This window comes from Dipodomys spectabilis, unplaced genomic scaffold (genome assembly GCF_019054845.1).
Source record: "Dipodomys spectabilis isolate Male_0828 unplaced genomic scaffold, ASM1905484v1 ptg000647l, whole genome shotgun sequence".
NCBI classification, from domain to species: domain Eukaryota; kingdom Metazoa; phylum Chordata; class Mammalia; order Rodentia; family Heteromyidae; genus Dipodomys; species Dipodomys spectabilis.
Window position 1 is genome coordinate 46,119 of NW_024871324.1, and position 140,835 is coordinate 186,953.

The 140,835-nt window shown below is 53.9% G+C and overlaps 2 protein-coding genes across 6 annotated transcripts; both read left to right on the plus strand.

The window, feature by feature from the left end:
• The first annotated feature begins 3,517 nt into the window (after positions 1-3,517).
• Positions 3,518-98,671, plus strand: Plekha5 (pleckstrin homology domain containing A5). Of its 5 annotated transcripts, XM_042671601.1 has the most exons (31): positions 3,518-3,670; positions 3,773-3,852; positions 6,883-6,940; positions 58,577-58,660; positions 59,587-59,704; positions 60,461-60,565; positions 63,197-63,269; positions 64,550-64,650; positions 68,042-68,157; positions 68,555-68,572; positions 70,580-70,996; positions 71,822-72,233; positions 73,840-73,923; positions 75,509-75,628; positions 76,489-76,542; positions 78,902-78,982; positions 82,789-82,845; positions 83,464-83,544; positions 83,655-83,804; positions 84,886-84,987; positions 86,626-86,737; positions 88,318-88,364; positions 89,433-89,621; positions 91,318-91,438; positions 92,365-92,483; positions 93,880-94,089; positions 95,162-95,302; positions 96,277-96,401; positions 96,663-96,808; positions 97,652-97,750; positions 98,269-98,671. In XM_042671601.1, the coding sequence occupies exons 1-30, from the start codon at positions 3,579-3,581 to the stop codon at positions 97,741-97,743; spliced, it is 3,705 nt and encodes a 1,234-aa protein (XP_042527535.1). In that variant the 5' UTR covers positions 3,518-3,578; the 3' UTR covers positions 97,744-97,750; positions 98,269-98,671. The 5 variants fall into 5 exon arrangements, with proteins under 5 accessions (XP_042527535.1, XP_042527531.1, XP_042527532.1 ...); XM_042671597.1 differs by lacking the exons at positions 68,555-68,572; positions 75,509-75,628; positions 76,489-76,542; positions 89,433-89,621 and having other exon boundaries at positions 86,623-86,737; XM_042671598.1 differs by lacking the exons at positions 68,555-68,572; positions 75,509-75,628; positions 76,489-76,542; positions 89,433-89,621.
• A 7,839-nt stretch (positions 98,672-106,510) lies between these two features.
• Aebp2 (AE binding protein 2) lies at positions 106,511-128,074 on the plus strand. The gene is made up of 10 exons (XM_042671602.1): positions 106,511-106,923; positions 107,053-107,220; positions 116,356-116,563; positions 119,771-119,878; positions 122,182-122,368; positions 122,673-122,797; positions 124,496-124,563; positions 125,356-125,469; positions 127,265-127,291; positions 127,683-128,074. The coding sequence occupies exons 1-10, from the start codon at positions 106,511-106,513 to the stop codon at positions 127,726-127,728; spliced, it is 1,464 nt and encodes a 487-aa protein (XP_042527536.1). The 3' UTR covers positions 127,729-128,074.
• Positions 128,075-140,835: the final 12,761 nt, after the last annotated feature.

Genomic DNA, 140,835 nt, shown 5'->3' on the forward strand with positions numbered 1-140,835 from the left:
AAAATAGATTTTAGCTGGGTGTAGTGGCTAATGCCTATAATTCTAGCTAGATAGGAGGCTCTTTTTTGTGCTCAAGGCTAGTGCTCTACCACTTGAGCCACAGCTCCACTTCCAGGTTTTTTTGTGTGTGTGTGTGTGTGTGTGTGTGTGTGTGTGTGTGTGTGTGTATTTGGTTCTCAATGATAGATCAGAGTCTCACAGATTTTCTGGCTGGCTTCTAATCAGGATCCTCCAATCTCAGCCTCCTGAGTAGCTAGGATGACAGGCTTGAGCCATGGACGCCTAGCCTAAGATAGATATTTTTAAGTCACTTGTTTGAAATAGGCCTTGTGGGAATAAATCTGGTTAAAAAAAAAAAAAATCAAGATTCAGAGCTAATTAAAAAAAAAATCTCAGAACAGCATATGGTCAGACTATAGACTTCTCAATCATTATATAAACATTGAAATACCACAGCTGGACGTACGGACAGTGGCTTTCTTACGTCATGGCGATATTAAAGAGACTTTAAAAATGGTAATGCTGGCATAACTCTTAACAGCTCTTTCATTTTTCTCGCTGTGTTCTACATCCACTGACCACTGATATTACGGGCGAAGATTTCCTGCTAGCTATTCATTGATTTTTTTTTTTTTAAAGAAAAACGCATATGTTTCCAGAGATTGGGTAAGAGATGCGATGTCAAGCAGTAATCATGGTAAAAATGAACGAGTAGAATGCCAAGCAGAACACAAAACAAAGGAAGTGATGTTATTGGGTTTTCTGTCTAAGCAGAGATGGTCAAGCAAACTATAGAAGCAATTAAGACTCTCCATATTCTGCTTTTGGTGATTTTTTTTTTTTTTTCACAGAAGACAGAATGGCCTGCAGGAATTTGAATTCTGTGAACTATGGTTTTTAAATACCTATTCCTCCACCTCCGGTATCTGACTGGCTGCAGCGAGCTTTGGCCAAAGGTCATTTCCTCTTCAAGCCCTTAAAAGTGGAGACAAGATTATTGGCCCATTTGAATTCCTGGGAAGATGTACGAGATAATTCGCTCTCCACCAGGCCTCCAAAACTGCTCAAAATAAAAGGTGCTATCAGAATAGCAAACAGGACAATTATTGTGGAATTCTGCTAGTGGCTGGAATGAGTGAGTCATGTGGCTCACGAGATACATCCAAGAAGCAGAGAAAAGGCCAGGTTACACAACGCTTGAGCCATGCTAAGATCTTTGTTTTTTTTTTATCTGTTTATTTATTGCCAGTACTGGAAGGTTTCAGCCACAGCTCCACTTCCAGCTTATTTATTTATTTGTTTTAATTTTTTGTGTGTGTGCAATTTTGGATGGTTCATTGGAGAATAGAGTCTCACCTACTTTCCTGCCTGGGCTGACCTCAAACCTTGGTCCTCAGATTGCAGCCTCCTGAGTAGCTAGGATGACAAGCTTCAGCCCCCTGGATATATATTTTTTTAATTATTGGGGTTTTTTTTCCTTTCAATTTTTTACTGTGATAATAAAGGCAATGTGCAGAGAGGTGACAGTGACATCAATCAGGTCACCAGCACATTGCTCTGTGGACTTTGTCCCTCCTTCCCTTACTCTCTCCCCCAACTTTCCCTCCCGTCCCCACCCATGAGCGGTAGAGTTCATTCTCCACGTGGTGTCCAGTGAGGACCACGGCTGCCTTGGTTTCCCCTCTGTCCCCCCCATTTCTGTATTCCCCTCACCCTCCCTGAGACAGAGAAACCCACCCACGAGACAAAAAGAAATAGAAACCACATAGAAGACCCCTTGGGTCCATTTCCTGGAGTCCATTTCTATATTATTTTCTATAATCAGAGGCACAGAGGCCTGGTGCCTTTGTGTTCCTCCCCAAACAGCGTCCCCCTTGGGTCTGGCTGTGTGTGGATGTCCAGAGTCCCCGGTCATCCATCCTGTCCCCATGTATTTTAGATCTAGCTTCTGCACAGGAGAGAAAACATGGCGCCATGATCTTAATGGCTGGGAAATCTGCTCTTGTTCAGAAAACTGGGGAAGACGGATGGAGACAGTTTTATTTATTTATTTATTGAGTACTGCCTTGTGAAATTACTCCAGAGCCAGACTGAATCCAGGCTTGTCCATTTATTACCATGACCCAGAGCAAATCACCTTGGGCTCTTTAGACCTCATTTCAAGTAGTTTCTATTGCTGAGTGTGAGTGTGTGTGTGTATGTGTGTGTGAGTGTGTGTGTGTGTGTGTGTGTGTTGGTCCTGGGGCTTGAACTCAAGGAAGGCCCCAAGAGCGCTGTCCCTAAGGCTTTTCATTCAAGGCTGGTGCTCTACCACTTGAGCCACAGCTCCACTTCAGGCTTCGGCTGGTCAGTGGGAGACAAGGGTAGACAAGGGTGGACATGCACCCTGCTACCCCAGCAGACGTGCTTCTTGAAGGGAAGAGGTGATTTTTCATGAACCCCCCCCCCTAGGACCTAAGGGACCCAGGAAAACAACAGAAAACTTGTTTTCCTTCAGACTGATTTTGCAGGTAAGTTGGTCACATCACACACACACATCCTGCTGCATGCCTAATAAAAAGCAGCTATTCTAGAAGGCTCTGCAGACGCGGGATCAAATCCCGCCGCATCCACTGCATCCCCTGCGTCCAACAAAGGGAGACCCAGGCACTGGGGTCAGGTACACGCGCTGGAGGGGGCGGGGCCGGCCGGTGGGCGGGGCGTGGAGAGGGGAGGCTTGCGATTGGGCGGGGCGTGAAGAAGGCCCGCCCATGGGTGGGGCGCGAGGGGGAGGGGACTTGCCGATTGGGCGGGGCGTGAAGGAGGGGGTTGGCCTGCCTTGGGCGGGGTGTGGAGAAGGAGGCTTGGCGATTGGGCGGGTCGTGAAAGGGACCTGCCAATGGGAGGAACGCGAAAGGGAAGGGGCCCTGCCATTGGGAGGTACGTGAAGAGAAGGACGCAGCATGGGGGGGGGGGGGTGTCGGAGGAGGTGGAGTGCGAGCCTGTGGGCGGGGCGTAGAGAGGCTATGGCGAATGGACGCGGGAAGGGCCTGCCAGTGGGAGGGGAGTGGACAGATTGAGAGTGGGCGGGGCGTAGGAGAGGTCTGCGCGGGTGGAGCGTAGGGATGGTGGCCGGACGCGCGGGGGTGGGTGGGAGGAGTGTGGTTGTGGGCGTGGCCTACGCGCGGGCAGGGTCGCGTGAGGCCTGTGGTGGCGTTCTCGGGGGCGTGGCCCTGGGCGGGGTCTGAGGTGGCCGGACGCTGCGGGGGGAGGAGCCTGGGAGTGGGCGGGCCCCCGCTCGGGGGCGGGGCCGGCGGCGGGCGGGAAGCGGGGCGGCGCGCGGGGCGGGGCCTGCGGCGGGCGGGCGCGGCGGCGTCGCCCATCCCCCGAGCGCGGCGGCGGGGCGGCCGGTCGGCGGCGGCCGGGGGACGATGCTGAGGGGCGGCGACGCGGGCCGGAGCGGGCCGGGGCGGCAGGGCAGGCGGCGCCCGCGGGGGTAGGGCTCGCGGGGCCGGGCGGGGCGCTCGGGCCGCGCTCGCTCGCCGCCTCGTCCCTGCGCGGCTGCGGAGAAGGCGGCGGCGGCGGCCCGGGAAGCAGACATGGCGGCGGACCTGAACCTGGAGTGGATCTGCTCCCTGCCCCGCTCCTGGACCTACGGGATCACCAGGGGCGGCCGCGTCTTCTTCATCAAGTGAGGCCCGGGGGTGCGGGGCGCGCGCGGGCCGGGGTGCGGGGCGCGGGGTGCGGGGCGCTCGCCCGCCGCTCACGCCCGGTCCCCGTGTTCCCCCCGCAGCGAGGAGGCCAAGAGCACCACCTGGCTGCACCCGGTCACCGGCGAGGCCGTGGTCACCGGACACCGGCGGCAGAGCACAGGTAAGGCGCGGGGGGGGGGACCCCGGCTCGGCGCCGCGCCGACACCGCCCGGGACGCGCCGGGGTCCCCCGCGGTCCCCACCCCCCCCAGCTCCTCGGAAGTCCCTCCTCCTCCCCCGCCCCGCACCCCGCGACCCCACCGCCGTGCGTGCGTGGCCGCCCGGGCGTCCCACCGCCTCCTTCCCGGGGTGTGTGGGGGGGGGGAGGGACCCGGGGGGACCCCGCCGACGCTCGGGGACCCGGAACCGGCTCGGGAGCAGCGCCGGGTGCGTGTCCTGCGCGCGGGAGCGGCCGCAGCCGCCGGCGATCCGGGTTCAGAACCTCCCCCCCTCCCGCCTCGGGCTTGCACAGACCGGGAGGGCGATCGGGGGGTGCGCGGTCCTCCCAGGGGTGATCGGGGGGCGCGCGGTCCTCCCAGAGGGCGATCGAGGGGCGCGCGGTGGGCGATCGAGAGGCGCGCGGTCCTCCCCGGGGTGATCGGGGGGCGTGCGGTCCTCCCAGAGGGCGATCGGGGGGGTGCGCGGTCCTCCCGGAGGGCGATCGGGGGGTGCGCGGTCCTCCTGGAGGGCGATCGGGGGGTGCGCGGTCCTCTCGGAGGGCGATCGAGGGGCGCACGGTCCTCCCGGGGGGCGATCGAGGGGCGCGCGGTCCTTCTGGGGTACGATCGAGGGGCGCACGGCGCTCCCGGGGGGGCGCGCGGTCCTCCTGGAGCGCGATTAGGGGGCGCACGGTCCTCCCGGGGGGCGATCGAGGGGCGCCCGGACCCTTCGGTGGGCGATTGAGGGGCGCACGGTCCTCCCGGGGGGCTCTCGGGGGGCGCACGGTCCTCCCGGGGGGCGATCGAGGGGCGCCCGGACCCTTCGGTGGGCGATTGAGGGGCGCAAGGTCCTCCCGGGGGGCTCTCGGGGGGCGCACGGTCCTCCCGGGGGGCGATCGGGGGGCGCGCGGTCCTCCCGGGGGGCGATCGGGGGGCGCACGGTACTCCCGGGGGGCGATCGAGGGGCGCCCGGACCTTTCGGTGGGCGATCGGGGGGCGCACGGTCCTCCCGCAGCGCGACCGGGGGTACCCCCCCTCCCATGTGGGCATGGGGGCCCAGTCGCCGGGGCGGCCGGGGACGGGGAGCGGCGGCTCGGGAAGCCTGCGGCAGGCCGGGCGCGCGGGGCCGGCCGGGCCGCTCCGCTCGGTCTTTGTTTACAAGCGCGGGGCTTGTTTGTCCGAGGTGAAGCACGTGTCCTCCGGCCGGCCTGGGGGGGGGGGCTGGGGGACTTGGGGGACCCCCCCACCCCGGGTGGGGAGACGGTGGCTTGCGGCCGGGTCCTGGCCCCCACCCCACCCCGCAGGAAGCGAGAGAGCGAGAGCGAGAGAGCCAGGGCGCCGGGCAGGCGGGGCCGCGGGCCTCGGGGTCCAACCCCGGAGGGGCGGAGGGGCCAGAGCGGGCCCGGGCTGGAGCGACCACCACCACCACCACCACCGCGGCAATCATGGTAATGGGTGGAGGAGGGGCTGCTTAGCAGGCCCAGTTAGGTGAAGTTAGGGGTAGGGGTCTGTGTGTGTGTCTGTGTGTGTGTGTGTGTGTCTGTCTGTGTGTCTGTGTCTGTCTGTGTATGTGTGTGTGCCTGTGTGTGTGTCTGTGTCTGTCTGTGTGTCTGTCTGTGTGTTAGGGTGCTTGTGACTAACCCATCCTTACGTTCTTCACCCGGTGCACCGGCAGGTGTGTTGCACGCGGACGCCTGTAGGGAATCACAGGTTTTATCTCCTTGAAGATAAACCACCCCCCTCCCCAGGAGCTCGGGCTTCCTCGGAGTCCTGGCCTAAGCCACTTGCTCTTCACCTCCCGGATGTCACCTCTTCCTGGGAAACTTCTTTTTTCCTTTCCTCTGATGTGGTTTTCTTCTTTTTTAATATTGTGGTTCGGTTCACGTGGACTCCCGCTTGGCCTTACTGACAAATCAGTGCCTTGCTTTCCTTAGTTATTTCTGTATGTTAATGTTGGGGCCTCTGATGAAATCCAGAGCCATGGCCATTGTAAGTTGGTCACAGATGCCACGGGGTCATTCCCAACCTGATTCGTTGGAAACTTCACTCAGGTCAGGTGTGCTGCCCGCTTGTTCCGGAGGTCTTCCTTTTCCACGGTCGCATTGATGGGGATTGTCTAGGTAGCAAGGACAGTACTTTTTGTGTTTGTGTGTGCACGCACACATGTCCCAGTCCTGGAGCTTGAACTCGGGACCTGGACTCTGTGCCTGATGTTTTGTTTCAGGCGCCCCTTCTTGCTTTTTGGTGGTTCACTGGAGATACCGGTCTCATGGACTTTGTGCACTGCCCAGGCTGGCTTTGAACCAAGATCTTAATATCTCAGCCTTCTGAATAGTGCTAGATTGCAGATCTCAGCCACCAACAGCCAGTGAGAATCTGTTCCTTCCAATCCAGGACTTGAACTCTGGACCTGGGCGCTTGCTGTCCTTGAGGCTCTTTGAGTTCAAGGCTAGCCCTCTACCACGTTGAGCTACAACCCCACTTCCAGTTTTCTGGTGGTTCCTTGGAGATCAGAGTCTCACACCTTTCTGTCAGGGCTGCCTTTGACCCACGATCCTCAGATCTCAGCCTCCCGAGTAGCTGGGATGACAGGCATGAGCCATTGGCACCTAGCTTTTTGGTAATTACTAATTGCCATTTTACCTGTATTTAGAGAACTTTTCACTTCCTTTTGGCACAATCCAGATTACAGTTCCTTCACACACTCTGATTAGTTTCTAATGGGTATATTCATGCCATTTCATCTCTTCATATTAGTGGGACTTTTCTGGTGACTTGAAATTTGAATTATCACCTTTCCCCAAAGGATATTATATCTGCTATTAATGTTTTGCCAGTCAGCACTTCCCCCCCTCCCCCCAGTGAGGAACCTACATGAATGAAAATAGTTGATCATGAAAACAAACAATTAAAATGGTTGGAAGCTTACTTTGCTGTCTTACGGAAGTCATACTAATTGTAACTTATATATTTGTTTTGTTGGTTTGTTTTTAGATTTGCCCACCGGTTGGGAAGAGGCGTACACTTTTGAAGGTGCAAGATACTATATCAAGTGAGTCTTTGTATTCTGATTTTTCTCCCCCCGGGTAATTCACATTCTGTGCTCAGTCTTTGGTTGCTGGTTTGTCTAGAGTTGATCATGATGTTTTAAGCTTTTTTTGTTTTGTTTTTAATCATGTCATGTTGATTATATCCTGTAGTTTTGAAATTTTGGGAGCAGAAAAGAATGGTATTCTTGGTTTTCCTGTTATTTTTTTTCCCACATATTAAGTGATTCATTGATTTGAAAATTAGATCATTTGTGGTCATGGTTAAGATTTTTTTTTTGGTGTTTTTTTTCTGATTTATTCCTGTTGGTAGAGTATTGTAGTCATTTGTCTTTAGCTATTTGCTACTTACGAGTTTTGATGGTTGGCTGGTTATGCTAAGAGATGCCACACACACACACACACACACACACACACACACACACACTCACACTCCTGTTACATTGCCATCATTTTTGTTTTTTTAAAAGTGAATCCGGTTCTTGTATATTTTAACCAGATCTGTTAATAAGTAGTGAAATTAAGTAAAGCTAGGTAAATGACACAAAACAAACATGGGATAGAGGCGTGGCTCAGTGGTAGAGTACCTGCTGAGCAAGTCTGAAACCCTGAGTTCAAAACCCCGGTAGTAGTGACTACTAGATAGTCCAATGTACACTTGAACTTTAGCTCATTGCTGCTCAATTCATCACTTTTTATTAGCAGGTTTATGTTTGCATGAAAGACTTTCCAGTTGAGGTCCAAAAAAACAGGGCTGTCAGTCCCAAACTTAAAACTAGTTTTCTAGAACACTGAACTAATTTTTATTCAACTTTAACTTGGGTTGAAGCTGAGTCTTGAAAGAGAATGTTTTCCTACAACATATGGTGGGTGATTTGGGTATTTCATTAGCCACAACAGATAGTCTGGGTAAAGGCGGGTTTATTTCATTGGGCTTTGTGAGTTATTTTAGCCAAGCGACATTTTTAACATCATGCCACATTTCCACTAAATGGTAATTACACGTGTGGCTCTCAAAAGTGTTTTAGAAGGGTATTTATCTAAAATGTCGGGGTATTTACAGGCAATTGAAATGCTGAAAGTAGGCGCCAGCAACACAGGCTTGAGACAGGAATGGAGAAATTTCACACTGAAGACGGCTGGATTGTCCTTTCATTGTTGTTACACTATTAATTTGGAGATCACGCTGTTGTTGGCGCTGTAGTGGCTGTTTTCAGCCTGCCGGAAAGCCTGTTTGGGTTGCTAGGGAAGGGAATGTTGTTTGCCCTTTTGGATAGTCCTGTGGGTACCATGAGAAAAGGCTGCTGTGTATATTTTGACTGCTGGATGGAAAGGGCTGGTAAGTCTAGATAGTGGTGAGCCTGGACCGGTGGCTCACACCTATCATCCTAGCTACTCCAGAGGCCGAGAGCTGAGGATCAGGATTTGAGGCCAGCCTGGGTAGAAAAGTCTGCTCTTCAATTCCCTGAGTTCAAGCCCCAGTACACACACACACACACACACACACACACACACACACACACACACACACACACACACACACACACACACACACACACACACGGTACTTTAATTCTCAATGCTACTTTAATTTCCATGATAATGTAAATCCCCTGGGCACTTCTTTGTTGCTAGCACAAAATGTCTTTCGGTCTAGGCTGAATGGCTGTGTTTTAATTGAAGGTTGTTGCAGTTTAATTGAATTTTGTTGTTTGTTTCACTGACCATTTCGATGAGATTTTTCTCTTACTTTGACTTGAACTCCAGCTGTATTTGAGTGCCATCCCTAAGAAACCCATCTCAGGAAAATGAGGACATTAAGTTGTCATTATACTTTAAAGATATCCTTAATGGGGCACCGGTGGCTCACGCTGGTCATCCTAGCTACTCAGGAGGCTGAGATCTGAGGATGGAGGTTCAAAGCCAGCCGGGCAACAATGAACCACCAGAAAACTGCGCTGTGGCCAATGTGGTAGAGCACTAGCCTTGGGCAAAAAAGCTCAGGACCAGTGCCTAGGCCCTGAGTTCAAGGCCCATGACGGACAAAAAAGAAAGAAAAAGAACAAAAAAGATACCCTTAGTGGGTTTTAATCATGTAGTATAAGAATAGCTAATAATGAAACTGGCCTTTAAAACCCCAGGGCCCAGACTCCCAAGAGTATGACATATCAGAACCAGCTACCCACCTCTACACATCAAGTAGGGAGAAAAGCCCGGCTGCTCTGGGCAGATGGCACTTACACAGTCTGCCATCTTCTGGGTACAGCCTTTAGGATGAGAGGAAGCATGGGGGGGGGGCAGGAAGTGAACTGTGAGCACAGGTGTGGTCCCAGGTGGTCCGACCTTTGTTTGAGAATTGGTGGGGCGGGGCCTAGTTACAATCAAAGCCTTTGATGCTCGGCCTGTGGTCTTATCTTCCTGGATTCCAAGATGGCAGTTGGGTGGCTGCTGGAGGGAAAGGGCGAGGAACAGAAATGCTGGGGGCCTGATTTCCTCCTGCTACAGCTGACTCGCCATCCAGGGGTCAGCACTCCCCGGGAAAGGAATAATAAACTGACACCACAGCGCGATCGCCTAGCATGCATGAGGCCCTGGGTTCGATTCCTCACTACCACATCCCCAGAAAAAGCCAGACGTGGAGGTCTGTGGTACAAGGGGTACAGCCTTGAGCAAAAGAAGCTCAGGGACCTGAGTTCAAGCCCCAGGACAGGCAAAATAATAATTCATCCTGAAACTGGGGCTGATTGAGAACTGTCTCCTTCACTAGGCCTTTGCTACATCAACTCACCATCGACAAGGCTGAGATTTGCTGAATAGCAGGTGTTACTTAGGCCTTCTGTGAGTTACCAGAAAGTCTCCTTTCCTTACAGATTGCTGAAATCCCTTAGTAAGACTGTAATATCTTAGAAACCTGGCCCTTCCACCGTGAGGAGCAATTGCAGATGCTTTATTGTTCTAATATAAGGTTATATTCTTCTTATCTTAAACTGGAGTGTCCAGGATGGCCGAAGTCATCTGGAGAGCTATTGTCTTCCTGTGTTTCCCCAGCAAATTAAAAAAGACTACTCCACGCAAAACAGGCCTGTGGAATTTATAGAACTTATCTTCTAGAGGAGACAGCCCAGTGAGAAAGAGCAGGAGCATGAGCTATATTTAGAATAGTCCCAGTAGAAGAAAAAGAGCGGCCTGAAGACGGGAAATGGTGAGTGTTAGTGGGTATTGTTCAGTTGTTTCTTGGATGCAGGAGATCATTGGTCAGATGGTAAGAAAAGGAAGTGATGGGCATCAGCCGCATAGACTTCCTTCCCATGGGAAGAAGGAGAGAAGATAGAAAAGCCAGGCACTGGTAGTGCATGCCTGTAATCCCAGCTACTCAGGAGGCTGAGATCTGAGGATCACAGTTGGAAGCCAGCCTGGGTAGGGAAAATCCTTGAGACTCTTAACCTCCAGTTCACACCAGAAAGCCAAACATGGAGCTGTGGCTTAAGTGGTAGAGAGCAAACATTGAGTATCATCCTAGCTACTCAGGAGGCTGAGATCTGAGGATCGAGGTTCAAAGCCCGCCCCAGCAGAAAAGTCCCCGTGAGACTCTTCTCTCCAATGAACCACTCAAAAACCAGAAGTGGCGCTGCGGCTCAAAATGGTTAGAGCGCTCGCCTTGAGCACAAAGTGCTCAGGGACAGTGCCCAGGCCCTGAGTTCAAGCCCCACAACGGACAAAAATAGAAAAAAAGACAACAGAGCCCTTCTGTGCCCTGAATCGGTTGCTGTCAGAGCTGGTTTCTGCTTTGCCTTTCAAGAGGGCAGTACCCTGAATTCTAACTAAATATTCCTCTTGGGGGTGGCAGGCGGGGGAGGGGGACCCTGGTGGTTCAAAATGGCAAGCTGTCGCAAAGAAATCACCAGTGGAGGCTACGTGGGAATTAAGGCTCAGTATCCATGAGGGGGAAGGGAGAGAAAGTCTTTAGGGCTAAGCCTGAAGCCACAGGAGCTCTGTTTTCACATTTCTACATCTTCTACGTCCCATCGTCTTTTGTGAATTTGTTTGGATTTTATTCTCTGGGAATGTACAGTTATTCTAGGAAATGATGGAAAACTACTCAGTGCCAAGAAGACAATGGAATCTATAAGCCGCTTAGCTTCCCTTCAGGTTGGACTGCTGCTCTCTCTCTCTCTCTCTCTAAGCCTGGTAGGGAGCTGGAGTGGTGTGTGTTGGTGTGTGTGGCTGTTTGCTGTGGCTATGTTTCCTTGTAAGGTGCGTGTATGAACATCTTCCCCACAGAGCCTGGTGATGCTAAGAATAACTCGAGCTAAGTCACCCAAGCCCTGATCAGAGTCCTAGAGATTTCAGTTAGATTCCCAGCGTATACACTTATGAACACCACTTCTTTTCTGGCCAGTCCTGGGCGCTGTCCCTGAGCTTCTTTCGCTCAAGACTAGCTCTCAACCACTTGAGCCACTGCCCCTTCTGGTTTTCTGGTGGTTCCTTGGAGATCAGAGTCTCACAGACTTTCCTGCCCAGGCTGGCTTTGAACCATGATCCTTAGATCTCAGCCTCCTGAGTAGCTAGGGTGACAGGCATGAGCCACTGATGCCCACCCCATATTACTTTTTAAGACTATGGTAGTTCAGGGGAAATGTTAAGAATTGATACCAGTGTTTGTAACTTACAAAGTGGAATTTTATTTTTTCCCAGTCCTGGGGCTTGAACTCAGGGCCTGGACGCTGTCCCTGAGCTTCTTTGGCTCAAGGCTAGCGCTCTACCACTTGAGCCACAGCGCCACTTCTGGCTTTTTCTGTGTATGTGTACTGAGGAATCACATGCAGCCCTTCATGCAGGCTAAGCGAGCACTCTACCACTGAGCCACCTGCCCAGCCCAAAGTGGAGCTTTACATACCCCATTGTCTCACTGGAAATCCAATCCTAACCCAGAAAGTACAGAGATAATCTTAGAGACTTGAAAGTTACAGGCTTCTCTTGCTCCACTTTGAAAATGGGGCTTTAAGGATTCTTTGATGACAGCCGGGTGAGGTCGTTTAAATGGATGTGTCATCCATTACACCAAACTTTACCATGGTTTGGTTCACTTCAAGTGTGGGGCGAATAGAAAGGAGCACCCTCCCTAAATAGCTAGAAACTTGCCTCTGATGCTTTAAAGGTCATCGTCTTGTATGATGACAGGCAGGAGGGTAAAACCACACATCTTGCATATTAGGACAACAATACAGGGTTTGTGAGGTTCTAACTCCATATTGCGCTTTTCTGAAAAGAGAAATTCTGAAAGTTGAACTTTCCCTTGCATGTGCAAATAGGACAGTGTTTGATTTGGACTAATGAGGTTTGATTTTTGATAGCTAGAATGTTATGAACGCGTGCTGAGAATTGTAAAATACCTACCGTGAGCCGGTTTCTGGTATGAAAGTCATTGAAGGTTACCAAGGCGGGGTACAGGGGGCGGGGGATTTCTAGTTTTTCATAGAGTATCGCAGTTCCAAGTCTGAGTATAGCTAGTGAATCACAAAAAAACAAACACACGTACACACAATCCAACCCTGCCACATGATTTACACACGTACACACAATCCAACCCTGCCACATGATTTGGAGCTTCCTGAGCCGGTGGCTCACACCTGTCATCCCAGCCACCCAGGAAGCTGAGATCTGAGGGTTGAGGTTCAAAGCCAGCTTAGGCAGGAAAGTCTACAAGAACCCTTAATTAACTCACCAAAACGCCAGAAGTGGAGCTGTGGCTCAAGGGGCATAGCATCAGCCTTGAGCCTAAAAGCTAAGGGACGGCACCTGGGTCTTTGAGTTCAAATTCCAGTAGATACACATGCACGCGCGCGTACACACACACACACACACCAAGAATTGCCATATGAATATTAGAGTATATTCATTTCACTTGATATTTAAAATAGGAGTTTAGGATTTTATGGGCAGGTGATCTTTAGGTACTAGAGCAATACAGAATGCTCTAGAAAAATCCATGGACGTTGTCCTTGTGGCAGTACGTCATTCTCTACATATATTAAGCACATCCCAAGGTCAAACTGCCAAGGTTACTGAGCAGCTATATAGATAGCCTGGCACTGACGATGTATTATTTCCTATAACGAGCTTGTTTAACACCCAAAACCTGGTGGCTAGTGTTTCCAATCTTGTGGCTTGCTATCTTCTTCTTTGTTGGGGGGGGGGGGGGGCGGGTATCCTGCACCGGGACTTGAACTCTTGATTTGATGGTTTCACTCATCGGCTGGCAATCTACCACCTGAACCACGCCTCCACCCATGGCTTTTGCCATCCTTTACATTCACTGGAGGAGATGAAGAAGAGGGGGAGGGCACCAGCCCCTCCCGGCCCCTCCCCCTGGGCCAAACACACATAGACACAACGGGTACCCTACCTTCTTGGATCTTCTAGTCTGAAAATCAGACATAGGCAGGGGAAAAGCAATGGGACAAATGTGTAATTTGAAGATGACGCCTTCATAAAAACGAAGTGCCACATGTGGTGACACATGAGGACGGTGTGTTGTAAATGCCACGCAGACATCGGCTGCATTCCCATTTTCAGATGCATGCTAGAATAGGAGCCGCCATGTGGACTTCGGGGCAGGGAACAGGTGTGCTCTACTTAGTGCCTGACATCTGGTTTTTCATTTTGTTTTTGTGCTGCTCCTGGGCTCAAACTCTTGAGTCAGATGGCGCTGTCCCCCGAGCTTTTGTGCTCAAGGCTGGCGCTCTACCACTTGGGCCACAACTCCACTTTGGACTTTGTTGGTGTTTGATTGGAGATAAGATTCTCACGGACTTTCTGCCTGGGCTGGCTTCGAACCTCGATCCTCAGATGCAGAGGAGATGGAGTCGGAAGCCTTGGGATTGGGCCTGAGGGAAAGAACTATGATGAGAGTCAAGAGTGTCCTAGCTTTTGTGGATAGATCCTCGAGTGTAATCTCCACTCATGCCTGTGACAAGTCTACATCCATCCATCCATCCATCCATCCATCCACCCACCCATCCACCCATCCATCCATCCACCCACCCATCCATCCATCCACCCACCCATCCATCCACCCACCCACCCATCCATCCATCCATCTATCCATCCACCATCCACCCATCCATCCATCTACCCACCTACCCACTCATCCATCCATCCATCCATCCACTCATCCACCCATCCATCCATCCACCCACCCATCCATCCATCCATCCATCTATCCATCCATCCATCCACCCACCCATCCATCCACCCACCCACCCATCCATCCATCCATCTATCCATCCACCATCCACCCATCCATCCATCTACCCACCTACCCACTCATCCATCCATCCATCCATCCACTCATCCACCCATCCATCCATCCACCCACCCATCCATCCATCCATCCATCTATCCATCCATCCATCCACCCACCCATCCATCCATCCATCCATCTATCCACCCATCCACCCCTCCATCCATCCCATCCATCCATCCATCCATCCACCCACCCATCCACCCTTGGGGTTTAGATGTGTGTAATTCCATGGGGAGAGGGAAGGGGTATGTGTAGATCAGATGGACTGACTTCGTGATACGAAGTGAAGCTGTAGGGCTAGGCCCGGGGTAAAGGACGGTGTTCAGATGGGGTGATGGGAGACACTCGCAGGGCTTGATCAGAGCAGATAACCAGGCTGCTGGGAGTAATGTAGTGCTCAACCAGTGACGGCTAAGAGATAGGGTTAGGAATGCTGTCTGGAGACATTCTGTCTGGCCTTTGGGATGTTTTCCCCTAAGCGCGCCCGTGCAGTTGTTTTCTGGGATAGAGGGAAGGATTTTAGGGAGATTTTTTTTCCCCTGAGCTGATTGGATCGGACAGGGCTGTGTCTGTGGGCATAACCTCGGGTCTCATCACTGGTGATGGGGAGTCGGGATCAGAGATCTGAAAGTGGAGGCCACAGACTTAAGGATCCTGGTGAGGGGCTGGGAAGGTGGCTCAGTGGTACAGTGCTCACTTCACATGCTCCTCAGTCCCACAGACACAGAACAAGCCAGAAGGGGCGCTGTGGCTCAAGTGGTAGAGCGCTAGCCTTGAGCACAGAGAGGCTTAGGGACAGCCCAGGTCCTCAGTTCAAGTCCCAGGACTGGGGGGATAATGGGGGGTGTTTCTTGCTGAGCTCAGAGGCTGACATAGGATCAGAGGTGATTTCTTTGTGCTTGAGTGGCTGCTAGAGTGGTGGTACCCTAGACTTGACTAGAGGGGAGGGGCAGGTGGACACTCGGGGAGGGGCGTTCTGTGCAGATGTGCTGTTGATGCTTTGCTTTTGGAGCTGCTTTTCTTGGGAGGATGTAGCATTCCTTTAGGTGGCTAAAAGTTTGCCTTCACAAAAATCATCCAGCGTTCTCTTCTCCCCCATCTGTCTCAAGCAAGCCAATGCAGCCCGTTCCCCGCCCGCCATCTTGTCTCCACTCCCCCAAGATACCACCTTCCCCTATGGATGCAAACCATGACTTCTTATGTACCCCACTGATATTCAGTCAACGAATACTGTTGCTGGGGGCTCCCGCCTGTCATCCCAGCTACTCAGGAGACTGAGATCTGAGGATCAGGGTTCAAAGCCAGCCTGGGCAGGAAAGTCTATGAGACTCTGATCTCTAGTGAACCACCAGAAAGCCAGCAGTGGAGGTTGGCTCAAGTGGTAGAGCTGCTAGCTTTGAGTGAAAAGCTAAGGGACAGTGCCCAGGTACTGAGTTCAAGCCCCAAGACTAACCCCCACACACGTGCACACACACACACACACAACACTGTTTATTGTGTACCAAAAATCTTAGGCTTTGTGAGTATAACAGCCATTAGGAGCTTATAGTTGGTTGAGTTAGTGAGAGAGGGAAAATACAAACAATATATAACAGTAAACCATGGTTAGTGCCACCGTGTGTGTGTGTGTGTGTGTGTGTGTGTGTGTGTTTAGTTGCAGGGCTTGAACTTGGGGCCTGGGCACTGGCCTTAAGCATTTTTGCTCAAGGCTCGTGCTCTACCACTTGAGCCACAGCTCCACTTCCGGTTTTCTGGTGGTTCATTGGAGATCAGAGTCACAGACTTTCCTGCCCGGGCTGGCTTTGAACCTCGATCCTCAGATCTCAGCCTCCTGAGTAGCTGGGATGACAGGCCTGAGCCACCGGCACCCAGTCATGTGTTTGTTTTGACTTAATAAATACACCACATCCTACTAAACACCCTGCTTAAAAAGTCCCAAAGAGTCGGGCGCCAAGTGGCTCATGCCTGACATCCTAGCTCCTCAGGAGGCTGAGATCTGAGGATCGCGGTTCAAAGCCAGCCCAGGCAGGAAAGTCCTTGAGACTCTGATCTCCAGTGAACCACCTGAAAACCGGAAGTGGCGCTGTGGCTCAAGGGGTAGAGCACCAGCCTTGAGTGAAAGAGCTCAGGGACAGCGCCCAGGCCCTGAGTTCAAGACCCCTAACCGACAAAAAAAAGTTCCAAAGAGAGCTGTACAGTCACAACCTCACTCCTTCAAGAAATGGGGTGAGATCAGCTGTCCCGTGATTGCAGGTCACCTGCAGACTTATGGTTTCACCACCTGCGGTTTATTACCAAGTACCTTTCTACACCAGCCAATCCTTGCACCGCCGAGTCCTTGCATAGCAGTGTGTGGGAATCCCGGATCCTTCTAGCACCTGATGCTAACTATCCTTCAGTCTTGCCTGGATTTGCTTGGCCCTCATTTCCTGCGTGAATTCGAATGCATTCCTGCCATCATTACCATTCTCTGCCTTGAGTGAATGGACTGTCTGGCCAGTTGTCTCAGTGGAAACCTTTATTTACACTGGTGGGTTTTTGTTGTTGTTTGGTGTTGTGTTTGTGCCAGTTCTGAGGCTTGAACTCAGGGCCCCGGCGCTGTCCCTGAGATTCTTTTGACTCCAGGCGGGCGCTCTACCCCTTGAGCCACAGCTCCACTTCCGGTTTTCTGGTGGTTTATTGGAGGTAAGAGACCCACTGACTTTTCCTTCCCTGGCTGGCTTCGAACTGCGATCCTCAGCTCTCAGCCTCCCGAGTAGCTGGGATGACAGGTGTGAGCCACCAGCATCTGGCTCTCTGTGTTTTCTTATGCACACGTAAAAGTCAAGTTTAATATTCTCATTTATTTAGGTGCATATGTGTTCTATATTTGTACAAGATACACGTAGGTACATAAGTTGAATATTACGTGTATTCGTAAATCACGTGCATGTATTGCTACCACAGTTGTCCATATTCCTAATGCTTATTTTTCCTCCGTTGGTGGTGATTGAAAAGTAGGTGTAAATAGAGAATCTGCACTTGGGAGAGGAAAAAGGAGCCAAGTCCACAATAGGATTGGGTCTTTGACTGGTCCTTCGGGTAGCGGAGAAAGAGAGACTCTGTCCTGGAACAGAGCCTGTAAATCTGTAAATCTCTGAGTCCTGGAGTTCTGAGCCGCCGTGGTTGGCCATGGCTCAATGGATGGTCGCTGTGGTTCAGTGGATGGTCGCCGTGGTCAGGCTGCAGCTCAGTGGATGGTCGCCGTGGCTCCGTGGACAGCGGCCGTGGTCAGGCCGAGGTTTTGTGTCCACCAATCTGCCATTTGATGAACTGGTCTCATTGCATGTCACCTCCTCTTGTGTGATGATGGGTGGAGGGGTTGTGGGTCTTTTTGGCTTGAACTCAGGGCCTGGGCGCTGTCCCTGAGCTGCTTTTGCTCAAGGCGGGTGCTCTACCACTTGAGCCACAGCGCCACTTCCGGCTTTTTCTGTGTGTATGGTACTGAGGAATCGAACCCAGGGCTTCCTGCATGCGAGGTGAGCACTCTACCACTGAGCCACCTGCCCAGCCCTGAGGAGGTGTTCTTGCCTTGCCTGTTTTGCAGGCTCAGACGTGAGGAGTGGGAAGAGCAGGAGAGGACTGGGTGTGTAAGGAAACACACCTCTCTCTCTCTTTCTTTCTCCCCCCCCTCCATCCTCGGGACACGTAGCCCACAGGGGCTGCTGGTGGCTGGCCCTCACATCACCTTCCAGGTCCCCAGGCTGGCTGGTTGATGCATAATTCATCCCTCAGACAGAAGAGCCGCAAAGGGGGCACAGGAAGTATGGTTGAGGAGAGGTCTGTGCTTCCAGGAGAAAACCACAGGATTGATTGGACGTTCGTGCGTTCGTGTTCTAGAAATGCCCAGCCCGCCAGGCTGAGGACAGTCTCCCTTAGGAAGTAAAATCCCTCTGCTCTGGGGCTGTAGGGTGCATGAAGGTACGGTGCAGGAGGGAGCATTTATTTTTCTATGTATTTATTTTGTGCCAGTCCTGGGGCTTGAACTCAGGGCCTGGGCGCTGTCCCTGCGCCTCTTTGTGCTCAAGGCTGGCGCTCTACCCCTTGAACCACAGCGCCACTTTGGCTTTTTCTGGGTATGTGGCACTGAGGATTCGAACCCAGGGCTTCCTGCAGGCTAGGCGAGCACTCTTACCACTGAGCCACCTGCCCAGCCCAGAGAGGGGGAACTTGAAGGGGGGGAGTTCTCAGTGGGACGGGCAGGGTCAGCAGGCACCGTGTGCAAGTTGGAAAGTAGGCGTGGCTGGCGATTGTGTAAGTCTGGAAGCTGAATGAGTTTAACCGCAGGGAACATGATTCCCATGGGTGCCAGCCGCGGGGAAGGAGGGAAGCCAAAGGCTCCGAGCCCCCCATCACCAGGGAGAAACTGGGCTGACAGCGGTGCTAAGCCCTGGCATAGAAGATTCTGGAATGCAGAGCCGCAGGCGGTGCGTGGCAGGAAGCACTCAGGTGAGCAGCAAGGGGAGGAAGCTCGGGTCTGGGCCCCCCAGCATGCTAAGCTTGGACCGGGTACCCTGGGTATAATGTAGAGCCACTAAGCGCCTGGCCGCAGCCTTGTACATGCTACACAGAAATAAACTCAAGCCAAGACCAGGCTTAGAACTTCACCCAGGGCTGGCCAGGCGGCTCAGGGGTAGAGGGCTCGCCTCGCATGCATGGGGCCCTCAGTTCGATTCCTCAGTTACCACTTACACAGCAAAAGCCAGAAGTGGCGCTGTGGCTCAAGTGGTAGAGCGCCAGCCTTGAGCAAAAGAAGCTCAGGGACAGCGCCCAGGCCCTGAGTTCAAGCCCCAGGACTGGCAAAAAAACCAAAAACGTCAAATAAACTTCATGTGTGTGTGTTTGTGTGGTACACTTTTATCACTCAAGGCTGGTATTCTGCCACTTGAACCACGACTCCCAGCCTTTTGCTGGTTGGTTGGTGCCAAGAGTCTTGCAGGTTTGTCAGGCTGGGCAGGTTTTGAACCAATATCCTTTAGTGTCAGCCTCCTGACTAGCTAGGATTACAGGTGTGAGCCGCTGGTGCCCGGCAGAGAAACTTCTTTTATGAATGGGAAAAGATGAAATTGAACGAATACACTAGTAATTAAATGAATACTAGCAACCCGCCACGCACCTGAGCCAGTCCTTAGAGCCTTTTAACCCACTTTGAAGGGGTGGTGTTAGCGCTAGAGATGAGGTAGTGTGTATTGTCTGGCTAGGGAGCCTGTATGCATACCCAGCCAGCCTGGCGGGCGCCCCCATGCCCAGCCCACGTCTTACTCTGTCTCTCGGTGGCATTCCAGGGTTTGCCCTAAGATTTTTGGGAAGACACAATCACGACAGTACATTCTACTTGCTACTTTTACGTTTTTGTTTCCTTGACTGCCTAGCTGTGGTTTATGGAATCCTTACTGCTGCTTATTTCGTTGTAGTTGTTTTTATCAGTCCTGGGACTCGAACTCAGGGCCTGGGCGCTGTCCCTGAGCTCTTTTTCTCAAGGCTGGTGCTCTACCACTTTGAGCCACAGCGCCACTTCTGGTTTTCTGGTGGTTCATGGGAGATCAGAGTCTTAAGGTCTTTCCTGCCCGGGCTGGCTTTGAACCGCGATCCTCAGATCTCGGCCTCCTGAGTAGCTGGGATGACAGGTGTGAACCACCGGCGCCTGGCTATGGATTTCTTGGTGTTAGCCAAGGGCCGGTGGCTCACACCTGTCATCCCAGCTACCCAGGAGGCTGAGATCTGAGGATCGCGGTTCAAAGCTGGGGCAGGAAAGTCCGTGAGACTCTTATCTCCAATGAAGCAGCACCAAAAAGCAGGAAGTGTTGCTGTGGCTCAAGTGGTAGAGCGCCAGCCTTGAGCTGAAGAGCTTAGGGACAGCGCCCAGGCCCTGAGTTCAAGTCCTACTACCAACCAAAAAAAAAAGAAAACTATGCTTAAGAAGATTTATGATTTCACCAGATTTTTGTAAAAAAAAAAAAAAAGGCAACAAACGATTGCGTAATGTGCCTAGCTAGTTATGGGATCATTTTATAATCATTTCCTATTTATTATGAAAACTTGATAGAAAACAAAAGCTGTATCAGGTCAGCCAATAGAATGACTGTCGCACAGCTGTGTCAAGCTGACAGTTTAATAAGTAATAATAATAAGTTAATAATGAACAAACCACCCGCTGTTAATACAGCTCGGACGATAGACTGGAGAAATGCCTAAAGGTAGCATTTCTAGAAGTATGTCGTAGTGTGCCTTTAACTTGTACAAGAGACACATGGAAACGCTCAGCCCGGATTACAGGGCAGCATTTGGTTCTGTTTAGTAAAACATGGCCAAACACAGCTGGGAGCAGACTTTTGGGCTTTGAGACTTTGCACACTTGCCTTGGCTCTAGTCTGTATCGCCTCTCTCCATTAACGCATTTGGCCCAATCCTTACTTGAAATAGTGTAGGAAGGCTGGGAAGGTGGCTCAGTGGTAGAGCGCTTGCCTAGCATGCACGAGGCCCTGGGTTCGATTCCTCAGCACCACATACCCAGAAAACATTAGGAGGCCCGCTCGGGGTCACCACAGGCCATTTGCATGTGCTCCTAAGCGCTCACACTCTTCCTCACCTAGAGTGTGAATGAACCCCTGTGAACATTCCTTTTATTAATGGTCCCCTTTCCATAGCATACAGTTCACTGAAGTTCCAAAGTCGCAGCTCTTTCCATGATGAATAGCTCGCAGGCTAACTTCCCGTCTTTAAATGCATTTTCTGCATGGATTCAACGCTAGCCTTTCTCCTAAAGCTGCGCAAATCAGCAGCAGCCGGCAGGTTTCCCTTCACAGCAAGTCCGGTGGGGTGGATAAAAACCTTAAAAAAACGTGGAAACAGTTCTTAAATCTAGCCATGGCCTCAAGGGCTGCGTGGAAGGTTCTAGCACGTTTGCTTTTTATGTCTGCTGAGCAGCGCGTGCGCCCACACTCATTTGTGTGCATTTGAGAGTGCCAGCCGTTTATTACCATGGCTGGATCGCAGCCTGAGGGCAGCCATGTGGGTCACACGAAGGTGACCTTCAAGGTGACCTTGAGGGGCCTTTGCTCTCCTCCCTGAGCCCTGGGCTCCAAAACACACCCAGAGGCTTATTCTGCTAAAGTCTAAATAATAATTCTGAACGGCAGTTCAATCTTTCCTGTCTCCTGAACTTGATTTTTTTTTTTTTGGTCAGTCCTGGGACTTGAACTCAGGGCCTGGGCGCTGTCCCTCAGCTCTTCAGCTCAAGGCTGGTGCTCTACCACTTGAGCCACAGCGCCACTTCTGGTTTTCTGGTGGTGTATTGGAGATGAGAGTCTCATGGACTTTCCTGCCTGGGCTGGCTTTGAACCACAATCCTTCAGATCTCGGCCTCCTGAGCCGCTGGGATGGCAGGCTGGTTTGTTTGCACGGAAATCCCAGGCTGGCTACAGAAGCGGTGGTCTTGTAGGGCCGAGTCCTTCGCTCCGCGGCTTTGGATCGGAGCTTAGAGACTGAGCCAAGTTCCTTCTCAGGAGATGTCCTAATATTTACTGTGAGAAATGTTCCGACTCTGCCTTGAAGAGGAGGGAGTAGGGAAATTCTCTGGAGAGAGGGGCTGGGCAAACTTTGCCTGGTTTGTGGATTTGCATATTCTTATGCATCACACACACACACACACACACACACACACACACACACACTGCTTCCACTCCTCTTATTTGCTCCAGTTATTATTTTAAGGAAGAGAAAATGAAATTTGCCACGCACCCCATCTCATACTTCCACGGGTACTGCCATGGCCCCCCCCTCCCCCTTCCTCTTTATCTTCTTTTTCCCTGTTCCCTCCCCCTTTCCCTAAACCTTTCCTCTCCCCCCACCCCCCAACCACCCACACCCCATTTTGGGTCAACCCGTTGGTTTTGTGTTCGGAAAACACTTCCGTGAACGTCACGAAACCTCCATTGGAATTTGGTAAAATGTATTTCTCTATTTGCTGAACCAGGTGGAGCCTCATTCAGCGGGGAACCCCGATTCTATCAACACGAACAGCTTGAGTAGGTAGCAACTCACACGCGCAGTGAGGCTGGGCGCTGCGGCTCCCGCCTGTCATCCCAGCTACTCAGGAGGCTGAGAGGCGAGGATCGCGGTTCAAAGCCAGCCCCCTGGGCAGGAACGTCGGTGAGACTCTGATCTCCAGAAAACTGCAAGTGGAGCTGGGGCTCAAGTGGTAGAGCACCAGCCTTGTCAAAAGCTTAGGGACAACGTCCAGGCCCTGAGTTCAAGTCCCAGGACCAGCGCCAACAATAACCCCCCCCCCAAAAAAAAAAACCCCACACGGGCAGTGCCCTACGCCCTGTCTGCCTCCTCTGCCTTGGTGGTATCACCCCCAGATCTAACAGGTAGCATGGTGTTCAGAGTTCAGTTCCATTCCTATACCTCTTCCCCCCGGCCTCCTCCCCTCCCTAACCCACCCCTCACCGGCTTCTGGGATGGGCAGCCTAGGCCAGCCTGGCCGTGGGGGATAAAGCAGGCAGACACTTCTAGGAGCAAAAACTTGGCCCCTGGAGAAGAGGATTTACCCTGACGTGTGTGTGTGTGTGTGTGTGTGTGTGTGTGTGTGTGTGTGTGTTCACCAACATTGAGGGTGCCCCCTGCCAAGATCAGACCCAGAGCTGGGAGGATTCTTTCCTGCAAGCAGAAGCAATACAATCCCGATTCTCCAAATAAATGTCCCTTTCAAACAAACAGGAGATTTTTCTGGGATCAAAAAGCCAGGCACCAGTGGCTCACACCTGTCATCCCAGCTCCTCAGGAGGCTGAGATCTGAGGATGGCGGTTCAAGGTCAGCCCAGGCAGGAAAGCCTGAGAGACTCTGATCTCCCATAAACCACCAGAAAACCAGAAGTGGTGCTGTAATCCAAGTGTTTAGAACATCAGCCTTGAGCTGAAGAGCTCAGGGGCAGCGCCCAGGCCCTGAGTTCAAGCCCCAGGGCTGACAAAAAGAAGAGGAAATAAAAGGAACCTGTATTTCAATAATACAGGTTTGCACATGTCCATTTAACTAAGTAAAACATAATCATTGAGTATAAATCCGAAGTCTGCTAACTAACTCAAAGGAAGGGCACTTGATGTGGTAATTTGGGCGAAATACAGGAAGTTCAGAATTAGGTTAGTTGCACGAACAGTCATCCGCTCTAATGAGGAAAGGAATTCCTACCCATTTATGTTTGTTTTAGTAGGTTTATCCGTACTATTGGACTTGTGTCCAGATAGCTTGAATGAGTAGCCAAGATCCCATTTCGCCTTTCATTTCATTCCCACTGGAAAGTTTTCAACGTGGCATTCCTTCACTCAACAAATATTTATCGAGTTCCTGTTGCCTGCTTGGCCCGCTGTGTGTTACCTATCTCCCCTTCGTCCAAGTCTTTCTCTTGGGGAGGAGAGTTTGAAATGAGGGCCACTGTTTTCTGATTACAGACCTGACCCACTAGTGCCCTTAAAATGGTTAAATTAAAAAATAATAATAATAAAAAGAGGTGGAAGGAAGTGGCGCTGTGGCTCAAGTGGTAGAGCGCCAGCCTTGAGTGAAAGAGCTCAGGGACAGCGCCCGGGCCCTGAGTTCAAGTCCCACCACTGAGCAAGAAAAAAAGAAAGCATTGAAGACATCGCTCAGTGGTGGAGGGATGCCTGTCTAGCCAGCCCAGGCCTTAAGTTCGAATCTCAGTAACAGCCATGTTCAGGGTGGACAAGGGCAGTCTTGTATGAGGACACTGAACCCCGATCCCGCATGCTTCCTATGGGTACCCCTCTTCTGTGGCATGATCTCACCCCAAGTGGGAAGGCACGGTGTTTTTCTCCAGCGTGATCGTGAATGCCCACCCTTCGGGGCTCAGCAAGTCATAATTTGTGTAATTACACTCCACAGTTGTTGGCTGCCCTGTAATTGCACATAGCATTCCTCTAGTACTTGCTAATGTAATAACTCCCAAGTGAAACTTCTATGTGTATGTGTTGGGGTGGGGGGGGGGGGGTGTTTGCTGGTCCTGGGGCTTGAACTCAGGGCCTGGGCACCAATCCCTGAGCTGCTTTTTGCTCGAGGCTAGCGCTCTACCACTTGAGCCACAGCACCACCTCTGGCCTTTTCTGTCTATGCGGTACTGAGGAATCGAACCCAGGGCTTCATGCATGCAAGGCGAGCGCTCTACCACTGAGCCACCTGCCCGGCCCAACACAAGTGAAACTTATATTCAGATTTCCACGAGGCCCTGTTGTTACTAGAGGGGTTTTTTTTTGGCCAGTCCTGGGCTTTGAACTCAGGGCCTGGGCGCTGTCCCAGCTCAAGGCTGGTGCTCTACCCCTTGAGCCACAGCGCCACTTCTGGTTTTCTGGTGGTTCCTTGGATCAGAGCCTCAGGGACTCCAGGCCTCCAGCCTTGATCCTCTGATCTCAGCCTCCCGAGTGGATGGGCTCTAGCAGCCCCTGTATTGATCCAGGCCTGGGACTCGAATCCCTTTCCTCCTTACTGCTAAGGGGGAAACACCCTACAGTTTACCGGCCTCTAGAGGCTGCAGCTTCCTGTGGAGAGTCTTGTTAGTGAATGCAAATACACTTCTGCTGATCACTTTGACTCTGGGGAAGTAGCTGTGAATCCTATTTAAAAACCTTTTGTTGTGGTTGTTGTTGGTTGTGGGACTTGAACTCAGGGCCTGGGCGCTGTCCCTGAGCTTTATTTGCTCAAGGCTGGCGCTCTACCCCTTGAGCCACAGCACCCCTTCCGGCTTTTTCTGTATAGGTGGCACTAAGGAATCGAACCCAGGGCTTCATGCATGCTAGGCGAGCGCTCTACCACTGAGCCCAGCCTGTAAATACTACTTTTTAACCATTCCCCTGAGGGAACTTGAGCAAGAAGGCGGTACTTGTACCACAATCCATAACACGTCATTTTCCTTCTAGCACATTCCATGTAGTGTTAAAAAACACATCACGCCGCTAAATGTCCTGTCACCTCTGGGCCCTACTTTGTTCGCTTCTCACTGCTGGGGGGGAGGGGTACCTCCCCGATCTGCCCTCCCCCCATCCCCCTCCCTCAGTCTCCACTGGCTGTGGACCCCATCCCATGCAGGCCAAGCTAACACGCCTGTCTAGTGGAATTCAGATGATGGTGCTCTAACCCGCAGTTTACCATCTTAGTCAGCCATCCACGGAATCAGACGTAAAACCGTGGCTAAGGATCATCTCTCTGTGTTTGGTCCTCCTTTCCGCCCCCCCCCCTATTTTTTCCTTCCCCCCAAGTAGCAATAACCATAGCAACAGGAACTCTTTTCAGGTTGTGTGCGCTCCTGTCCATTTGAGTGTCCCTCTGCGATTCCTGTCTTCTGACACGCCTTGGATTTGGTTGAAACTGAGGGGCTAAATTTATCCAGCCATTCGTTTGAAACCTTCTGTGTATTATCTTTCTACCCCCCAAAAATTATATCTATACATATATCACATATAAGTTGCCAACATATATTTATCCAGAGAGCTAGTAACCTTTCCTTGCAGACTTAACACTTCACCAACAAACCCGGAGCGTTGCACACACCACCTCCCGGCCAGCCCCAGCGGCTGCCTGGCTGTGCCCAGGGGGGCTGCCCGGGTGCCATCCCACGCGATCCATACATCACCTGCCAATCAGTGGTGAGTGTCGTCTCCAGGGTAACAGGAGGCCGTGGCGGAGCTCAGCTTGCTTTTGCTTGGAGAGTGGCAAAGAACGGCTCTTCACAAAGGGCGAGGTGCATGTGGCCTTGGAAGACGGCTCCCGGCCTTATCCGATGAAATAGCTTATTGGATTCAGGGGTTAGAAAGGTCCCCCCTGATTTTCAGCTCAACCCCCTGTGAATCTTCAGACTTTTCCCTCCCCCTGGGCAGGTGATTATGGGCCCATTGAGTCGGAGGCTGGGATCGTTTTGTGGTGGAGATGCTTACACCTCTGGATTCTGAAATCCTGGCTCTACCCTTTGGATGTGACCCACCTGGCTTGGTTTATTTGGATTTTTGTGTGTCTGGGTGATCTTCTTTCTTCCATCCCATTCATTCATTCAGCAAACTAGAAAGGGATTTACACACACACACACACACACACACACACACACACACACACACATTTGCAAGCCTTGGATGGCTGGCCGGCCATTCCAGCACGGGCAGGGGAGGAGGGAGTGTCATCAGAGCTGTGGGCATTGGGGGAAGGGGCCGGGCTGTCCCGCCTCCACACAGCAACTTGGCCAATCGCCTCTCGCCTCTCCTGCCAGGGTCCTTCTCACCAGCCCTGGAGCCAAACAACTCAAGTCTCACTTCTTCAAACAAAGTTGTTTTATGTGCCGATCTTGGGACTCGAACTCTGGGCCTGGGCACTGCCCTTGACTTTTTGTTAGCTCAAGGCTATACTGTTCTACCACTGGAGCCACAGCCCCACTTCTGGGTTTTTTGTTGGGTGGTTCATTGGAGAGAGGAGCCTCACGGGCTTTGCTGCCCGGGCTGGCCTTGAACCACGATCCTCAGATCTCAGCCTCCTGAGGAGCTGGGGTGACAGGCGTGAGCCTCCAGCGCCCTGCAAAAGGTGTTATTTATGACCACTGTTACTGAAAGGGTTCTTTGGGAGCTTGTTCTCTCTCTCTTTTTTTTTTCTTTTTATGCCAGTCTCGGCACTTGAACTCAGGGCCTGGGCGCTGTCCGCTTGAGCCACAGCACCATTTTGTGTGTCTGTGGTGCTGAGGAATTGAACCCAGGGCTTCATGCATGCTAGGCGAGCACTCTACCACTGAACCACCTGCCCAGCCTGTGATTTTTGTCTTTGTTTTTGAACCTAAGTAAAGACCTAGTAATTGCTATTTAAAGTAAGAGAGAGAGAGAGAGAGAGAGAGATTGGTTGTAAACTAAACTCAGGTGTGAATGAACTTGGTGTCATTTGCCTAGTTGGTCTTTTGCCACTTTTAGGTTGAAAGGATTCAATCTCCCCTCTCTGTCTGTCTGTCTGTCTGTCTGTCTGTCTGTCTGTCTGTCTCTCTCTGTCTCTTTCTCTCTCTCTTTTTCTGTCTCCTCCCCTCCCCCTTTGCCCAGTCCTGGCAGGGCCTCCGTTCTCTGGCTCTCCATCCAGTTTTCAGTGATTTCTTCGCACATGCTCAGTGCACCACCCAGCAGTGATGCGTTGATTTCCACCTGCCTCTTGAGACCCTTGGACCTGCTTACCACTAGTGGTTGAGCACCGCCCCTGGGAAAGCCCTCTTCCCCACCACACATGTACCACGTGAGAGAATGCTCAACCGCGGCTGGGCAGGTGGCTCCGTGGTAGAGCGCTCGCCTCGCATGCACGAAGCCCTGGGTTCGATTCCTCAGCACCACAGACACAGAAAAAGCCAAAAGTGGCGCTTTGGCCCAAGCGGTAGAACGCCAGCCTTGAGCAAAAGAAGCTCAGGGACAGCGCCCAGGCCCTGAGTTCAAGCCCCAGGGCTGACACACAAAAAAGAATGTCCAACATTGGTTGTAGACGTACCTCAGTGGTAACGCTCCTACCTAGAGTTCCCGAGACTCTTCATTCTTACCCCGACATGTCCCCCGAACCCCAGGGTCCTTGACAAGAACGTTTGCTATCACTTACTTCAATATATACATTTAATTACGCTTGTCTATTCATGTAGTCAGACCAGTTTTGTAGAAGGGCAAAGTGGAGGGCTCATACTGTCTGATTTCAAAACTTCCTCTAGCCCAGTACCCAAAGCGCACACCTGTAATCCCAGCTACTTAGGAAGCTGAGACGCACGGATGGCAGCGCGAAGCCAGCCCGGACAGGAAAGTCTGTGAGCTGTGGTTCAAGTGGCAGAGCAGTAATCGCTTTGTTCACAAAAGCTGAAGAATAGAATCCAGGCCCTGAGTTCAAGCCCTAAGACACACACACACACACTCACACACACACACACACACACACACACACACACAGATGCTGTTTTCATTTCTGTCTCTCTCCTGTGGTTTTCCCTCTCAGACCCTGTACTCAGGCCAAGGTGTGTCCCTTTCCACAGAGTTCTGCCTAGGTTTTTATGAGCAATAAAGCCTCAAAGGTGCATCGATGGCTCCCCGTTGAAGGGTGTCATTATCCCGAGCTTCTGTGTGTAGTCACAAGCCACGTGTGCCAGAGGAGCAATACTAGCCGCCTCGGGAAAGTCTCCTGTCCTGTTTGATGGCTGGCGTGCTGGGGCTTGTACAGCAAGGCCTTGTGTGTTCTGGACACAGCCTGCAGCTACCCCCTGTCGTCCCAGCTTCTCAGGAGGCTGCAATCTGAGGGGCGCGGTTCAAAGCCAGCCTGGGTAGGAAAATCCATGAGACCTTTTTTTTTTTTGAATCAGTGGTGGGGCTTGAACTCAGGGCCTGGGCGCTGTCCCTCAGCTCTTCAGGCTCAAGGCTGGCGCTCTACCACTTGAGCCACAGCACCGCTTCCTGGTGGTTCATGGGAGATCAGAGTCTCTCAGACTTTCCTGCCCGAGCTGGCCTTCAACTGTGATCCTCAGATCTCAGCCTCCTGAGTAGCTGGGATGACAGGTGGGAGCCACTGGCGACCAACCATGAGGCTCTTATGATCTCTAATGAGTCACCAGAAAAGCTGGACATGGAGCTGTGGTTCAAGTGGTAGAGCGCTAGCCTTGAGTATCAATGGCGTTTTAGGCCCCAAGTTCAAGTCCCACCACCACCACCACCACCAAACTACAACTCTGGACCCAATTTGTGATCGTAGCGACTGAATTCAAAGCTTGTCCCATCGGTCCCAGCCCTCAACAATCAAAGATGTCATCTCTCCAGCTTAGCGCTGTCAGATTTCCACCTTCTGGCCCCATCCGCCGCATCTCCTGTTGCCATAGCAACCTGCCACCCACGAAAAATCTGACTTTGAGACAATTCTTTCTTAAACGCTGCATTTAAAACTGTACAATGAACAGGCAATGGCACTGTGGCCTCGAAAGAATTCTTCAGATGAGATGTATTTTCCTTTTTTTTTTTTTTTTTTAAATCGTCATCAGAAGAAGCACACACACACACACACAAAACAAAAACAAAAACCACTCCAGCCGCACAAGTCTGGTTTGAGTTGTGGACACGGCTCATTTAGTACAGGAGCTGGAAAAAAAAAAGCACAGGCTAAAAAAGCCTGATTTATTCATGCAAAAGTGTGTATTAGCAGTTGGCCCTGGAAACATTCTGTTGGTTTGAAGTGCACGTAGAATGCTGTGCTGATCAGAAAATAGAAATCAGCACTTGGAGTGTATTTCCCCAAATTCCCAACGTGAGAGTGGCTAAAAAAACAAATCAAGAATCTATAGAGATTATTGGGTGGATGATCATGTCGCATGAATTATGTCAGGATTTGTTCTGTTTTGTGTTGCTGGTCCTGAGGCTTGAACTCAGGGCCCAGACTTCTGTGTCCCTGAGCTTTTCTCTCAGCCAAGGCTAACGGCTCTACCACTTGAACCACAGCACCACTTCTGGGCTTGTATCTGAGTGGTTTAGTGGAGAGTAGAGTTTCCTGCTCAAGCTGGCTTCGAACTCTAGTCCTCCAATCTCAGCCTCCCGAGTAGCTAGGATTCTAGGGGTAAACCACCAGTGCCCTGCCAGTTTTCAAAACCTGTATTCTATTTATTATTTCTTCATGGTGATCAAATTATTTCACCTTGGTTTTATAGCTTTTTGTGGTCCTAAAAAAACACTACAACCTGTTGAAGTTGCATGCTATAGAACCAAACATGCCTGAGCACTGTTCTGCCCAGATATTTGATCTTCCTGACATAGGATCCAGAGCCTCCATAGGCTGAAGTTAAAAAGCCGTGGCTTATTCACGTGGCCACAGCCAACCTTGACCATGGCCTCGTGGCTTTTCCTTGTCTGTGTCCTGGTATTTACGTTTGTCTGGATATCAGAATTTTCGTACAGTGCGGTCAGTCAGTTCTGTGGAAATCGGTTGGAACAAGCAAAGCACTTAGACCAAGACTGGTCAGCCCGTCTTCAGAACTGTTCTGCAGGGAGACATCGGGCTTGCATTTATGTAAGCCCTTGGAAATATTTGATACAAAGATGGGCCAACTAAAACCCAGATGGCCATTTTGGAAAAAAAAAAAGCCAGCCGGCATGAGCTGGTCATTAAATGTGCTGATACTTTGTGTGAGCGAAGGCGGAGGGAAGTAGTGTCTCACTCACTGCTGGGGAGGTGAGCTGGTCGTAAAAGCAGAAATGCTCAGGTGGCTCAGCGGTAGAGCGCTCACCTAGCATGCATGAAGCCCTGGGTTCGATTCCCCACCATCACATAACAGAAAAAGTTGGAGGTGGCGGCGCTGTGGCTCAGGTGGTAGAGCGCCAGCCTTGAGCAACAGAAACTCAGAGACAATGCGTAGGCCAAAAAAACTAGAAAAGAAAAAGAAAGATGTGTGTAAAGATGGATGCACTAGCAGTAAGTAGAAATGGCTCCAAAGTACCTTTTAGTAATGCATTGGTCAGTATTTACTTAGTGGAAATTATTTCACAGTAGGTGTGTGTGTGTGTGTGTGTGTGTGTGTGTGTGTATTCAAAAATTCTAGTAGGATAAAAAGAAAAATACTAACTAGTGGCCTTCCTATACCCAGGACGGAGTTGACATTTCCCTTTACACTTGGTTTAAATCTTTTATTTCATAGGAAAAAACATCTCTCTATATAACAATGCATTGTAAAAAAAAAAATAGTCATTTGGCTTAGTAACTGCAGACAAGGAAATCTTTAGCTTGAAATAAGTTTTAAGAACATGGTCCTGATCCTTTTTAGGGGGAGGGGAGGGTCAGTTGTGGGGCTTGAACTCAGGGCCTGGGCGCTGTCCCTGAGCTCTTTCACTCAAGGTTAGTGCTCTACCACTTGAGCCACAGCGCCACTTCCGGTTTTCTGGTGATTCATTGGAGATAAGAGTCTCACGGACTTTCCCGCCCGGGCTGACTTTGAACTGCGATCCTCAGGTCTCAGCCTCCTGAGTAGCTGGGATGAGAAGCGGGGAGCCCCTGGCACCTGGCTGTTTCTGACTTTTTAATAAGTTAATTTCTTTTTAAGTACCATGTAGGAACCGGGCATGGTGGTCCATGCCTGTAATCCCAGCACTTGGGAGGCTGAAGCAGGAGGAGCTCAAGTTCAGAGCCACCCTGACCTGTATAGCCAGACTCTTATCTGAAAAGACAAGAAGAAAGACAAAACAAACATTTAGTGCCGTGATCCAATTCAGTTATGTCATGAAAAAAAGGTCTGTGAATTAATTAAATTTTTTTAATGCAAAAATAGAGACGGGCTGGTGGCTCACGCCTGTCATCCCAGCTACTCAGGAGGCTGAGATCTGAGGATCACGGTTCAAAGCCAGCCCCTGGGCAGGAAAGTCCGTGAGACCTTTATCTCCAGTGAACCACCAGAAAACCAGAAGTGGCGCTGTGGCTCAAGTGGTAGAGCACCAGCCTAGAGTGAAAGAGCTCAGGGACAGCGCCCAGGCCCTGAGTTCAAGACCCATGACTGACAAAAAAAATAATAATGCAAAAGAATCCCAGGGGTTGCTTTCTGGTATATTTCAGGCTATATATTCTGTGTAAGACCTAGATTTAGATATTATCTCTGATCGTCATAAAAACAGCCAGAAAACCCGGACAGCCCCTGTCTGGCGATGTGTGGCTCAGTGCCAAAGCACTTGGCCGGGCACAGTGGTACACCCCTGTAGTCCCAGCTACTCAGGAGGCAGAGATTGGGAGGAGGTGCCTGGTCAAAAAGCTGACCGGAGGACCCCATCTCAACCAACACATGAACATGATCCGAGGAAAATCCAAATGGCAGAGGGAGAGAAACACAGTAAAACTTCATAGGAGAGTCTGTGGCCTTCATTTAAACAAGGGTCACTTCCTCCAACACACACACACACACACACACACACACCATACTTAGTATTTAGCTGCGTAGCAGGGTACAGTCTTCAATCTCACACTGCCAGCCTGGAGATGGGTAGTGTGTCTGCTATTTGAGTCCGGAAGAGCTTACTGGCTGAATATAGAATCTAAACCACCGTTAGGACTAAACTTAAACTCTGCAAGACTAGCTTATCTTGAGCTGGGCAGGTGGCTCAGTGGTAGAGAGCTCGCCTCGCATGCATGAAGCCCTGGGTTCGATTCCTCAGCACCACATACACAGAAAAAGCTGAAGTGGCGCTGTGGCTCAGGTGGTAGAGCACCAGCCTTGAGTGAAAGAGCTCAGGGACAGCGCCCAGGCCAGAGTTCAAGCCCCACAACTGACCAAAAAAACCAAAAAGATATTCGGAATGTGACCCTGAAATAAAGAATCTGAAGACTCGAACACTGCCCTCAGTCCACAGAGTGAAAGATAGTCCAGAAAAACAATGTGTGCGCGTTGTTATTTGGGTATTTCGGCAAGCCTTTAAAATAGAGATGAGTTCATTCATCAAAGCTAATTAAGGTAATTGGGTGATGTCCCTGGAAGCCGGGAGAAGGGTTTAATTACAGCAAAGGTGTGTGTGTGTGTGTGTGTGCGTGCGTGTGTGTGGTTGCATTTCAGACCCATGATGGCAGAGAGATGGAACAGAACACGTGTTTGTTTGCATGTCCAGCCGGCTCAGCGCTCACCACGCATTCCCTTAATCACGGCTTAAAGGGCGGATTACAGGTTTGGGTGGATGCTGTGGATGGCTTAATCTCATCGTCTCTAGGGACTTACAAGGGTGCAGGAAGTCGGGCGTGGGCTGGTGACAGTCCCAGGCCTGTGCTGGGTGACACCGCTACACAGCCAGTTCCTGCAGTAAGCAGAACACGTGTGCATCCGCTGCGTGACGGGGCCGGGGCTGGGGCCGCGTCCCTGGGCATCTCCGTGGACAGGACGTGGCCCTGGTGGAAGTGTGTTGGCCCTGTGGGACAGACCAGCCTCCCGGGACCAGGGCGCGCAGGAATCGTGTGTGATCTGACACACACACACATACACACACACACAGAGTTTCCCAAAAGTACTTCGGTTGTGTCTCTGCTTATGCAGTGAGAACTGCAAGCTTTCTGCCCGGGACTGAGTGTGGTTGTTAGTTCGAATCCCGGCACTGAGTGTGGTCGTGAGCTCGAATCCCTCTCGTCCCGGTGGCTCGTGTCTGTTTGCAGTGCAGGCCCCAGGCAGGAGGAGGAGGAGGGTCCCGGGCGGGACACGGCCACACGGGCCTGGGCAGATGCGTTGTCGCGTTACCCAGTCATGGCTTCACTCGGGCTGGGCCGGCTCTGGACGCAGGAATGTCCGTCTGTGTAAATCAGCGTGCCCCGTGTAACCTGAGAGCAACTGAAAATCCAAAGTCAACACTCTGCACATATCACGTGCGCCCTCAAAAAGCTTTGGATCTCCAGGCATCTGAGATTCTGTTCTCCGTGGGTGTTTCTGGAATATTCCAGAGACAGATCTGGAATGTGTGCCAGTCCCTAGCATTGAGGACAAGGGAGTCTCACCCCAGGGGGTTTGTTTTTGGACGTGCACACTCGAATGTGTGAGCCGCTCCTGGGGCTTGAACTCATGGCGTGGGCTCTGTCGCTGAGCTAATTGGCTGCAGGCTGGTGCTCCACCACTTGAGCCACAGCACCACTTCTGATTTTCTGGGTGGTTCCTTGGAGATCAGAGTCACAGACTTTTCCTGCCCGGGCTGGCTTTGAACCTCTCTCCCCAGATATCAGCCTCCTGAGTGAAATTTCCCGCCTGGCCTCCCAGTGACTAGCTTGTGTATTATTTTAAAGTGTTCAGAAAGCGGAAAACAAGTAGGAACAAATAAGAACTTGTACAAAGGTGGTTTTCCCATCAGGCCTGTCATGCCAGCCGCTCAGGAGGCTGAGATCTGAGGATTGAGGTTCGAGGCCAGATGGGGGCAGGAAAGGCCACTTAGCTCCAGTTAAACAACAACAACAAAAGAAGCCAGAAGTGTAGGTGTGGCTCAAATGATAAAGTGTGCTAGTCGTGAACACAAAGGCTCAGGGAGAGTGTCTAGGCCCTGAGTTCAAGCCCCGAGACTGGTACAAAGGTAGGTTGGAGGGGGGAGGGAGAGAAAGAGAGAGAGATGTTCCCAGCTGTTAGCATAGGTGCTTTGTCGTCTGAATACCAATGAATCAAATGAGATAAGTAATCATTCATCTCCTGCCTGTTCTAGCTCCATTCTGTCTGATGGAGAGGAGGTGGCGATTTGTAGTACTTGCTCTGCTTTCTGTTTTATGGTCTGCATAGGAACCGTTTTTTAGCAGTCACACTTTTTTCTTCAGATTCCTTTATTGTGATGAAGTGGTTACCTAATTTCCCCAATTTCACAGTCTTGTGGGATAGTGATGCTCAGTTAAAGTCACAAACACATTCTCACTCCTGGAGCAATTTGTCTATCATGGTCTATAACATTGATGCGTTCTATGAGCTTTGCGATACAGTGATTTCTTCCACATTGGGTGATATGTACATTTCTTTTGTTTTGCATAGCATCAGCTCTTCCTTCTTTCCCACTCGTTCCCTCCCTCCCATCGCTGCCATTGGTTGCTTAGTTCATTTTGATCAATATCCAATGCACCTGATGGGTCCCGCTGTTGTATTTTTTCCCTCATTCCCTCTAGTTCTGTGTCCTCCTCCTGGTTTCCCTTCGGTGTGCACATATATACCATATATGTGATCACCAGCAAGGGGTTATTTAGTAGTGATTTGGCCAGATGAGTGGAAGTCCTTTGTTTCTTAAGTCTTGTTAATTTTGTCGTATCACCTAACGTTTTGGATTTAGCATCCACTTATCAGGGAGACCATGTGCCGTTGTCTCTTTGCTCTTGGCTTACCTCGCTCAACATGATTTCTTCTAGCTCCATCCATTTCCCTGCAAATGCCATTCCTTTGTCCTTTCTACTGGCTGCATAATATTCCATTGTGTAGAGATACCACAATTTTTGGATCCATTCATCCGTGGTGGGACGTCTGGGTTGTTTCCATAGCCTGGCTATCGGCAGTCACGCTTTTTTAAAGCCTAACAAGAAATTCTGCCATGTAGCTAAATGTGATGCTCTCAGTTTGGCCAGAGGGGGGCGCCCTGCTCCCCATTTCTAGAGGGCACTGGGAACTCACGCTTGGCTTTCCCATCCAATCTCTCTTTCCCTGTCTGTCTGTCTGTCTCTCTCTCATATTGATCACTCTGTATTTTAGTAGATTGGTCCCTCCTCTTTGTACAGGAATTCATCCATCCACGTCATGACTGAGAGGCAGAAGACACCTGTCTCTCAAATAGGTGTCAAAAATGGTGTTCGCTCTTGAAGATTGCAGGTGTGGCCGCCGAGGATTTTGAGGCAGGTGTTTGGTGGCCTTTTTCAAATTGTAGAAAGGGGTGGCGTTTCTTTGTTTCTCTATTTTTTTAAATTTTCATTTGTGTATTTATTTATTGCCAGTCCTGGGGTTTGAACTCGGGGCCTGGGCACTGTCCCTGAGCTTCTTCTGCTCAAGGCTAGCGCTCTACCACTTGAGCCACAGCACCGCTTCTGCCTTTTTCTTTGTATGTGGTGCTGAGGAATCGAACCCAGGGCTTCGTGCATGCGAGGCGAGCACTCTACCACTGAGCCACCTTCCCAGCCCCCCCCACCCCCCAGGGTGGCATTGCTTAAGGTCTGTTTAGTCTGCAGGTATCTGAGGGTCGGTGAAGTATGGAGGTGACACATGATAGACGAAGGAAAGTGGGACTGGGCGCCAGTGACTCACACCTGTAATCCCGGCTTCCCCAGAAGCTGAGACCTGAGGGTCACAGGTTCAAGACCAGCCCGAGCGGGAACGTCATGAGACCCTTTTGTCCAATTAAGTACTAAGAAGCTGGAGCCGTGGTTCAAGTGGTAGAGCACTAACCTTGAGTACACACGTTTATAGACAACACCCAAGCCCTGAGTTCAAGCCCTGGGATCAGCGTGCGCGCGCGCGCACACACACACACACACACACACACACACACACACACACACACACACACACACACACCACTATCCACTAATTTCTGGCTAATAGATCCTTCCTGCTGGGGCAGGATTTTCACTTCTGACTGAATGCTTAGGGCCAGGTCAAGAACAGTGTGTCACTCCTGCCCTCTGGTGGCCGAAAGAGGCATGGCGCCTGTGAGCTCACTGATTCACAGACTCACGCCTGGAAAACCCCAGGTACTTGGGAGGCCGAGATCTGAGGACCATGGAATCAAAGTCCAGGAGACTCTTATGACTCCAGTGAACCAGCAAAAAGCAGGAAGTGGAGCTGTGGCTCAAGTGGTAGAGCACCGGCCTGGAGCAAAAGCCGCTCAGGGACAGTGCCCAGGCCCTGAGTAGTTTAAGTCCCAGGACTGGCACCAAAAAAAAAGAAGAAATGGAAGCCAGGATTTTATGTTAATATTGAGGACATTGGGACTTTAAAGCTCAAAGTAGAAAGGAAACTAGAACTGATAGTTCTCTTGGCAATCTCTTCTTCTGCATATCCGCCTCTAATACATTTCTTTTCTTCATTCATTTTGAAAAATGCACCAAGGATGTATTCGTTGTGAATACATAAGAAGGAAAAGTATCAGAAGATATGGGCAGTTTAGAATAGTTGTGACTCCATTCGTCTTTTTCCTATGGTAGTTCTGATAACTATTTTAGAAACAAAATCGCATTTGAAGTGATGTCGCTGTCTCTGACACTTTATTAATGCTCCCAGCAATAATAAGTCTGCAGTAACTGATCTCGTGGAGTAACTTAATGGTCAGTAATGTCTGTCTCTTGGGTCTCACTTGACAGATTTTGTGGAGGATATTACCAGACTAATAAGCACGTAATCCCAGAGGTAGAAAGAACAGTGCGTAATACATTGAGATTACTCTCCTTAGAACGCATTTATTTCTGCCGTGTTCCTTCGTTGTAGACTCGTGTTCTTATTTTACCTTGAATGCTTAGCAACTAACTGGGTGTAAAGATATTATATATACTTATTAATATACCTAACGATAAGTGAAGTCATTTGCTTTTTAAAGTACTTCCATTGAACAAATGCGTATTGAATTTTAGGGGCCGGAAGGAAGTTTCTGGGTGGCTCTGGGTAATAGAGCTAAACAAAGCAGATACTGTCCTTAAATTACTGATCTGCCTACATAGAAATAGACAGTAGAGTGATAATTCATGAGTTAATAAAGGATATGTAAGCAGAAACTCAAACGATGGGTTTGCCAGAGAAGATTCTTCTAGGCTGGAAGGAACTCTTAACATGAGCAGTAACCCCGGGGTACAGCAGAAAAGCTGGAGCAGTTAAAAGATCAAAGAGCAAACCAAGGTCTGGGGTACCTGGGAAAATGATGGGAGGCTAGGTTCTGTGGCTCACGGGAGGCTGAGATGGGAGGATCGCAGTTCAAGGCCAGCCTGGACAGAAAATTCTGTGAGACTCTGATCTCCTAATGAACCACCAGAAAGTTGGAAGTGGCGCTGTGGCTCAGAGTGGTAGAGCACCAGCCTGGAGTGAAGGAGCTCAGGGAACAGCGCCCAGGCCCTGAGTTCAAGCCCTGGACTGGAAAACAAACAACCAAACAAAGGCATCTAGGCCTCCTGAGTAGTTAGAATTACAGGCGTGAGCCCAGCTTGGTGCAAGCTTTTACGCCAATACAGAGACGGTTTCAAGTCTTGCGAAGACCAGTTACGAGTCTGAGACGCACCAAGTGTGTTGGACTTTTATTGACGTGGATAATCGCTGCTTTTTGAAGAATTAATAAGGATTGGGAGAGTTGCTTTTAAATAGGCTCTTCTGAGAGTAGCCAGATTTCTCCCCCCCTTTCATTAGCCTCTCTGCGATTTAATGACTGCTTTCTGTCCCTGATCTCACGCTAGAGGAAGCTGATTCGCTGCTGCCTTCGGTCATGGGTGGTGGAAGTCCTTCCTGTCTTCTCCCGGGGCACACCCCGGTTCTCTTACTATTTTTTCCCTTTTCTTGGTAGCTAATTAGAAAGGAGAGTCCCACAGACTTTGCCTGGCTCGGTGGGCTCTGAACCGTGATCCGCAGGTCTCAGCCTCCCGAGTCCCTTCTCCGGACCAGGCGCGAGCTGCCAGTGCCCGGCTCCTCCTTCAGACGCAAGAACTGTGCATCGGATCCCTGGGGTGGAAGGCAGTACCCGGCGTGGCCTCCGGGCGCTGCAGGCGCTTAAGCCGTCGACCTTCCATACACGCACACGCATGCGCACGCACACACACATGCGCGCGCACACACCACACACACGTGCGTGCGCACACCACACACGTGCACACATGTGCACACACATGCACGCGTACACACCCACACACACACATGCGCGCGCACACACCACACACACACATGCGCGTGCACATATACACACATGCACGCGCACACACACATGCGCGCGCACACACACATGCACACGCACACCACACAAGTGCGCGCACACACCACACAGTGCACACATGCACACACATGCACGCATACATACACACCACACACACCCACACCCCACACACATGCACACACATATGCACATACACATACACACCACACACACACCACACACACACACACAGTGCACACATACACACATGCGCACACATACACGCATGCGCACGCACACACATGCGCGCACACACGTGTACACACATGCACGCATACATACACACCACACACACACGTGCACACACACATATGCACATACACACACACCTACACACCTACACGTGCACACACATACACACGTGCACACACACATATGCGCATACACACACCACACACACATACACATCACATACCCACACATACCCACCACACATACACATACACACGTGCACACACGTGCACACACATACACCACACACATGCGTGCGTGCATACATGCACACCACACATGCACACATGCACACACATGTGCACACATACACACCACACACGCGTGCACACGGACACACCACACATACACGTCCCTGCCTGGAGAACGCATGCCCAGAGGGGAGGGCCTTTGGAAAGTTCTAGAACAGCTCCAAATGGTCATGACACCCCACCCCCTGAGGTGCACTTCGTGTGCTTTAATTAAAAAGGAGAAAATGCCGGAGAGTAACGGGGGGCGGGGGAGGGGGGCAGCCTCAGTGCGCACGCGCACCCGCCTGGCCCCAGGCTCCGCCCCCGCCCCGCCCCCCGCACGCGGTCCCGCCCCCGCACGCGGTCCCGCCCCCCGCCGCCCCCCCCCCCCCCCCCGCCGTCCCCCCCCCCCCCGCCGTCCCCCGCAGCGGCGCCCGGAGCCGTTGGCAAGGTGGCCCCAGCAGGTGCGACCCCAGGCGGCGGCAGGCGGGGCGGGCGGCGTCTGGAAACGGCTCCCGGGTGAGTGGAGTCGCGCTGTGTCCAGTTCTGCGCCCTGTGAGGCGCGTGTGCCCGCTGCGGCTCGTGCCGAGCCCACGCTCGACGTGGGGCCGACGTGGGGACTGACGTGAGGACGACGTGGGGCCGCCGTGGGGACTGACGTGGGCTGACGTGGGGCCGACGTGGGGACTGACGTGAGGCCGCCGTGGGGCCGACGTGGGGACTGACGTGAGGACGACGTGGGGCCGACGTGGGGACTGACGTGGGGACTGACGTGAGGCCGCCGTGGGGCTGACGTGAGGCCGCCGTGGGGCTGACGTGGGGCCGACGTGGGGCCGACGTGGGCTGACGTGGGGCCGACGTGAGGCCGACGTGGGGCCGACGTGAGGCTGCCGTGGGGACTGACGTGGGGCCGACGTGGGCTGACGTGGGGACTGACGTGGGGCCGACGTGGGGACTGACGTGGGACTGACGTGGGCTGACGTGGGATTGACGTGGGGCCGATGTGGGGACTGACTTGGGGACTGACGGGGCCGACGTGGGGCCGACGTGGGGACTGACGTAGGGCCGACGTGGGCTGACGTGGGGCTCCCGAGCGGAGACGTGGCGGGGTCGGCGCTCGGGGCCGGGCAGTGTTGAATCCTCTCCCCTGGGATGGTGCTGCATCTTGGAGCCCTGCTGCTGAGCGCAGGTCCACGATCTGCCTTCCGTGAGTGCGTGAGTGTGCGTGAGTGTGCGCCCGCAGCACGGCACGGGACGGAGCAGACCCGGGCTTGGTGCAGAAAGCTGCTCATCCCCTCGGCTGCTCGGAAATAAAAAGTGCGGCCCGGGCCCAAACCTGCGGGGCTGAGACCGCGCGTGCGTGTGCGTGTGCGTGGGGGGGCCGAGACCGCGCATGCGTGTGCGTGGGGGGGCCGAGACCGCGCGTGTGTGCGTGGGGGGCTGGGACCGCGCATGCGCGTGCGTGCGTGGGGGGGGGCCGAGACCGCGCGTGCGTGTGCGTGGGGGGCCGAGACCGCGCATGCGCGTGCGTGAGGAGCGGGGGAGTGGAGGAGGAAGGCACCCGGCCCGAGGCCCTCCGAGGCATCCTGATCCGTTCATCATTGGCCCTCAAAATGTGCTGTGTCAGCCCAAGGGAAGGCTTTGCACGCTCCCACCCTCTCCCATGCGCGGTGGTGCGCGTGCAACGCCTTCCTCTCCCCTTCCTCTCTCTTCCTTTCCCGTCCCCTCTCCGTCCTGTCCTGCCCTCCCCTACCCGCCACGCCCCAGACACATCCCCACTGCTCGGCCACGCCCCCAGTCACAGCACAGCCACGCCCCCAGTCACATCCCCACTGCTCGACCACGCCCCCAGTCACATCCCACTGCTCGGCCACGCCCCAGTCACAGCACAGCCACGCCCCCAGTCACCAGCACAGCCACGCCCCCAGTCACCAGCACAGCCACGCCCCCAGTCACATCCCCACTGCTCGGCCACGCCCCCAGTCACAGCACAGCCACGCCCCAGTCACCAGCACAGCCACACCCCCAGTCACATCCCCACTGCTCGGCCACGCCCCCAGTCACAGCACAGCCACGCCCCCAGTCACATCCCCACTGCTCGGCCACGCCCCCAGTCACCAGCACAGCCACGCCCCCAGTCACCAGCACAGCCACGCCCCCAGTCACAGCACAGCCACGCCCCAGTCACATCCCCACTGCTCGGCCATGCCCCAGTCACAGCACAGCCACGCCCCCAGTCACAGCACAGCCACGCCCCCAGTCACAGCACAGCCACGCCCCCAGTCACCAGCACAGCCACGCCCCCAGTCACATCCCCACTGCTCGCCATGCCCCAGTCACATCCCAGCACAGCCACGCCCCAGTCACATCCCCACTGCTCGCCATGCCCCCAGTCACCAGCACAGCCACGCCCCCAGTCACATCCCCACTGCTCGCCATGCCCCCAGTCACCAGCACAGCCACGCCCCAGTCACATCCCCACTGCTCGCCATGCCCCAGTCACATCCCCACTGCTCGGCCACGCCCCCAGTCACATCCCCACTGCTCGGCCACGCCCCCAGTCACATCCCCACTGCTCGCCATGCCCCCAGTCACAGCACAGCCACGCCCCCAGTCACATCCCCACTGCTCGGCCACGCCCCCAGTCACATCCCCACTGCTCGCCATGCCCCCAGTCACAGCACAGCCACGCCCCCAGTCACATCCCCACTGCTCGCCATGCCCCCAGTCACAGCACAGCCACGCCCCCAGTCACATCCCCACTGCTCGCCATGCCCCCAGTCACAGCACAGCCATGCCCCCAGTCACATCCCCACTGCTCGCCATGCCCCCAGTCACATCCCCACTGCTCGGCCACGCCCCCAGTCACATCCCCACTGCTCGCCATGCCCCCAGTCACAGCACAGCCACGCCCCAGTCACATCCCCACTGCCCGGCCACGCCCCCAGTCCCAGCACAGCCACGCTCCCAGTCACATCCCCACTGCTCGACCACGCCCCCAGTCACATCCCCACTGCTCGCCATGCCCCAGTCACAGCACAGCCACACCCCCAGTCACATCCCCACTGCTCGACTACGCCCCCAGTCCCAGCACAGCCACGCCCCCAGTCACATCCCCACTGTTCGGCCACGCCCCAGTCACATCCCCACTGCTCGGCCACGCCCCCAGTCACATCCCCACTGCTCGACCACGCCCCCAGTCCCAGCACAGCCACGCCCCCAGTCACATCCCCACTGCTCGGCCACGCCCCCAGTCACAGCACAGCCACGCCCCCAGTCACATCCCCACTGCCCGGCCACGCCCCCAGTCACATCCCCACTGCCCGGCCACGCCCCCAGTCACATCCAATCACCCAGCCACAGCCCTAGTCACACCTTATCAGCCACGCCAGGTCACATCCCCACTGCCAGGCCAAGCTCCTACCACCCAGCCAGGCCCCCAGTCCCACCCCTATCAGCCAGCCTCCGCCTCGCCGCCAGGCCACGCCCCCAGTCCCACCCCCATCAGCCAGCCTGGGCCGCCAGGCCACGGCCCCTGCCGACCGTGGCCGACCGTGGCCGCCCCTGGCCGCCCGTCCTCCCCAGCCTTCCTCTGAACTCAGTCCTGGAGGAATCCGGCGCCCACCACTGGAGCTCACCTCCATATCTGGCTGCCTCGCGGTTCCGGCTTCTCACCGAGTCTCCTGCCCAGGCTGGCCTCGAACTGCCGTCCTCAGATCGCAGCCTCCTGCGACGCCGGGCACCATCGGCCTCCGCGCGGACGGCGGCGGGCGGGCTTCTCCTGGGGCTCCCCGAGGTTGGATTGAGGGACTGCGATCCTCCTCCTCCTCCTCCTCCTTCCCCTCTTCCTCACCCCTGTGTGTGCGATCCTCCTTCTCTTCCTCCTCTTCCTCCTCCTCCTCCAGCTGTGTGTGCGATCCTCCTCCTCCTCTTCTTCCTCCTCCTCCTCCTCCTCCTCACCGCGCTGTGTGAGGCCCGGTGGCTGTGTGCTGCTGCTGAGGGTCGGTGCTGATGACCTTGTGCGACCTTCCCGGCCTCCGCTGGTGACCTTGTCTGACCTTCCCAGCCGCCTGGGCCTGGGCTGTGGCTGGCGCACGTCAGCCGCCCCGGTGCTTGTGGGCAGCCGGGAGGGAAGCCACAGCCCCGACAACCCTAACATCCCCGGGGTTCTCCTTGTTTATTTGTTCGGGTGTCCTCTCAACACGGCCGCGGTGACCGCGTCCCCCGCAGACACCGGGTCTGTGCCCGGCGCTCGCCCGCCATCCCGCACCAGTGTCCCAGTGCGGACAGACCCGCGCGGAAATCGAGGACGCGGGAGAACCGGTGCCTGTCTTCCGGGTCATGAGCTGTGCCGTACAATATGCAAATCCAGTATGAGATACTGTCTGTCTACCTGCCTGCCTGCCTGCCTACCTATCTACCTGCCTACCTGCCTACCTACCTACCTACCTACCTACCTACCTACCTACCTATCTACCTACCTACCTGCCTACCTACCTACCTACCTGCCTACCTACTTGCCTACCTACCTACCTACCTATCTACCTACCTACCTACCTGCCTACCTACCTACCTACCTACCTACCTACCTGCCTACCTACCTACCTACCTATCTGCCTACCTACCTGCCTACCTACTTGCCTACCTACCTACCTACCTATCTACCTACCTACCTACCTGCCTACCTACCTACCTACCTACCTATCTACCTACCTACCTACCTACCTACCTACCTATCTACCTACCTACCTACCTACCTGCCTACCTACCTGCCTACCTACCTACCTACCTATCTACCTACCTACCTACCTACCTATCTACCTACCTACCTACCTACCTACCTACCTACCTACCTGCCTGCCTACCTACCTACCTACCTACCTATCTACCTACCTACCTACCTACCTACCCGCCTACCCACCTACCTACCTACCTACCCGCCTGCCTACCTACCTACCTACCTACCTACCTACCTATCTATCTACCTACCTGCCTACCTACCTGCCTGCCTACCTACCTACCTACCTGCCTACCTACCTACCTGCCTGCCTACCTAACTACCTACCTACCTACCTACCTATCTACCTATCTGCCTGCCTACCTGCCTACCTACCTACCTACCTACCTGCCTGCCTACCTACCTACCTACCTACCTATCTACCTACCTATCTACCTACCTGCCTGCCTACCTACCTACCTACCTGCCTACCTACTTACCTGCTTATCTACCTACCTACCTGCCTATCTACCTACCTACCTGACAATTACCTATGTACCTACCTACTTGCCCACCTGCTTACCTACCTACCTGCCAATCTATCTACCTACCTAACTGCCTTTCTACCTATCTGCTTGTCTACCTACCTATCTACCTACCTACCTGCCTGCCTACCTACCTACCTACCTACCTACCTGCCTGCCTATCTACCTACCTACCTGCCTATCTACCTACCTACCTGCCTGCCTACCTACCTACCTACCTACCTGCCTGCCTATCTACCTACCTACCTGCCTATCTACCTATCTACATATCTATCTACCTATTTGCCTATCTACCTACCTACCTACTTATTTACCTATCTACCTATCAACCTACCTATCCATTCATCCATCTATCCATCCATCCATCTAGTGCTGTACTTCCAATTTTTGGTGTGTGTGTGTGTTTTTTGAGGGGGTGGGGAGTTAGGTAATTAGAGATCAGAGTCTCACGGGCTTTCCTGCCCAGGCTGGCTTTGAACTGTGATCCTCAGCTCGCAGCCTCCTGAGTAGCTAGCTGGTTGGCAGGCGGGAGCCACCGGCGCCTGGCTGGTGACACCATCTCTTACTGTCTAGACCCGAGACCTGCTTGGGCTCCCTTCTAGCTGCCAGTGGGCTGCAGTGAGCTCCCCACTACCCGGCGGGAAGTCGCTCGGAGCTGGTGCTTTCTGTCAGGTAAAACAAATGAGCACTTCATGCATTCTGAAGAGCGCCCTTAGTCACCTGTGGTTTGGAGGTTCGGGGGTTCGAGAGCCCAGGGGAAGACTTCTTTGAGAGGTCTTGGCTTGTCCGCATTGTTGGTCCTTCTTACTCCAGCGTTTCTTGGCTTACTCCAAACCATGTCTTCTTGTGCAGCGTGCCGGAGGCTCCCTGCCCGTTTAAACTTGTTTTCTGTCGCCAGAGATTTTTTTTTTTGTGGGTTGTAAAAGATGAAAATGTGAGTTATAAATAACACAGCGCTCTGAACAATACAGACACCGGATCGCTGCTGGAATGTTCTAGGCCGTCCTTGTACGCACGCAGCCTTCGCCAAGTCAGCAGACACGAGGGATGTGTGGGACAGGGGACCCCCCCCTCCCCTGCCACTCAGCTTACCCCCCCCCTCTTCCTTTTAGGGTCTAGAGCTTAGATCCTCCAGCTAAACTTCTTCACTCAGAGCTGGCGCTCTACCGCTTGAACCACACCTCCAGCCTGGCCTTTTGCTAGTCAAGAGCTGGCTTCAAACTTCAATCTTCATGTCCTCAGCCTTGGATTGTAGAATTGAGCCAGCAGTCCCTGGCTCCAACATTTACTATTTTGATTGATTGATTGATTTAAGCTGTGGTCCTGAGGCTTGAACTCAGGGCCTGGGTACTGTCTCTGAGCTTTGTTGTTGTCATTGTTGTTTTGGTTCAAAACTAGCACGCTACCACGTGAGCCACAGCTCTACTTGCAGCTTTTTTGGTGGTTAATTAAGGATAAAAAATTCTCATGGGCTTTCCTGCTGGGGCTGGCTTTGAACCATGATCCTCAGATCTCAGCCTCCTGAGTAGCCGGGATGACAGGCGTGAGCCACCGACGCCCAGCTCTTCATGTCTTCTTAAGGGCATGTTAGAAATAAGGCATACTTACTGTTTGAGCTATTGCCCACGCTCCTTTGAAATTACCAGCTATAAAAAACCCTGCAGCACTTCCAGGAGTTTGACACAGTATGTCCCAAGAAGCCGTATAGTTAAGAGTGTGTAGCATTTGTTCACTCCAAAAGTGACAACTCAAAAAGAAAAAAAGAGCCAGGGTTGGGCCATATATATCCAAAGGTAAAATAATAATAATTTAACAGGAAATCTTTAATTTATAAATAAGACATGGTAAAAGATTGTGTTCGAAATAGTGTTGAGTTGCATATGGGTTACATTTGTGTATGTTGATTTTTTTTTTCTTGGAAATTTTACAGCAGAAAATTAAATAACATGATCCTTTAAAAAATCAAAACTGCTAGGCACCCAGTGGCTCCCGCCTGTCATCCCAGCTACTCAGGAGGCTGAGATCTGAGAATCACGGTTCAAGGCCAGGCTGGGCACGAAAGTCTGGGCGACTCTTTATCTCCCATAAACCACCAAAAAGCTGGAAGTGGAGCTGTGGCTCAAGTGGGAGAGCGCCAGCCTTGAGCTGGAGAGCTCAGGGACAGCGCCCAGGCCCTGAGTTCAAGTCCTATGACCTTCAGAAAGAAACCAGCTACAATGATAGAGACCAAGTCTAAGTCACGAAGCGCCTTCCATCCTGGGCGCAGAATCAAGCTCGGAAAACCCATGTTCTGCTCACTCGTGGGTCTTTGGGAGCCAGGCCGCCACACAGAGCGGCCATTGTAGGGCCTGGCTGAGCTCTGCTTCCTCTGGTAACGAGAGCGTAACGGCATGATCTGTCTGGTTCTATTTCTGTATCCAAAGCCGACCATGTGGCTTGCGGGCAGATGGCACAAGGGAAGAATGGATGCTTTTGTTGGGGAATCAGGCTCGGTAGGAAATCAGTGAAGATGTTTATGGCCTCATTAGCAGTGAAAAACTGTCTGCAGGGCTGGAGGCATGGCTCAAGTAGAAGAGACTCTCCTTCACAAGCCTTGACTCCAAGCCCCAGGATCACCAGAAAAACTATCAGTATTAGGCTCCAATCTGGCATGCTGAAAAGTATGTGCAGGAAGGTACAGTGGCTCACTCCTGGAATCTCAGCTACTCCAGGCAGCTGAGAGCCGAGGATCACACTTCAGAGCCAGACCAGGCAGGAAAGACCATGAGACTCTGATCTCCAGTGAACCACCAGAAAACTGGAAGTGGAGCTGTGGCTCAAGTGGCTCATGTACCACTAGCCTTGAACCAAAGAAGCTCAGGGTCAGCACGCAGATCGAGTTCATGTCCCAGGACGGGGACACACACACACACACACACACACACACACACACACACAAATACATGTGTTTAGCCCAGATGCGGGTGGCTCACGCTTGTAATCCTAACTACTCAGGAGGCTAAGATCTGAGGACTGCATTTCGAAGCCAGCTTGGGCAGAAAAGCCCCCATGAGATTCAGAAATAACTACTCAGCCAAAGTCAGGAGTGGAGCTGTGGCTCAAGTGGTAGAGCACCAGCCTTGAGCACAAAGAGGTTCAAGCATGACGCCCAGACCTTGAATTCAAGCCCCACAACCAGCCAAAAAAAAAAAAGAAAAAAATATATATATAGTCCCATAAGTGTAAAGCTTTCATACAACATATGTTTCCCATCAACTCTGGAACTTTTTCTGACTTGTAATCACTAAGGAGACATAGTTAAGAATGCAACCTTCAGCATCCATGTTTAATCTGTAAGTGAAACTGTCTTCAAGTAGCCAAAGAAAGGTGGTAAAGGGAGCTGGGCAGGTGGCTCAGTGGTAGAGTGCTCGCCTCGCATGCACGAAGCCCTGGGTTCGATTCCTCAGTACCACAGACACACAGAAAAAGCCAGAAGTGGTGCTGTGGCTCAAGTGGTACAGCGCTAGCCTTGAGCACAAAAGCCCAGGCCCTGAGTTCAAAGCCCAAGACCAGCACTCCCAGAAAGGTGAGGGAATTACAGAAAGATTAATTCCAACTCTCCTCGCACCAAAAGGACAACGGATTTAGAAACCATTGGCAGAAAACGGAAAGGAAAGAAGAAATGTCTAACTCTGTGTGTTATGGAACTGACTTTAACCTGCTCATAAATGACCTGGAAACAAGATGTCCTCCGAAGCGTCTAGGTCCTCTTAGTCAGCAGGTGCCTTCTAGAAGCTTCCGCTCCCTTTGGGGGAAGGAAGCCTCTTTCATAATGACTCTCTTCTAAGCAGGTGCTTATGAACTGATTTGATTCTGAAGTGTCTCCCAGTTGTTGTTTTTTCCAGAAGTTTGCTGGGGTGTGAGATTTTAGCACTAAAGGAGTGTGCTGACATGCTAGCTGGAGCGCTCATCGGGCCTCGAGTTTGAAAATGTCACTTTTTAAAAGAGCAGCCACCGTTTACACAAGTGCAGCCCCCCCCCCCCCCCCCCCCCCCAGTGAACTGGGCCTTTTATTGCTATGTGACCACAGTGTCCCAAGGCATTTCCAATAATCCTCGGCGCCCGGGAGACGGGAGAGTGGGGCCCGTCTGAGGTCCTTGTTCAACGTGGGCTTTCATATCCGTGAGAGGCCATAGTCTGATGAAGCATCGCTTTGTGCCCGTCGTGGCGCTTGAACTCGGGGCCTTTGGGCTGTTGTTGAGCTAGTCCTCTACCGACTTGAGCCACAGCTCCTCTTTGGTGGTTCATGGGAGATCAGAGGCTCACAGACTTTCCTGCCCGGGCTGGCCTTGAACCGTGATCCTCCGATCTCAGCCTCCTGAGTAGCTGGGATGACAGGCGGGAGTCACCGGTGCCCGGCTTTTGTTTTCTTTCTTGCTGTCAGAAGTGTGCACACTGAATGTCATTGGAATTAAGCAAAACCTTATCTTGAAGAAGAAGAAAAAACAGGACAAATTCCTCATCCGAGCTTTGTCAGACATGTAAATCTTTTGTTCTAGAGAAAGCCCTATGCCGGCTTTTCTACCCTTCAACCTGCATGCTTTTATCAAGTTGAGGCACCGGCGGTTTTGTTTTGTGTGTTTTCATTTGTTGTTGTATTTTTGTGTGCCAATCCCAAGGCTTAAACTAAGGGCCTGAGCCTCATGATCACTGCTGGCGCTCTACCATGTGATCCACACCTCCAGACCTAGATCTTCCTTTTAGCCGTTACATATGAAAATGCTGGTTCATTTACACATGAGGTCTGGTTGTGACATCTCAGAGATATTAATATTCTAACAAGATGTTGACAGTGGATTTGTGAAGTTATTTGCCTGCTCCGACGTATTAAGAAGCACTATTTTGACCAGAGACCATGACAGTAGAAGAAATAGGTATTAAATATGACTCCATATTTAATTAAATGATTAGGCAGCAAGTACTCTTCTAATTACCTAGTTTTTCTCCTGTAATTCTCAGGGGAAAAGAAAAATCTCATGAGGATTAAATAATCATCTTCCTACATCAGAAAATTGAGGGCTGGGCACCGGTGGCTCCCGCCTGTCATCCCAGCTACTCAGGAGGCTGAGATCTGAGGATCGCAGTTCAAAGCCAGCCCGGGCAGAAAAGTCCACGAGACTCTTATTTCCAATAAACTAGTCAGCAAAAGCCAGAAATGGAGCTGTGGCTCAAGTGCTTAACTTTGGGCAAAAGAAGCTCAGGGATAGTGCGGCCAGGCCCTGAATTCAAGCCTCAGGAAACTTCCCCTGCTAAGGCTTAAAGGCTCAGTATATGCTGACCACCGTTACTTACCATGTCTGGGTGTTGAAAAGCCGGGCTATACCAAGCAATACCCCCTTGGTACTGGTTCAAACCTCCAAACCAGCGTTCTGCAGACAGTCACTGTATCATTGGGTAAGCATGCATGTTGAACAGGAAATAGCCATTGCTTGAAAGCCGTTCTGTTCTGAGGCAGCCAGGAGTCAGCCTGGTGCTCTGCAGCATCCCGGATCTCTGGCCCTCCTCTGGAGGGAGGGGCTGCCTCTGGCTGTGGCTGCAGTGACGTCAGCCGGGGGTGTGGAGCTCCGGGGTGGCACCCCAGCCTGAGCCCCGGGGCTCAGTCAGTCTCCTCCTCGCTCCCTGCCAGCGGGGCGGACACACAAAGGGCCCCGACCTCCTTCCATGCCTGCAGCCTTGGGGCCCGCAGCCGGCCGGTGAGTACCGCCCCGCCCTGCTCCGGCCCCAAGCCAAGTCCTTTCTGGGCCCGCAGTCCTGTGGAGCCCCAGTGCCAAGTTTTGCTTTGCCTGGGTATAAACCATCTCCGTCGCCGTTTGCATGGTAAGAAAAAAATCTTCATTATGGGAAAGGTTCCTTAGGCTCTTCAGGGGACTTGAACTTATTATTATTATTACTATTATTATTATTATTTTATTAATTATTTTGGCTTGTCCTCTGTCTTCTCCTTGAGTTCTCTACATAAATCCATAGTAGTCAGCAAATTGCTTCAAAGCCAGAGATTTTTGGTTTAAAATTCTCGATTCTCTGTCTTTCTCTGTATCTCTCTCTGTTTCTCTCTGTCTCTGTCTCTCTGTCCCTCTGTCTCTCTCTCTCTTTTGAACTTATTCTGGAGAATTCTATGATGACTTCTTCACAGAAGCCCCTTCAAAACACCCCTGATTTCTTGCTTTAAACAGATGTGTTCTTGAAACAGCCGGTTACTGTTTTACTTCCTTCAGCTTGAAGAGTCCGGGTGACAGGATTTCTGTGAACCTCAGATTTAAGGACAGTTATTCACAGGAAGGTGCTATGTGAGCAGAACTTGAGGAACTTCAAAAGGTTAAAAATCAAACACACTGATTTGCCATTGGTTGTGGTTGCTGGGGAAATGTACCTGTGAGTTTTATTCTTATTAACCGGTATCACCGCGTGGTTCCTAATTACACTTTGTCCCTTGATTTACTTGGTTTGGAAGTACCCGTGAAAGAGTATGTGGTGTGTGTGATTTGCCTTTGGTTTTGGATAGAGCTGTTCCCTTCTCCCCCTCCCCCCAGAAATTTTCCTATTTCGTGTGGATCAGTAATATTATTGCAGTTTTATTCTATTATTATTACACAACCTAAAGCCTGCTTAAGTCTAACTGGGGGGGAAATAGACACTAGGAAAGTTGGTAAGAAATCAAATTCCACTGAATTTTCCTAAGCAAATGCAGAATGTGACTTACTGAACATCTTCAAAACCCTAAATATTGAAAGGAAGTGTTCTTGGGTTGGGTTGGGTTGGGTTGGTGCCGGACCTGGGGCTTGAACTCAGGGCCTAGGCTCTGCCCCTGAGCGTTTGTGCTCAAGGCTGGTTTTTTTTTTTTTTTTTTTTTTTTTAACCACCAGAGCCACAGCTCCACGTCTGGCTTTTGGGGGGATGAATTGGCGATAAGAGGATTTTCCTGCTCAGGCTGGCTTTGCGCCTCCATCCCCAGATCTTAGCCTCCTGAGTAGCTAGGATTACAGGCATGCGCCACTGGCGCCCAGCTACAATCAGGTTTGTCTCTGTGGTTGTGTAAGAATACAGATTTGGGGTGTAACTAATTCCCTTCTGTTCAGCAGCCAGGTACAATGGTACTTCCATATTTGGAAGCAGAGAAATGCAGAAGGGAGCTCTTCCGTTCATTTTATTTAACGTGACATTTCCTTTAACTTGATCCACGTTTTCTCTTGAAGTTGTGACATTTTCAACTTCCAGATCCGATTTGGGGGTTTTTGCCTCAAGCCTCAAGATGTTCAGTCCTGTGTGCAGAAAGCTCATGATTATTGAAGTCCACGCTCTTTTTTTCACATCTGACTGTAGATCCTCCTCATCCCCTCCCATTGTTTTGGGGGGCCCACTACACTCCCAATTCAGCCATCAACGGAGATGGGGTGGGGGGGGGGGCGGTAGGGGACTGTAGCCCGAGACAATGATGTTTTGGAGGCATCAGAAATCGGGGACAAGGAGCGGCTTCAGGTTCTGGAATAGACAGGAAGTTCCAGCTGGCCGCATGAAGAAACAAGAAGTTGGGGACAGGCGGAGCCCAGGAGACCCTGGATTGGGCCATAAAGATTCCTGAGTCATTCATTCCTTAGGGGCTCCGAGTACAGTAAGTGCTCTTTTTTTCATAGTGGATGTGGGGTACAGCAGGACTAGAACAGCAGAGGAGAGTGCTCAGGTCCAGTCGCTTGGCTGGCCAGCCCGTAGCACGCATGCTCAGTGTCTGGGGTTTGTGCCCACGTGGCATTCCTGTCCCTCTCCTTCATAGGCCGGCCGCTTTGATGAAGCGCCAGCGCTGTGTTTCCTTTACGATCCCATTACTCCTCCGTGGTGGTTTTATTTGTGTGTGGAGGAATGTTATGAAGGCTGCATTCCCAGCACCTAGGTCAGGGATCGAATACATAAAAACATTTACTGCACTACCACATCGTAGTCTTTTAAGTCTTACCTCGGGGGCTCAGTGGTACAGTGCTCGCCTTGCATGCATGAGGCCCCAGGTTCGATTCCTCAGCACCACATAAGCAGAAAAGGCCAGAAGGAGCGCTGTGGTTCAAGGGGTAGAGCGCTAGCCTTGAGCTGAACAGCTCAGGGACAGCACCCAGGCCCAGAGTTCAAATCCCACAACTGACAAAAGAAAAAAAACATGTGTTTTGGGGCTGAGCCAGGGTGGTATATGCCTGTGATCCCAGCTACTCAGAAGGGGTTGGTCAAATGATCAGGGTTCTGGGAATGTATCTGAAGTGATAAAGATCCTGAGTTCAGTCCCCAGTACTGTAAGCAAACTGGCAAAACCAAAGAAGAGGAGAAGAGAATGTGTGTGGTGACCAGGTTTACATCTCCAAAGTGGAATGTGTTAGAATTGGCTGGATATAGTGGCGCATGCCTGTAATCTCGGCACAAAGAGGCAGCAGCAAGAGGACTCCTGAATTTGAGGCCAGCCGAAGCTACCCACCAACGCTCTGTCTAGGAGGGGGGAAAATGGTACTTAAACTTAGCTTTTTCCTTTTCTTTCTTTTTGTTTGTCATGGGGCTTGAACTCTGGGCCCGGGCGCTGTCCCTCAGCTCTTCAGCTCAAGGCTAGCGCTCTACCACTTGAGCCACAGCGCCACTTCTGGCTTTTTCTGCTGATGTGGTGCTGAGGAATTGAACCCAGGGCCTCATGCAACTCTACCACTGAGCCACCTGCCCAGCCCAACTTAGCTTTTTCTAATTTATCATTTGTTTCCTTCCTAGGGGTGTAGTAAATGTCCATTTAATATTCATTACAAGAAAATGTATAATTTTCCAACATTGGTTAGGGAGTACTGTCATCTTGATTCATGAAGTCCTGGTCATTTATATATATATATATATATATATATATATATATATATATATCTCCATATATATGTGTGTGTATATATGTATATGTATATATGTATGTGTGTGTGTGTGTGTGTGTATGTATATGCACCATGTTATTGCTTCTAAATGACAAGTGGAATTTTCTGTGCATTCACTTGTTTTGAGCCGAGGTTCTGATTTGTTTTTGGTGGATCAGTGTTAGAGCACTTACCTTGCATGCCTGAGGCCCTGGGTTCGATTCCTCAGCACCACATAAGCAAAAAAGAAAAAAGCCGGAAGTGGCGCTGTGGCTCAAGTGGTAGAGCGCTAGCCTTGAGCTGAAGAGCTGAGGGACAGCGCCCAGGCCCTGAGTTCAAGCCCCACAACCAGACCCAAAAAAAATAAATAAAATAAAATTTCCCACCCTAAGTTTTTGCCAACCGTATTTTCATATAGCTTACTCAGTAGTCTCTTTAAGGTGCTAAAATAGACCTTAGGCTAAGTGGTTGAGTGCTAGCAAGAAAGCTCAGGGACAGCACCCAGGCCCTGAGTTCAAGTCCCAGGACCAGCACCCCCTCCCCACCCTCCCATAAAAAAGCATCAAGCCTATTTAAGACAAGAGGTTGGATTTCCTGCATGCCACGCCCATAGAGTGGTTGCTAATGGCAACCAAAAATGTCGCACGATCCTCGAACACCTGGCAGAAAATGACTTTGAATCATGGTGCCGATCGCTGGGGTCGGCTCCCAGCCCTCCCGGAGTGAGTTCACACCCAGCCCCTCTCAACTCCCTCAGTCATTGTGTGTAATGTATCAAGTCTTCCAAAATATAACTGTCCTTAACACCCCGGCTGAGTGTGGCAGGCACATTTTGTTTTCCCCCAGCCTGGTGTGAATTCGGTTGTGTGGCTTCCTGAGTTACATAAGCTCCATTTCTAAGCGTTTCTCCTGGGGAATTGTTGGCGTACGTGCTCTTTTTTTAATTTTCAAGAGCTTTTTATGATTGGTAAATTCTCCGTGCAGAGCCACGAACCGATCACGGGAGACAGCGGCGGGTGAGTGCTGATGGTTGGAACTCTGGGCCCGTCCCTGGGCCCTGCTCTGGGTTTGCCAGAGAATTCTCCAGCTCCTTCTTCAGGCTCTTTAGGGTTGGGCCAAGGTGGACTTTGCATTGGTGCTGCTAGCGATCGCTGGCTGTACATCTGTTCTACCATTTGTGGTGGAGACGCGAGGTAGCGTCTATCGGAACGGCTGACTGAGAGAGGGAAACGATGGCAGAGGACAGGACGATGGAAGGAGACTCACTGGGGGAAACTCACTGTGGAGTCAGGGTGGAAATGATCTCGTGGGAGGCAAAGTGGCCTGTCATCCCAGCTACTCAGGAGGCTGGGATCTGAGGATCGAGGTTACAGACAAAGCCCCACCCAGGAAGAAAAGTCCTTGAGACTCATCTCTAACTAAGCACCAAAATCTGGAAGTGGAGCGGAGGCTCAAGTGGAAGAGCACCAGCCTTTAAGCGTAAGAAGCTCAGAGACAGCACGTCGTTCCTGAGTTTAAGCCCCTAGAACTGGCACAAAATAAAGAAAAAAAGGGGGGGAAGCAGCTCATCCTCGGCCCCGCTTGCTTGCTGCGTGTGTCTGGTGGCATTATGAAGGTCATAAACATTTTCTTTGTGGGTCCTGGGGCTTGAACTCTGGGCCTCGGCACTGTCCCTGAGCTTCATTTTGCTCAAGGCTAGTGTTGAGCTCCAGTGTGCCACTTCTGGCTTTTTTTGGGGGGGGGAGTTTTAGTTCATTGGAGATGAGAGTTTTCTGCCACGGGCTGGCTTCAAACCACGATCCTCAAATCTCAGCCTCCTAAGCTTTAATGAATGAATGTGCTGGTGGTAAAGTGGACCCATTGCAGGCCTGCAAACGCTGAGTGTCCAGGGCATGGCATTCAGGGCCCCCCCTTCCCCCCCCCTCTGTTACTGGGGTGACATCCTCCCACTCCGTGAATGCTCACTTTTGCCCACCAGATCTGAATGGCAGAGAAAGGGTTAAGCGGGAAGAAGATGCTGCCTGTGACTCAGGGCGGTTTGGGCCTGTTTGGGCCCAGAATGGCTGCAAGCATTTAACTCCCCATCCAGTGGGCAAAGGAAATAGATACTTGTCATGTTGAGAAAAACAATTACAGCCTTTGGGGTGGCTAACTCGGTTATTTCTCAGATTACCAAGGCTCCAAGAATTCCCTTTCCCAAAAAAGGCAGGGAGCTTTTGCTGCATTCTGTGTTGTTCCTAAAACATTGGGTTTAATTGCTGGCACAATTTTCTTTTTTTCTTTGTGTCAGTCATGGGGCTTGAACTCTGGGCCCGGGCGCTGTCCCTCAGCTCTTCAGCTCAAGGCTGGCGCTCTACCACTTGAGCCACTGCACCACTTCTGGTTTTCTGGTGGTTCCTTGGAGATCAGAGTCTCACCGACTTTTCCTGCCTGGGCTGGCTTTGAACCTCGATCCTCAGCTCTCAGCCTCCTGAGTAGCTGGGATGACAGGCGGGAGCCACGGCTGCTGCCACAATTTTCAATACCAGCATAGTGTGTGTGTGTGTGTGTGTGTGTGTGTTTAGTTGAAAAATAAATGACTGAAACAGTCACCGTCACAGCCAGATTCCAAAGAAATATTTTTCTCCTTTTTACTAAGACAAATAGAAATTAGAATCATTCTCTCTAAAAAACCAATCTGGAAACGTACATTGAATAGCAATTTTGCAATCAGCCTTGGACTCCATAACTCACAGGCCCCTACAGAAGTGTCTCTATACCTCCATCACTTTCCTTGTTTGAGATTCACTAGGGTATGACGGTTACTTGTGTCTTTTGTATGCATGTGTGTGCTAGGCCTGGAATTGAACCCAGGGCCTCGTGCATGCTCAGCAAGGCAATATCACTCTGCCGCACTGGTTACTAGGTGATTTCTATTGGTGAAAAAAATATTTAAAAAAAAAAATACCTTTCCAGTCTGCTGTGGGTGGCTCACGCCTGTCGCTCCTGCCTGGAATCCCAGCCACCCCCCCAAGACCACCTCTGGCTCCCAGCGCCCTGGCCCTGCTACCAGGGTTGCCAGAAGAACTAACCAAACAGCAGCTGGATGCCAAGCCGGGCTGAGATAAATCCCAGTTTGCTTGAAACTAAATTAAATCCTCTTCTCTTTCCTGAGGGGGAAATGCATGAGTCATCGCAGATCACATAAGTTGAGGTTCACATCTGAGTTTCATCAAAGCCAACCAACATATCCTTCTGGGGAAGCACTCCTTTTTTTTCTTTTTTCTTTTTGCCTGATGGATATGATTTCAGCCAGTGACAACGCAGGAAGCGCTACTTAATAATCTCTCGGTTCCACGGTGTAATATCACTCCAAGGGCTGTAGCTGGCACTTAGGTTCCCAGCAATTTCAGTCTCTTTGCTAAATTTGAAAGAAAAATCAACTTTGTCCTAACCACACGCTTGCTTGTGTGCTGCGGTCAGTGTCCCATATGTAGGCATGGACCCACAACGCTCAGAACATTACAAGGGTGACCACAGTTTGGTTTGGGGTCAAACTCAAGTCTCCCATTCGCCTACTTTTTTTTTTTTTCTCTTGGTTGTAGCTTTATACTTGAGCCACAACTCCAGCTTGGCTTTTTGCTGGTTAATTAGAGATGGGAGTCTCTGAGCTGCGGTCCTCTGATCCAGCCCCGCCCCGAGTAGCTAGGATGACAGGAGAGAGTATCTGGTCTCTGCTGCCTCTTTCTGAGGATTTCGCCAAAGACCTTCCATCCTTCATGAAGGCGTTCATACCTTCCTCGGGACTGCTTCCTCCTGGCACGATCTCCCAGCCGAGTGTGGTAGTGACCACCTGTAATCCCTGGCCTCAGGGAAGAGGGAGGAAGGAGGGTCACAACATTGACACCAGCCTGGGCTATCCCCTGAGAGCCTGTCTCAAATGACACATCGAAACCAAAAGGCCGGGCATTGTGGTTCACTCCTGTAATCCCAGCCACTGGAGGATCTAGGAAAAAAGTGAGAGACACCCTACCTCAAACAACAAGCCAGGCAGCACCGACCCTGCCTGCAAGCCAAGCCTCAGGGGAGACAGGAAGGAAATTCCCCGGGCAAAAGCGTGAGACCCTCTCTCAAACGAACGGGAAGTGACTGAGCAGCTGCCAGTTCAGTCGGGAAGGCCGGGACCTGGAAGGAAGAACTGAACTTCTGGTCTCCCAGGGAGCCGGTGTTGCATGCCTCCTCTTGCAGGGAGCAGACCGCACAGTGCTGCCAAACGCCTTCTCCACCGAGCCCAGAAATCCCAGCACTGGGGCCTGGGGCGTGGCCCAAGCGCCGAGGCCCTGAGTTCAAACCTCACTACCACCCCAAGAGAGAAGGAAGGAAAGAAGGAAAATGCACACGGTCCCTCTGCCCAGCAGGCAGCTTTACGTTATGTGGTCTGGTGGAAGAATTAATAATCTACAAGTGCAAAGGGAAAATATATAAATATATGTATATATATATATATATATAATGATAGAGTATCAATGTCTAAATTACATATTTGGGAGCCCTAGTGGAAGATCTTGGTGTAGATTTTTTTAAGCTTTATTTCCTTTTATTCCAAGAACTCTATGAACCCTAATCTCACTGCTCAATCCTCAAGCCAGAAAGTATGTATTTCAGCCAGGCCCTGGTAGCTCACGCCTGTCTGTCAGCCCAGCTACTCGGGAGGCTGAGGGCTGAGGATCGAGGTTCAAAGCCAGCCCCAGCAGGAAAGCCCGTGAGCCTCTGATCTCGGCGAACCACCAGAAAACCACAGGCAGAGCTGTGGCTCAAGTGGTAGAGCACCAGCCTTGAGCACAAAAGCCACGTGAGAGTGTGGAACTTACCACTTGCCTTTCGTTACCCACTCTTCCGTGGCGCCTTTCCCGTGTGCACGTATCTCCAGCTTTGTCCCCCATAGGTGGATTTGGTCTCGGTGATGTGCCAGAATTGGGCCACAGAATGGTAGAAAGGGGGCGGGGACACATCACCTATTGAGTGGAAAATGGCCACTCCTCCCTGTTCACAAAATACCAAGGTGGGAGAATTAGAGGGGTAATTTCTGTTGGGGGGGAGGGTAATACTCTTGAGTGTACAACAACCCTGATTGACACACCAGCAAAGTGTGTGTTCGACACACACGCTCCCTGCCACGCTTGAGTCTCAGCTTTGCCCTTCTGTGGCATTAGTATAGAAAGGAAATGGGCGTCTGGCGCCCAAGTATGGAAGAAGCCTCGCTCATAGCAAGGAGACTGACCTGTGCTTTCGCTTTGCTTTTTCCAGTCACAATGAAAGGAAAGTGACTTGCAAGCACCCGGTCACAGGCCAGCCGTCTCAAGACAACTGTATCTTCGTAGTGAATGATCAGTAAGTACAGGGCGGGTCGAGGGCCAGCTGCTGTCAGCACGGGGGTGGGTACGTGGCTGTGGGGTTCCTGTATGCACCATGTATCAGACAGCCGGGCCAGGATGTCAGGTGCACACTCTGTGCAGTGGGAAAAAACTGAATTTGTAGCCAGACGCTGGTAGCTCACACCTGCCATCCCAGCTACTCAGGAGGCTGAGAGCTGAGGATCCAAGTTCAAGGCCAGCCTGGGCAGGAAAGTCCGAGAGACTCTAATCGCAAATGAACCACCAGAAAACTAGAAGTGATGCTGTGGCTCAAGTGGTAGAGCACCCGCCTTGAGCTGAAGAGCTGAGGGACAGCGCCCAGGCCCTGAGTTCAAGTCCCAAGACCAATACAAACTAAATCTGTGTGTCTGTGCCAGTCCTGGGACTTGAACTCAGGCCCTGGACACTGTCTCTGAGCTTTTTTTTCTTTTTTTTCCCCTCAAGGCTAGCGCTCTACATCTGGAGCCCCAGCTCCACTTCCTGGGTTTTTTTTTGGTGGTTCACCAGAAATAAGAGTTTCACAAAGAGCTGGGCAGGTGGCTCAGGTGGAAGAGTGCTCGCCTAGCATGCAGGAAGCCCTGGGTTCAATTCCCCAGTACCACACACACACAGAAAAAGCCAGACGTGGTGCTCTTCTCCAGTGGTAGAACACTAGCCTAGAGCAAAAAGTTCAGGGACAGTGCCCAGGTCCTGAGTTCAAGTCCCAGGACTCGCAAAAAAAAAAAAAAATGTTTCACAGATTTTCCTGCCCAGGCTGGCTTCAAACCACGATCCTCCCATCTCAGCCTCCTGAGTGGCTAGGATGACAGGCCTGAGCCAGCGGCCCTGGCCCCCAGCTCAGGTAGTTCACCCGCCTTGTTGGCCCTAAAACACAGCGGAGCCTGTGACATGCTGTGTTTCTAGGGCAGTTGGGAGCATGCCGGCAGAAGACAAGAAGGAGCGGCCCGTGAGCATGGTCAACGAAGCCAGCTACAGCCCCGCCTCCGACTACGCGCCCCACCCCATGAGCCCCGCCGGCAGGGTAAATGGTTGCCTTTCCTCTTCATCACCAGCCGATGCCGGGGCCGGGCGGGATCCAGAGCGGTTCCCCCAAGAGAGGGAGGCTTGGGGCTGCACCCCGATCCCTGCATTCCAGGCCTTCAGGGGTTCAAGGATCGGGGAGAGGGGGGGCAGTGTCTGGAGCAGTTCTGATTTGGGGTGATGTCACCGAGGGGCAGGATGTGCAGGTCACTGGTGTAGAGGGACTTGGGAATGGGAAGTGAATAGCCTAGAACTTACCTCCCAGCGGAGCTGGGCGCCGGTGGCTCACGCCCGTCATCATAGCTACCCAGGCGGCTCCGATCTGGAGGACGGCAGTTTGAAACCAGCCCTGGGAGAAAAGTCCTTAAGACATCCTCTCCGTTCAACCAACCAAAAGCTGGCCTGGAGGAGCGGCCCAAGTGGTTGAGCTCCAGCCATGAGCTGCATTTAAGCCCAGTACCTGGAATGAAAGGTTAGGCCAGAGGCTGGGCAGGTGGCTCAGTGGTAGAGTGCTCGCCTAGCATGCATGAAGCCCTGGGTTCGGTTCCTCGGTACCACATGCATAAAGAAAGCCAGAAGTGGTGCTATGGCTCAAGCGGTAGAGCTCTAGCCTTGAGCAAAAGAAGCTCAGGGGCAGCGCCCAGGCCCTGAGTTCAAGCCCCAGGTCTGGGAAAAAGAAAAACAAGAACAGCCACACAGCTTGATTTTAAAGGAGTCATCGTAAACATCTTTGCCTTCCTTACTGTTTTCTCTTTAGACTTCACGGGCATCCAAAAAAGTTCACAATTTTGGGAAGAGATCAAATTCAATTAAAAGGAACCCTAATGCCCCTGTGGTCAGGAGAGGCTGGCTTTACAAACAGGTATTGGTATTTTTTTTTTTTCTTCGTCTATTTGGTATGAAACAGAAGGATAAAAAGCAGAAGGAGCCGGGCACCAGTGGCTCCCGCCTGTCATCCCAGCTACTCAGGAAGTTGAGGTCTGAGGATCCCAGTTCAAAACCAGCCAGGGCAGCAAAGTCCATGAGACTCTGATCTCTAATGAACCATCAGAAAACCAGAAGTGGCGCTGTGGCTCAAGTGGTAGAGCGCCAGCCTTGAGCTGAAGAGCAGAGGGACAGCGCTAGGCCCTGAGTTCAAGTCCCATGACCAACCAAAAAAGAAAAAAAAAAATGGGACATTGTCGGGCCAAAATGTTACCAAGACAGTGCTGTAAAATGATTCCTTGCCTTTTATTACCTGTATAAATGCCAAGAGAGCAAGAGAGCCAGTAGTTAGAACACAGAGGTTGATGTATGCTTGTTAAACATCAAGAGAGAAAGTCAAACTCTTTCTTCTTGGTCTCTTCACATAAAATCATTACATAAAGGCGCAGTGCTCTGCTTGCCTGCATTTTGTTTTCAGATTTATTTTTTTTTTTGACTTGTGTATACTCAGACTGCTGCGTCTCAACCTCTTAGTTTTGTTCTTCTTTTTATTATTGTGCTTTTTCTCCTCATGCTAATTCAAGCAGGGTCTGTGCTCAGACCATAGGGTACATGGTCGTGAAAATGGATCGTGCTATCTGGGTTGTTTGATAATGAAGCTTTTTGGAAAATATTTAATAGATTGAGGTTAGCCCTCAGGTCTATATTTTAGTCCCCTCCCTGGATTTTGGCACATGATCTTTATGGTTTTGAGGCTATTTTTTTTTCCTCTTCTTCTCAGTTTGCGGCTGGGTTTCGGTAAGTGACTACCAAGAAACCAAAATGATAGAGGGAACATTCCAGGCTTCTCTCTTTCTGTTCTGCATTCCAACATCAGATCCATGGCCCAAAGCGAGTTAAACGTTCCTTTCTTGAATGATGTATGTCAGATGTATGCTGAAACCCAATACTGTCTTCCATAAAATGTACAGTTGCTAGTCAGGCACCAGTGACTCACGCCCGTAATCCCAGCTACTCTGGATGTTGAGATGTGAGCATCATGGTTCAAAGCCAGCCTGCATAGGAAAGTCCCTGAGCCTCTTATCACCAATAAACTACCCCCCCTCCCCAAACAAAAAAGCCAGAAGTGGAGCTGTGGGCCCAAGTGGTAGAGCACTAGCATGCATGAACCTCTGGGTTCGACTCCTCAGTACCACATACACAGAAAAAGCCAGAAGTGGTGCTGTGGCTCAAGCATTAAGAGTGCTAGCCTTGAGCAAAAGCAGCTCAGGGACAGCGCCCAGGCCCTGAGTTCAAGTCCCAGGACTGGTGCGTGCATGTGCGCGCACACACACACACACACACACACACACACACACACGAATCTTTTGCACTCATGGATTTTTATTCATATTAATTTCTATTCTAAAAGCATTGCTTGATGTTGGTTTCCAGCTAGGAATAAATTAAGAAATACTAAACATGTGATGTGCATTAACCCCGTTTTCCTTTATCTACCTGGCTGTCTGCTTTCTCTTGCATTTTTTTGTTTTATTTCATATAGCAAAGTAATTTTTATTACAACTGTAATTTTGGGTGAGCGATAGTTTCATGAAGTAAATTACTTGAATCTGGACAGCCTTCTACAGGATGAGCAAAACCCAGAAGAAGAAATGTCACGGATATGCATTTATATTAAGGTTTATATTAAGGTTTCAAGATGCCCGTTAACTTGTTGTTGTTGTTATTGTTGTTTGTCAGTTGTGGGGCTTGAACTCAGGGCCTGGGCGCTGTCCCTGAGCCTCTTTGTGCTCAAGGCTGGCGCTCTACCCCTTGAGCCACAGCGCCACTTCTGGTTTTCTGGTGGTTCCTGGGAGATCAGAGTCTCATCAGCTCTCCTGCCCGGGCTGGCCTCGAGCCCGCGATCCTCGGGTCTCCGCCTCCTGAGTGGCTGGGATGCCCGGCGGGAGTCGCAAGTGCCTGACTGCTCAGTGCTTTTTGGACATAGGCAGAACGTTGTCATTTCCATCTCCCTGAACCCAAAACCTGCGCACCCAAACATTCTTCCTGGCCTTTACGGCCGTTCACGCGCGCTCCCGGGCTGTGCCACGCGCGCTCCCGGGCTGTGCCACGCGCGCTCCCGGGCTGTGCCACGCGCGCTCCCGGGCCGGCCACGCGCGCTCCCGGGCCGTTCACGCGCGCTCCCGGGCTGTGCCACGCGCGCTCCCGGGCTGTTCACGTGCACTCCCGGGGCCCGGCCACGCGCGCTCCCGGGCCGGCCACGCGCGCTCCCGGTGCTCCCGGGCCGGCCGCGCGTGCTCTCGGTGCTCCCGCTCCCGGGCTGGCCGCGCGTGCTCCCGGTGCTCCCGGGCCGGCCGCGCGCGCTCTCGGTGCTCCCGAGCCGGCCGCGCGCGCTCTCGGTGCTCCCGAGCCGGCCGCGCGCGCTCTCGGTGCTCCCGGGCCGGCCGCGCGCGCTCTCGGTGCTCCCGGGCCGGCCACGCGCGCTCCCGGGCCGGCCACGCGCCCTCCCGGCGCTCCCGGGCCCCTGGCCACGGCTGGATGAAGCAGCCCCTCTCCTCTCCCCCCGCAGGACAGCACCGGCATGAAGCTCTGGAAGAAGCGCTGGTTTGTGCTCTCCGACCTGTGCCTCTTCTACTACCGGGGTGAGCGGCTCCCGCGGTCTCCCGCGTTCGTTCCCCGTGACAGCGTAGGCCAAGCACTAACCTCCATAAAGGAAAGGCCACAGCCATCTTCGCTCGGCGGCTTTAGAAGCAATGAATAGTACCGAGAGGCTCTTCTCCAGCCAGGAGCCGGCGGCCCGCCTGTGTCCCGCCTGCGGAGGCTGAGCTCTGAGGACCGCGGTTCAAGGCCAGCCCGGGCAGGAGAGTCCCTGAGACTCTGATCACCAGTGAGCCACCGGAAAACCGGGAATGGAGCTGTGGCTCAGGTGGTAGAGCACCAGCCTGGAGTGAAAGAGCTCAGGGACGGCGCCCAGGCCCCGAGTTCAAGGCCCAGAACCAGAACACTCCCCCCCCCCCAAAAAAAAAACAAATGCTTTTCTTAGAGCTTTACAATCTAGTGAAGAGAGGAAGAGAATGGAAAATTCTAGAATGATCACCTTTAATGAAAGTGAGCCTTGTTGATCAGAGATGTTGATCCGAGGCTGAAAGACATGTTCCCTGTCTTCACTGGTGAGCTTGCACATTTCAGTGACTCACAAAAGCCTTTGTAGAATGCAACATACAAACCAAACGTTTGATGTCTAAATGGGGTTTGCTTTGATGTGTGGGGACCAATTTTGTGTTCTGGTATAATAAGGGGGCTTATTGAAACCGACCGGGCCTCGTGGTGCTGGCTTGTAATCCCAGGTCCACGCAAGAAGCCTTCCACGTTCAAGGCCGGCCTGACTCTGTCTCAGCCAGCCCCCTTCCAGAGAGACAGGGAGAGAGAAAAAGAGAGAAAGAGCCTTTGCTATTTTATTTGATGTTGTTTAAAACCTTTAAAAAAGTAATAAATAAAAGCCAGGTATTGGTGGCTCACGCCTGTAACCGTACCCACTCCGGAGGTTGAGATCCGAGGGTGACGGTTCAAAGCCAGCCTGGGCAGAAAAGTCTCCATGAGACTCATGATCTTCAGTGAATTGCTCCAAAACCAACTTTGGAGCTGACTCAAGTGACAGAGTGCTAGCTTTGAGCATAAAGAGGCTCAGGGACAGTGCCCAGGCTCTGAGTTCAAGCCCCACAACCAACAAAAAGACACACACACACACACATACATATGTGCATGCATGCGTGCATGCATGCATACAGATCTGCCTGCATATAAATATAGCTCAGTCGTGTGTAAGAACCTTTTGGTTTGGCCCAAGAAAGTTTTGAGAACCTTATTCTCTTTCCTTCTGAAAGCCTTGAGATCTTTAATTAGCTATTCGATTACCTCTTAGATGAGAAAGAGGAGGGGATTCTGGGAAGCATACTCTTACCCAGCTTCCAGATAGCCATGCTTACCTCTGAGGATCACATTCATCGGAAATACGCCTTTAAGGTAAGGCAGTTTCGGGCTGGGCAGGTGGCTCAAGTGGTAGAGCTGAGGCCAGACCCGCTTCTGTCCAGGCTGGTCTTTGCTGCCCTCTGGTGGCCAGTTACTGTCTTTGCCTTATGATTATGGCTGAAATAAGTTTCAGGGGTCACCTGTGACTTTTGTGGCCTCTTTCTGAGCACGTATGTTTATGAGCTACAAGGCTGTATTGTGGACGTTCTTATCTGGTGTAAAAGGGGGCAAATAAGGATGACCAACATGGTTGCTCAAAACGAAGTGATAGCCAAGCATTGGTTTGGCTCATGCCTGTCATCCCAGCTCCTCAGGAGGCTGAGGTCTGAGGATCGTGGTTCAAAGCCAGCCTAGGCAGGGAAGTCCGTGAGACTCTTGTTTCCAATGAACCACCAGAAAACTGGAAGTGGAGCTGGGGGCTAAGTGGTAGAGCACCAGCCTTGAGCTGAAGAGCTGAGGGACAGCGCCCAGGCCCTGAGTTCAAGCCCCAGTGCCGGAGTGTACACACCACACACACACACCACACACACACATACACAATACACACACCATATACACAATACACACACCACACACACACACCACATACACACCACACACACACCATATACACAATACACACACACACCACACACACACGTATATACGCATACACACGTATACACACATACACACATACATACACACACATACACACACTCATACCACACATACTACACACCACACATACCACACATACACATACACACATACCACACACATACACACCACACACACCACACACACACCATATACACAATACACATACACACCACACATACACATACACACCACACATACACATACACACCACACACACACACATACACACCACACACATACACACCACACACATACACACCACACACATACACACCACACACACACATACACACCACACACACACACACCACACACACACATACACACCACACACACACACACCACACACACATACACACCACACACATACACACCACACACACATACACACCACACACACACACACCACACACACACACACCACACACACACATACACACCACACACATACACACCACACACACACATACACACCACACATACACATACACACCACACACACACACATACACACCACACACATACACACCACACACATACACACCACACACATACACACCACACACACACATACACACCACACACACACACACCACACACACACATACACACCACACACACACATACACACCACACACACACACACCACACACACATACACACCACACACATACACACCACACACACATACACACCACACACACACACACCACACACACACACACACACCACACACACACATACACACCACACACACACATACACACCACACACACACACACCACACACACACATACACACCACACACACACACACCACACACACATACACACCACACACATACACACCACACACACATACACACCACACACACACACACCACACACACACACACCACACACACACATACACACCACACACATACACACCACACACATACACACCACACACACACATACACACCACACACACACACACCACACACACATACACACCACACACATACACACCACACACACATACACACCACACACATACACACCACACACACACACACCACACACACACATACACACCACACACATACACACCACACACACACATACACACCACACACATACACACCACACACACACACATACACACCACACACATCACACACACATACACATCACACACATACACAAACATACACACCACACACACACCATATACACAATACACACACATACACACCGCACACCACACATACACACACACCACACAGACACACTACACACATAGACACCCCCCCCCCCACACACACACGATTATTTTATGTAACAAGAATCGTAATGGTGGCTTCTCCTCCTCTTTTCCGTGCTGTCCCCTGTGTGTCCGAGCTGCTGTGTTACTAAGCCTTTGGACCAGGAAGCTTCTGTGTGTTGATCTGGTGAGTAGAGGTACCAAATGCGCCTGCGCGTCCTCGAGGGCGTGGTCGCTGGGAGGGCGTGGCTCCCGTGGTTGCGGAGGGGGCGTAGCTGGCATAACTTAGGTGGGCGTGGCCGCCACCAGGGCATGGTTGCAGAGGGGGCGTGGCTAAGAGGCGGGGTTGTCGTTGGGGCGTGGTCTCCGGGTGGGCGGGGTTGCAGAGTGTGGCTACTGAGGGGCGTGGTCTCCGGATGGGCATGGCTGGTGATGACAGTCATGGGACAGGTTGCAGGTTGCTGCAGGGGCGTGGTCTCCGGGTGGGCGGGGCTAGTGATGACAGTCATGGGACAGGTTGCTGCGGGGGCGTGGTCTCCGGGTGGGCGGGGCTGGTGATGACAGTCATGGGGCAGGTTGCTGCAGGGGCGTGGTCTCCGGGTGGGCGGGGCTGGTGATGACAGTCATGGGACAGGCTGCTGCGGGGGCGTGGTCTCCCGGTGGGCATGGCTGGTGATGACAGTCATGGGGCAGGTTGCTGCGGGGGCGTGGTCTCCGGGTGGGCGGGGCTGGTGATGACAGTCATGGGGCAGGTTGCTGCAGGGGCGTGGTCTCCGGGTGGGCGGGGCTGGTGATGACAGTCATGGGGCAGGTTGCTGCGGGGGCGTGGTCTCCGGGTGGGCGGGGCTGGTGATGACAGTCATGGGGCAGGTTGCTGCGGGGGCGTGGTCTCCGAGTGGGCGGGGCTGGTGATGACAGTCATGGGGCAGGTTGCTGCGGGGGCGTGGTCTCTGGGTGGGCGGGGCTGGTGATGACAGTCATGGGGCAGGTTGCTGCGGGGGCGTGGTCTCCGGGTGGGCGGGGCTGGTGATGACAGTCATGGGGCAGGTTGCTGCGGGGGCGTGGTCTCCGGGTGGGCGGGGCTGGTGATGACAGTCATGGGACAGGTTGCTGCGGGGGTGTGGTCTCCGGGTGGGCGGGGCTGGTGATAGTCATGGGGCAGGTTGCTGCGGGGGCGTGGTCTCCGAGTGGGCGTGGTCAGCGGTGCCCAGCCCCAGCTTTAATTGTAACCCAACCAAAAGAACTTCAGGGAAAGATGACTGACGTCAGGTGGCCGTCTCAAGATCCCTGCCGGGTGGAATTGTTTCTAAAGACCAGTCCGCTTTGGCGGTCGCCATCACAGAAGCCGCTTACCCATGTGTGTTCTCTCTCCCTCTCTCTCTCTCTCTCTCTCTCTCTCTCTCTCTCTCTCCCCCTCCCTCCCTCCCCCCCCCTCACCTCCCGTTTCCCAGGATCCCGTGCTGCTTTCTGTTCCAATGACAGTGTCATTTTCAACCAGGCAGCTCATCCCAACATGCGGACCTATTACTTCTGCACGGACACGGGGAAGGAGATGGAGCTGTGGATGAAAGCCATGCTGGACGCGGCTCTGGTGCACACCGAGCCCGTGAAAAGGTAAAGGCCGCGGGCGGCCAGGAGGCGGCCTCCGCCCGCGCATGCGCCACGGTGGGCTGCTGGCCTTGGCGGCATCCCGGGCGGGCTGCGCATGCGCCGCCGTGGGCTGCTGGCCTCGGCGGCGTTGTCCCGGGCGGGCCGCGCATGCGCCGTGGGCTGCTGGCCTTGGCGGCATCCATCCCGGGCGGGCTGCGCATGCGCCACCGTGGCGTGGGCTGCTGGCCTTGGCTGGCTCCCTGGCGGGCCGCGCATGCGCCGTGGGCCGCCTGGGCGCCCTGCTGCCCTGTCGTTCTCCATTCCCCGGCCTGCCGCTCCTTCGCACGCACCGGTCTGTGTGTCCTGCGCCGAATCTCGGCCCTGATTGCTATTCCAACTGAATCTTCTTTTCTTCTTTCAGAATTACCTTTAGTCTCCGGTAAGTCCGCCCGCAGCCCCTCCAGGCCGCGCGCCCCGCTCCGCACCCCTTTCTAACCCTGTCGGGTCGGCGTGCACAGGCCCGCCCCGCGTGATCCTGCCCGCCCCGCGATCGTGCCCGCCCCGCGATCGTGCCCGCTCCGCGCGATTGCGCCCGCCTCCCGCGATCGTGCCCGCCTCCCGCGTGATCGTGCCCGCCCTGCGATCATGCCCGCTCCGCGCGATCGCGCCCGCCTCCCGCGATCGTGCCCGCCTCCCGCGCGATCCTGCCCGCCCTGCGATCGTGCCCGCCTCCCGCGCGATCCTGCCCGCCCTGCGATCCTGCCCGCTCCGCGCGATCGCGCCTGCCTCCCACGATCGCACCTACCCCGCGATCCTGCCCGCCCCGCGATCGCGCCCGCCTCCCGCGATCGTGCCCGCCCCGCGATCATGCCCGCCCCGCACCATCGTGCCCGCCCCACGATCGCGCCCGCCCCGCCCGCCCCCTGCCGCCATGCTCGAGAAGTTCAAAACATTAAGACTTGGTGGGGTTCGTTTTTAGTCGGCCCTGGGTCTTGAACTCGGGGCCTGGGCGCTGTCCCCAAGCTCGTTCCCTCGAGGCTGGTGCTCTACCACTTTGAGCCACAGCCCCACTTCTGGTTTTCTGGTGGCTCCTTGGAGATCAGAGTCTCACGGACTCTCCTGCCTGGCTGGCTTTGAACCCCCATCCTCAGATCTCAGCCTCCTGAGAAGCCGGGACGCCAGGCGGGAGCCACGGCGCCCGGCTACACTGAGACCTTTTAAGGAGTTTCCTCTCCTTCACCTTTGCTGGTTAATCCTGATGATGAACGCCTTCTGAAAATAGTTCATCGCGCTCCGAGATGCTCTCGCAATACACCCACTTCTGGGTGAATTGTGCCCCCCCCCTCCCGCTTTAGAGCACCAGTGCTCAAAGTTCTTGAAAATGTAGACTAAGAAAATGGATCTAAGAGTGATTTTTCTCTTCCCAGCTTGGAAGCAAGGTTCATATCAATACTCTTCAGCTCTGTTGAGCGTTAGTTACCAGGGCAGTAGCAATCACTTGTAATTTCTGGGTGTGTGGTGCTGAGGAATCGAACCCGGGCTTCATGCATGCTGGGCAAGCGCGCTACCCCGGAGCCACCTGCCCAGCCTGTTGTTTTGTTTCAATTGTCCGGGGAAATGTGTTTCTCAAACACAGAGAAGTAGAATAAATATACACATTTTTTAAAAAATGACCTATCATTTGAAATGAAGTTTCTGGTACGATGTATATATAGTTGAGTGTACATCTTACATCATCAAGAGGGGACTCGTTGGCCAGGTTCGGGTTTTAGCTGAGTTTTCTGTGGTGTGGTACTGGGATTAGAACTCGAGCTTGTCGACCTGGTTGGTGCGTCTCCCCTCCGGAAGCGAGACGGAGCGCGCGTGCGCGTGTGGTTTTCCAGTACTCGGGCTGAGCCGGCGTCGCGCATCTATTTTAATAGTCCTTTGATCGGTTAGCTGACAGCTTTGCGTCTTCGCACGCTATTTTTGCACGTATCCAACATCCTGCCCACCCATCACTCCATCACTAGTCAGTGAAGCCGGGGTGGCGGAGGGTGTGGGGGGGGAGAGATAAAAAAGACGACCCGGTTAGGTATGCCTGGCCACGTGGCTTAAAATATTAGTCAGGAGCCCAGAGCGTGGCTCAAGCGGTCCAGCGCCCATCTAGGAAGGGTGAGGCCCCGAGTGCGAGCCTCAGGGTCACCAGAACATAAAAATGGATCAGAGCTGAGGAAAGCAATCCGCCCTTTTCACCGCTCTTCCGTCATACTTGAGTGTGCACACGCGGGAGTTGGGGTGTGAGTTTTGCAGTGTCCCTTGATCTCTCCGGCGGGGCACCCCAATAATGTTGGCAGGCCCGCCCTGCACAACCAGGGGTGGGTCTCTGTGCAACGTGTTTTGCCGTTGCTTGACTGTCTGGCCCAGTTTCGGGCGATGGTTCTAGAACGTTCTTCTCTGCTTTCAGAGTGGACAAGATCCCTTCGGAAAGCGCCCCCCCTAAAGAAACCAATAACATCCCCAACCACAGACTGCTGGTGAAACCCGAGGCGCAAAACAACCAAAGAAACAAAGACACAAGCAAACTAGACGACCGGAAGGCCTTAGAGGCGGAGAAGTACGGCTTCCAGATGGACGGCCACGAGCGGCCGCTGACCAAGATCAACAGCGTCAAGCTCACCGCCCTGCCGTCCGACTACGACGGGGGATCGGTGTACCCCAGGCCCGGCACCGCCTGCACCCCTGATGGCAGGCTGGCCAATGACCTCAGGGCTGGGGGTCACCCCGAACCCAACCGCATCCTCCAGAGAACCAACTCCATGCTGCAGCTGGGGCAGTGGATTAAGATCCAGAAGGAAAGGAGTCTGGAGGATGAACCCCGGGGGTGAGTGGCCACCCCAGGTTCTCCGAGATGGGCGGGGAATGGGGTGCTGGGTTACGGTGGTGCTGCAAAGCCGGGCTACGTATTACACTTGTAGCACGGTGCCTGTGGCTCCCGCCTGTCACCCCAGCTACTCAGGAGGCTGAGATCTGAGGATCGCGGTTCAAGGCCAGCCTGGGCAAGGAAAGTCCGTGAGACTCTGATCTCCCATGAACCACCAGAAAACCAGAAGTGGCGCTGTGGCTCAAGTAGAGCCACTGAAAGAGCTCAAGGGCAGGGCCCAGGACCTGAGTTCAAGCTCCAAAACCAGAAGGGAAATGAAAACTGTGCCTTAGCATGTATTTCATTTATCCAAAAACAAGAAAGCATGCTGGTTTTAGAATTTGGGAAACAGCCCTCCTCCATTTTCTATTATTTTGTGCCAGTCCTGGGACTTGAACTCAGGGCCTGGGCTCTGTCCCTGAGCTGCTTTTGCTCAAAGCTGGTGCTCTACCGCTTGAGCCACAGTGCCACTTCCTGTTTTGTGTGTGTCTGTGGTTCTGAGGAATCGAACCCAGGGCTTCATGCATGCTAGGCGAGCGCTCTACCCGTGAGCCACGGTCCCAGCCTCCTGAGTGTTTTTTTTTCCTCTCAAGGCTAGCATCTGGCTTCATCCCAGCGGTCTACTAGAGATGAGATCACACACTTTCCTGCCGGGGCTGGCTTTGAAGCGCGATCCTCCGATCTCAGCCTCCTGAGTGGCAGGGACGGCAGGCGGGAGCCACGGCACCCGGCCTCTCCTTCATGTTAACATTTCCATCTTTCCTTTTTTTCTTTTTGTACCTTTAGCGTCATTTCTTATCAAACATTACCAAGAAACATGCCGAGCCACCGGGCGCCGATGCTCGCCCGCTACCCCGAGGGCTACAGAACGCTCCCCAGGAACCCCAAGGCCAGGCCGGACAGCCTGTGCAGCGCGGCCCCCTCCATCCACGAGCGGCCCGAGGAGAAGCGGCGCTCGGTGCGCGGCGACACCATGTCGCAGCTGTACCAGTGGCAGCAGCGGCAGGTGTGCGGCAAGCAGGCCACGCTGCCCCGGCCCGCAGCCCAGCCCCGGCCCGGCCCCGCCGAGCACGCCTCGCCCCCCCTCGCCCTCCTCCACGCCTGCTCCCCGCAGCGCAGCCCCAGGCCCGGCCTGTCGCCCCCCGGCCCCAGAGGGGATGCCACCCTGGACCGCAGACACCGGCCCCACCACCCCAAGGTGAGCCCGGCCTCCCTGCCTCCCTCCCTCCCTCCCTCCCTCCCTTCCTTCCTCCCTCCCTCCCTTCCTTCCCTCATTCCCTCCTTCCTTCCTTCCCTCCTTCCTTCCTCTCTTCCTGCTCTCATTTCCCTCCGCCCTTCCTTCCCTCCCTGCCTGCCTTCGTTCTTTCCTCTTTCCCTCCTTCCTTCCTTCTCCCTCTCCTTCCTTCTTTCCTTCCTTCCTTCATTCTTCCCTTCTCCCTCTCCTTCCTTCCTTCCCTCCTCTTCTTTCCTTCCTTCCTTCCTTCCTTGCTTCCTCTCTTCCTCTTTCCTTCCTTCATTCCTCCCTTTTCCTCTCCTTCCTTCCCTCCTCTCCTTCCTTCCTTCCTTTCTTCCTCTCCTTCCTTCCTTCTTCTTTCCTTCCTTCCTTCCTTCCCTCCTTCCTTTCTCTCCTTTCTCTCCTTCCTCCCCTTCTTCTCCCTCCCTCCCTCCCTCTCTCCCTTCCTTCCTTTCTTCCTTCCTTCCTTTCTTTCTTTTTCATGTGCTATTTCCCTGGGAGAGGTAGGAAAACAAACTCTGAGTCAGAATCTGGTGGAGCTGGGCACTGTCGTCCCAGGTCCTCGGGGCGGAGATGTGAGGGTCACAGTTCAAAGCCAGCCTGGGCCCCACCGCACCAGCAAAAAGCCAGAGGACGGAGCCGTGGTTCAAGCAGTAGCGCACCAGCCTTGAGCATAAAAGCTCAGAGACAGCGCCCAGGCCCTGAGTTCAAGCTCCAGGACCAGCACCAAAAAGGAGAGCGAGAGAGCCAAATGGTTTTCCCTGCAGTCGGGAAGAAACGAAGGGCATGCGGTTATGCTGCCTTCGTGTTTGCTGGCTGCTCCTAGAAGGTTCCCCGAGTCTGCTCCCAGGGACGGTGGGACCGAACGTGTGGCCAGTGCTGTCTGGGGTCAGGAAGGCTTTGGCGTTGGGAGAATCGGGCTTAGGTCAGTGGATTTGGGGCACTCCAGGCTTCGGGTGCCCCGAGCCGGCGTCTCCCATGTGGAGGCGATGAGTTTCTTAGGCCCATAAACAGACCGATGGACGCTCACGGGTCCAAGTATCAAAAGTCACAGCTAGGCGCTCCCAGACTGCTTCGCACGTCAACTTTCCTACACCCGTGCTGGCGCCGCATTTGAAAAGCTCTCAGGCAATCTCAAAAGGTGAATGCCAAAATTCAAACAGCTACTAAACTTGGCCTTGTAGCGCCATGGATCTAGGCGAGTTTTCTTCCCACCCTTCCGCTGAAAGACACTGCGCAGAGAGGCGGAGGTGCAACTGTGAGAAGAACCAAAGATTTGCACTAATTAAAAGCACCAGCAAGGCCGCTTTTCATTTTAAAGATTGTAAAGAGGGCCGGGCGCAGTAGCTCACTCCTTTAATCCCGGCTCCTCAGGAGGGGGAGATTGGGAGGGCTGCTGGAGGCGAGCAGGGCGAAAAGTGAGTGAGAGCCCCACCCCCATCTCTCAGTGACTTTACGTACACACGCACACGCATGCACACGCACATGCATGCACACGCACATGCATGCACACGCACGCACACACAAGCACGCACCTCCCCTCACCGCGTCCTGTGTCTTTCTCTCTCAGCACATGTACGTACCTGACAGAAGATCGATGCCCGCCAGCCTGACCCTCCCTTCCGTGAGTTCGCAGAGTCTCCAAGGGAAAACGGTGAGTCGGTGTCTAGTAAGGCCCAGTCTCAAAAGCAAAGAAAGAACGCAGTTTGCAGGAAGAACTTGTGATGCTACTGAACGCTGGGGTTCCAGGCAGGCGGCACCCCACATGGCTTTCCTGTGAGTTGGGTCCAAGTTAACCACTTCTCATATCCCGAAGAAACCAGTTTGCATAGTTCCCCAGAGAAAGCAACACCGGGCCAGAGCCGAGCCACGTGGCACATACCTGTAATCCCAGCACCCCGTGGCTCATACACCACAGGAAGAAAGCCTTGAACTGTGACTTGGTCAAAGCCATGAATGAGATGGAACTCCACTCAAAGCACTTGAAATCTTCACGCGGTCATAACTGTTTCATATCTTCATGTATCTTTTATTCTCCTCTTGACACGCACGTTCTAGCCATGCGCAAAGAAATGGTGCCCGCTTTAGATAGTCACCGTGTGTGAAAGCCAAGCGCACCCCGTGTTGGCGTCCTGCTCCCCCTAGTGGGCGCTGCGGGTAGAACACCCTCCACCACCTGCCTTTCCCCCATGCAAATAACGCTGTGTGCCAAGGTTCAAACGGATCACAGACGGACCAACGTCTGTCTGTCTTCCTCTTCCTCCTCTTCCTTCTTCTTCCACTGGCCGGAACTCACCTCTGCCACCACCACCCAACTGCCGGGCTGGAGGCAGAACTTGGGAAGTGATTTCAAATACCACTGAAAGAATGGGTTCAAGGGGCTGGGCAGGTGGCTCAGTGGTAGAGCGCTTGCCTCGCATGCATGAGGCCCTAGGTTCGATTCCTCTGCACCACATAAGCAGAAAAGGCCAGAAGTGGCGCTGTGGCTCAAGTGGTAGAGCACCAGCCTTAAGCAAAAGAAGCTCAGGGACAGCGCCCAGGCCCTAAGTTCAAGACCCATGACCGACAGCAACAACAAATGCCGTAAACTCACTAATGGTACGTTGCAACATGGAAGCAGAATCACAGGCCCAAGTCCTGAACGTTAAATACAAGATGTTGTTCCCATTGGACGTGGATTTTCATGGTGGGATCCGTAGGTGATTTTTTATTTTACTTATTTATTTGTTCGTTTATTTGCTGGTCGTGTTCTTGAACTCAGGGCCGAGGCACAGTCCCTGAGCTCTTCAGCTCAAGGCTGGCGCTCTACCCCTTGAGCCACCGCGCCACTTCCAGCTTTTTCTGCACATGTGGTAACTGAGGAATCGAACTCAGGGCCTCATGCATGCTAGACAGGCCCCCTACCACTGAGCCACCTGCCCAGCCCACCAGTGAGCTTTTCAGGGTGAGCTTTTAGGCTTCATCTCCAACACCCCAGAAGAACGTGTAGCAGTGTGCATGCCTTTAAGATGGTGGACCGCGTGCTTCCTGGCGCGATCTCAGTTCTGCACCATGGCCGGGCTGTTCTCGCGTGCCGTGGAGTAACTGTGTCCCTTCTGTCCCTCTAGAGGTCTGTGGCTTAGTGCGCTCTTCTCTGCTCGGTGGCTAGGCGCGCTGTGTGTTGTCGGCCGGGCAAGCTGGGTCTCTGTGTCTCTGTCAGCCACTAACCTGTCTCCCACGTGTGGCTTCTTCCCCTCCAGCCGGAGGAGCTCACGCTGCTGCTCATTCAGCTGAGGCGGCAGCAGGCCGAACTGAGCAGCGTTCGGGAGCACACGCTAGCGCAGCTCATGCAGCTCAAGCTCCAGGCCCACAGCCCAAAGGTCAGCCCTGAGCACGTCCATCCGGCTCATCCGCCATCCCATCCACCCCCGGGTCGTAGCGGTCAGCCCCGGGTGGGGACCAGGGCCTCGGCACCACGAGGTCCCCTGGTGAGCTTTGGAGAATTCAGGCTTCTCTAGTCAGGCGTCCGCTCCCACCTGTCATCCCAGCTACTCAGGAGGCTGAGATCTGAGGATCGCAGTTCAAAGCCAGCCCGGGCAGGAAAGTCCGTGAGACTCTGATTGCCAGTGAACCACTCAGAAAACCAGAGGTGGCGCTGTGGCTCAAGTGGTAGAGCGCTCGCCTTGAGCTGAAGAGCTGAGGGACAGCGCCCAGGCCCAGAGTTCAAGCCCCGTGACCGACCAAAAACAATAATAATAATCATAGTAATGATGATGATGTCTACATCTGCTAAAACAGCGAATGGCTGAGTGACCATCATCAAGTAACATACCCAAGCTTGCTAGTGCCATTGGTGCCAATCAACAGAGAACTGTTTCTCAGAGGGCCCGAGAGCCTCCAGGGACGCGCAGCCGCCCCACTGAGGAGTACTATACTGCCGGGAAGAGGGCGCGGGCCACCTTTCCTACCTTGAGTCCGGAAAGCCAGAGAAGGGTGGGTTCCCATCCCCCACCCCCGCCGTGGCAGACTCCTCAGGGCCCGGCTGAGTCATTGGAAGACACCATGCGCCACCCGCCATCGGCCTCTTCCAGGGAGCATGCGCACACGGGCTGTGGCCTGTGGTCTCTGCTTTACCTTGGGCCTGCTCATGAATTCTGCATCCTCTCTCTCTCTCCTGTCTGTCTGTCTGTCTGTCTGTCTCTTCTCTCCTCCTCCTCCTCCCATCCTCGGCGCCTCCCAGAACGAAATGCTCTCCCATCACCTGCAAAGGAACACCATGTATCTGGACCACCAGGTGGGACTCTGCGCTTCCTGACTGTAGTACCCGACCCGAGGGCGCAGCGCCCATGAGCGGCCATGCTGGTTTTCCCCCAGCTGCCGACCGGGTTGGGGCCACTTCGGTGAACTCTTAACATGCGGCAGACAAAAGACACTGAGCAAGTGAATTTAGGGGTACACCAGGAAGTGGAGGAGGACCGTAGCCGTTCAGGTAGAGGGGTGTGCATGAACAGAGACCACCCCCCCCCCAAAAGAAACAATTGCTGCTCCCTGAGATTGAGTCACAGGAAGGGACAGGGGCTCACGCCTGTAATCCCAGCTCCTCAGGAGGCTGAGGTCTGAGGATCGCAGTCTGAAGCCAGCCCAGGCAGGGGAGTCATTAGCAAAGCTGGGAGTGGAGCTCTGGTTCAAACGGTAAAGCACCAAAAAATAACTTGGATAAATAACAATCAAGGGGCAGGAAGGCCGGGAGAGGAGCGGGTGTGGCGTGCTCTCCCCCGGAGCGGTGGAGGAGCCCCTGGTAGCCTGGCCTCGCTCCCGACTGGCGTCTCCTGCCTGGCTGGGCGTTGGGGCTTCACCACCGAGCAGAACCGGATCCTTAACGCCCCTGGCAGCCCAGCAGCGCTGTGGCTGCCGTTCAGAGACAGGGCCAGCAGCAGGACTGGCTCCTCTTACACTGTCATCTGGTCCGGTACTAAGTGAGGGCGCTGATGTGAGCCGCCATTTCTCCGAGCAAACGTGAAGCGAGAGCCCCTTCCAGCCGGTTGTAAAGTGTCCAGAGAGAATTGACTCTGCAAAGGTGATAGGAGACAGGCTTGCAGAATGTTCTAGAACGTTCTGTCTCTCTGGGAACACCACAGCCCGCACCTTCTTCTCTTTAAAGAGAGGTTTTGCATTCGGATGACCCTGTAGAAGGTGTGTTCTTCTTTAAGTGTTCATCCTAAAGAGAAACATGCTCGACATTTCCCACAAAACACCTTCATTGTGGCTAGTTGGAAAGTTCTAGAAACGAGCGGGTCTCCCATCCAAACTCCAGCATTCCCTGCAGAGGCTGCTGCTTGCCAGGTACCAGCGGTTCACGCTTGTCATCCCAGTTACTCAGGAGGCTGAAGACTTGAGGATCGTGGTTCGAGGTCAGCCTGGGCAGGAAAGTCCATGAGACTCTGATCTCCAAGGAACCACCAGAAAACCAGAAGTGGCGCTGTGGCTCAAGCGGTAGAGCACCAGCCTTGAGCTGAAGAGCTGAGGGCCTCGGCAATGTTACTGATCTTCTTTTGCTCAAGGCTGGCGCTCTACTCTTGAGCCACAGCGCCACTTAGGGCTTTTTCTGCTAATGTGATGCTGAGGAATCCAACCCCGGACTCCATGCATGCTAGGTGAGCACTGTACCACCGAGCCACCTGCCCAACCCCCATGAGAAAACTCAATAGGACAGCATGGCACTGGTAGGCAGCGGAGTTGGCATTCTGCTTCTGTGCTCCTTCATGGTGCTTCCACGGTAATTACGGTAATTACCGGTAATTACGCTGTCCTCCTCGGGAGCAGTTACCCTGTCTTATCTTACTACTTGTCACCAGTGGCCACCTGCATTTCTGCCAGAAAGCAGCGTTTTGTGCTGTGGGGCTTGCTTGTAGGAAGTTCAAGGTTCAGCCTCAACTCCCTGGCCCAGAGACACTACACACTGAAAGAGTGCAGCCTATTTGACCCTATTATCTATTATACACACTTATACCTCAACTCAGAAACTGGAGGGGAGTGTGCTCCAAAGACATCCCTGCAGCTCACACCTGTAATCCTAGCTCCTCAGAAGGCTTTTTGGTGGCTCAGTGGAGATAAAGGGTCTCCCAGTCTTTCCCACCAGAGCTGGCCTCAAATCACGATCCTCGAATCCCAGCCTCCTGAGTAGCTGGGCTGACATGGCGCCACATTTGGCCCAGTGAGAGGAGAGCTTTGTTAGAGGCAAGTGATCGAGAACCACCCAGCTAGAGATGGGAACAGGGCTTCCAGAGCCGAGGCCTCAGGTCTTGGCTGCGTACGTTGAGTGATTCTCCCTACAGCCTTAGGTGGAGACGTTTGTTCTAATGGAGAATCATTACCCAAGTCACAAAACCCCGACTCTTCTTCCCATTTACCACGATCGTTTTCCTCCCAAGACTGTCGGTGGCTGTTGGGGTGCTTGTATCCGTAGGGCTGGTCGTGAATTGTAGCGCTGGGGTTCGCCCGTGGGGTTGTAGGGGTGCGGCCTCCAGTCCTCGGGGGAAGCTGTTGATGGAAACCTGTGCTATGCGCACCCCGGCGGGAGGCGTGGCGTGGAAGAGGCTATTGACAGTGTCGTAAACTGACGCTTGCCGTCTGTTCCTCCTGATTTGAACTAGATGAAGGAGAACGAACCGGTTATCACCATGGTACACACCATGATCGAGAACTCGGCGCTCAGACCGCAGCTGTACCAGCAAGTAAGGTGTTGGACAGTGAATGACTGGACCCCGCTTGGCTCTTGTGTGTGGCGTCCTCCCTGCCTCCAGGGGGCGCTCCCGCCTCATCCACGCTTTCTGGGCATGGCTTGGCTCTCCATCCTGATTGTTCCTGGGCCATTGAACTGTTACTGTTAAAAGACGGCTTTTGGGGTAGGAATTGTTATCACCTGGCTTCTCTCCTCCAGGGGGGGCCATTTCTTAACACAGGAGGGGGGTGCCTGTCCTCCTACCCACCCCGGAGGCTGAAATCTGAGGCTCACAGTTCAAAGCCAGCCCGGGCAGGCTCGTTTATGACACTCCTGTCTCCAGTGAACCAGCAAAAAGGCAGAAGTGGAACTGTGGCTCGAGTGGTAGAGCACCAGCCATGGGTGTAAAAGCTCAGGGACAGCGCCCAGGCCCTGAGTTCAAGTCCCCAAGACACGGGCATGTGATTATGATAGATAGACAGAGAGATAAATAGGCATGCATGCATGCATACATACATACACACACACACACATACGGGCTGGGCTCAGTGGTAGAGCGCTTGCCTAGCATGCATGAAGTCCTGGGTTCGATTCCTCAGTACCACATACACAGAAAAATCTGGAAGTGGTGCTGTGGCTCACGTGGGAAAGTAAAAGAAGCCCAGCCCTGGCAATACATACATACCTAATTGATAGATAAATGGGTAGATGATAGATAGATGATGGACGGATGGATTGATACATAGATGGTTAGATGTTAGATACATACAGAGATGGTGAGAGACATTGGATGGATAGATAGACAGACAGATAGACAGACAGACAGATTGGATGGATAGATGCATACATAGAATGGATGGATGGATAGGTAGATTGGGCAGGTAGGTAGGCAGGTAGATGGTCAGATAGGGCAGACAGGCGGCTCACGAGGCTGGCTGGCTTTTCTAGGCACCCTGTGCCCGGTCGCCGCGTCGTGTACGTGTACGTCTCCACCCGTCGCTCTGTGTGTCTGTGTGTCCTGTCCCTGACATCATCCATCCGTGTGTTCCGCACAGCATCCGCACTGCGCTCTGGCCTGCCGCCATCTTCCACCACCGCACCGAGGAGAAACGCGCTGCCTCCCATGAAAAATGAATGTGGGGTTGGGGAGGGGTCCGAGCCCAGTGCAGGGACAGAGGCCGGGCCGGGACAGTGCTTATAAAGGGCTGGGAAGTCTTCCCGGTTCCCTAAGGAGACAGCCACAAAACGGTGGCATAGGAGCTGGACCTCGTGGCTCCCGCCTGTCATCCCAGCGACTCAGGAGGCTGAGATCTGAGGATCGCAGTTCAAAGCCAGTCCAGGGCAGGAAAAGTCCATGAGACTCTTACCTCCCATGAACCACCAGAAAACCGGAAGTGGCGCTGTGGCTCAAGTGGTAGAGCATTAGCTCTGAGCACAAAGAGGCTCGGGACAGCGCCCAGGCCCTGAGTTCAAGCCCCAGGACCACCACCAACAACAAAAAGTCAACCGATTATAAAACACTGACACCACTGGCAACACATCGAGTGTTTTCAAATCTCTCCATACCCCAGTTTTGTGGACTGCTAAGTTGAGTTGAGATCAGAGGCATTTTGGTGTGCGGGGTAGGTAGCGTTTTCTTTCATGTCGTTACGTCATTGAGACAGCAATCGTAGCCTGCATTTTATTGGTTCTCCTTTCTGCATCGATGCAGCAGCAGACGTGGATTTTTCTGTCGTGTGTTTGTTGTGGCGGTGCTGGTGGGGGGGGAGCGGGAACGTTCCATGCTGGGGCTTGAACCCGGGGCCCGGGCGCCGTCCCTGAGCTCTGTCACTCCAGGCGGGCGCTCTACCACCTGAGCCACGGCGCCACGGCCGGTTTTCTGGTGGTTCATGGGAGATCTGAGTCTCAGGGACTTTGCTGCCCGGGCTGGCTTCGAACCGCGATCCCCAGGTCTCAGCCTCCTGAGGGGCCGGGGTGGCAGGCGGGCGCCGGCGCCGCCCGGGTTCTTGTTTTGTAGACCCGGGGTCGCTGTCTCAGTCCCAACCTGAAGCCTCGGTGGCCCGGGCCGGGGCCTGAGCGAGCGGCCCCGCTCCCGCGGAGCAGGGCCCGCCTGCAGGCCCGTGCGGCGGGCTGTGCGCACGCGCCACGCGCACGCGCCACGCCGGGTTTGCGGAACCGTTTTCTTTCACCAACTTACCCGGTAAAGACGCCGGCTAACAGTTCTCCAGCCGGTTCCCCCGCCCCTTGGAACGAAGCAGAGGATCGGGAGGCCGAGCGCTGAGGACCGCGGTTCGAGGCCGGCCCCGGGCAGGAGCGTCTCCCGCGAACCAGCAAAGAGCCGGCGGTGGCGCCGTGGCTCGGGCGGTAGAGCGCCCGCCTGGAGCGGCAGCGCTGAGGGACGGCGCCCGGGCCCCCAAAGCAAAGCGAGGCAGCGAGGGGCCCCGAGATTCATTTTTCATGTCGCGTCCGCGCGAGCGCCGTGTTCGCTCCTCGGCGTGCGCGGCCACCCTCCTCCTGCATGAGCCTCGCGCGCGCGCGCATGCGCGCGGCGGGGGCCGCGGGTCCATCCGGGTGCCCCCTCGCCGCCGCGGGGCGGGGCGGGCGGCCACGCGCTGGCACGCGGAGACAGCGCCGGATCCGTGCGCACGCGCAGTGCGAGGCCGGAGGGGTCGCGTCTGGGGGTGGGGGTGCGTGCGCGCGCGTGCGTGCGTGCGTGCGTGTGCCGGCCCCCCGGGCTCCCCTCCCCCCCCCCCCGCGCAGGCTCCGGGGCTGCGCATGCGCGACCACCAGCCGCCATTAAACCCCGCCTCCCCCCCCTTGCCTTTCCAGTTCTTGAGACAGAAGAACAAGATAAGTCTGTACTGTGTACGTGTGCTGCTGCTCTTCTCCGTGTGTGTGCGTGTGTACGCGCGCGTGCTCGGTGCAGATGCTGCCGTGGCTGTGGGGGCGGGGGGGGGGGGGACACGTCTGCGCAGCCGCCGTGAGCGGCACGTCCGTGTGCGCATGCTCGGTGCGATCCGGGCCGTGGCGCTCGAGCTGAGCCGGGTCGCGGGGTGCGCGTGTGCGCATGCCCAGTGCGATGACAGTCGTGGCTGCGGGACATGGCTGGGCCGGATGGGGCTGCGCGGCCGCGGTGGGCGGCACGTCCGTGTGCGCATGCTCGGTGCGATCCAGGCCGTGGCTACGGAGCCGGGCGGGGTTGCAGGGTGTGCGTGTGCGTATGCTTCGTGCGATGATGATCGAGGCTGTGGAGCCAGGCCTGGTGGGACGGGGCCGTCTGCGCAGCCGCGAGTAAGTGGCACGTGCGCGTGTGCGCATGCTCGGTGCCAGGAGCCAGGCCTGGTGGGACGGGACCGTCTGCGCAGCCGCCCTGAGCGGCATGGTTTGCGTGTGCACGTGCTCAGTGCCGTTACGGTGGTGGCCGTGGAGCCTGGGCTGGTTGAACTGGACGGTGTGCGCAGCCGCCATGAGTGGCACGTTCGCGCATGCTCAGTGCGATGAGCCAGGCCTGGTTGGACTGGCCCCGTCTGTGCAGCCGCCGTGAGCGTGCGGCACGTTCACGCATGCTCAGTGCCATGAGCCAGGCCTGGTTGGACTGGACAGGTCTGCGCAGCCGCCGTGAGTGGCACGTTCGCGCATGCGCACACATGGCTCAGTGTGATGAGCCAGGCCTGGTTGGGCTGGCCCCGTCTGCGCAGCCGCCGTGAGCCGCGCCTTCCTGCGTGCGCATGCTCAGTGCGCCGGCGGTGGCGGCCTCGCGCGTGCGCAGGCGCGCGCGGCGCCGCGGCGTCTCAGGCCCGGGCGTCCCTCTCTCCGCAGCTGTCCCAGGACGGAGGCGCGCTGCAGCGCTGCAGGCCCGACGAGGCGGACACCGACGTGAGTCACCCCGCGAGGCCCCGGGAACCCCGGGGGGGGGGCCGCGGATTTGGGGGCTTGTCACTGCTGGGGCTCGAACTCGGGGCCCGGGCGCCGTCCCTCAGCTCTGCAGCTCCAGGCGGGCGCTCTACCACCCGAGCCTCGGCGCCACTTCCGGCTTTTCTGGTGGTTCATGGAAGATCAGAGGCTCACGGACTGTCCTGCCCAGGCTGGCCTCGAACCGCGATCCTCCGATCTCAGCCTCCCGAGCGGCCGGGCTGACAGGCGGGAGCCGCCGCCCGCCCTGTGCTGTTCAGCCGCGGGTCTCCGTAGGCCTCGGCCTGATCTCACTCCCAGGCCACCCGGGCAGCTGGAGCTGCAGAGCAGAGAGCCGCTCGGGAGGCCGAGATCTAGGGGATCGCGGTTCAAAGCCAGCCCAGGGCAGGAAAGCCCGTGGGAGCCATCTCCAGTGAACCACCAGAAAACCGGAAGTGGAACTGTGGCCCAAGTGGTAGAGCGCCCAGGCCCTGAGTTCAAGACTCAGGATTGGGACTCCCTCCCCCCGCCCTTGTACCCCCAAAACACAATTGCAATCAAACACAAAGATGACTAACGAAAGGCGCCCTCCCCTCCGCCCAGGCCAAGCTGAGCCGCCTCTGCGAACAGGACAAGGTGGTGCGCGCCCTGGAGGACCGGCTGTGGCAGCTGCACAAGGAGAAGGTAGGTGGCCGTTAGCCGTGGCCTCCGGGGCCTGACCAGGGCGGTCACCGCCGTGCGGAGGGCAGCACAGCACACCGGCCGCGACCCACCGGGGCCCGCTCTGTCCGCAGTACACGCTGGAGCAGGCCCTGCTGTCCGCCAGCCAGGAGATCGAGACCAACGCGGACAACCCCGCCGCCATCCAGACGGTGCTGCTGCAGAGAGATGACCTGCAGAACGGGCTGCTGAGCACCTGCCGGGAGCTCTCGCGGGCCACCGCGGTGAGTCCCGCACCCCACACCTGGGGCCATGGCGGAGAGGGACACGGGTTCGAGGCCACGCCGGGCGAGGCAGAGGCACCTTGCCTAGAAAGCAAAAATCAGTCAGGCACTGGTGCTCACACCTGTCATCCCAGCTCCTCAGGAGGCTGAGATCTGAGGATCTCGGTTCAAAGCCAGCCCCTGCAGGAAAGTCCCTGAGACCCTTATCTTCAGTGAACCACCAAAAAACCAGAAGTGGAGCTGTGGCTCACATGGTAGAGTGCCAGCCTTGAGCCCCACGTCTGGGATGGCAAAAAAAGAAAAGAAAGGGAGGGAGTTGTTGGGATGGATCTTATTTTGCATGTCAGTATTGGGGTCTGAACTAAGAGCCTAGGTACTGTCTTCATTTTTTTTGGTCTGGTCGTGGGGCCTGAACTCAGGGCCTGGGCACTGTCCCTCAGCTCCTCAGCTCAAGGCTAGCGCTCTACCACTTGAGCCACAGCGCCACTTCCAGCTTTTTCTTATGTGGTGCTCAGGAATCGAACCCATGGCCTCAGGCATGCAAGGCAAGCGCTCTACCACTGAGCCACCTGCCTAGCCCTCTTCATGGCTTTTTCGCTTAGGAGGTGGCACTCTAGATTGTTAAAGTGTTTTAACTAATAACTAACCATAAATCAAGGGTGTATGTGTGTGTGTACACATGTGTACGCTGGTCCTGGGACTTGAATTCATGGCCTGGACGCTGTCCATGAGCTTTTTCGCTCAAGACTAGCGCCCTGACACTTAAGCCAAAGCTCCACTTCCAGTGTTTTACTGGAAATAGTCACAGACTTTCCTGCCCAGGCTGGCTTTGAACCCCGATCCTCAGATCTCAGCCTCCTGAGTAGCTGGGATGACAGGTGTGAGCCACTGGTGTTCACCTTTGGTACTTTTATGTTTCTGATACAACAGAACACAGTATCAATATTTAAATTGTCTCCGGATTTCTTAACTGAATGAGGGGGGAGAGGAGGCAAAGGAAAAGGAGGTTGGATCCCCTTCCCCCCCGTAGAAACGTCTAGAAAGGCGCTGCCCATTGCAGTAATGGATGCTCTGGTTGCAGGAGCTGGAGCGGGCGTGGAGGGAGTACGACAAGCTAGAGTATGACGTCACGGTCACCCGGAAGCAGATGCAGGAACAGCTGGACCGCCTGGGAGAAGTTCAGGTAGGGCGGGCGGCTTCTCTATGGGATCTGAGGTTGTCACTTCTGTGCACCTGGGTAACCACCCCGACTCTTCATCAGCTGCTCCTGTAAATTTGACCTCAGTCCCCCCTCCCTCCCCCACCCCGAGTCCTTCTGGGTCACTGGTCGTGAGTTGCATTCCATGAATTGATTTTACATTAGAGACACACGGTCTGGTCCCTCGGTACTACCCAGCCTCCTGACTCCAGATCCTAAGTCGGGGACCAGGGGCGCACCCTGTAATCCGGCTACTCGGGGATGAGATCTGAGGATAGTGGTTCAAAGCCAGGAGACTCTTATCCCCGATAAACGACTAAATAAAAAAGGCAAATAAGTAAAACAGAAGTGGCGCTGTAGCTCAGTTGGCAAAGCACTCACCTTGAGCAAAAAGAAGCTCAGGGACAGCGCCCAGGCCCACAGTTCAAGCCCCAGGAGGGCCAGAAAAAAACAATCTTTTAAAACAATAACAAAGGCCGAGCGTGGTGGTGGACACCTATGATACCAGCTTCACAGGAGCTGAAGATGGCCCTGGCTTTCTGGTTTTGTTTCCTATTTTTAACCTTTCTCCTCTACTTTTTTTTTTTTTTTTTTTTCAACAGTACTGGGACTTGAACTCATGACTTTACATTGACTGTGCAGGTGGCGTTCTGCATGCACCACTGGCCTAGTGCCTTTTGAAGGGGAGGCTGTCTTTTTCCTAGACCAGCCAAGACCACCATCCTCCTATTTATGTGTCCCGCTACGGCTGTGCACCACCACGCCCAGCTCTTTCAGTTCAGATGGGGTCTCTTGAACTTTTTTGCCTGGACTGGCCCAGATCTTTTATTCTTCTCTTTCTTTTTTTTTTGCCAGTTGTGGGGTTTGAACTCAGAGCCTGGGCGCTGTCCCTGAGCTTCTTTGGCTCAAAGCTAGCATTGTACCACGTGAGCCACAGCACCACTTCTGGCTTTTTCTGTGTATGTGGTACTGAGGAATCGAACCCAGGGCTTCGTGCATGCTAGGCGAGCACTGTACCACTGAGCCACCTGCCCAGCCTGGGCCTGGAATCAGGGTGCTCTTAATAGCTGGGTAACAAGTGTGCTCCGTCAGTACACAGCTTCATATTTAGTCCCTTCAAATTAGTCTCAATTTCTTAAGCTCGTGAAGAACACTAGGTAAAACTCTGCAAAAATGGAAAACAGGCCAGGCGCTGGTGGCTCATGCCTATCATTCCTAGCAGCTAAGGAGGCTGAGATCTGAGGATCGCAGTTCAAAGCCCAGGCAGGAAAGTCCCTGAGACTTCTCCCCAGTGAACCACCAGAAAAGCAGAAATGGCGCTGTGGCTCAAAGTGGTAGGGCACTGGCCTTGAATCAAAGCTTAGGGACAGCGCCCAGGCCCTGAGTTCAAACCTGACAAAAGAAAGAAAAAAAAAAATGAAGACTGGTCTATTTGAGTCTGAAAAGTTCCATCTTTTTCTCTCTTTGCCACTGAAAATGTCACCCTACAGAATCCCGTAGGATCATGCTAAATAGGACACAAGCTCTCTGCACTGCTGTTCTTATGTTCCAACATCTGCCTAGCAGAATTTCTCACGCGGACCCCCCCCCCCCCCCCCGTGGTCTGTCCATTTCCTCCAGCAGACGGAGTCGGCCGGAATTCAGCGCGCACAGGTCCAGAAGGAAATGTGGAGGATCCAAGACGTAATGGAAGGCCTCAGCAAACACAAGCAGCAGAGAGGCTCCTGGGAACCGGGTGCGTAAGGGGGGCCGAGCCGGCTCCCTCTAGCCGGAAGGACTCTGCTCATTGACGTTCATGTCATGTAAGTGAGCTGAGGAGGTTAGTGCACACCTGTAATCCCGGCGGCGGAGGTAGGAGGATCCACAAGTTCAAGGCCATCCCAGCCTACACATCCAGACCCTGCTTCAGGCAAACCTAGGAGAAGCATGTTGGCTAGATGCAGAAAGGAAGTAATAGACAGGAAGTAATGAAGAGACTTCTGGTCAGCAGCCATACCTGGGTATGGACCAGGGAGGGCTTTTGTCTTCCACCTACTTCCTTCTGCCTTGGTGTGGAGTGTATGAAGTATGGCAGTCTAATTCTCTTCTTTTTTTGGTCAGTGGTGAGCCTTGAACCCAGGGCCTGGGCACTGTCCCTGAACTTCTCTCTACTCAAGGCTAGCGTTCTACCACGTTGAGCCACAGCTCCACTTCCGGTTTTCTGGTGGTTCATTGGAGATAAGTCTCCTAGAAAGTTGGGCGCTAGTGGCTCACGCCTATAATCCTAGATACTGGAGGCTAGGAAAGTTCATGAGACTCTTGACTCCTACTACTCAGAAAAAAGCTGGGAGTGACGCTGTGGCTCAAGTGGAAGAGCACCAGCCTTGAGCAAAGAAGCTCAGGGACAGTGCCCCAGGACCAGCCAAAAACAAAACAAAAAGAACCTGTCATGGACTTTGATGCCTAGACCGGCTTTGAACCACAGTATTCAGATCTCAGCCTCCTGTAGCTGGGATTACAGGCATGAGCCACCAGCGCCCAGCTTTTTATTTTCTATTGAGTAATTTGAACTCCCTTTTCAGACTGGTTGAATTTTAGAAGTAGGCTTTGTCCCTTCAGGTCGTGTGTGTGTGTGTGTGTGTGTGTGTGTGTTTGCATTTGCTAGTCCTGGGGCTTGAACTCTGGCACAGGACACTGTCCGAGAACTTCTTTTGCTCAAGGCTAGCACTGTACCATTTGAGCCACAGCACCACTTCTGGCTTTTTCTGTGTATATGGTACTGTGGAATCAGCCCAGGGCTTCATGCATGCTAGGCGAGTACTCTACCACTGCGCCACCTTGCCAGACCCTGGTCCATTTTCAAAGCTAGGTATACAACCTAAACAACATGATGTTGCTTAGGAGGAGGAGGCCTACTACTAGCAGAAGAAAGTGGTAGACTACAAAAAAAACAAACAAAAAAAAGGGTCTGGGCATGTGGCAAAGGAAAAAAAGGAAAGAATGGACTACCAATCATTATTTCCTACAGCTCACATCCCAGTACCATGAAAAAAAAAGAAATGATTCTTTCTGTAGGTAGAGAGAGATGTGTTTAGCTGAGCGTTGGAAGCTGAGATCTGAGGATCCGTGGTTCAAAGCCAGGCTGGGCAGGAAAGTCTGTGAGACTCTTATTTCCAGCTAACCACCAAAAAGCCAGAAGTGGCGCTGTGGCTGAAGTGGTAGAGTGCTAAGCCTTGAGCAGAAGAACAGGGCACAGGCTCTGAGTTCAAGCTCCATTCATGGGGGAAAACTGTGTTTACTGTGAGTAGTTACAGGGTCTTAATTTTTTTCTCATAGGTGTGACAGGGTCAAAGCCCTTCTCCACAGTTAAGTACAGGAGTGAGGTGAGTCTCATTGGTTTCATAACTGGAACGGTCGCCTAAAGTGTTTAACCTGTGAAATGAGAAGGAATTTAAGTCTGTTGTATAACTGGAGCGGTCGCCTAAAGCATTTCACCTGTGAAATGAGAAGGGATTTAAGTCTGTTTACGTAACACAATTTCTTTTTAATATAGTGAAATCGTTTTGGTGTTGGGATTTTATTGGTTCAGGAATTGGGTGTGTCTAACATGAGTCTTTCTTCAAAAGAAAAGAAAAAAAATCACTGCTTTTTGTGTGTATTGAAATTAACTCTGTCATGCTTTTTCTGAGTGCTCTGCATACTTAGAATGCATACTTTTCATCGGTAAAGTTTGTAGGATGCTTGATAGATGTGTTGCTTCTCTGTTACGGGTGATGTAGAGAAATGATCGCTGTAAAGAGATACTGTCAACCCAAACACGAGGTCCTTACGCTCGACTGATGCAGAAACCTAAGAGAAAGGGGTTTTTTAATAAAGGGGGAGGCTTGAACTCCGTGCCTGGGTGCTGCCCCTCAGCTCCAGGCTGGTGCTCTACCATTGAGCCACAGCGCCACTTTCAGTTTTCTGGTGGTTTATTGGAGATCAGAGTCTCATGGACTTTCCTGCCCAGGCTGGCTTTGAACCACGATCATGAGCCACCAGCATGGGGCAAGATTCTTTTTTTTTTCTTCTTCTTTTAAGGTGAAACTTGGTCATTTCACACAGTGGAGCTGCAGTGGGAAAGCTAACGTACTACCGCTGACTTACTAAAGCTAACTTACTATCGCTAACTGACTAAAGCTAACTTACTACCGCGGCAAGCTCAACCCAGAAGTGGCCGTGCGGGGAAACCCAATAGCTGGCTCTTCTGACCTTTTCTTCTTCTTCTTTTTTTTTTTTTTAAGGGTGTGGGGTGGGAGGGCCAAAGTTCCTATTCTTCCCCCCACCCCGAGTTCTGGCTTGGCAGTGTCCCTTTCAACGTGTGAATGTGAATTTACTGTACCGTTGCAAAGACTTTAGCGATGCTGACTTCACTGTGCCTGTCTAAACAAGGTGACTTCTACAATCCTTAGGAAGAGGAGAGCGCCCCCCCTCGGCCTCCACTTCCTCGGTCTTATGACTTTACCGAGCATCCTCCCATCCCCCCCCCTCTGTGCAGTGATAGCCGCTCCTTGCTCTGTTATAGCAGGGACCTAGCGCATCTGCCTGAGGACAAGAGGCTGCCTCAAGCTCAAGGACATCCAAGAAATGGACCTCACTGCGTAAGTGGCCCCAGCAGCCACCGGGTCCCGCCCCCTCGCCCTTTCTGGAAAGTTCCTTCGTTTGCATACTCAAGCTTTTTTTTTTTTTTTTTTTTCCTTGCTTTTTTTTTTTTTTTTTTTTTTCCTCCCCATTGTGTTTTTTCTGGTCACCCTACTTGTTGTAGCCGGAGCGCTGTCATTTCCATAGAAGATCATCATCATTCGTTGCTGGGTTTTGGTTTGGTTTTTCCCGTCTGCTGTTTTAGCCTGCTCGTATTTATCATGGTTTTTCTCACTGGAATGATTGTGTGGTAGCGCTTTTGTTCTTGCTTTGAGTCTTTCCTTTTGGAACATGCTGGCCGGGCACACACTGATAGAGCCCCCGTTGTCAAGGCCCTGTTTAGGATATAAAAGCATAGAGGTGAACTAAGAAAGGTCAATAACCAGAACGCCAGAACCAGTTCTCTTACCCAGAGTTCAAATCGTAGCCAGGTCTAGGCTGGTGGCTCCTGCCTGTCCTCCCAGCTGGCTCAGGAGGCTGAGATTGGAGGATCGTGGTTGGAGGCCAGCCCAGGCAGGAAAGTCGGTGAGACTCTGATCTCCAGTGAACCACCAGAAAACCGGACGTGGCGCTTGTAGAGCCTAGGCCCAGAGTTCAGGCCTCAGTACTGGTGACCACCCCCACCCCGCCCCAAAAGAAATGGTGCTCACTAACAAGAACTCAGCGCTTCGGGGGACTTTCCTTCACACCCCGTCTCACAGTGAAAACTTACTGGATTACAAAATGACTTTTAGGCCTTGGTGATCCTGAGAAGAATGTGACCTCTATCTGTGGCTCATGCCTGTAATTCCTGCCCGCAGGCAGAGGCTCACCGTTGGTTCAAGCCCACCCCGGAGAATCCATCCCCTTTGAGCTAGGCAAAAAAATAAAGCCAGACTGGAGGCATGGCTCTGGGGGGTAGAGCACCCGCCATGAACAAGGCCATGAGTTCAAACCTCAGTACTGCCCCCCAAAATTCATTTACGGTAACCTTGAAGACTTCAGAGGTAGCTACCAGAGGCCCAAATCCCAGCACAAAAGAACAACAGAACACAGGAGTATTCTTAATTGTAAAACAAAAAGTTTCACCACTTAAACATTTTTGCAGCCAAGCATATTGGCACACGCCTGTAATCCCAGCACTAGGAAGGCTGAGGCGAGAGTCTTGGAAGTTTTGGGTGTGGGGAGGTGCACGTCAGTGTGTGGATTTTTTTGTTTGTTTTGTCGGCCCTGGGTCTTGAACTCAGGGCCTGGGCGCTATCCCTGAGCTCTCTCACTCAAGGCTGGCGCTCTACCGCTTGAGCCCCAGCTCCAGTTCCGGTTTTCTGGTGGTTCATGGTAGATAAGAGTCTCACGATCTTTTCTGCCCCAGGCTGGCTTTGAACCGTGATCCTCAGATCTCAGCCCCCTGGGTAGCTGGGATGACAGGCGGGAGCCACTGATGCCCAGCAAAACAGGTTAAAACGAGTTAAGGTTTTGTTTTGTTTCTTTCTGCTTATTCATCATGCGCATATCCATTGTGTGGTTTCCAGTGCTGCAGTGTTTCCCGGGAATTTCATGTAAATGTTGCCGATTAGACACCAAGACCTGGTAGAAGCTAGCCAGGGTTTCACCAGCGAGTTTGCCACGCAGCCCGAGCCTTGTGGGGTTTGATCATGGCTGCTCTTTCCTTCCCAGGGTCCCGATTATAGGCTATACAAGAGTGAGCCTGAGTTAACCACAGTGGCAGAGGTTGATGAGTCTAATGGCGAAGAAAAATCTGAGCCTGTGTCAGAGGCCGAAACCGCAGCCATCAAAGGTCAGCCCCCCCAAGACCCCATCATCCCTTTTCCTGTTTTGTGTTTTTTATAGTGTGTGTGTGTGTGTGTGTGTGTGTGTGTGTGTGTGTGTGTGTGTGTGTGTGTGTGTGTGTGTGTGTGTGTGTGTGATTGTTGGTCAGTTGTGGGGCCCTCTACCACTTGAGCCACAGCGCCACCTAGTGGTTCATTGGAGATAAAGAGTCTCACGATCTTTTCTGCCCTGCCTGACTTTGAACCGTGATCCTCAGATCTCAGCCTCCTGCGTAGCTAGGATAATAGTCAGTGGGTTTTGCCTGTTTTGAGTTAGAATTCTACCATGTAGCCTGAGCTGGGTACAGCTGACAGCTCCTGAGTGCTGGAATTACAGGCATGCACCACCGTGCAGGGAATAGGGGAATTTGAACTCTGGGCACTGTCCCTGAGCTTCTTTTGATCAAGGCTAGCCCTCTACCACTTGAGCCACAGCTGCACTTCTGGCTTTTTCTGTGTCTGTGGTACTGAGGAATCGAACCCAGGGCTTCATGCATGCTAGGCGAGTGCTCCACCACTGAGCCACCTGCCCAGCCCCACATATGTGAACTCTGGAAACAAGAATATGAGGAAAATCTGCAACTTAATTTTTTAACAGGCCCTGGTGGCTCACGCCTGTAATCCCAGCTACTCAGAAAGCTGAGATCTGAGGATCACAGGTAAAAGCCAGCCATGAGACTCTCCAATGAACCAGCAAAAAGCAGAAGTGGAGCTGTGGCTCAGGTGGTAGAGCACCAGCCTTAAGCAACACAGCCGAGGGAAGAGTACCAGGCCCTGAGTTCAAGCCCCAGGACTGCCGGGCACGTGCGCGTGCGCTCACACACACACACACACACACACACACACAGCTTTGTCCTTGATAACAGGGCTTCATGGAAGTCTGCTTTCCTTCCAGGGCCGCACTTTCCTGTGGGGATCGTCCCCCCCAGAACCAAGTCCCCGACACCCGAGTCTTCCACAATTGCTTCGTACGTGACCTTGAGGAAAACCAAGAAGGTGCTGGACCTCAGCACGGTACTGGACTAGAAATGAGCGTTCTCGAAGTTCCCCAGGCCAGCCTGCTGGCTTCCCTATCTCCCTCCACCGCCTCTAGTGACTCACCCAGTTCTTTCTTTCTTCTAAGAAAGATGCGGTCATCTTCCAATTACGTTTAGACAGTGAACACCTTAGGACCACTCCTAAAGGTTCTATAATCGAGGCATCCGTCTGTGGGCCACGTCTGTGGACCCGTGTGGGGTCTTTCCTTGGATGGCTGCCCTGGAGGCTGAGAGAAATCCCTTGAAGAGTCAGGCACCTGTGGCTCCCGCCTGTATCCCAGCGACTCAGGAGGCTGAGATCTGAGGATCACAGTTCAAAGCCAGCCAAGGCAGGAAGGTCCGTGAGACTGTACCTCCAATTGACTAGTCAAAAGACCAGGAGTGCTGCTGAGGCCCAAGCACTAACCTTGAGCACAAAGAGGCTCAGGGACAGCGCCCCGGCCCTGAGTTCAAGCCCCAGGACTGGCAAAAATTAAAATGATAAAAGCCCCTCCAGAGTGTGAGGCCGTCAGTTCAAGTACACTGTGCCAGGGCCGGGCGCTCACGCCTGTAACCCCAGTCATTCGGGAGGCTGAACTCTGAGGATCACGATTTGAAGCCAGCTGGGGACAGGAGAGTCTGAGAGACTCTTTATCTCTCCAGTGAAGCAGCAAAAAGCCAGGGTTGAAGGTGCAGAGTAGGTGGTAGAGCGCCGGCCTTGGAAGACATGCGGGTCCCCGATGGAAGTCGCAGCCACTGGGCACAGGCCTTGTCACAAGGCGAACAGGGAAGGGCAGGCGTGGCGCCCCTGGAGGAGGGAGGGCCAGAACCGGAAGCCACGGAGGATTGGCCAGCGGGGGCGGGGCCCGAGTGGCCGTGTGCCAGCCGGAGCAGGAAGGCCAGGCCGGCGTGGGTCACAGGAAGCAGGGCAGGGGGTGCTGCGGGCGGCTCTGCCCGTGACTCATTCCTGCACTGTGAGTCATGGCTCCTTCCCACCATCTCCGTGAAGCCCCAGAGAGCTTCCGCCAGCTGCGCAGCCCCGCTGCCCGCCCTCCCCAGCTCCTCTGCCCTGCTGCTGCTCTGCCCAGCCATCCTGGGGCTTGAACTCACGGCCTGGGCGCCGTCCCTCAGCTCTTCCACTCCAGGCTGGCGCTCTCCCGCGTGAGCCACAGCTCCATCTACAGTTTTCTGGTGGTTCACTGGAGATGAGAGTCTCACTGACTTTCCTGCCCAGGCTGGCCTCCAACCCCGATCCTCAGAGCTCAGCCTCCTCCTGAGTTTTGAAAGCGAAGCATAGGAGCTCACCTTGCCGCGTTTCTCCAACGCTGCGTCCCCCCAAGCGACTCCGTGTTGAGTGCTCACCCGGCTTCACACCTCTCCTTGTCGTTTTCAAGGAGCGACCGCGAAGCGCCGTGGAGCAGCTCTGCCTGGCAGAAAGTTCTCGGCCCCGGATGACGGTGGAGGAGCAGATGGAGCGGATCCGCCGGCATCAGCAGGCCTGCCTGCGGGAGAGGAAGAAAGGGTGGAATGTTCTGGGCGCTTCCGACCCGTCCCCCTTACACAGCCCCTCCAGCTTGAGGGAAAACCCCTTCAGGATGGTGCAGGTACGTTAGTGGCCTGGAATTTTCTGTCTGAAGGCTCACGTGACTTGGATTTTACAATCGCAGAGCAGCGCTTTGGTCCTTTGAAAAGGGCTACACTGGGGACGAGATGGTCTCACAGACTTTCCTGCCCAGGCTGGCTTTGAACCACGATCCTCTGGATCTCAGCTTCCTGAGTAGCTGGGATGACAGGCGTGAGCCACTGGCGCCCGGCTTTGCTTTGTATTTTTAAGACAGCTCACTAAACTTCCATGGCCTTGAGAAGCAGAGAGGCAGAGTTCTCGGTGGAGATGCCTGCACCGGGCCTGATCTTCCTGCTGCACAAACACCAAGAAAAAACGAGATGCCAGGCGCACTCCTGTCATCCCAGCTACTCAGGAGTCTGAGATCAAGGATGACAGTTCAAAGCCAGCCTGGGCAGAGAGTCTGTGAGATTCTTATTTCCAAAGAACTACCAAAAAAACAATGCTGGGCTGGGCAGGTGGCTCAGTGGTAGAGCTCTTGCCTTGCATGCCTGAGGCCCTGGGTTGGATTCCTCAGCACCACATAAGCAGAAAAAGCCGGAAGTGGTGCTGTGGCTCACGTGGTAGAGCGCCGGCTTTGAGCAAAAGCAGCTCAGGGACAGCGCCCAGGCCCTGAGTTCAAGGCCCAGGACTGGCACCATTAAGCAAAGTACCAAGATAGCCTACAGTTCCCTCCCAATGAAATGTGCGTGTGTCCTGACTCAGTGTGACCCGAATGGCAGAGATCAGAATGAAGGCCGAGGCCCGCCGTCTGTGGCGCTCCGCTTCGCCTCACAAGAGTCTCAGTGCCGTGACTTCCGGTTTGTTCTCGGTCCCTTCTAGACAGGAACAGAAATGGCCCTTGTTTGTCCGTCGTGTCCTCCGGGCCGTCTTTTAGCACGCAGCGGTCCGCCCTGGGTGGATCCCATCTGTAATGGCATGAGCCACACGCACACATCAGCGCCCCATCCTTCCCTGCCCAGCTACTTGGCCGGGCGCTGTAGTGCACTCCTGTAATCCAGCACTCCCAGCACCCAGAGGAGTCACGGGGGGAATGCTCTGTGTCCCCGCAGCCTCGGAGGAGGGACGACGGCGTGAAGGAGCCGGACGCCGTCAGTACGGAAAGCGACGGGAAGCCACCCCGTGAATCCCCCACGGAAGACGCTCTTCCCGTCATCACCACTGAGCCCCAAAGTCCAGACTCCGGCAAGGAGGTAGCGTGAGATCCCACCAGAGAAACGCCGCAGAGCGTGGCTTCAGTCAGAGGCCGGGGCCTCCACCACAGAAAAACACAGTGAGCCGGGTGCACGGCTCCCACCCGTCATCCCAGCTGCTCGGGAGGCTGAGAGCTGACGATCGCAGTTCAAAGCCAGCCCGGGCAGGAAAGTCCATGAGACTCTGATCTCCAATGAACCACCAGAAAACCAGAAGTGCTATGTGGCTCAGAGTGGAAGAGCACCAGCCTTGAGCAAAAAAAGCCAAGAGACAGCGCCCAGACACTGAGTTCAAACCCCAGGATCTGTGCTCACACACACGGCACTGGCTGTGTGGCTCAGTGGTAGAGTGCTCGCCTAGCATGCATGAAGCCCTGGGTTCGATTCCTCAGTACCACACACACCGAAAAAGCCAGAAGTGGTGCTATGGCTCAAGTGGTACAGTGCTCGCCTTGAGCAAAAGAAGCTTAGGATCAGCACCTAGGCCCTGAGTTCAAACCCAGGACCAGCAAAACAAGAAGAAAATGCAGAGTATAATCAAAGTTAGAATAAAGCATTGCCAATTCAATGACAGGATTGCTACTAGAATTCTAGGATGAGCTGATAGGAAATGTTAATAATGATTTCAATATACTCCAATCTAGAATTTTTTTAGCCACTAAATATTTGGTGCATGATTTGAAGTCACTTGGTACGGATGTTTTTGTTGTGTCTTTATTTTGGGGGTGTTTGGTTTTTGTCGACCATTTTGAGCCCCAGCTCCACTTGCAGTTTTCTGGTGGTTCATTGGCAATCAGAGTCTCACAGACTTTCCCGCCCGGGCTGGCTTTGAACCTCGATCCTCAGATCTCAGCCTCCCGAGCAGCTGGGATGACAGGCGGGAGCTATCAGTACCTGGCTATTTGAAACATTTAGATTGCCTGGTATTCAGGTGGTAAGAACACACTAGAAACCATGTGTCTCTTCCTTCGTAGTTGAAGAGAACGGAGAATGTTCTGTATGGTGTGCTTTTCGCCCCTGAGCCGAAAGGGTTAAACTCTGAGGAATCGGGGGACAAGGAAAGGAGCGAGGAATCCGACCCTGTTGGAGTGACATGCAGGTAACTCAGAGCAGGAGGAGCTGTGTAACCGGCCCCTCTGTACATCCCCTTTATAATAAGAACTCGGCGCCCAGGCCCTGAGTTCAAGCCCCACCACCGCCACCACTACCCCGAATACAGTGGGTTTGACACCAATAACCCTAGCACGGGGGAGGCTGAGCGGGGAGGAGGGGACTAGGGAGGCCCGCACTGGATGATCCCATCTCAAGAAAAGTGGAGGCCCTTGTCCAGCATGCGTAAACAGCGCACCGTTTCCCACAGCCCCGGAGACGACGGGCGGATCACGAACCACGAAGCACTAGACAGCCCTGAAGAAGACTCCAAAAGCAGTGCTCCTGACCAGGAAGAGCCTGCGGCTTCCCGTGAGCCCACTCCCGAGGCCTCGAGAGAGAGTCAGACGCCCGCCGGTAGGTCTTGGGTGCCAGAGCTCCTCCCTCTGGCAAGAGTGGAGGTTCAAATCTTGGTACTGGCACAAGAAAACAAAAAAGCAGCAGCAGAGCCAGGTGCCAGTGGCTCCCGCCTGTCATCCCAGCGACTCAGGAGGCTGAGATCTGAGGATCACGGTTCAAGGCCAGCCCAGGGCAGGAAAGTCTGTGAGACTGATCTCCCATGAATCACCAGAAAACCAGAAGTGGCGCTGTGGCTCAAGTGGTAGAGCACCAGCCTGGAGTGAAAGAGCTCAGGGACAGCGCCCAGGCCCCGAGTTCAAGCCCCAGGACTGACAAAAAAATAAGCAGAAGGTGTTCCGTGCTGTTCTATCTCCCCTTCTCCCCTCCTCTCTCTCTCCCTCTCCCCCTCTCCCCCTCCCATTCCCTCCTCTCCTCCAATCTCTGTGCCCACCCCCCTTTCCCCATGATTTTTGCCTCTTCACAGCTTATTTACTATCTTTTAAAAAAAAAAACCTCATTAATGTAATTTGGTTGTGGTTTATGTGGTGCTGAGGAATCGAACTCAGAGCCTCATGCACGCCAGGCAAGCGCTCTACCACTGAGCCACCTGCCCAGCTTACCATTGTTACCATCATCAGCGTCATCATTCTTCTTGGTCTTTTCTGTTTCGGGACCGGGAATCGAACCCAGGACCTCACACTTGCTAGGCAAGTGCTTTGCCACCAAGCTGCGGCCCGGCCCTCGCCGGCCCTTTGGCCGTGGTTTCCTTTACGGTTTGCAGTGGCCTCCGCCGCCCGCCGCCCGCCCCGCCTCTTCCTGTTCATCCTCACGCCCCACCCCACCGTGTGTTCTGTGTTCCAGTGCCAAGTCTGACCCCATCTCCCGAGCCCTCGTCACCAGAGCCACCCCTGCAGACAGAGCTCCCCGAAGGGTCACACTTCATGTGCGTGTAGACCCCAGGTAAGGCCTGCCGGGACTCATTGTTGGCGCTACAGGAGGAGAGCAGCGGGAGGAGGGGGGCAGGGGGGCAGGGAGGGCAGGTGTCTGAAGCAGGGATAGCACGGCGGCTACCTTAGATCCATCCCATCCGCCCAGGACAGTGCAGCTGGGCTCGCCTCGCGCCTCTGGCTCCCGCCTGTCATCCCAGCTACTCAGGAGGCTGAGATCTGAGGATCACGGTTCGAGGCCAGCCCGGGCAGGGAAGTCCATGAGACTCATCTCCAGTGAACCACCAGAAAACCAGCACTGGCGCTGTGGCTCAAGGGGTTGAGCACCAGCCTTGAGCGAAAGAGCTCAGGGACAGCGCCCAGGCCCTGAGTTCAAGTCCCACAATTGACCAAAAAAAAAAAGCAGTTTGTGAAAACTGCATGTTGATCCACGCCCCCCCCCCCCCCCGCACCCCGTTATCTGTTGGATCTCTAGCAGGACTGGAGACTGGGCGGGAGGTCAGGACACCCCCCCCCCCCATTGTTTTTCAGCCACCCCACCCCGACCGCCATGACAAGACGTGTACAGAACGCCTTCACTCTCTGAAACTCACCGAGCGACACCCGATCATTCCTGGGGAAAAAACCGTCTCCAAACAGCTTTAAGCACCCACCGGTCCCTCTGTAGCCCCCCCCCAGCTTGCACCCCACCTGCCAAGCCCCGCCCCCTCCATCCTGGGGTCTCTACCGCTCAGCCCTTTGGCTTCTCCTTACATAGCGTTAGTTATTATTTCCAAGGACCTGGGTCCCCCCCGTCCCCCCATCTCTTCAGGACTGCTTTGGCTCCCACTTGATTTGTAACAGCCGTGGACTGGTCCCTCCGCAATGCCACCTCATTCATGCCCGTGAGGTGTGCCCCCATTTCCCACCATCACCGCCACCCCCCCCCCCACCCGCCCTCCCTCCTCCCTCCACGCCACCCCCCCCCCTCCTCCGCCATGAGTGCTCAGGCCCCTAACTTCTTCCCCGTCCCCTCGGAGAAACTCCCAAGTTCGATCCCCCCGCAGGACCCCCCACCCCCCCGGGGCCGACAGACTTGGACAGCAATAAGCCAGAAATCCCTCCAGTCCTGTACTTAGTCTGTGTACAAATGTAATTATCTTCATCGTGTACATACAGCGAGCGCCTGCCCTGTGCAAAAGGCCGCTTCCAGAAAGATCCTTCCACGCCAATGTTCATATCGCATTCCTTTTTTATCATGTTAAATAAATGTTGATGTTCTTAAGTGGCGCGCCAGGTCGGCAGTTTCCTTGGCTGCTTGTTGGGTTCTTAGCCACAGAAAGTGGAAAATTGGGGCTGGAAAATGGAAAATTGGGACTGGGAGTGTGGCTCAAGTGGTAGAGCGTCATGAGCAAAAGAAGCTCAGGGACAGCGCCCAGGCCCTGAGTTCAAGGACCCACAATTGGCACCAAAATAAATAGCCGGGGGCCAGTGGCTCACACCTGTCATCCCAGCTTCTCGGGAGTTTGAGATCTGAGGATTGGGGTTCAAAGCCAGCCCAGGGCAGAAAAATCCCCATGAGACTTTGAGCTCCAATGAGCCACTCAGAACCAGAAAGTGGCGCTGTGGCTCAAGTGGTAGAGTGCCAGCCTGGAGTGCAAAGAGACTCAGACACGGGGTGCAAGCCCCAAGTTCAAGCCCCACAGCCAACGAATGAATGAATGAATGAATGAGTGAGTGAGAAGGGTCTCCCTGCAGGAGGCCTGGGGTTCCCTCTCCCAGCACCAATAAAAATAAGAAAGGAAAAAAAAATCAGAGAAAAGAATAGACTTTGAGGGTCTTAGAGACGTTCATAAAGGAGGTGTCTGTCAGCCTGGCCCTGTGACTGGCTGAGCGCCTTTCCCAGAACTGCTGGCCCTAATCCTATTACACTCAACAAGAGAATGAGGAACACCATAAAATCGTGGTCTGTCTCCTCCCCCCCCCCCCCCCAGCTTCCCAGTGTTGATCAGTAGGCCCCACGATTGATTTGCGATTCGGGTCGCCTGCCTAGCCCCCAACCCACACACTTCAGTAGCAGATTCCTGCACACACACACACACACACACACACACACACACACACACACACACACACACACACACACACACACGGGATGCCTGCCAAAGAGGATTTAGCCAGTTGCTGCGCACAGATGTGTAAGAATTCCACCCACCCCCTTCCCCCCAAAAGAACACCCAGATGCAAACGTACCTGCTCCCAACCGAAGAGAAAGATCAAGAATGGGGAGAGAGTTGAGCTCAACTCCAGGCCCTTCCTGCCTCCAAATATCCATGTGGGCAGCTAGACCAAGCAGGTGGCTCCCGCCTGTAATCCCAGCCACCTGATCAGGAGACAGAGCTCTGAAATTCTCATGTCCCAGTTAATGACTAAAAAGGCTGGAAGTGGTGCCTTGAGCAGAAAAAAAAAATGTTTAGGGACACAGGCCAGGCCCTGAGTTCAAGCCCCAAGATTGGCACCTAAGTAAATAAATAAAAGGAATCTTTCAAATGACAAGTAAGTCTGCATGCGTTGTACACATAGGGCTGAGTTCATATTACACATCAGCAAACAGTAAGTATCCTGCCAGTTTTTTGTTGTTTTTGTTTACAAATGACTCACAAGCAAATAATTGTCTTTCGGGGGGTGATACTGCTTCTTGGGCTTGAACTCAGAGCTAGGACCCTGTACAACTTTTTTTTTTCTTTTGGTCAGTCATGGGACTTGAACTCGGGGCCTGGGCGCCGTCCCTGAGCTCTTTCACTCCAGGCTGGTGCTCTACCACTTGAGCCACAGCGCCACTTCCAGTTTTCTGGTGGTTCATGGGAGATCAGAGTCTCAAGGACTTTCCTGCACAGGGCTGGCTTTGAACCTTGATCCTCTAGATCTCAGCCTCCTGAGTACTTAGGATGACAGGCGTGAGCCGCCTGGACCTATTTCATCATCAGTCGTAATGAGAACCTGAACCCCATCTCAAAAGCAAAGTGTACGCACTGCGGCTCATGCCTGGAATCCCAGCTATGCCCAGAGGCTTGAGATCAGAGGATCAAGGTTCAAAACCAGCCAGGGACAGGAAAGTCCCTGAGACTCCGATCTCCAATGAACCAACAAACCAGAAGTGGAACTGTGACTCAAATGGCACAACACTAGACTTGTGCACTAAAGCTGACGGACAGGGCTGGGCAGGTGGCTCAGTGGTAGAGCGCTTGCCTAGCATGCATGAGGCCTTGGGTTCGATTCCTCAGTACCTCATACACAGAAAAAGCCAGAAGTGGCGCTGTGGCTCAAGTAGAAGAAGCTCAGGGTTAGTGCTCAGGCCGTGAGTTCAAGCCGCAGGACTGGCTAAATAAATAAAATTAAAAAGCTAAGGGTTAGTGCACACACACACACACACACACACACACACACACACACACACTGCATTATCCTCCTTACCCTTGGAAAGAGAGAAAGGAGCTTGTTTCTCTACAAGGGTTAACTGTGGAAATCTGTGATTTAGCTTCCTGGAAAATGGCTTCCACATTCCCAAGGCTGAGGAAGGAAAAGTATGAAATCGTTTTGAATGGGTTTGTTCCGCGGTGGGGCTGGGGGTGGGCTGGGGGGCGGCGGGGGGGGGGGGTGTTGGGAGGGCTGGGGTTCATTTCCCACAGAGGTTGCCAAGTTCACCAGCCTGGAGGAGTAAAGCCAGCCCTCCCCCCTCCCCTCCTCCTCCCCCCTCCCCTCCCCCTGCCCCCCAACCTCTTCACTTCCCACAATCCCACAGGCCCAGGATGAAAAGCACATTTGGAGATGAGAGTATTCAGATGGACTTCATTTATGCACCTTGGTCCGGTCTATGGCAGCTCTTTTTTATTACGTGCTGATGAACTTGACCAAAGTGAAAATAATCATCATGAAGAAGCCAGCTGTGGGCTGTCCTGGAGCTTATGATGCGAACCACTCAGAGGGCTGAAGATCTGAGGACGATGGTTCAAACCCAGCCCTGGCAGACAAATCCAAGAGACTCTGGCCTACCACAGTGTACCAGCGATAACAAAACAAGACAACTCAAAAGAGTGTGGAAAAATGATAATAATAAAGCTGAGACAGCATCCAAGTTCTGAGTTCAAGCTCCAATACCTGCAGGCTCCCGCCTGTCATCCCAGCTACTCAGGAGGCTGAGATCTGAGGATCTTGGTTCAAAGCCAGCCCAGGCAGGAAAGTCCAGGAGGTTCTTTTTTTGATCAGTCATGGGGCTTGAACTCAGGATCTGGGTCCTGTCTTGAGCGTCTTTCTCTGATTTTCTGGTGATTTGTTGGAGATCAGAGTCTCACAGACTTTCTTTTCCAGGCTGGCTTTGAACCTCGATCCTCAGATCTCAGCCTCCATGAGTAGCCCGGATGACAGGCGGGATCCATCAGGGCCTGGCTCAGACTGTTTATTTCTAAAGTAAATAAAAAGACCATTTTCTGAAGAAGACTGGGGAAAGAATCCAGGTCTCTACCTTTGAGTAAGGGGACTGGGAAAGAGTCTAGGTCTCTACCTTTGAGTACCCTAGCGTGTACGGATTCAGGTGCTAAGAGGCTTGGTCAAAGATATGCTAATGAAGGGCAGATAAAGGCAAATGACCAAGTAAATAAACAAGGCTGCGAGGCGGCTAGCTTTACAAATGCTAAAAGGAAGAGTTTGTTTGGGAGAAACTTTGTTACTTAAACTCCACTTCTCAGCCCCGGGCAGAAGTTTCCACCTCTACCTGTCCCCACCCTGGGGTTAACTAACCCTGGGAAAACAAATTCCATTGCTCTCCCTGAGCCAGACCTGGCGGAGCTGTGGCCCGGGACTCAGGCTCTGGATGAGGGAGTGACACCCCTAAACCTTGTCACTCTGTGGGACCTGATCCATCCTCCCATTCATCTCAGACTCTAGAGCCAGGCCCAGATCCAGTGCTCTACACCTTAACCCCAGCTACTCAGAAAGCCAATCTCTGTTGGAAGCCAACCCTGGGCGACCAATGAAAGAGAAATCTCAACTAACCAGCAAAAAGTCGAAGTGGGGCTCACGCCTGTCATCCCAGCTACTCGGGAGGCTGAGATCTGAGGATCACAGTTCAAGGCCAGCCTGGGAAGGAAAGTTTATGAGACTTTTATCTCCAATGAACCACCAGAAAACCAGAAGTGGCGCTGTGGCTCAAGTGGTAGAGCACCAGCCTTGGGCACAAAGAGGTTCAGGGACAGTGCCCAGGCCCTGAGTGCAAGCCCCAGGACCACCACTGACAGAATACTTTTGGGTGCAGCTAGCAACCCTAGGATTTGAACTCAGAACCTGGGCCCTGTCCCTGAGCTTTTGTGCTCAAGGTTGGTGCTCTACCACTCGAGCCACAGCTCCACTTCTGGCTTTTTGTTAGTTAATCAGAGATAAAAGTCTCCCAGACTTTCCTGCCCAGACTGGCCTTGAACCGTGATCCTCAGATCTCAGCCTCCTGAGTAGCTGGGATGACAGGCGGGAGCCACGGGCACCTGGCAAAGTGTTCTTTCTTTGCATGTTTGTTTCAATCTTAAATCACTTGGAGAATGAGGTTCACTATGCCAGTGCCTTTTTTAGTTCAAGACACAGGGACTAAAGCAAGGGTGCCAATTGTAACCCGGCTGGCAGTCTGGGTGCATTTTTAGAAACGTGCTTGCTTTGTGGTACAGCAAGAATCTCAGCTCAACCTTCACCTGGCTGAGTCACCGGGGCTCAAGTCTGGACAAGTCTGCCAAAGCAGGGAGGAAGAATGGGAAGAAACACTTAGTCATCAGTCACTTGACAAGTCATAAATGCAGCCTGGGGCGGCTGTGACTGGAATCTTCACCAAACTAGCCCTGGGAGCACATCTGTGTCACCTTTCGGCTCTGAGTAGCTACATCAAGAGCGGATTCCTACCTGTGATCCTAGCCGACTCAGGAGGCTGAGATCTAGAGGATCAAGGTTCAAAGCCAGCCTGGGCAGGAAAGTCCGTGAGACTCTGATCTTTTATGAACCACCAGAAAACCAGAAGTGGCGCTGTGGCTCAAGTGGTAGAGCGCCAGCCTTGAGTGAAAGAGCTCAGGGACAGCGCCCAGGCCCTGAGTTCAAGACCCAGGACTGGCCCAAAAGAGAAAAAAAAAGCTGTTTTATTAATCTGCTAGCAGACCCTTTAGCGTTGGGGGTTCCCAGATCAACACGATCAACCTTATTGCTTCACTTCCTGCTGGTTTTCTTGCATCTTAAATCCACGTAGGTACCTAGAAGGACTGAGAAAGGCATGTCCAGTGGGTGTCTGAGCTCTTAAGAGACTCCTTCAGCCCAGCAGAAGCAGAAAAGGCTGGAGTATCCTAATGTAGTTGACTTGGGAGGTAAGAGAACCAATGAAAGCCAGGTTATCGTTGCTAATTGGATGCTATTAATTAAGAGTTTTGGTGCCAGGCATCAGTGGCTCACAGCCGTCATCCTAACTACTCAGGAGGCTGAGATCTGAGGATCCGCTGGCACACAAGTTCGTGTAACTTTTTATGTTTTGTTCAGCAGGGGACTTGAACTCTGGGCCTGGGCACTGTCCCTGAGCATAAGGTCCCAGCGGACCTTACACTGAGTAGCTGGGATGACAGGCGGGAGCCACAGAGCCCTGCTTTGTTTTTAATGATTCATTTATTTTCTTCTAATAAGAGTGGTGTTGGAGACTGAGTCAAGCACTCCATCATGAATTATATCATTAAATCAGCTCTCTCCACTTACTGTCCTCCAACCCCAATAGTAAAAGACTGGTCAGGGTTTAACTGCTTCTAGAGACCTCCACCCAGGAGTTCTGTCTTTCATTTGCAAAACAAAAGGCGCAGCTTATCCAGGTCTCTAGGCCTTTCTCCACCAACCCCTCTAGAGCCTAAGAGAAAGGGACAGTGTGCAGTGGTGGGAAATGATCTTTTCTCCAGGGAAGGTGTGCAGTTTGTGACTGAGACACACCTGCTCTGATCAACCCAGACTGTTTTGTGAAGAACTTATTGCACTTTCCTTTGCCAGAGGCGTTGGTGGGGCCCGGGGTGGGGAACAGGGTTTGAACTCAGGGATTGTAAGCTCTTTTGGTCAAGGCTGGTGCTCTACCACTTGAACCACGGCTCCACTTCCGGGCTTTTGCTGGTCCCTTGGAGCTAAGGTAATAACCAGAGGGGGCGTGGCCCGCTGGAGGGGGCGTGGCCTCAAGGGGCTGACGCCACCGCCCACGGAGCGTGCCGCCGAAAGGGGCGGGGCGTGCCGCTGGAGGGGGTGGAGCGTCGAGCCCCGCATGCTGAGCTGCTTATTGGGATTGGACAGGGGGCGGTCTGGGGGCGGAGCATGAATGAAGAGGGCGTGGCCTATGTATAGGCTGCGTGTGCCCCCCGGGGAGGAGGAGAGGGCAGAGCAGGGGAAGCAGGGTGGAGAGGGCAGAGGGACCCCCAGGCCCGAGGCGGGCAGGGCAGCCTGGGCAGGCCGCTGGGCCTCCTCCGGAGAGGCCTGAGGAGCCTGGAGAGGCCTGCAGGGGAGGAAGGGAGGTCTGGGTTTGGAGGCTCGCAGGCCGAGGCACCGAGGTCGGGCCGCCTGGTCTGGCGTCAATGGAGGCCCTCACCGTGCTTCGATGGATCAGAAGTGTAAGAGTCTCAGCCGTGTCTCTGGAAGGGAGGCCTGACCCCCACGGTACTCCCAGGACGGGACACCTGGGGGCGTGGTCTCCACCAGGACCCTGAGGCGGCGCGGTGGGGGCGTGGCCAAGGGCGTGGCCGTGAGGCGGCGGTGGGGGGTGTGGCCGCGTACTGCCACAGAAAGGCAGAGGGGGCGTGGCCACGGAGGGCGTGGCCTCTGCATTAGTACAGGAAGAGGATTGGAAGGCATACGGCCTCCGCGCGGCTGAAGCGGGAGGGGGCGTGGCCTTCCGGCCAGTCCGGAGAAGGGCGGTGGGGAGGCGAGACTGCGGGGGCGTGGCTTCCGCGTCAGGCCGCTGGACGTGAGAGGGGGCGTGGCCTCCGCGCCTGGCTGTGCAAGTGAGAAGGGCGAGGGGGGCGTGGCCTCCGGGCCAGTCTGGAGAACAGCGGTGGGGAGGCGTGACTACGGGGGCGTGGCTTCCGCGTCAGGCCGCGGACATGAGAGGGGGCGTGGCCTCTACGCCTGGCTGTGCGAGTGAGAAGGGCGAGGGGGCGTGGCCTCCGGGCCAGATCCTGGGAAGGGTGGCGGCGGGGAGGCGTGACTAGCGTGTGGGCGTGGCCTCCGCGCCTGGCTGTGCGAGTGAGAAGGGCTAGGGGGCGTGGCCTCCTGGGAAGGGCGGCGGGGGAGGCGTGACCAACGTGGGGGCGTGGCTTCCGCGTCCAGCGGCGGACGTGAGAGGCAGGGAGCGAGCGTCCCCTCCGGTCCCCCCCCCTCCGGCGCTTACGCGAGCGAGGGGGTCCCGGGGGGTGGGCGTGTCCGCAGGGCGGGGGGCGTGGCCTCCGCGCCGGGCCGTGGGAGAGGGCGGCGGGGGTGGGGGCGGGGCGGGCGCGGCGCGTCGGCGCAGGCGCGCAGCGGCGCGTGTGTCCCCGCGCGGGCTCCGTAGCGCGTGTGCAGGCTGACGCGGCCGGCGCGCCCTCCTCCTGCTCGGCGGCGGCGGCGGCGGCGGCGGAGTTCGAGGCGCCGGGCAGGGAGGGGCGGGCAGCCGGGCGCGAGCGTGCGTGCGTGCGGGCGGCGGCGGCGGCGAGCGGGGCCCGGCGCGCGCGGGGCGGCGGCGGCGGCGGCGGCGGCGGGGAGCAGCGCCGCCATGGCCGCCGCGCTCGCCGACATGGCCGACCTGGAGGAACTCTCCCGCCTCAGCCCGGGGCCGGCGGCGCGGGGCGACGAGGAGGACGAGGCGGCGGCGGACGCGGCGGCGCGGGCGGCGGCGGCGGCGTTGCTGCGGCCCGGGGGCGCGGGCGGCGCGGGCGGCGGCGGCGCGGCGGGGCCCCGGCCGGAGCCGCCGAGCCCCGGGCGCGGAGGCCGCGACGACGACGACGACGACGACGACGACGACGACGACGAGGACGAGGACGAGGAGGAGAGCAGCGCCGAGAGCCTGGAGGGCTGCGGCGACGAGGCGCGCTCGCTCAGCCCCGGCGCCGCCAGCAGCAGCAGCGGCGACGGCGACGCGCGGCGCGGCCCGGGCGCGGCGCAGGGCCCGGCGGGCGGCGGCGGCGGCGGCGGCGGCCCCGGCGGCGGCGGCCTGGGCCCGGGCGGCGGCGGCGGCGGAGGCCTCGGCCCGGGCGGCGGCGGCGGCGGGGGCTCCGGCGGCCCGGGCGGCGGCGGCGGCGGCGGCAGCGGCGGCCCCGGCGGCGGCGGCAGCAGCAGCAGCAGCGTGGTGTCGAGCGGCGGCGATGACGGCTACGGCACCGGGGGCGGCGGCAGCGGCGGCAGCGCGACCTCCGGCGGCCGCCGGGGCAGCCTGGAGATGTCGTCGGACGGGGAGCCGCTCAGCCGCATGGACTCGGAGGACAGGTGCGGGCGCGGGCCGCGGGGCGGGGCGGGCGGCGGGGGGGGGGGGCTGTGAACCGACCCGGACCCCGGACCCCCCCTCCCCGGGCCTCCCGGTGGCGATCGCGGGCCTGGGCGCCGTCCCGGACCCCGGACCCCTTCCCGGGCCTCCTGGTGATCGGGGCCTGTGCGCCGGCCCGGACCCCGGACCCCTTCCCGGGCCTCCCGGTGGCGATCGCGGGCCTGTGCGCCGTCCCGGACCCCGGTCCCCTCCCCGGACCTCCCGGTGGCGATCGGGGGCTGTGCTACGTCCCGGACCCCGGACCCCTCCCCGGGCCTCCCAGTGGCGATCGGGGGCTGTGCTACGTCCCGGACCCCGGACCCCTCCCCGGGCCTCCCGGTGATCGGGGCCTGTGCGCCGTCCCGGACCCCGGACCCCTCCCCGGGCCTCCCGGTGATCGGGGCCTGTGCGCCGTCCCGGACCCCGGTCCCCTCCCCGGGCCTCCTGGTGATCGGGGCCTGTGCGCCGTCCCGGCCCCCGGTTCCCTTGGAGGACTCTTCTCCCCCCTGTCCCCTGGTCCCCTTCCCGGGCCTCCGAGGGCTCAGGGGCTGTGCCCCGCCCTGGCCCCAGTCCCCTTCCCGGGCCTCCACGGGGGATTCAGGGACTTCCCGCCGCCCTGTCCCCAGTACCCGCTCCCCTGCTCCTCTCGCCGGGGATCGAGGGGGCTCTAGGCCTCCGTACCCCCCCCCCCGTTGCCCTTCTCGCGGGGAGGGGTGGGGGGGAGGATCTAGGGGCCTTGATGCCACTGTAACCCTCCTCCCTTTACCCTCCCCGGGCTTCGGAGGGACTCTGTGCCCGGCCTGGGACCCCAGGACTCCAGACAGGGTACCCAGGTCAGCCCCGCCCACCCTGGGGGTCGGCAGAACTTCTGGCCGCGCTCACTGGGCTCCTCTGGGTGGGGGCTCCTGTGCTGCTCCGACTTACATCTGCTGGTCACCTCTGGGCGTTGCTCTGAGCCTCCCAGTGCCACTGGTGGCTTCAGCCTCTCTGCCTAGACTTTGGGATCTGAGAGAAAGAGTGAGGAGAGGCCGACCCTCCCTGGGACAGGGGTGCAGTGGTCAAGGCCAGAGCCGGGTCCCATGTGGCCAGTCGGGGGTCCGGGAGAGGCCTGGAGTGCAGGTCAGGCCCCACAGCGCAGGTCAGACCCATAATCAGACCCCACAGTGCAAGTCAGACCCCACAGCACAGGTCAGACCCATAATCAGACCCCACAGTGCAAGTCAGACCCCACAGCGCAGGTCAGACCCCAGTTCAGACCCCACAGTGCAGGTCAGACCCCAGTTCAGACCCCACAGTGCAGGTCAGACCCCACAGTCAGACTCAACAGCGCAGGTCAGGCCCCACAGTGCAGGTCAGACCCACAGTCAGACCTCACAGCGCAGGTCAGACCCCACAGTCAGACCTCACAGCGCAGGTCAGACCCCACAGTCAGGCCCCACAGCGCAGGTCAGACCCCAGTGGGAGAGCTCTGCAGAGTCCCCCCCCCCACCCGGGTGGGACTGTAGTGACATGGTCAGAAGGTAAGAAGTGAGGCCTGACACCACCCTGCTTCCATAGTGGCAGTTGTTGAAGTCGTGTGCAGTTGTGGTGTGTGTGTGTGTGTACATTTTGTTGTTGTTGGTCGTGGGGCTTGAACTCCGGGCCTGGGCGCCGTCCCTGGGCTCTTCAGCTCAAGCCGAGCGCTCTACCACTTGAGCCACAGCGCCACTTCCTCAGCGTACTTTTTTTAAAGCTTCTTGGAAATAATGAGGGCAGCACAGCGCAGCCCTTCTTCCCCCAGACGTTGCAGAAATGTTTCCCATGTTGCTCTCATTACTTCAGCACTCTTTTTTTTTTGGTGCAGGTCCTGGGGCTTGAACTCAGGGCCCGGCGCTGTCCCTGAGCTGCTTTTGCTGGAGATGAGCACTTTGCCGCGTGGGCTCCTCACAGCTCCCCTCCCGGCTTTTTGGTGGTCCACGGGAGATGAGAGTCTCTCAGATTTTTCTCCCCAAGCTCACGGTGCGTGGCAGGGCTCAGATCTCGGCCTCCTGAGTCGCTGCGGTTGCAGATGCGCCCCCCTCCACCGCTCACTACTTGGAAGGTTTTCGGAAAACATCGTGTTTTCAGGAGTCGGTTTTTAATGTGTTAAAAAGGCGAATCACGCTTCCAAAGTGTATTCACATTTGTTTTGGCCCTCGGCTGATGTTCTGGCAAGCAGTAGGATTTCTAGCAGTAGGATTTTGCGTTGTTTTGAGGGCAGGGTCTGTGTGTGGAACTCAGGCTGGACCAAGGGCTCGGGGTTTAAAAGCAGACACGTTGGAACGTTGAGAGAGTGGCTAACTGATCAACAGGACCCCTGTAGTCAGAGCTACGAGGAATCTTTGGGATGATTGGAATATCCTGAGAACGTATTTTGAGAAATCCAAACCTCAGGCTTTTTTGTGTTTGTGTTTAACCACATGCTGAGTGCCTCCTTCAGAAAGTGAATTGAAATGTAAGCCTCTGACCTGGGCCAAGCTGGATCGGAGAAGGTAGGTGGGAATAGCTTTAGGAAATGAATTTGTTTGGTTTTGTGCCAAAACGGGGGCTGGGACTCGGGGCCTGGGTGCTCTAGTGTGCTTTCTTTTGCTCAACGCTGGAGTTGAACCACTTCAGCCACTTCTCCACTTTTGGCTTTTTACTGGTTCATTAGCGTCTCCTTGCTGCCTGGGCTGGCTTAGAACTAATGATCCTCAGATCTCAGTCTCCTGAGTCGCAAGGGTGGCAGGCGGGAGTCTCCACTGGCTGCCTGTCCTTTGGAGAGACGAGATCGATGTGGGCTCCACATTGAACCCGCCTGAGCCCGCCTTCCGCTGTCTCCACCTCCAGCTTTCCCAACTGGTGTCACAGACTCCACCTAGCCCACCTAGCCCATGACGCAAGCCCGGTGACCCTTGGCTTCACCTGTGGCCTGGACCGGTGGAGCCCGACAGAAACAGGCTCCCAGAACTGGTTCCACCCTGCAGGGCTCAGAAGACATAAATAACAGGTGGGCCGGGTTCTGTGGCTCACGCCTGTCATCCCAGCTCCTCCAGAGCTAAGATCTGAGGACTGAGGTTTGAAGCCAGTCCAGGCAGGAAAGTCGGTGGAACTCTGGCCTCCACTGAAATCACAGAGAAAGCGGGAAGCAGTGCTGTGGCTCACAGGGTAGAGCGCTAGCCTTGAGCAAAAAAGCTCAGGGGCAGTGCCCAGGCCCTGAGTTCAAGTCCCAGAACTGGCACAGGAGTAAGCAATAGGGTGGTCTGGGTCATCTTGTTTTGTTTTAATTTGTATCTGTCCCTTCCATCTCTTGCCTTCAAGAGGCAAGAGATTAAATACCAATTAACTATCAAGTGTTATTTCAGCGAGTGAAGTTTGGGTTTCATTCGATGGTAGTGAGTGTCTGATTTTTACCTCATGTCTCACAGGAAGGAAGGGGTTAAGATGGGTGTCATAAGTCCAAATAAGGTCGAAACTTGTCTAACCACACACACTTGCTTTTCTTAACGCTGAAGCACGAGAGGGCAAGGCAGAGCGTGAGAGGCGACTCATCCAGCAGCCCGTGAATCATTCGTGAAGGAGAGCTGACTGTGAAACTGGCTTGTGGTTTTGATCATTCCGAACCCTGTCCTTGTTGGCTTTGGGGTTCGAGTTCCTGCCAGTGTGTGGGGATTCGCTCTTGTTGGAAGCGAGGGGGCGTGGCCTCACATCCCTGGCTTGGCTGGCCCCAGACAGTCCTTTGTATTCCTGGGGCCAGAACTCAAGGCCTGACGCACCTCACCTGCTGTTTGGCCAGTCCTGGGCCTTGATCTCAGGCCTGGGCGCTGTCCCTGAGCTTCTTTGCTCAAGGCCGGTGCTCTACCACTTGGGCCACAGCTCCACTTGTGGCTTTTTCTGTGTATGTGGTACTGAGGAATCCAACCCAGGGCTTCATGCATGCTAGGCGAGCATTCTCCCACTGAGCCACATGCCCAGCCCTGGACGTAGAGTTTTGCTGACTTTTCTGCCCAAGTCCTTTCAGACCAAGATTCTGAGATTCTGGTGGCCATTGGCACCCAGCTGAGAGTCTTAATATCGGTATTTGATAGAGGTGTGGTAGATTTATTTATCTTTGTTTCAGTATTGGGGCTTGAACTCAGGGCCCAGGCATTGTTCAGAGCTCTTGTGCTGGGGCTGGGGAATTGGCTCAGTGGTAGAGTGCTTGCCTCGCATGCATGAGGCCCTGGGTTCGATTCCTCAGCACCATATGAGCAGAAAAAGTGGGAAGTGGCGCTGTGGCTCAAGTGGTAGGGTGCTAGCCTTGAGCTGAAGAGCTGAGGGACAGTGCCCAGGCCCAGAGTTCAGGCCCCACAGCTGACCAAAAAATACAAACAGACAAACAGAGCTCTTGTGCTCAAGGCTAGTGCTCTACTACTTGAGCCATAGCTCCACTTCCAGTGTTTTTGTGTATAATGGGAGATGCCTTGGCTGGCTTTGAACTACAACCCTTAGATCTCAGCCTTCTGAGTAGCTGGGATTACAGGCGTGAGCCACTGAGCAGCGCCCTAGCTGGGGAAGTGGTTGGTGTAGTTTTATTGAAGCATTAGGATCTTTTGAAGGTAATCACTTAATGATCTCTTCAGGTAGATTGAAAAACGTGGGAAGAGAAAGCTCATGGTGGGCTGGGCGTGGCGCTTAGGGTCTGGCGTGGCGCTTAGGGTCTGGCGTGGCGCTTAGGGTCTGGCGTGGCGCTTAGGGTCTGGCGTGGCGCTTAGGGTCTGGCGTGGTGCGGATAGGGCACCTGCCTCTCGGCCCTGTTGCATCATGGTTGCATGAAATCCCTTCTGGCCAATTTGTGCGTGCGGGTTGTGGGGAGAAAGTCGTTTGTGTTTTTGGCTAGAGGATAATTGTGGGGACAGTGCAGTCTTGATTAGAAAAATCTATTTCAGCTCTTCCGGATTATAGTAATAATGGCCTGTAATTACAGTAATGATAGTAATAATACCATCTTTGTTTTGGCTAGTGATTGTTTTTGTGACTCTGATTAATTTTTTTTATGGTTGCTTCTGTCACCAAGCCATGTGTCTTATTTTTACAGTCTGTCTTGGATTTGTCACTACCACTGGCCCTTCTCTGAGTGAGGCACTAGCTAGATTTGGAGTTGGCACTCGGTGACTTTTACAGAGGATTCATGGTGCAAATTAATTGGGTCACAGGGAGCAGACTTACCCCCCTCCACCCCCCAGGGAAGGAAGCTCCTTAGGGAAATGCATAACAGCCATCTGAGAGGGAGGGGCTCGGCCCCATTGTTCCTCCTAATTGTTTCTGAGTTGTTTGAGCTCTAGGCCTGAAGCCCTCTTCTTGTGCATGGCTGGTGCTCTACCTCTTGAGCCATGCCCCTAGTCCTATGCAGAGTGCTTTAGAAGGTTAAACGAGATGGCTTTGCCAGAAATGTGACGTGGTCCACATGTCTTACTCTTTTTTTTTTTTTCCTTTTTGTCAGTCATGGGGTTTGAACTCTGGGCCTGGGTACTATCCCGGAGCTCTTCTGCTCAAGGCTAGATAGAGCTCTACCACTTGAGCCACAGTGCCACTTCTGGTTTTCTGGTGGTTCCTTGGAGATGAGAGTCTCAGGGACTTTCCTGCCCAGGCTGGCTTTGAACCACGATCCTCAGATCTCAGCCTCCAGAGTAGTTGGGGTGACAGGCCTGAGCCACCAGTGCCTGGCCAGATGTCTTACTCTTAAGACAAGTTCATCTGTGTTTCTGCCTGTCTGTCTGTCTGCCTGCCTGCCTATGTAATCTATCTGTTTGTCTGCCTATCTATTTACTGTATCTGAACGTACATCCCATAACTCCATCTGCCTCGTGTGCGAAGCCTGGGCCTCCTGCTGAGTTACACCTCCTCCTCACAGTGCCAGCTGCTGCTGCTCCTCCACCCTGGCCTGGAGGAGGCAGGAAGCGAGGCCCAGCCTCAGCCAGGCCCGCCTCAGCCTTCCAGAGCAAGGGGCGTTGTGCGTGCGCTCAGTGCTTAGCATTTCCTCCACTAGCAGCCAGGCTGCTCAGGCGGCCGCCTTTCAGAGGAGCAGGAAGTGAGCGCTGGCAGCCCCCGGCTGAGCGAGCCGGGGTGCTTGGCTAGTTCTCATCCTCTTGCTGTCTAGAGACTGCAGTCTGCACTAGCTCATCTCTGCTGTGGTCCCCGGGTTTCTGCGGCTTTCCTTCATCACAGGCAGCTGGAGGCCCCGGGGGGGGGGGGGGGGAGGCCGGAGAGGGGGGGACGACTTAAATGGGCTAGCACCGGGTGTTAGTGGCTCACGCCTGTCATCCCAGCTACTCAGGAGGCTGAGATCTGAGGATCGAGGTTGGAGACTCTACGTCGCCAATGAACCACCAGGAAACCCGGAAGTGGAGCTGTGGCTCAAGTGGTAGCGCGCGCGCGCCTCAAGTGGAAAAACTGAGGGACAGTGCCCAGGCCCCGAGTTCGAGTCTCGGTCCTGGCACAGAAGTGGGTGTGGCTAGGGCTTTTTCACAACCTGGCTGTTGTACACGTGCAGGAGGTGGGGCATGAGGACTCTGCGTTAGGAGGTCAGCCTGGGACGCACAGAGAGTGTCTCAGGAAAAACAATGGCACCCTCGGAGTTTCATTCATTCATTCAGCGCAGCAGCAGCGTGGTGTGTGTATCCTTCTCAAGAGGATAGGATCGGCGGGCAGCCCTGCCTGCCTGCCTGTCTGTCTGCCTGTCTGCCTGCCTGTCTGTCTGCCTGTCTGTCTGTCTGTCTGTCTGTCTGTCTGTCTGTCTGTCTGTCTGTCTGTTTGCCTGTCTACCTGCCTGCCTGCCTGTCTGTCTGTCTGCCTGTCTGTCTGCCTGTCTGCCTGCCTGCCTGCCTGCCTGTCTGTCTGCCTGTCTACCTGCCTGTCTGCCTGTCTTCCTGCCTGTCTGCCTGTCTGCCTGCCTGCCTGCCTGCCTGCCTGCCTGCCTGTCTGCCTGCCTGTCTGTGTCTGTCTGCTTGCCTGTCTGTCTGCCTGTCTGTGTCTGCCTGTCTGTCTGCCTGTCTGTCTGCCTGTCTGCCTGCCTGTCTGTCTGCCTGCCTGCCTGTCTGCCTGCCTGTCTGTCTGTCTGTCTGTCTGTCTGCCTGCCTGCCTGCCTGCCTGCCTGCCTGTCTGTCTGTCTGCCTGTCTGTCTGCCTGCCTGTCTGCCTGCCTGTCTGTCTGTCTGCCTGCCTGTCTGCCTGCCTGTCTGTCTGTCTGCCTGCCTGCCTGTCTGTCTGTCTGCCTGCCTGTCTGTCTGCCTGTCTGTCTGTTTCCCCGAGTCTGTCCCTGGACAGGCTGGTCTTGCCGTCTTCCCCCGGGGCACGCGCGCGTGCCCGCGATGGCCACAGTGTGGGCCCTGGCTTGGGTTGGTGGGCTCTGTTTCTCCCGCGCTGGAGCTGGATGTGCGCACGGCAGGCGGTGAGGAGAGGATGAGGACGGCGGGGAGGCCCCCGGGAGCCGCGGAACCACCTGCGCTTGATTCCCGCAGGCCATGCGTGAAGCGCCCTCAGAGGCGCTGCAGACACGCTTTAGAGTGGAGCAGCGCGAGGTGGGATGCACACCTACGTCGATGGCGGCCGGCCGGCGGCCGCGCGCTACGTCCCTTCCAGCAGCGCGGGCCTCCCCTTCTGTCTTCTTTCTGTTAACTTTTTCAAGATGGGCGCGTGCAGGGTGAAGGGAAGGGCTCACGGGGGAGAGCCGCTGCCCAGCAGGGCCCAGCCCACATTCCCCCCACGGCCTGCCCGGCAGAAACACGCGCGCCATTGATGGTCCACGCCGATGACTACAAAACCTGCTCGCTAACTCAACAAGACCCACGATGGTCACCGAGTGTCACGTTAGCAATTTCCACCTGATTTAGGAGAATAATGTTAGAGCTAATAGGAAGAGATCATGCAGATTTACGCACACTGTGTGTGTGTGTGTGTGCGTGCGTGCGTGTGTGCGTGTGCATGTGCGCACGCATGCATGCACGTGCACACGCACACGCGTGGTGTTGGAGATGCAATCCAGGGCCTCACACAGGCTAGACAAACACTCCAGTCCTGAGCTATTAGTGCCCCAGCCTGAAACTGAATTCTTTGTTGTTGTTGTTGTTGTTGTTATTGTTATTGTGGGGCTTCAACTGAAGAGCTCAGGGACAGAGCCCAGGCCCTGAGCTCAAGCCCCGGGACTGGCAAAAAGGGAAAAGTCTCACGGGGACTTTGCTGGCCTGGCTGGCTCAGATCTCAGCCACCTGACTAGTTGGGATGACAGGTGTGAGCCGCCAGCGCCTGGCTCTTTCTTTTGAGATGGGTGGAAGTGGTTTAATGGTCAGATTGTAAATAGAAATGATTTCAGGCTCTGTGAAGTAATGTTTTGATTGAATTGCGGACACCTTGGAAGGACGGCTCTCTCAGATTTCCTGGAACTATGGGAGAGAGAGCGCATGGGTGAACTGTGTGTGGGCATGGGTTAGGGTTCTATCTGTAGAGTTGGTAGTCCATACCTTTGGGAAGCTACTGAAATGAACCTGTGTGTGTGTGTATGTGTGTGTGTGTGTGTGTATATATATGTGTGTACACACGTATAGTTTAGAGACACACTTCTATTTGTGCGTTCATTTGTACTTATTGCTGCTCACCTTGTATTTTTTTCTTGGTCAGTCTTGAGGCTTGAACTCAGGACCTGGGCGCTGTCCCTGAGCTCTTCAGCTCAAGGCTGGCGCTCTACCACTTGAGCCACAGCGCCACTTCTGGTTTTCTGGTAGTTTCTTGGCGATCAGAGTCTCATGAAATTTCCTGCCCGGGGCTGGCTTTGAACCACGATCCTCAGATCTCAGCCTCCTGAGTCACTGGGATGACAGGCGTGAGCAGCGGCGCCCGGGTACTGCTGCTCATTTCAAAGCATGACTATTTTCTTTTTGTTTGTCATGGGGCCTGAACTCGGGGCCTGGGTGGGCGCCGTCCCTGAGATTCTTCACTCAAGGCTGGCGCTCTACCACTTGAGCCACAGCTCTGTTCGGGGAGCGGCATGTTGCGGGCCGCCTCGAGGCTGCGGAGGTGTGGTGGGCTGACGCGGCTTCTCTTCTCTTCTCTCTCCTCTGTGTGCAGCATCAGCAGCACGATCATGGACGTGGACAGCACGGTCTCCAGTGGGCGCTCCACGCCCGCCATGATGAACGGCCAGGGCAGCACCACCTCTGCCAGCAAAAGCCTCGCCTACAGCTGCTGCTGGGACCAGTGCCAGGCCTGCTTCTCCTCCAGCCCCGACCTGGCCGAGCACATCCGCTCGCTGCACGTGGACGGCCAGCGCGGAGGGGTGCGTCCCCCCCCCCCCCCCGCCTCTCCCCTCCCTCCCTCCCTCCGCCCGCTCCCCCTCCTGGGCTGGGTATGGCTTCGTGGTGGCGCAGTAGACTTGGTTTTTCTCTTGATAGCGGGGTTCCCTTCTACCCAGGGTTGATGTTCCCCACCTCCATGATAGAACCTCCGGGATGCGGCGGGGATCTCAGCCCTCGGCCTTGGCCCTGCCCAAGGGCTCTCAGGCTATCCTGGAAGGGAAAGCCACCCAGGGAGGCTGCGGGGCTGGCGGTGCAGCCCCACAGAAAGGCAGAGCCCCCTGGGGGCTGGCTGCAGGCGCGCCAGCAGCACGCGGGTGCTTGGTCGCGGCCTCTGCCCCCGGCGGGTGTCCTGTCTCCCTGCCTCCCACGTCCGCCCTCCACGCACGTGTCTGCTCACAGCTGTGGCCCCTACCCTCTCCTCCTCGTTGAGAGAGCCATCTTCCATCCAGTCTTTCTGAGACTATATTGCTTACGTTGCCGTAGCGTGTGGGACCGGCTGGCGTGACAGTGGTCCCCACATTGAGCCTGGGAGAATGTTTCTCAAGCCGGGCGCTGGTGCTCACGCCTGTCATCCCAGCTACTCAGGAGGCTGAGATCTGAGGATCATGGTTCAAAGCCAGCCCGGGCAGGAACATCCATGAGACTGATCTCCAATGAACCACCAGAAAACTGGAAGTGGAGCTGTGGCTCAAGCGGTAGAGCGCCAGCCTTGAGCGAAAGAAGCTCAGGGACAGCGCCCAGGCCCTGAGTTTAAGCCCAAAGACTTAGCAAAAAAAAAAAAAGTAATAACTAAAAATAGGAAACCACAGACCTGAAATTCCACCCCCAGTGACAAAGCGCCGTCTTCACAGATTGAGCCTGAGCCACGGTCTCGGCTTTGAAGATCGTCCTGTCCAATTTCAGACAAAGACCGGTTTTGGAAAGGAAACGCAGGCCCGGGGCAGTTTGGTGTTCTTGGGGATCCCCTGTTCTGTCACGTGAGCTTTTACTGTCAAGACTGCACTTGTGCAAAGATGGATTAAAGAACCACCTTCTACAGGGTTATCATCTTTTTATTTTTGGCCAGAGGGCTGGAGACAGTACTATAGTTTGAACTTGGCCTCTCACTTACTAGGCTGGTACCAACACCTCCAGCCCAAGTTTTTCTGTAGGTCAGTTTTGTTTTGTTTTTTTGTTGGTCATGGGGCTTGACCTCTGGGCCTGGGCGCTGTCCCTCAGCTCTTCAGGCCAAGGCTGGCGCTCTACCACTTGAGCCACAGCACCACTTCCGGTTTTCTGGTGGTTCATTGGAGATCAGAGTCTCACAGGGAGTTAATTGCCTGTCAGGTTGGCTTTGAACCGTGATCTTCAGATCTCAGTTCCTAGCTAGGATGACAGGCGTGAGCCACCAATGCCCAGCTTGTAGGTTAGGGTTTTTGTTGTTGTTGTTGTTTGTGGGCTTGAACTCTGGGCCCGGGCACTGTCCCTCGGCTCTTCGCTCAAGGCTGGCGCTCTACCACTTGAGCCACTGTGCCACTTCCGGTTTTCTGAGTGGTTTATTGGAGATCAGAGTCTCACAGACTTTCCTGCCCAGGCTAGTTTTGAACCACGATCCGCAGATCTCAGTCCCGAATAGCTGGGATGACAGGTGTGAACCACTGGCACCCGGCTTTGGTAGGTCAGTTTTTGAGAGAGGCTCTCTGCAGCGTCTCTGCCTGGGCTGGGCTGGGACTGCGATCCCCTGTTGTTAACATTCCCTGGCACTAAGACAGCAGCGGTGAGCCTGCTCACCCGGCTCTCCGGCATCAGGGAGAACTTTCACCCTGGGGTGCTGAACTTGCTTGTCCGCATCCGCTTGGTTTCCCCTCAGGTCACCAGGCTGCAGGTAGTGGCCGCCACTGCGCATGTCTCCTGGACGGTTGGTGTCCCGCCCGCCACGCGCGCTGACTGGCAGGCGTGCTTGAAGGCGTGGGGGGGGGGACTGGCTTCTCCTGTGCGGAGGCTAGGCTGCGCGTAGAGGCTGCGGGTGTGCGGGAGGAGGGAGTCCTAGCTTTTCCCCGGGCTGGAGTATTCCCAGGACTCCTGTGTGAGGGAACTTCCCCCCAGGCCCTGCTGCTTGTGGACGGTTGGGGCGAGCACTGGAGCTGGAGTCTGACCCGTGGTCGGCGGGTGACGGGCAGCATGCGTTCCCATGGCGTTCTCTCCCCTCCCCCCAGCTTTTCTATCTCGTTCTTAAATGTTTCTGGGGGGTCTCAGGCTTGATCTCACACGCCCGGCCGGGCGCCCTGCCCCCCCCGCCAGCCCCCCCCGCCCCCCATCCCACAGTGCTGAGGTTCCCACAGTTATGGTTTAGCGTCTAGATGTAGTTGTGGTTACATATCGGGCCTGCGCGCTGTCCTTTCACTTCTGTACCTAAGGCTAGTGCTCTACCACTTGAGCTGGTGAGTTACAGACTCCCTCCAGGTTGACCTTGGACTGAGATCCTCAGATCTCAACCTCTGGAGTAGCTGGGATGATAGGCGTGAGCCACTGGGGGGTAACATCTAGATTGGTGGTGGTGGTGGTGGTCTTTAACTCAGGCCTGGGCGCTGTCCCTGAGCTCTTTCACTCAAGGCAAGTGCTCTACCACTTGAGCCACAGCTCCATTTCTGGTTTTCTGGTGGTTCATTGGAGGTAAGAGTTTCATGGACTTTCCTGGCTGGCTTTGAACCGCGATCCTCTAGATCTCAGCCTCTTCAGTGGCTGGGATGACAGGTGTGAGCCATTAATGTGCAGCATCTAGATTTTTGTTGTTGTGGGTCTTGAACTCAGGGCCTGGGCGCTGTCCCTGAGCTCTTTCACTCAAGGCAAGTGCTCTACCACTTGAGCCACAGCTCCATTTCTGGTTTTCTGGTGGTTTATTGGTGATCAGAGTCTCCCAGACTTTCCTGCCCAGGCTGGCTTTGAACCACGACCTTCAGATCTCAGCCCCCTGAGTACTGGGATGCCAGGCGGGAGCCTCCAACGCCCATGGAGATACCATGTTAATGCTTCAGGTGTTTCCTCACAGTGGACACTTGCGGGTGGGCGGGGTGGGGTGGGGTGCTGGGTGAAGCACTGGTTCAGACATCAGGACATCAGGACGCTGCTCTCTGGAGACGCACCGCCAGGGCTTGGAGTGTGTGGACCCTCGCTCGAGCGACTGACACCTGCGGCTCTCGTTTGGACAGGTGTTCGTGTGCTTGTGGAAGGGCTGCAAAGTGTACAACACGCCCTCCACCAGCCAGAGCTGGCTGCAGAGACACGTGCTCACACACAGTGGCGACCGGCCCTTCAAGGTACGTGCTGCTGCAGCCCTCCCCCTCCCCTCCCCTTCCCCCCCATGCATGGCCTCACCCTTAGCCACCAGCCCTGACCCCCCGCCATGTCTCCGTCAATTGAGTGCCCATCCGGGGCTCAAACTCAGGGCCGGGTGCCGTCCCTGGGCTTCTTTTCCTCAGGGCTAGTGCTCTCCCACTTGAGCCACAGTGCCACTTCTGGATCTTTCTCGTGGTTTTTGGTGAGAAGAGTCTCAGGGGCTTGCTTTCCCTGGGCTGGCCTTGAACCACGATCCTCAGATCTCGGCGCACTGTGTAGCTGCGGTGACAGGCCTGCGCCACCAGCCCCCGGCTGGAGGAGATTTCCTTTTTCTTTTTCTCTTTTGAGTCCGGGTCGCGCTGTGCAGCTGAAGCTGGTTTCAGATTTGTGGTTCTGCCACGGGATCCCGCCGGCGGGGATTGCACGCATGCGCACCATGCCTGGCTCCTTGGGAGAGCAGAGTGTCGTCGGTACCGTGTGGTCTGATTACATTTTCTCCCTGCCAGGGGCTTCCCTCTTACTGGCAGTTACTAGCAAGGAACAGCGTATCAGCAGAGGCTAGTTAGTCCTAAACGACTTTATAGACGTGTTCTGGGGAATCACCATAAGCAGCAAGTTTCAGCAACAGTTGTTTCCCCAGTTAGCTTGATGAAAATTAGACACACTCGTTTGATTTCTAAATACAGAAAACACGAATACCACCGGGTTGAAAGGTGTTTGTTTAAAGAAGTTCAATGCTTGTTAAAACCCTAAGCTGGGCTGGAATGTCGGTACTGTGCCAGAACCTTCCCCCTCGGGTCTTGTCAGAGAATGAGTAATGCTGGTGGGTTTGGAGTGCGAATCACTGAGTGCTTTCTGAGAGGACTGTTGGTAGCGTTTGTAAGAGGATGTAAGCACGTGTTTAGCAAGGTGCTTAGTTGTGCATGCCTGCAGCCCCAGCGCAGGCTGATGGGCAGATGGCTTGAGACAGGAGGCCAGGGGTAAGGCAGCAACATGGTGAGACCCCAAAACACTTCCTTCCGTAGAAGCCCATCACCCCCACGCTTCGTGTCGAGTGAATTCTAGTACTCTCTCTCTCCCTTTCTCCCTCTCTCCCTTTTTCCCTCTCCCTCTCTTCCTTCCCCCCCCCTTCCTCTCTCACTACTCCTGGGCCTTGTATTCAGGGCTTGGGCACCCACTGTCCCTGAGCTTCTTTTGCTCAAGGCTAGCACTCTACCACTTGAGCCACAGCGCCACTTTTTCTGCATATGTGGTAGTGAGGAATGGAACCCAGGGCTTCCTGCATGCTAGGCGAGCGCTCTACCACTGAGCCACCTGCCCAGCCCCCTAGTGTTTTTTTCATAGAACTACAGACAGGACATAAACATGTCTCATTCTTTTCCTTCCTTTTTTTTTTGTTCTTGAGTTAAGATACCTTTATACAGCCCAGCTTACAGCTGGGCGCGGTGGCTCACTCCTGTAATCCTAGCTACTCAGGAGGCTGAGATCTGAGGATCGTGGTTCAGAGCCAGCCCGGGCAGGAAAGACTGTGAGACTCCTATCTCCAATAAACCATCAGAAAACCAGAAGTGGCGCTGTAGCTCAAGTGGTAGAGCGCTCGCCTTGAGCTGAAGAGCTGAGGGACAGCGCCCAGGCCCTGAGTTCAAGCCCCAGGACCGACCAAAAAATAAAATAATAAAGCCCAGCTCACGCCTGTCATCCTAGCTACTCAGGAGGCTGAGACCTGGGAATCGCAGCTTGAAGGCAGCCCTGGCAGGAAAGTCCATAAAAGTTTATCTCCAATTAACCACCAAAAAATAAGGTGGAGCTGTGGTTCAAGTGGTAGAGTACTACAGCCTTGAGCAAAAAAGCTCAGGGACAGCGCCCAGGCCGAGTTCTAGCTCTGGGATCAGCACTAAAAACACCCAGATACCTTTGAAACAGGATATTTTCACCTGTGTACACAGTGGGTTTTGAACACACAGTTACCATCTCTGCAGTATTTGAGCTCTGATCTTTGGATCGCAGCCTCCAGAGTAGCTTATCAGGTCTGAGCCAAGGGTCCCGGCTGGAGAATCATCTAGAAAGCGACTTGCTGGTGACAGAACTGTTAGGCGTGCACACAGGATCGAGCCGAGAGGCATCTTCCCACTAAAGAGCGTCGCAGGTTTCAGGAGTGTTCTGCGGGCGTGCTCGGCCGTAGGGCGGGAGGCAGCTGGTGTCCCGGGGACTCTCCCCTGGCCGCGGTGGGCGCTGCCCCGCTGCCGTGCCCGGGCTCAGCCCGCGCCCGTCTTTGTGTCTGCAGTGCGTGGTGGGCGGCTGCAGCTCCAGCTTCGCGTCGCAGGGGGGGCTCGCGCGCCACGTGCCCACGCACTTCAGCCAGCAGAACTCGTCCAAGGTGTCCAGCCAGCCCAAGGCCAAAGAAGAATCTCCTTCGAAGGCTGGCGTGAACAAGAGGCGGAAGCTGAGGAACAAGAGGCGGCGGTCGCTGCGTGAGTGGCCCCGGAGGGGGGCAGGAGTCATGTGACCCCCAGGCTTAGCTCTTGCGGGGCTTTCCTCAGTCCACCACGGTGTTAGGAAATGGCTTCCCTTTTGCTCAAGGCTAGCGCTGTACCATTTGAGCCACAGCGCCACTTCCAGCCTTTTGTGTGTCTGGGGTGCTGAGGAATCGAACCCAGGGCCTCATGCATGCGAGGCGAGCGCTCTACCACTGAGCCGCCTGCCCAGCCTGGACTGTTAGGTTTTCCTCACGATCCTTTGCCTTCCTAACTGTTGATGTTCTGTGCTGCCTTGTAGCTCGACCACACGACTTCTTCGATGCCCAGACCCTGGACGCCATCCGACACCGAGCTATATGCTTTAACCTCTCCGCCCACATAGAGAGCTTGGGCAAGGGCCACAGTGTGGTCTTCCATAGTACTGTGAGTATCAAGAGCAAGGAATGGATTGGGCCTTTCACCATCACATTTCCATTTTGTTGTTGTTGTTGTTGTCGTCGGTGGTGGGGCTTGAACTCAGGGTCCTGGGCGCTGTCCCTGAGCTCTTTCACTCAAGGCTGGCGCTCTACCCCTTGAGCCACAGCGCCACTTCTGGGTTTTCTGGTGGTTCGTTGGAGATCAGCGTCTCACTGACTTTCCTGCCTGGGCTGGCTTTGAACTGTGATCTCAGATCTCAGGCTCGAGCAGCTGGGATGACAGGCGTGAGCCACGGCGCCTCGCATCAGTCAGTCTTACTCCTGCTTTCTAAAACAGTCTCAATAGACAAACCAAACTACGTCTCTCTCCCGTTTCCCTTTGCTGGCATTAGGGTTTGGACCCAGTCTCCCAGTTGCTTTTCCTCTGCTGATGCTTTAGCGCTTAAGCCATACCTCTGGCCTGACTTTTTTTGTGCCAGTCCTGGGGCTTGAACCCAGGGCCTGGGTGCTGTCCCTGAACTTTTACTCAAGGCTAGCACGCTATCACTTGAGCCACAGCGCCACTTCCAGCTTTTTCTGGGTATGGTGGTGCTGAGGAATCGAACCCAGGGCTTCACACAGGCTAGGCGAGTACTCTACCACTGAGCTACCTGCCCAGCCCTAGCCTGACTTTATGTTGGCTATTTTGGAGATGGAGTCTAGTGAATTCTGCCTGGCCTCAAGTAGATAGAGGTCCTCCAAATCTCAGCTTGCCTTTTTCGTGGTCTGAGACGGGGACTCAGACTTGGTATCCGATTGCTTTTCCTGATTGGCTGGTGACACTCTACCACCTGAGGCAGGCCTCGGCTCTGCAGGGCTGGAGTCGCTGGCCTGAGACACGGACACCAGGCACTGTTTTGCTCCCTTAAATCTGAGGCCCTGCTGTGTGTTGGGTGTTAATACAAACCAGAGAAGAAAGCAGGCCAGTGGAAAGAAAATGAAAAAAGATGGCTGTACACTACAATGAATGTAACTAGTGAAAGTGTGGGCAGCCGCCAGCGCAGCCCATTCTTAGGGGTGTGCCCTGGCTAGCGCGGAAGCTGGGAAAGCACTTGGGGGCGGGAGAAAACCCGGGGACTGGGAATCGAACCCGGGGCCTCTGTGCTTGTAGGCTGCCATACCAGCTCTTTTGCTCTTGCTCTGCTGGGACTGGCCCCTGACCACCATTCTTCTGGGGGTTTCCGTGTCGTGCTTTGTTTTTTGTGTCTTTTGGGCCAATACGTGTGTGTGGGGGGGGGGGAGTTAGTATGTAGATGCAGTAAATGGTGCTTGCAGCGAAGATACGTCTGCATGGCTGGGCAGGTGGCTCAGTGGTAGAGCGCTTGCCTCGCATGCATGAGGCCCTGGGTTCGATTCCCTAGTACCACATCAGCAGAAAAAGCCGGAAGTGGCGCTGTGGCTCAAGTGGTAGAGTACTAGCCTTGAGCAAAAGCAGCTCAGACAGCGCCCAGGCCCTGAGTTCAAGCCCCAGGACTGGTAAAAAATGTTGCCATTTGAATGAAATTCTCACTGTTAACCCCTCCCCCGCAAATCCTGGGGCCATCCCGATCTGTGAAGCTTAAGCCAGAGACTGAGTGGGGCCCGGGGTGCCTAGGACAGTGCCCGAAACTGATGTTGCACCCAGCATTGTGGACTTTTTCTTTCCCTTCCTGTCTCTCCCTACTAGGTAATAGCGAAGAGAAAAGAGGATTCTGGAAAGATAAAGCTCCTTCTTCACTGGATGCCTGAAGACATGTGAGTAGGGGAAGCGGGCCGTGCCCGTGGGCGAGCCTTCCCCACGGCAGAGTCCAGCGGCCGGCCCTCCGCCTTCCTGCCGGGAGGGGCATCGTGCGTGTTAATTGGAGATGGCCCTGCGGGCCTGGGCCCTGGCTGGCCGTGGGCCTCCATCCCGGCTCCCTCCTCCTCCTCCCCAGCAGCTAGGATGATAAGCGTGAGCCGCACCCAGCTCAGCTGGTATTTATTTTTTGTTTTTCATTTATTTCTGTTGGTCATGGGGCTTGAGCTCCGGGCCTGGGCGCTGTCCCTGAGCTCTTTCACTCAAGGCAAATGCGCTACCACGTGAGCCACGGCTCCACCTCTGGTTTTCTGGTGGTTTCTTGGAGCTCAGACTCCTGGCTTTGAACCACGATCCTGGGATCTCAGCCTCCTGAGTAGCTGGGATGACAGGCGGGAGCCCCCAGCGCCAGGCTCTGGTGATGCTTCTTTTCATAAGGAAGACATTGGCTCTCAGCTTTCCTTCCGGTCAGATAGCAATTGCACTTAGCCAGCTAACAGCTAGGCAGTGTACCCGACCCTCCTCATTCCTTCCTAAATTCTTGCTTGAAATCTCAGGCTGATGCTGTGCGGCAGCTTCTCCACAGCTTGGGAAGGTATGCCGGGCACGGAGGTGCGTGCCTGTGACCCCAGCCGGAGAGGGAGAGGCAAAGCTGCTGTTAGTGCGGGTGGCTGGCTCGGGAAGGTCAGTTGTAAGGTGACCTTATACAATTGCGGTTTCAAGTTGGACTTTTTTCTTTCTGTGATTTGCAGTCTGCCAGATGTATGGGTGAATGAAAGTGAGCGGCATCAATTAAAAACTAAAGTAGTTCATCTATCAAAGCTACCCAAAGACACTGCCTTGCTTTTGGACCCAAACATATACAGGTAATTGCTTTGTTCTCTACGTTATAATCTGAAATCTCCCATGATGTTGCATAAGTTAAGCCTAGGTGGAATTATCTTTATCTAAGATGCTTAGGCGTCAGAGAATTGGTTTTGATTTCTAGAATATCTCTGTGGACACATCACCAATGTGTGTACCTCGTCTGAGCATTTGAAATCCATACACTCTACATTTTAGAACTTTCTGAGTATCAGGTTGGTGCTAAATAAATTTCAGACTTTGGAACACTTTAGATTTGCAACAGTCTTGAATTGCCATATTAAACATGGCTTACTTTCTGCTGCTTTTTTTTGCATGTGTGTGCTGGTCCTGGAGCTTGAACTCACGGCCTGGGCACCAGCTCTGAGCTGCTTTTGCTCAGGGCTAGTGCTATACCACTTGAGCCACAGCTCTACTTTGGCTTTTTGGTGATTAATTGGTTAATTGGTGGTGAATGCACTTTCCTGCCTGGGCTGGCTTTGAAGTCAGACTTACAGGTGTGAGCCATGCTGTCCCTCACTCAACTCTTCAGCTCAAGACGAGCGCTCTACCACTTGAGCCACAGCACCACTTCCGGTTTTCTGGTGGTTTACTGGAGATAAGAGTCTCACAGATTTTCTTGCCTGGGCTGGTTTTGAACCGAGATCCTCAGATCTCAGCCTCCTGAGTAGCTAGGATTACAGGCGTGAGCCATCAGTGCCCAGCTTGATGCTTTGTTTTTTTGTGATGTGGAAATGACATTGCAAACAGATTTTGAAATAGAGAAATAGTTGGTAAAGTTTTCCATTCACCTGTTCATTCTGGGTTTATCTTAAGCAGCGTAGATTATGATACATAATTTGACGTTAAAATCCTACTATTAAGGCATGGGATTCTTTGCATGTTATGAGACTTTTGGGAGGTGGCAGATGCGTGTTATGTTTCCTAAATGTCACATAGCTGCTTGAACTTTTCAAAGCTTGGTACTGAAACTTCCAGGAAGGGCAGTTGAAATAGTGCTGTGTTTACCCCGCGGAAACTCAGTACTTGGCTTCCTGGCCATGTTCTTTGTTGTAGGGTGGTCTCACAAAGGGGGTTAGGCAGAGTTGCATTTCTCCTGCATGCCGAGTCGCCGTCTGTATGCACTGCGTGCTCACTGCACAGAGCCCTGCCAGCTTTACCTGGCTCACACCTGTCATCCCAGTGACTCGGGAGGCTGAGATCTTAGGATCATGGTTTGAAGTCAGCCTGGGCAAGAAAGTCCGTGAGGCTTTGTTTTTTTTGTTTTTTTTTTTTTTGTCATCAGTCATGGGGCTTGAACTCTGGCCTGGGCGCTGTCCCTCAGCTCTTCAGCTCAAGGCTGGAGCTCTACCACTTGAACCACAGCTCCACTTCCAGTTTTCTGGTGGTTCATTGGAGATAAAGAGTCTCACAGGCTTTCCTGCCCAGGCTGACTTTGAACTGTTATCTTCAGATCTCAGCCTCTTGAGCAGCTGGGATGACAGGCGGGAGCCACTAGTGCCCAGCAAGAGTTTTTTGTTTTTTTGTTTTTTAATCTCCAATGAGCCACCAAAAAAAGCCACAAGTGTTAGAGCACTAGCCATGAGCAAAAGAAACTCGGGGCCAGCACCCAAGCCCTGATTCAAGCCCCGGGACTGGCAAGAAAAAACAAGAAAATGGTGTTTCTAAGAGGACACTCAGCTTTGCATTTTCTTTTACGTGTGCATGGGGGACAGCGCTGGGGCTTGAACTCAGAGCCTTGGGCTCTGACTGCTTCATCCGTTGAATAAAAGACCATTCTTTCCTCTCTCTTTCTAGAACAATGCCGCAGAAGAGGTTGAAGAGGTAAACAATAACTAAGTACGTAAACGCAAGAGCCAGTGGGGTTGCAGTTGTAGGCACTGAGCGGGGCGTAGGAGGGCTGCACACTAGGGATCCCCTTCCTCCTCCCCCCCAGTCCCCTTCCCCCACTCCCCCACCCCCTCCCCTCCCCCGGTCCTGTCCGTTCCTATTTACGCTCCGCGTGGTCCAACCCGCTGTGGAGCGCATGACTGTGGTACCCTCCGCGACCACTGCTGCCAGCCACCTCCTCCTCCCCTTAGCGACCCCCCGGGCGGGCCTGTCTGCCCGGAGTCTGGATGTCAGGAAGCGTGTAGACAGACGAGCCATGGAGAGGTGTCTAGCCTTGTTGCCATGAGAAACGGCAGTGACTGGTTGCCATTGTGTTCTTTTGCAGAACTCTGATGAGGAAAGTGTTCAGTGTGTATGTAAGCAAACCGTGAGCAGCAGTTGCAATCAGCTAACAAAAAAATCCTCCTTTCGAATTAGGGCTGCAAATTACCGTTCAGGAGACGGGGCCCCGGGCCCAGGCCCGGGCCCGTGTGCTCCCACGGAGGGTCCCGGGAGCTGAGGGCGGCCTGGTCTTGGAAAACCTCCATTCCTCTCCCATGTTCATTTCCTCCCGTGACTCTATTTCTTTCTGAGGAAAGCATTTGGTTCTTGAGTTTTTGGCTTTTTTTGTTGTTGTTGTTTCTTTTGTAACATGAGAAAAACTGTATTTTTTTTATAGTATCGTCAGACTGAATTGTTTATGCACCAAAGTTCGTTTTGAAAAGAAAAAAATTTTTAAAGAATAATCACTTTCTTGCTGGTCGAGCAAGAAGCCATATTGAATTTTTTTTAACTTACAAGAAATGGAGCTATTGTGTAAACTTCCTGTCAGACAAATGTTGCATAGAGATACTAGAATGTTGCCTGTAAATAAACTGAGCAGATTTGTAATATATTTTTATATTACGAGATGTACTGTAGATGTTTTTCTAGAAGCATGGAAGTTAAATGTATATATGATGGTAGCAGTGGTATTGGAGGGCACTGTCAGAGAAATTGTTATTAAGCACCTTTTTGAACAAATCGTGTCTTCTCCCAGACAGAGGGACTGTACTACTGTTAATACTACGAGAACATTCTTCCAGAAACTCCCTGAGGTAGGCCCCAGAGCCCTTCTAGAATGTTCTGGTGCTCTCTCCTCCCGGTGGCGGCCTGTCCGTTGGAAGGACGCGTTGTAACCTGCGTGGTCTCGTGGTCAGGCCACGTGGGCTTTCCTTCACCACGGTGGCAGAAAAACCAGCTGTTTTTACACTAGAGTTTTTAAAGAACAGAGTAAACAAAAACAGTAAGTCCAGGCGTGGGAAAAGCGTCCGCGATGCACCGGCCACGTCTCATTTGCTTTGGAGCCGACATCACAGGAGACGTGGGTTGGTGGAGGGTGGAGAGTTCTGTCCACGAAGTCAGTGGTGATCACGCGGGGGGGGGGGGGGGCCTGCGGCGCTGGTGTCAGCCCTCCGGCGTGGCCCTGCGTGGCCTGTGTGTTCCCGCGTGACCTGCGCCCTGCGGCGTCCGGGCAGGACGCTGCATTTTCTTAGATTTTTTTTTTTTTCCCCTAATTTCCCCTCCCCTCCCTGCTTAAGCACTTCTGCCCCCCTCCTCGCCCCCCCTCGCCCCGCCTCCCCCAACGGGATCTGCAGGAAGTCACAGTCTCCTCTGTTCCTCTCAGTTTGGGGTTTGTTATGAGAAGTATCTCCGATAGATACGTAGTTTGTATTTTATTTTACCGCCCCCCCTACTTGTAAGTCCTGCTCCATGGACCGACGATTGTAGACCTCGCTTGAGTGTGTGCTGGGTTTTGGTTTTGGTTTTCTCGCACATCCCTTCCCACGTAAACAGTTGGATTTCCTTTTAGAAAGGCATCAGGAAATGAGCCTCTACTGCGTTCTCGAGAGGCATCGTCAATAATGAAAATGGGTTTATTTTTTTCTTACTGTGTAGAAATCCTGCAGAATGCCGTGGTTAACGACGAGCCACTCGCGACCCTTGGCTGCGTGGCTTGTGTTCACTCTGGCCTCAAGAGCACACCAAAAAAACCCAATATGGAGCTTTAAATGAGCTCATTTTATAGCTTGTGTGGATACACATGTACACACAGTCAAGTCCGACTGGAAACCTCAGTGACGTCCACTTGTTAGCATTTACTCTCTGCACAAATGTCTCCCCCTCCTCCCCACCAGACACCACACCTCCATGCCCTTCCAGGCCTCCTGTCCAGAGCAGCACTGTCCCACATCTATCCCAATCCATTTACCATCTGGCCTCTAGTCTAGTGGAGAAGGTTCTGGAAAGAAGAAGCTCGAAGCACAGCACTGCCCCTGTCAGCCGGTGGCGGCGGTGGCTTGGGGGTTGGTGAGCCCGCGGGCAGCTGTCGGAGGGACCGGCCGAGCCTCTCGCCTGCCCCCAGCCCTCCCTTACCGCCGTTGGTCTTTCTGTATTTTGTTTTACAAAATAGGACTAACTTGAGATTTTTGTAAATCAGATTATGTTTAAACCCGAAGGCACATGGGCTTTATCTAAGAGTTCTTGAAGTAGAAAATATTGTAAAGTTTTAAAGTTGTTTATTTTTCTAATAAACTCTTTTTCCTATATAAAAATCGCCCTAAAGTGACCACAAATGACTTGTGAATTTCAGATGAAAGGAAAATAAAACAGACCGCAACTGACCATCGGTGCACAGCTCCCGTTTTGTTAAATCCTGGGGCTCTACGTGGTTTGGTGTTTTTTTTTTTTTTTCTTCTTTTCCCTCCATGTTCATGAAATGTTTCAGATGTGAAAATCCACGGAAAACCATCGAACCTGTCACTCGTTGAACACATTTGTATTGCTTTGGGGAATCTTAACACTTGGTTAGCGAAGATGGGGGAGATGCAGTTTGAAGTCTTGGGAAATGTCTGTGCGCCTTTTTGGCTAGCAGTGCCTCGTAACAACACATTCACCTTTATAAATCCCTCCCCTCCAAGCCCTCTCACAGGCAGACAACGGTCTAATCTATGTAGATTTTCATTTGTTTTGCTGTGTGGGTACTGGGGCTTGAACTCAGGGCCTGGGCACTGTCCGTGAGCTGCTTTTGCTCAAGGCTAGCGCTCTACCACGTGAGCCACAGCGCCACTTCTGGCTTTTTCTGTGTATGTGGTGCTGAGGAATGGAACCCAGGGCTTCGTGCGTGCTAGGCGAGTGCTCTACCACTGAGCCACCTGCCCAGTCCCCTTCACTTTTTTTAATGCTCAAGGTTGGTACTCTACCATTTGAGCCACACCTTCACTTTTGGCTTTTTGGTGGTTAATTGGAGATAATAAAGGTCTTCAGGACTTGTGCTGCCCAGGTTGGTTTCAAACCACCATAACCCTCAGGTCTCGGCCTCTTGAGTAGTTAGGTTTTGTCTGCATTGAGGCCTGAACTTACACACTTAACTACAGCACATCTTTACAGGGTGGAGTTGGTGTGGGCGCCGGTGGCTCCCGCCTGTCATCCCAGCTACTCAGGAGGCTGAGATCTGAGGATTGAAGTTTGGCTTTGAAGGCTTCTAGCACAGTCGAAAACAATTCTTACCTCCAATTACCTACCCCCAAAAAGCTTAAAAGTGAAGCTGTGCTATTCTTGAGCAGAAGAGCTGAGGGGCAGCTCGAATTCAAGCCCCAGGACCACCACACACACACACACACACACACAGAGTTACAGGAAAGTACATCTTTTCCTTCCCCTTCCTCTCCCTTTTCCCTCTCCCCCTTCCCTGGTACTGGGACTTGAACTCCGGGCCTCGTGCCTTCACTTGGCTATTATTAAATTGTCCAAAGGAGTGGCAATGTCGTGACATCATAATCCTCCATTTCCGCCACCCCCATCCCAACCCTCGAGACCTGTAGATCCGTGTTTGCATAGCGTACACTGAATGTAATGACTGTTCGCTCACCTTTTCTCCTTCGATTCCCATGAGCCCCACTTTGCCTTCCCGCCTCTCCCCCCAAAAACGTGATTTATTCAGACAGTTCCTTGGGGTTACGCGTTTGTACCTCTCCCCTAAGTGCACCCCTCCCCCCCTTACTGTGTGCGTGCTTGTATGTTCATTTTGTCAGTCCTGAGACTTGAACTCAGGGCCTGGGCGCCGTCTCTGAGCTCTTTCACTCCGGGCTGGCGCTCTACCACGTGACCACAGCTCCACGTCCAGTTTTCTGGTGGTTCATGGGAGATCAGAGTCTCATAGACTTTCCTGCCTGGGCTGGCTTTGAACCACGATCCTCAGATCTCGGCCTCCTGAGTAGCTGGGATGACAGGCATGAGCCACTAGTGCCCAGCTGAGTCTTACTTTTTGTCTTGGTCATTCTGGGTCCTATGCCTCCATTTCTGTACCTGGCATGACAGGTGTGCTACTAGCTCTAGCTCTGTGTGTGTGTGTGTGAGACCTGGGCCTTGAACTCATGACCCCGTGTTGTCACTGAACTTCTGTTGCTCAAGGCCATTTCTCTACCCCTGGAGCTCAGTTCCACTTCCAGGTCTTTGGTGGTTAAGTGGGATGGGGCGCTGGTGGCTCCCGCCTGTCATCCCAGCTACTCAAGAGGCCAAGATCTGAGGATCGTGGTTCAAAGCCAGCCCTGGCAGGAAACTCTGTGAGACTCTGATCTCCACTAAACCACTAGAAAACCAGAAGTGGCGCTGTGGTTCAAGTGGTAGAGCGCCAGCCTTGAGCAAAAGAACTCAGGGACAGCGCCCAGGCCCTGAGTTCAAGACCCAGGACTGACAAAAACCCAAAAAACATGCTGAACGTTTTTGCAAGGCTATAGGGTTTTGTTGTTTTTTTTTTTTTTCCTCTATGTCTGCCAGCTACAAAGATAGGATGAAAGGAGTGTTCTGGAATGTGTGGAAAGAGAAGAGAGGACCGTGAAAGGAGAATGATGATTTCTGTTCTGGTGAGTTGGCCAGCAATGGAAATGTCACACTTCAGGCCAGGGGAAGAGTTTTTGATACATCACACTGGGAAGAGGCCAGGAAGGAAGCACTGGTTGGAAGGGAAGTAAAACTTCCCTGTAGAAATGCAGGAGACCCAAGAGTCACAGGAGATGTTTGGGGTGTGTGTGTATGTGTCTGTGTGTCTGTGTCTGTGTGTATGATCTGAGGCTGAGATCTGAGGATCACAGTTCAAACCCAGCCCGGGCAGAAAGGTCCGTGAAACTCTGATCTTCCATGGACCACCAGAAAACCAGAAGTGGTGCTGTGGCTCACGTGGTAGAGCGCCAGCCTTGAGAGAAAGAGCTCAGGGACAGCGCCCAGGCCCTGAGTTCAAGGCCCAGGACTGACCAAAAAGTCAGGTAAAGATATTAAAAGTGAAAAAGTAAATGTGAACCTTGCTTTGAACTTAGGGAAAAACGTCATAAAATGTTATAGAAATACCCCACGTGCCAGGCTTTCTATTGTGGATAAAAGACTCGGATTTACCTTTGGGTGAGCTTTTCTTGATGCTGAGCATACCCTCCCCTCCCCCATCTGAGGTTCAAGAGCAGTTTCTTGAACCCTTGATTCTCTGTCCACACCAGTTAGGCAGTGGAAAGTCAGTGCAGTGCGGCTCACGCCGTTTGTGGTTTTATTATTCTCTATCCCGAACTCTGCTGGAGGCCTTGTCCTCAACAGGGATGGAAGGAACCAACCTGTCCTTCCCTCCCTCCCTCCCTCCTTCCTTCTTCCTTCCTCCCTCCCTTCTTCCCTCCCTCCCTCTTATCTTCCCTCCTTCCTTTCTCCTTTCTTCCTTCCCCCCTCCCTCCCTTCCCCTTTTTTCATTTTTTTTTTGTCAGTCCTGGGTCTTGAACTCGGGGCCTGGGCACTGTCCCTGAGCTCTTCAGCTCAAGGTGGGCACTCTACCATAGCACCATGCCCGGTTTTCTGTTGGTTCCTTGGAGATCAGAGTCTCACGGACTTTCCTGCCTAGGCTGGCTTTGAACCGCGATCCTCAGATCTCCCCTTTTTCTGTCTGGCTAAGATTACAGGTGGGAGCTACTGCACCCAGCACCTTCAGGGTTTTGAAAGACAGACTTCACAGTGTATTCATTTGTGATGGGAAAGAAAAAGCAAACAACCAACCCTGGCTTTCTAGGCACATGGCTGCGGGGGTGGACGGGCGCCCGTCTGCACCTCACAAACCTTGGTACTGCTTCTTCACAAGAGTAAAAAAGAAGTGGTCCAGGCATCATGGTGCGTGGTGGCGTGTGGGTCGCCTGGGCCTGCCTTCCCAGCAGAGCCCTCTGCGGCTGGCACTGGCCGTGACACACACACGTACACACACACACATACACAGACACACACACATATACACAGACACACACACATACACAGACACACACACAGGCACACACACACATGCACACAACACACACATACAGATACACATACAAACACACACACACAGACACACATATACACACATACGCACACACACACACACACTCATTCCCCAGAAGGCTGGGACAGGTTGGATTTCCCAGCAGGCCGTGCGGGCCGGCTCGCATGGTGCTTGCCTGTCAGCATCTGGCTTCATGCTTTGCAGCACACCGACCAGCAGGTGTCGCCCTCACCCTGCTCAGGATTTGACACTAGGACTAGCTTCCTGCTGCTGCTGCTCCTCCCCCTCCCCCTCCTCCCCCTCCCCCTCCTCCTCTCCTCCTCTTCCCCCTCCCCCTCCTCCTCTCCTCCTCTTCCCTTCTCCCTCTTCCTCCTCCTCCTCCTCCTCCTCCTCTCCTCCTCTTCCCTTCTCCCTCTTCCTCCTCCTCCTCCTCCTCCTCCTCTTCCTCATCTTGTTCTCTTCCTCTTCCAATTCCTTCCCCACTTTCCTTTTCCTCTTATTCCTCCTCGATCTTCTGCTCTTCTTTTTTCTTTTCCTCCTCATCTCTTTCTCCTCCTCCTCCTCTTCCATTTTCCCTTCCTCCTCTCCTCCTACTTCTCCTCCTCCTCCTCACCTTCTCTTCCTCTTCCTCCTCCTCCTCATCTTCTCTTCCTTACCTCCTCTCATTAGTCCTCCCCTTTTCCTGTTCTTCTTCCTCCTCCTCCTCCTCCTCCTCCTCCCCCTCCTCCTCCCTCCCCCTCCTCCTCCTCCTCCTCCTCTTCCTCCTCCTCTTCCTCCTCCTCCTCCCCTTTCTCCTCCTCCTCCTCCCTCTCCCCCTCCTTTTTGGCAGTCTATAAATAGTCTGTGTGTCAGAGCTAAACGGGAAATTTAATTTTAGATCCGTAGATAAGACGCGCTTCTGAGTTCTCTGAAATGATTCAGCTCCGTGCCTGTTTTCGCGGGCCTGACTCAGTCTCCCCGGTTGGCTGTGGGGTGGACGGCTCTGTCTCTGTGTCTTTGTCCTCGGTGACGCTGGCCGGGCGCTCTGCTGCCTTCACGTCTCTGGTCTCTCTCGCTGGCTGACCCACCTTTGATTTATTTACTTGAGTGACTTATTTGGGGTTCTCTGACATCAGGCTCAGCCATATTCCATTTTTCTATCTTCGTCCTCTATTGGTCTATATTCTACATTCGCATTCTCTAGATCTTCTCTATTTGCATCAACTCTGTGTGTGAGTGACATTGTCGGTCCTGGGTCTTGAACTCAGGGCCTGGGCGCCGTCCCTCAGCTCTTCCGCTCAAGGCTGGCGCTCTACCCCTGGAGCCACAGTGCCACTTCTGGCTGTTTATTTTTGGTGGTTATGGGCGATGAGCGTCTCAGGCTTTCCTGCCTTGGGCTGGCTTCGAACCCTGCTCCTCAGATCCGGCCTCTGGGATGGCAGGGGCGCTTCGTGGGTTGAGGACTCGGCGCGTGGTGGCCAGCAGGGGGCGCGCGTGCCCCACGCTCACAGCCAGGCTCCTGCCCGGGGCGCAGATGGTGGAAAACTGCCCTTTCCCCCACGTGTTAATTGGGACACGGTGTAAGAAGCACCCAGGGCATTGTAGCTGCTGCTGTGGAGACTGGAGGAGAGACAGACAGCCACAGCCGCCCCTGGACAGACCTGGGCACGTGGCAGGCGGCCGTGTGCAGGTGGAGAGCTTCTCAAGGCTCGCCAGCGTCTCTGCGTCTCCATTGATGAGCTGAACGGGCAGCTCAGCTCAATCCGGGCGCCCAGCTGGCTGGAGAATGAGAGACAGACAAAGCCCCTTCGTTCCTTTGTCCCGAACACCCCGGGATTGAACTCCAGGACCCCTAAGGAACCGCTGGGAATATCTGCTGGCAGGAGAAAACTCTGTGTGTGTGTGTGTGTCTCTGTGTCTGTGTGTGCATGTGTGTGTGTGTACACGTGCGTGTATGTGTGTGTATGTGTGTGCGTGTGTATATGTGTGTACGGTGTATGTGTGTATGTGTGTATGTATGTGAGTGTGTGCATGTGTGTATGTGTGTTCATGTGTGTCTGTGTGTCTGTGTGCGTGTGTGCATGTATCTGTGTGTGTCTGTGTGTATGTGCATGTGTATATGTGTGTGTGCATGTGTGTGCGTGTGTATATATGTGCATATGTGTGCATGTGTGAATGCGTGTATACATGTGTATGTGCATCTGTGTGTATGTGTATGTGTATATGCGTGTGCATGTGTGTGCATGCATACATGTGTATGTGTGTATACGTGTGTGTATGTGTGTGTATACGTGTGTGTATGTGTGTATGTGTGTGTGTGTGCATCTGTGTGTATGTGTACGTGTATATGCATGTGTGTGTATATGTGTGTGCACGTGTGTGCGTGCATACATGTGTATGTGTGTATGTGTGTGTATATGTGTGTGTATGTGTGTGTGTGTGTATACGTGTATGTGTGTATACGTGTGTGTGTGTGTGTGTGTGTTAATTGCACCAAGGAGCTCCACTGTGGTATTTCCATATAATATTCTACCCCCCCAAAGGAGACCCAAGATTTATAGAAAACAACTTGTTCACCTGTTTCTTTCTTCTTTTCTTTTTTTTGTCAGTCGTGGGACTTGAACTCAGGGCACTGTCCCTGAGCTCTTTCACTCAAGGCTGGTGCTCTACCACGTGAGCCACAGCACCACTTCAGGTTTTCTGGTGGTTCACGGGAGATCAGAGTCTCATGGGCTTTGCTGCCCAGGCTGGCTTTGAACCGTGATCCTCAGATCTCAGCCTCCTGAGCAGCTGGGATGACGGGCGGGAGTCACCGACGCCTGGCCTCTGGCTTCATGTATATATACACTTTTTTTAGTCTGATCTTATGAACTTTTGCCGCTTTTTTTCCAGGACACAACTGCCACATTCTTCATGTACACAGACTGCAGAAGGCCTGGCCCTCATTGTTCTGGAACTTTCTCCTCTTCATTCCCCCTCCACCAACCTCCAGTCTACTGAACCCAAAACAAGCCAATGGCCTCTGCCTATCAACCCCCCATTCTCTCCCCACCCCCCACATAAAAAGAACCTTCTAGAAACCTAGCCCTGGTATTGGCTCAGAATTCTGAGCAGTTAGCAGGCCGATGAAACCGCACAGCTGGACCAACATTCCAAATATAGCCCCGGAGCTCGCGAGCTGCGGCCTGGCATTGTCTGGGTGCGCGTGGACGCATGGCTCCCGCCAGCCACTGCGATGGTGGTGGTGGTTGTGGAGAGTTGTGCAGCTGGTGGCGCTCAGGCTGCGTGTGAGGCGTGGGGTGCTGGGGGGCGGGCGTGGCTCTGGGATGAAGGATGCTCTTGGGGAGCAGCGGAGGATGAATGTCCCAGGCTGGTGCAGCCCCGAGGCCCGGCTTCCACAGGGCCAGGGCCTGGCAAAGACGGGGGGGGGGGGCCCACACCTGTGAGCACTGTGCGAAGAGCCTGGAGCAACCCCAGCGCCGGCCACAGCCGCACCTGCCTCCCTCCCTCCCTCCCTCCTCCCTCCCTCCTTCCTCCCTCCCTCCTCCCTCCCTCCTCCCTCCCTCCCTCCCTCCTCCCTCCCTCCTCCCTCCCTCCTCCCTCCCTTCCTTCCTTCCTCCCTCCTTCCTCCCTCCCTCCTCCCTCCCTCCCTCCCTCCTCCCTCCCTCCTCCCTCCCTCCCTCCCTCCCTCCCTCCCTTCCTCCCTCCCTCCTCCCTCCCTCCCTCCTTCCTCCCTCCCTCCCTCCTCCCTCCCTCCTCCCTCCCTCCCTCCCTCCTCCCTCCCTTCCTTCCTTCCTCCCTCCTTCCTCCCTCCCTCCTCCCTCCCTCCCTCCCTCCTCCCTCCCTCCCTCCCTCCCTCCCTCCCTTCCTCCCTCCCTCCTCCCTCCCTCCCTCCTTCCTCCCTTCCTTCCTTCCTTCCTCCCTTCCTTCCTCCCTCCTTCCTGTCTCCCTCCCTCCCTTCCTTCCTGTCTCCCTCCCTCCCTTCCTTCCCTGCTTTCCTTCCTCCCTTCCTTCCTTCCTTCCTCCTCCCTCCCTCCCTCCCTCCCTTTCTTCCTTCCTTCCCCCTCCCTTCCTTCCTTCTTTCCTTCCTCCCTCCCTCCCTCCCTCCTTACCTCCCTTCCTTCCTTCCTTCCTCCTCCCTCTCTCCCTCCCTCCCTCTCTCCCTCCCTTTCTTCCTTCTTTCCTTCCTTCCTTCCCCCTCCCTTTCTTCCTTCCTTCCTTCCTTCCCCCCCTTCCTTCCTTCCTCCCTCCCTCCCTACCTCCCTTCCTTCCTGTCTCCCTCCCTCCCTCCCTCCCTTTCTTCCTTCCTTCCTTCCTTCCCCCCTTCCTTCCTTCCTCCCTTCCTTCCTTCTTTCCTTCCTCCCTCCCTCCCTCCATCCCTCTCTTCCTTCCTTCCTTCTTCCCTTTTCTCCTCCTCCTCCTTCTTTCCTCCCTTCCTTCCCTACTTCCCTCCCACTCTCCTTCCATCCTTCCCCCTTCCTTTCTTTTTCCCTTTCTCTCTTTTCCTTCCTTCCTTCCCTCCTCCTTCCTTTCTCTTTCTTTCTTTTCCTTCTTTCTTTCCTTCCTTCTCTCTTTCTTTCCTTTTCTCTTTCTCCTCCTCCCTCTCCCTCTCCCTTCCTCTCCCAATCCCCCTCCCTCCCTCCCCTCCCTCTCTTCTGTTGCTCCTAAAGTTTGAACTCGGGGCCTGGGCGCTGTCCCTGAGCTCTTTCACTCCAGGCTGGTGCTCTACCACCTGAGCCACAGCGCCACGTCTGGTTTTCTGGTGGTTCACTGGAGATCAGAGTTTCACGGACTTTCCTGCCTGGGCTGGCCTTGAACCGCGATCCTCCGATCTCAGCCTCCTGAAGGGCTGGGATGTCGCATTGGCAAATACGTTTTTAATTTTGCGATGTTTCTCAAGGAAGGTGGACATCACCTTTAGCGCAGAAGCACGGTTAGCAGGTAAACGACTCCGTCTTTTGCTCCCTTCCGGTGTGTTCCGTTGAACATTAGAAGACCCGCGGTTCCCGAGGCAGCGGGAAAGCACACGCCTTATTTTTAGAGGACTCGTTTTGAAAGAATTCAACGTATTTTATCGCCTGAGTTTGTGCTGTGGGAGGCAGGGGGCGGGATGGTTATGTCATCGTTGGATAACGTGTAGTTCTTCAGCCACAGCCCCACACAGACTCTTTTCTTCTTCTTCTTTTACTTGAATATTACCTGCTGGGCATTGGTGAGCTTAATATAGCTTCTGACAGGGGCCTATTCACATTGCAAAAAGGGGGGAAATTATAGGCGACACAAATACATCTGCTAGTGGAATTCCAGCCAGGGAGAGCACTCGAGGGGCGTGTGTACAGTACAGTTAAACATAATTAAATGGGCTTTATTCACGAGCGACCTCTAAACTTTCTACTCAACATTGTCCTTTTATACTTTCTCTCCGATCTCTGCATAGGCCGATAAACATGGGTGTATTCATCCCCAGCAATCTGCAGCATTTTTTTCTTTCCACAGCACCAGGATTTGAACTCAGGACCTTGTGCTTACTTAGGCAGGTACTTGTGTGTGTGTGTGTGTGTGTGTGTGTGTGTGTGTGTGTGTGGACTAAAGTGCCCAGGGCTGGCTTTGAACGCTTGATCCTCAAATCTCAGCCTCCTGAGTAGCAGGGATTACAGGCGTGAGCCACCGTGCCCAGACTTGTCGTTTTCGGTTTTGTCCATCTTCTGTCATTCACTCATGATCTCTCTGTACCCCATGAGTCTGTTCACCAAGACCTGAATGCACAAAAAAATACTTTGGTTGGAGAAGTTAACCGCTTCCAAACCACGGTGCTGGCCGTCGCTGGGTGACTCCCAAGACTCATTTCAAAGATCAAAGGAGAATCTGGGCATCTTCCACCCTTACATAATGGCGGTCTTTCCAAGGTGGGACCCAGCCTTGTGGTTCGTTCCCCGGCTTGACTGGAAGTTCTGGAAGGGAAGCCAGAACGAGGATGTTACGTCTGCAAATCCTAAATTCTACATTAGTCGGAAATTAAGTAAATCCTCTTGGGCCAAAGGGCCTGGGAGCCATCCCCGGGTTCCAAATATATTTAAACGCCGTTCATGGGCAGCGCAATAGTCTATGAAGCAGGAGAAAATGATTCAGAGAATAAAGCTCAAGACTCTAGGCTTACTGTTATTCCCCTCCCCCCTCCCTTCCACCTTCCATTTTCATCCAGGAAACAGTGTCACAGAAAAACAATCTGTGGTTCACCTCCCTCCCGCCCCAAGAAGCCCATTAAAGTCATCTTAAGCCAAGTCCTTTAAACCAGGCTGTCGGAGTCTGCAAAAACCTCAAAGAGGAGCTCAGGGAAAGAGCTCAGGGACAGCACCCAGGCCGTGAGTTCAAGCCCCAGGACCGGCAAAACAAACAAACAAAAACCCTCGGACGGGGATTCCAGGTCCTCTTTGACAAACTTTTAAGTCCTGTTTGAATGACTTGACCTTGAGAAGATCCTCCTCATCTTCAAACTGCTTCATCTCCCGTATGCCAGAGCTCCTCTGAGAATTTGTTTCTGTGCATATGAGAAATGGGAAAAAAAAAATCTATCGTGAGATTGCATTCGAGAAGCACTTGAAACTACACTCTTCTATTTACTCATTTCTTTGTTAGAGTAGGTCTTTTTTCTTTAAAAAAAAAAAAACAAAACTCTGTTCAAACATGTTATAGGAAGAGCCTTAATGTTTGCTCATTTACAGTTCTTGCTAAATACAGTACATTTAGATGTAATTGTGTGTGTGTGTGGTGTGTGTGTGTGTGTGGTGTGTGTGTGTGTGTGTGTGGTGTGTGTGTGTGTGTGTGTGGTGTGTGTGTGTGTGTGTTGGAACTGAGGTTTGAACTCTTGTTTGGCTTTTTCAGTCAAGGCTGGAGCTATACCATTTGAGCCATAGCTCTACTTCTGATTTTCTGAGTGGTTTATTGAAGGTGAGAGTCTCATAGACTTTCCTGCCCAGGCTGGCTTCGAACCTGGATCCTCAGATCTCAGCCTCCTGAGTAGCTGGGATGACGGGCGTGAGCCACAGCGCCCGGCTCTGCCACAACTTTTGATCATCTGTCCATCAGCCTGTCCATCCTTCTATCCATTATCAATCTATCTTCTATCTATCTATCTATCTATCTATCTATCTATCTATCTATCTATCTATCTATCTATCTACCTACCTACCTA

What these genes read in the sequence shown, in the direction of transcription:
- Plekha5 (XM_042671601.1), top strand. Translation starts at nt 3,579, where the DNA reads ATGGCGGCGGACCTGAACCTGGAGTGGATCTGCTCCCTGCCCCGCTCC. An exon ending in CCATGTATCTGGACCACCAG is followed by an intron (nt 76,543 to 78,901) that starts GTGGGACTCTGC and finishes GATTTGAACTAG; the next exon opens with ATGAAGGAGAACGAACCGGT. An exon ending in CAGTTAAGTACAGGAGTGAG is followed by an intron (nt 88,365 to 89,432) that starts GTGAGTCTCATT and finishes TACAATCCTTAG; the next exon opens with GAAGAGGAGAGCGCCCCCCC.
- Aebp2 (XM_042671602.1), top strand. Translation starts at nt 106,511, where the DNA reads ATGGCCGCCGCGCTCGCCGACATGGCCGACCTGGAGGAACTCTCCCGC. An exon ending in CGCATGGACTCGGAGGACAG is followed by an intron (nt 107,221 to 116,355) that starts GTGCGGGCGCGG and finishes CTCTGTGTGCAG; the next exon opens with CATCAGCAGCACGATCATGG. An exon ending in CAAGAGGCGGCGGTCGCTGC is followed by an intron (nt 122,369 to 122,672) that starts GTGAGTGGCCCC and finishes GCTGCCTTGTAG; the next exon opens with CTCGACCACACGACTTCTTC.